Consider the following 121,896-nt stretch of genomic DNA (forward strand, 5'->3'; position numbering starts at 1 on the left):
AAACGATTCCTTCTGGACGTTACACATATCCACTCTTACCACAAATCTAATATACCCCAATACTCATTTTGAGTATCGGGTATAACGAGGGGGAACGTTGTAAGTTGCTACGGACACCGCAACTCTACGGTTATACCCGATACTAAGTCAGTATGGCTCTCCTCCGGCAGACGCCGCTAATATTAAACGACACGACAAAGAGTGCGTGCGAGAGAGACAGAAAATCAGTCTGAGCGTGACGTCGGGCGCTGCGTAGCCACTGCAAATTGATTTGTTCCTATTGGCTATAAAAATGATCTGATCTGATCCAGATTCAGCAATCTGATAGATATGGTCATTATCTATGATTCTGCGTTTCTAGTTTTCTCGAATGTGCAATATTGTGGATGCAACAGATTGTCGTCCTTTGTGTGGGCGGAAGGGGGTGGGGCGAAATTCTGAGATACACGTTTTATAGTAAGATCTAACAGGAGTGCGGATACCAAATTTGGTTACTCTAGCCTTAATAGTCTCTGAGATTTTTGAATATCCCCAGATTTTCGTCCTTTGCGGGGGCCGAAAGGGGGTGTGGCGAAATTTTGAAACAAACTCGTCTCGGTCCGATATATTAGGAGTGTGGATACCAAATTTGGTTGCTCTAGCTTTTGTAGTCTCTGATGTTTTACTCTAAGCAAAGCCGCCTATGCTACGTGTGTGTTAGAGAGAGACAGGGCGAGAAAGAATGAAATTGTTTTCTTGATGCTGGCTATAATAATAATAAGATCCAATTCAGATTCCGCAGTCTTGAAGATATGGTCATTCTCTACAGCTCTACGTTTTTGGTTTTCTCATATCTTTAAAATTGTGGATGCCACAGATTTTCGTCCTTTGTGGGGGCGGAAGTAGGCGGGCCGAAGTTTTGAAATATTTTTGTAGCAGTGACATATCACAGAAGTCTGGATCCAAAACATCGTTGCTCTAGCTCTTATAGTCTTTGAGCACTAGGAGCTGAAGGGAACGGACAGACGGACAGACGGACGGACGGAGAGACAGACAGGGCTCAATCGATTTGGCTATTGATGCTGATCAAGAATATATATACTTTATGGGGTCGGAAACGATTCCTTCTGGACGTTACACACATCCACTTTTACCACAAATCTAATATACCCCAATACTCATTTTTAGTATCGGGTATACAAAAAACGAGGGGGAACGTTGTGAGTTGCTGCGGACACCGCAACTCTACAGTGTTACCCGATACTAAGTCATTATGGCTCTCCTCCGGCAGACGCTGCTAATATTAAACGACACGACAAAGAGTGCGTGCGAGAGAGACAGAAAATCAGTCTGAGCGTGACGTCGGGCGCTGCGTAGCCAGTGCAAATTGATTTGTTCCTTTTGGCTATAAAAATTATCTGATCTGGTCCAGATTCAGCAATCTGATAGATATGGTCGTTATCTATGATTCTGCGTTTTTAGTTTTCTCGAATGTGCAATATAGTGGATGCAACAGATTTTCGTCCTTTGTGGGGGCGGAAGGGGTGGGCCGAAATTCTGAGATATACGTTTTATAGTGAGATCTAACAGAAGTGCGGATGCCAAATTTGGTTACTCTAGCCTTAATAGTCTCTGAGATTTGTGGATGCCCCAGATTTTCATCCTTTGCGGGGGCGGAAGGGGGTGTGGCGAAATTTTGACATAAAACGGTCAAGGTCCGATATCACAGGAGTGTGGATACCAAATTTGGTTGCTCTGGCTCTTATAGGTTCTGAGATCCTTGAACTCATATTTTGCAGTTGGCAAAACCGACCATGAAACCTGTGTGTTAGAAAGAGACAGAGCGAGAAAGAATGAAATTGTTTTCTTGATTCTGGCTATAATAATTATACGATCTGGTTGAGATCTTACATTCTAAAACATATAGTCATCCTCTACTATTCTGCGTTTTTGGTTTTATCGTTTCTTTAAAAATGTGGATGCCACAGATTTTCGTCCTTTGTGGGGGCGGAAGTGGGCGGGCCGAAGTTTTGAAATATTTTTGTAGCAGTGACATATCACAGAAGTCTGGATCCAAAACATCGTTGCTCTAGCTCTTATAGTCTTTGAGCACTAGGCGCTGAAGGGGACGGACAGACGGACGGACGGACGGACAGACGGACAGACGGACGGACGGAAAGACGGACAGACAGACATGGCTCAATCGACTCGGCTATTGATGCTGATCAAGAATATATATACTTTATGGGGTCGGAAACGATTCCTTCTGGACGTTACACACATCCACTTTTACCACAAATCTAATATACCCCAATACTCATTTTGAGTATCGGGTATAAAAACAAACCAGAGGAATGGAGGAGCAGCACTCCGAAGTGCTCGAGAAAAACAAAATGAAGGCAGAAACCCCCCAAGGAGAAATCACTTGTTTTGTATCTAAATGAAAGGTGAGAGGAGAGAGGAGAGAGCAGCATCCGGTTAGATGCCCACCATTGTTAGACGATCAGTGGAGTCGCGAATTGAACTAAAGTAAACGTTAAACATTAAACATTAAACATTAAACACTAAAGATTAAACATTAAACATTACACATTAAAGTAAAACCAAAAGTGATCCAGTCTAGTGCTAAGTAAGAGTCAATAGTCAAAAAACTTTGTTAGTAGAGTTGCTGCAATGGCATTGTATGTACAATATAGTAAATGTTCAGGTACAGTCTGATCTGGTTTGCCCACGAAAGATTAGTTTTTCGATTTGCTTTAATGATGGTTTTCTTTTGATGTATTCCCAGAACGCACCGGAAAGGACTGTCTTGTTTGTATCGTAATTGTTGTGCTTGGGGCTTGATCCCTCGATGAGGTTGAGGAGCGACGCCACCACTACCCTTAACAAGAAAATTGAGCCAAGGTTTCGATTGTTCAGTTCGGATTAACAAAATGGTTTTAATTTTTTGTTTGCTCAAGTTGTCCCATTTGGTTTTTCCTCCTCGAACGGGTGGCGTCGATAGGAAAGTAAAGTTGGTCAATAAACCTATAGTTATGTGTATTTGAAACTAAAACTAAACGAAACGTTTCGAAAAGTTTTTGTAACTCTAAGAAGAACAGGAAGAGGAACTAGGAAAAGGCAAAGGAAAAATACAGTACGAGTATTCCAGAGATACATTTCGAATAAATACAATTTGCATAATGATAACAATAATTCTAATACAATGCATAGCTGGAAAATCCCAAGGGAGCGGAACATTCAATAGTTTCATTCGCATTTGGAGCGAAGAATCGGGGAGAATAATTATTGTTGTATAGCCTAACTAAATGACTAAATAGCTAACTAATTAGCAGACGAGTAAATAAATGTTAGTAAATTAGCGGATCGATGTGAAACGGTTACTTAAGTGCAAAACGAGCTTGTTGTCGAATTAATTTTAAATGGAATTACATTAAGTGAAACTAAGCTAAAAGGTTAAATGTTTTTTTAGGTGTTCAATGTTGAAATTAATTTGTGGCCCAAGGGGCAGACCCTCGAATTCGCATTGCCCCGGTCAGGTATACATACATACATATATATGTACATACGAGTATATAGTAGTAGGTACTATATATTTTCATATTTCCTATGCTAACTGAGTTGCAGGTTTGACGAAAAATTTAGCTTGAAGCAAAATTCTATCGGTTTCAGCTTTGGACAGCTTGCAATACCCTCTAGATCATCCCCCAACGCAGACGGTCCGCGGGGCTTACCATATGTACATACACATCCATATGCATATACGAGTAGGAACACAGCCATACGGACACACACATTGGTGTTTCAGGGGGGAGGGGTGTTCAGTTAAGGAAATGAAAAGCTTTAAATTAGCTAAATACAATTTCAGAAATAAACATTGAAATTTCATTAAGCGAAAGACACAAAAAACAACACACACACACAGAAACACCGACAAAAGCACAGATACAGAGATAAACAGATTTATAAGATTTGCATTTTGGTCAAGGAATCAATTTCACATTTGACCAGACATCAAATAATGACAAGACACAACACACAAACACACACACACACACAAGAGAAAAAGTACGATACTTAGTAATGGCATTTAGGGGGATTCAGACAGGGAAATGGGAAATTGGGAAATGGCAAATGGCAGCCGGTTGTACGAGTATGTATTTACTAAGTTTGCAAAACTAATTTAAACCGTGTGCTAAAGCAAACGCATGATGCATGATTCATGATTCATGAAGCGAAGAGTTGCCAGAAAGGAAACCAAACAGTTATTAGCTAAAATAAATTGTCTGTAATTATGCGTAGAGCTATGTAAGTGTGTAAATTGTAAGCTGAATTATTATACAACAATAAATAAAACTAACTACAGCCGAGGCGAATCCAGTGAGGGGTACTCGCACTCGTACTCGTACATTCTGGAAATACTCATAACAAACGCAAACGGAATATTAAGTATTACAACAATCAAAATTGTTTCCCGCAAAATCAAACTTTTTAGCCTTTGAACGAGAGATTTTGGTGCCCAAATCCATTTTGAGCAATTATTTACAATGAAAATACGAACACAAAGAAAACACACTCACACACACCCACACGCAAACACACACACACACACCCAAATGTAAATAGGAAAGCGGAAACGGATGGGAAAAAAACAATAAATGAATACACCGCATAAATAAACATTAAATTAATTAACAACTGAAATAAAAATACAAAAAGAAGCCGAAAAGAAACACAACACATACGCGAAAAAAACTGATAAAACTTCAAACTTGACGCAAAGGAATCAACTTTAACTGTTAATTGTTGCTCAAAATAAACATTAAAGTGAAAATAAATGAAAAGTAAAGCAAATACAATGCATAAATAAATATGAACGAAAAAATGAAGAAAGAAAAAAATACATTTTTGTAAACTTTTAATAGCACGGTTTTATTATATGTTCTTCTTTCTTGATCGGCGTATTCGAATGAATGTGTGTTGGCATATCGATACTTGTCGAGGACAAGTATCGATATATCGAGTACATTGGTATTTCTTATAATACTATCGATGAGTAAATCTTAAACTAATATTCAAATCTTATAAACTAATATTCATATCTTACATTCGGGCAACCTGACTACAGATCGCCCACGATCTACACACTAAGGCATACAGTTGGTTAAACATTTCTTATTCGGTATTGTCTTACTTAACATACTATTTCATCGATTAACAACATGAGACCATGGTTTTATCCTTACACTCTACCCAGGGTTTAAGCCTTGCTGGTTCTAATATACTTCGGAATGGCATTTGCGTCAACTGACAGTCCTCAATGTCGACAACCTCATAACGATCATTATCCAATACTCTATTGACCCTGTACGGTCCTCGATACTTTGGTGCGAGCTTCTTATTGATCCCCGGTGTTGTGTCCACATGCCGGACTGCTACATAGTCACCAGGTTCATACTTTAATGGGGCTCTATGTTTATGGGCATACATCTTCTCATTTCTTTTCTGCGACAACCGTATGTTCTCACTTGCTATTTCTCTTATAGTTTCCAACTCTCTAAGTTCTGACGCTAACTTCTCCTCTAGGGATTCGGTTAATTCATCTACAACGGGTCCTTTCTGGGGTATTCCAAATAACAATGTGCTAGGTGTGTTTTTTTTAGTACTGCTGTTAACGGAGTTATTAATGGCGTGCTCTACCTTGCTCATCAACCTATACCAATCGGCTTGCTCAAGGGGCTCTGACAGTTTTCCTAACATAGGAGTAAGAACACGATTCACCCGCTCCACTTGGCCATTCGCCTGCGGTGCACCTGTAGCTACCTTAATGTGCTCTATCCCTCTCTCCTGCAGAAAACTAGAGAACTCTAACGAGGTGAAACAGGTCCCACGATCTGATATTATCCTAGTAGGGCGACTATAGAAATCAAAATATTTACTTAAGGCATCCTTCGCTTCCCGCGTGCTGGTACTATTAACCGGGAACAATTTGACAAACTTAGTGAATGCATCTATTACCACAAGGAGGTGTTTTCGCTTAGATCTAATACTCGGCAACGGACCCAAATGATCAACATGTAGGGTATGAAAAGGAACACACGACTTTGGGATACTATGGAGCGTTCTGTTATGGATTGTTTTAGGCATCGAGTGTAGTATACACGGTAGACAGTTTCTGATGAACCTTGCCACTTTACTTCTCATTGACGGAAACCAGTAGGTCCTCAAAAGGTCACTCACGCACTTCTCTGCGGCCAGAGACCGCCTTATCAACTGCTCTTCCATACACATTGGTACATAGAAACATAGTTTGTTTTCACAACCCCTCTTGTAAACAATACCATCTATCATTTCAAAATCTACTTCAATTCCATCCTCTAGCATTTTTCGAATCCTAACTACTTCCTTGTCCCGCATCTGTTCTGTTTGCAATATCAAATCAACACCTTCTGGCGTTGCACCTACTACCCCAACTATCAATGATTTTAGTAATCTTTCCTCCTGAAACTCTAACTTGTCCCTCTCTACTGTATCCTCAACACATTTTTTCTCTTTATCTGAATTCCTACTACTAATGTACTTTACGCCCCCCACCACATCGTTAACGCTTCCTCTACATTGGCTCAAATCTCTAATTTCAATCTTCCATCCATCCTTTTCCCTATATTCACTATTCTCTATGTTATCTCTACAATCACCACCAAGGTTCTCTCTATCATCAGACTTCCACCTATTTCCCAATCTACTTCCTACTGCACTTGATTCTCCACACTCAATCGCAGGGTTCTGTACGGTACTACTACGCTCTCTATTGATATTTAACTCTCTACACTTAATCACAGGGTTCTCTACGGTACCTCTATGCTCACTACCAGTGTTGTCTCTACTTACACTATTCCTTGTATATTGCTTTCTACTCTCATCTTTTTCTAAATTAGACTTTTCTAAACCGTATTTGACTCTATAACCATCCTCTAACATATTCGTCACTTGATCTTGTCTGCTCAGCGCATCAACGTGCGCCATACTGGCCCCAGGTCTGTGCATAATGGAGTAATCATAGTTCTCTAACTCTAGGGACCACCGTGCTATCTTAGGACTAATTGACTTTCTGGTTAACGTCTGTACTAACGAATTACAATCCGTGATTATTTTGAAGGACCTATGCTCCAAATATGCTCTAAAACGCCTCAATGCATAAATTATAGCCAATGTCTCTAGTTCGAAACTATGATAACGTGATTCTCTTTCTGTTATTTTGCCGGAATAATAGGACACAGGGTGCATCTTCCCATCATCTTGTCTGTGCATCAGTATTGCGCCATAACCGTATGAACTTGCGTCTGTATGTAATTCCGTTTCTCTATTTGGGCTAAAAATGGCTAATACCGGAGGATTTGCCAACGCATTCTTATGAGTTTCAAACGTCTTCACCTGTTCTCTATTCATGGGAAACGGACCACCTTCTTTTAACAACTGCACCAAGGGCTTAGCTGTCGTCGCAAATGACAACATGAAACGTCGAAAATACGAAAAGAATCCCAAGCATGAGTGCAGTGCTTTTACATTTTAAGGGACTGGGTATTTTTTCAAGGCCTCAATATGGGAATCACTAGGAACTATTCCGTTTTGATTAACTTTATACCCCAGGAAATCGATGTTTCGATTGACAAACCTACACTTTTTTAGATTTATCTCTAAATTTTGCTCGCTAAGCCGAATGCATAGTCTTTTTAATATATCCATTTGTTCTTCAACTGTTTTAGTCGCTACTAATATATCATCCATGTACACTACAATGCTTTTGTTCCTAATAAAGTCTCTCAAGAGCTCCGAAATAAATCTCTGAAAAATAGCGGATCCATTTTTTAACCCAAAGGGCATTCTCAAGTACTCATACTGTCCTTGCGGTGTCACAAACGATGTATACGGAACTGATTTTTCTTCTACGCCTATTTGATGATACCCACTTTTCAAATCTATAATGGAAAAACAGCACTTGTTTTCTAAAAACTCAAGACAGTCCTCAATAAGGGGCAATGGGAAATTATCTTTAACAATTCGTTTGTTCAGACCACGGTAATCGACACACATTCGAAGTTCTCCTGATTTTTTTTTACTAGGACCAACGGGGAAGCATAAGGAGACTCACTATGACGGATTACTTTCTTTTCTAACAGATCATCTACTATTTCAGCTACTTTCTCTCTCTCTTGGTAGGATAAACGACGCGGAGTACAATGAAATGGTGTTGTTTCTGTTACACGAATCTGCATCTGATACTTTGGTGGTGCTTTAAAGTCAAATTCTTTGTGTAAATAGTATGTCTTAATAACTTCCCTACACTTTTCTGCAAGAGTGAGGCCAAATTCGAAACCTACGTTAATATGTTCCTCTTCATCAATCTCTACCGACGCACAAAAGTTACTGAATTCGTCGCCTTGATTCATATTCTCGATGGCCATTTTGTCATTCCTTGAGTCTGATTTTTAAATGGATTAGAACGTTTGATTAGCTCGCTTCTTTCTGATTGATTACTTATCATATAGTCTTATGTTAATATTATTTTTACGTTCGGTGAATAAAGACGCGCAGGTTAAACTAATAGCTTTTTGCTTTAACGAACTTAATGATGTGTGTTGCTTCGCATTGATATTTTTCTTATGAACTAATTTTACTTCAATAACTTTAAGGGCATCGCGTCCCAACAATACCGGCAAAGGCAGCATGTTATCATCTACGATGTTTAATAAAACGATATATTTCTTTACCTGTATCAAATAGACTAAAAATACTGACGCCTCTTTGTTCACCAAACGGAAGTCATAAAGTGATTAACTGGACAGCCGCTAAATCGTCGTTGTTTTTTTCTCCTGGTCGCTCCTCATCTTGAACTGCAGCTACCCTAGTGGCCATATTTCGTTTCGGGCACTGCGAATATAGGTGGCTGGTACTCCAACAGTTAAAACATGCCCCATCCGGTCTCTTTGGCTGACTGCATTCCTTCATAACGTGCCCAAATTGCCGACAGTTGTAGCAACGCATTGCGCCACCACCTTGCTGCTGCCCAACTGCCATACTCACATTTAGTTTTCCCTTTGTCATACCTTCGCTACGAATTGCTACGACGCCAGGAGCTCTTCTGACCTGATCATAGGTGACCATCTTGTCACGCAACTCGTTGAGTGTGCTGCAATATAGCATGGATGCTGCCATGCCCGTCTTGTCCTGCAGTCCCTCTACGATGAATTTGACCACATCGCTCGTGGCCATGTCTGCTTGCGACGCTATGCTGCACATTGCGACGAAATATTGCAATGCGCTTTCATTATTTGCAATTTTCCGTGCCTCCAGTCGCTTTCCAATGTCCCACGCTGTCACTTTCTGCTCAAAGACGTTGAGCAATTCTGCTCGCATCAATTGCCAAGTCAAAGGCGCCACATGGTCGATGTACGCCTTCGCCGATCCGCCTAGCAGCCGCTTCGCTAATATCCAGCATTTGGACTCGGATACACCATGGAAATTCATAATGTCCTCAAAGTTACTTATCCAACTGGTTACAGCCTGGTCGTCATCTCCAGAAAATGGACGCATCAACGCCTCAATGTGTGTCAAGTCGATGCAATCTCTCGGCGTTTCCAGCTCCATAGCCTCTTTCTCCGTTTTCAATATGCTTATTTTGAGATCAGCTAAGCGCTTGCGAGAAACGTACAATTGTTCCAACTGCTGCAAACGGCGCGATTCTTCTTCGTATTCATCTGATCGCACGGTCAATTTCGAACAAGCGTTGTCTTGTCGCGGCATGAATGCTTCTCGAGCCTTCTGCACATTTTCACCATATTCTTCTGGCGCCGCTTTTACTGCGTGTTGTGCACTACGGTTGTCTCTATCTATCTCGCGCTCAACCGGGACTGCAAAAATGTCTGCCTGCATAGTCTCGTCTGCGCTTGGCGCCGTATTTCCTAGCTAATGCGTGTCTTCCATGATTTTTTTCACTGCTTTACGTAATTGGTGTATGTTGGCATCTTGATCAAAATATACGTTATGTCGCTACGCAATATGTCGCTAAGTTCACTTTTGGTTTTCGCTCTTATGTCTGCATATGTAAACTTTTAATAGCACGGTTTTATTATATGTTCTTCTTTCTTGATCGGCGTATTCGAATGAATGTGTGTTGGCATCTTAAACTAATATTCAAATCTTATAAACTAATATTCATATCTTACATTTTAACGCATTCGACGTTTCATTCATCAAGCAGAAAATGTTGAATCAAAAGCGAAAGCGAAAACTAAAATCGAAATCACAATTGTGTCACATGTGTAGTATATCTCAGAATGTATTTGTAACTGGAAAAGTATTGAAATGCGCAACAAGAATTCAAAAATAAACGACGGGTAACGTTGTGAGTTGCTGCGGACACCGCAACTCTACGGTTATACCCGATACTAAGTCAGTATGGCTCTCCTCCGGCAGACGCCGCTAATATTAAACGACACGACAAAGAGTGCGTGCGAGAGAGACAGAAAATCAGTCTGAGCGTGACGTCGGGCGCTGCGTAGCCACTGCAAATTGATTTGTTCCTATTGGCTATTGATCTGATCTGATCCAGATTCAGCAATCTGATAGATATCGTCATTATCTATGATTCTGCGTTTTTAGTTTTCTCGAATGTGCAATATTGTGGATGCAACAGATTTTCGTCCTTTGTGTGGGCGGAAGGGGGTGGCGAGAAATTCTGAGATACACGTTTTATAGTAAGATCTAACAGGAGTGCGGATACCAAATTTGGTTACTCTAGCCTTAATAGTCTCTGAGATTTTTGAATATCCCCAGATTTTCGTCCTTTGCGGGGGCGGAAGGGGGTGTGGCGAAATTTTGAAACAAACTCGTCTCGGTCCGATATATTAGGAGTGTGGATACCAAATTTGGTTGCTCTAGCTTTTGTAGTCTCTGATGTTTTACTCTAAGCAAAGCCGCCTATGCTACGTGTGTGTTAGAGAGAGACAGGGCGAGAAAAAATTAAATTGCTTTCTTGATGCTGGCTATAATAATGATACGATCCAATTCAGATTCCGCAGTCTTAAAGATATGGTCATTCTCTACAATTCTACGTTTTTGGTTTTCTCATATCTTTAAAATTGTGGATGCCACAGATTTTCGTCCTTTGTGGGGGCGGAAGTGGGCGGGGCGATGTTTTGAAATATTTTTGTAGCAGCGACATATCACAGAAGTCTGGATCCAAAACATCGTTGCTCTAGCCCTAAGTCTTTGAGCACTAGGCGCTGAAGGGGACGGACAGACTGACAGACGGACAGACGGACGGACGGACAGACAGACAGGGCTCAATCGACTCGGCTATTGATGCTGATCAAGAATATATATACTTTATGGGGTCGGAAACGATTCCTTCTGGACGTTACACACATCCACTTTTACCACAAATCTAATATACCCCAATACTCATTTTGAGTATCGGGTATAAAAATGAAAATAAACTGAATTTACAAATGGAAGAGATTTATCTGGGCGTGTACTTTTTTCTTGCGAGGGCTTTACTTACTTTTCACAGGCCAGAATCTCCGTCTTTTAGTACCCGGGAAGGAGACCCAAGATGCCGTTAAAGGATTCCAAGATGGTGGCAGCCAGGTTGTTCAACTCCCACGGTCCTCGCCTTGGGTGCCTCGTAGGACTCGCCCAGGTTCATCAGCTTCACGCCCACGGCGTAGACCAGGCGGCTGGGTGCCGGCGTACTAGTGCCAACAAACACAGCCTTGACTTCTGCAAAGAGCCAATAATTGGAGAAATGTGCTTGTAGTCCTTTGCCACAGGACCTGATGCACACGCTGCGCGAGGTGACTTGGGCTTGGGTAGCTCGTAGCTGTGGTCTGCGACATGCCCTGATCTTCGCTGTTCCACGTGTTCCACATCTCAATGTGCCAGCGCATCTCGTCGCCGCGCCCGACAGTCGCCCAGGCGGCGTAGTACTACCAGGTGGACTCCTGGGGCGAGCAGGTGGACGGATACTTCCAATGGCTATTTTCAGGGTTCAGGGGATTGCTTAACGAAGAAGTTGATCTGCGTGAACTTGTGGCCTTCAGCTCGTCCGCCTTGTAGAAGTCCTTCACGCTTGCAATATCGTTGAAACAAACACTTCTTGGGAGGATATTGGGTCTCCAATAGCGTGTCGTATGATGAAAAACCGAGCTTAGCCCACTTACATTCGACACAATGTTAAATAGTCGTTAGCGCCATCCATCAGCAGAAATTGGAACTTCATCCCATGAACTGTTAAGTCGTCTGTTGTACCACTAACCATACAGTATATAGATGTGCCAGTTCATACAACGAAAGCGTCACACACTGGCTTGCGGGATCAATACCCCAGAGTGACGTCATCATGAGAGAGAGAGCGCAGAGAGAACATCTTTGCATTTTTAGTACACACGCAATATGTTTCGACAAAAATATGTGATTGATGTTTTTTCAGATTTTTTGAACTCTCTCAGGTCTGGTTCTGTGTTGCCACCAGCATGTTTTAGTTTATGGGTGCACATGCATTCTCACGTACTTTGCGTGTGTGTGTTTAGTATTGCTGGCCGCTAGAACTGAAATTTGAGTTTGGTTCTTGTTTTGGGTCTTTTGATGGACTGACCACCGCCACAAAATAAATGAAGAATGGGCAGGGGGTGGGGGTATGGTAAACTAGGGCGCGGGAAATGAAATAAAAGCTGTTATTTGTTTGATTTATACCACAAAATATAAAATATTACAATAATATAATTACACATTTATTTCCTTATTTTAAACAGGTTGATTATAAATTATAAAAATTATGCAAACGCCGTCGGTTCTCGACTATATACAATAATATAATTGCACATTTATTTCCTTATCTTAAGCAGGTTGATTATAAATTATACAAATTATGCAAACGCCGTCGGTTCTCGACTTTTTTGTTTATTATAACTAAAACAATGATGTAGTATCTAAATATACAATATAAGAAAATATACTTAAACAAATATGCATAAATATATATATTTCTTTCTATAAATAGAATGCCTTAAGAATGTTCATATATGTACATATATATACGTAAATACATATGTACTTAAAGTCGCCGCTCAAATTGGATCCCGATTAAAGATCGGTACCCAGGGAACACCACGAGGAGGCCATTATATATTAAATGGGGTCAAAAATTAATCTGACCTTTGAGTCGACTTGATATGACTTAATTTCAAGACTTTTAAATAATTAAGTCACAACCATGTTCCCCGCCTAAAATTAAATCTGTTAGATATATGTACATACATACATATACATAAATGAAAATAAAAAATAAGCAAAATATAATAAACTTATACATACACTTACAAAATGAAATAAAAAATCCTACTGCCGCAAAATTTTGAGCTTCTTCTCGTATGATTTTGCATTTTGATTCCCTATCATCCTATCTGTTAACCATTTACAATTTTTTTTAATCATGGCTTGGGTACTTCCCAAGCTCTCAGGGCGCACAATATACCAACTAATTGGACATCTCGAACAAATTGAAACAACAAAAGTAACCGACAAAAAAAACTGCAAACGGACTCTACTCGACAAACAACATTACAGTAACTTCCTTCAACACAGACGTGGACCAGGTCGAGGTGTCGATGTTTTTACCCCTGACGTACCCACCCTACCTGAGATCCGAATCACGACGTTCTGGATCTCCCTGCCATGTGCAGCAGCCTTACCCTCCCGTTGCTGTGGCTCCTCTTCCCCCCATATGAAACGCTTAGCAATTCATTTTCTTCGTCATAATTTTCACTTAAATTTCCTACTTTTACACGGTATCATCGCTACACTAAGCCTGCCTATTCATGTCTTTCATCTTATCATTACGGGCGGTTAATAAATAAATAGATAAATAGGAATAATTAATATAATAAATATAAATAAGTTACATATAGATATAATATGGGCGGACTTAAATTAGGGGATTAACATATATGTACATATAAATGGAGACGTCTAACAAAAATAAATAATGGGAGTAAATATGTTGATTGATGCTTTTTTTTTGCTCTCCCTAAATGGGCGAGGGACCCGCTCTTCGTGGCCAGGATTGTGTCTTCGAGCCCAGCAAAAAGCAAGCCAGGTTGGCGGAGCTGTGAACTATTCCCTACGGATTGGCCAACAAAAAAAATAAATTTGGGGTTTCTTTACTCCCCCTTTGGAGCGGACTCACTCTTATGCTTCTTGGGTCTCTTTCCCGTCCCGCTAGTCCTGGTTCCTGGTCTCTCACTGATCTGGATCCCCTGGAATCACGGATTTATTTATCTTTTTTTTTCAGGGTGATGGCCACTACTCCATCCTCATCCCACTCACTTTTTCTTTCAGAACAAAAAAAATCACTATATCACTATGTCCGGCGCGCATGCTCCTCCGTTGCGGGAATTTCTTTCTCTGAACCCCCTCTTGGCTTAGCTGCTCTGTTTAATGTTCCCGGGCCGCTGATCCCCATCGCTCTCTCTTCTATCGCCCTTGAACTAGGTTCAGGGCATGGCCTGATTCGGTCTGCTGGCGGCTCTCTTTTCTTTGGGGTATGGGTGAGTTGGCTTCGGGACTCCGTTATGGGATGAGATCGGAAATCTTCTCTCATAACGGCTCCGGAGAGCGCGGAACTCTCACTCTCCAGGACCAGGTGGCGCCACTCTTCGCTAACCTTTTCCCCTTCAATTTTGGCCTTGCCACTCTGTTCAAACTTCTTTCCTCCTCACCGCTTCTATGGGGTATCACCTATCGATATCTTCGCATGCAACATGATTGAGCAGATGATTTCGGTGTACAAAGCACGGATCGGAAAATTTACACCAGTCTGCATATTTATCTATTTTTGACGTTAAAATTATACATTTTTGGACTATGCTTCTTTTTAAATTGAATTTGTGAGACTTTGTCTCGAAATGCCGATTAAATATATCAAAATAAATTTTAACTAATGTAAAAAAATCTTCAGAAGGAGCTTTAAGTTTCAAACTACTGCTGACATAGCCAACATTTTTATTGAGTATTAACAAAGACTATACAATACCAAGATGTTGCATGAGGAACAAATGCTTTTTCAATTTTCGTTTGACGCTTCATGGTACGGGCGCGCGGGGCTAGTACTTCAATTCTCTTTTACGCTACCTTCGCCTCCGAAATGCTACTCGGCTTCGTCAATGCCTCGGTCAGCGTCGAGTCGGTGTGATAGCATGTCAGTGGCTGCGTGCCGAAACCGTAGGGCAGCGTGGTCGCTGATGTCTTTGGCGCGGCACAGTGGGGACTCAGCCGAAATAGTCAAAAAATTTTATAAGTGCTTTAGATAAATTTAATGTACGCATCTAATAGAGAATTTTCCAATCGAATTTTCAAGATAGTTTTAGTTTAGGAGATATGTATAAGCACTCAAAGTTTAACATTTTTTCAGTGTGCAAATATTTATTGAACTCATATTCACTAACTAATTTAGCAAGCTGAGACGGTCAAAGGTCCCACTGTGCCGCTCCAAAGACATCGGCGATCCGCGACCACCGCTTCGACGGTGCTGAGGCTGGAGAGTCCAGAATTATTTCGTTGCTGGTGAAGGCATTGCCGAACAGACGAAACCGATGGGCAGCGGGGTCGCGGTAGAGACGAAGTACAGGCGAAAAGGGAATTGAAACCCCGCGCGCTCTCTCGTGCCTTTTGGGTCCTAATGTTAGGACCCGCCATAGAACAGCTTTTTGGTCGCTCATGCAACATCTTGATATTGTATAGTCTTTGGTATTAAATACTCGAAAGAACATCGGACCTCATCGGACGATTTTAAAAGTTCAGAGCATTTATTGCAGTCATACTTTTTCAGCAGCTTATGCAATAAATACTCTGCATAATATCTTAATGCATTCTCATTAAATGCGGCTTGGATACTTAAATCTGTTGCTTCTATCGAAAGTTCTAACTCTGCATCTTCGTTAGTGGAAGTCAAATTTTAGACTCTGATGCCGACTCACTTGACACATTATCTTTTATAATGTACAATATATACAATACAATATATATTGCGTGTGTACTAACACATGCAAAGATGTTCTCTCTGCGCTCTCTCTCTCATAATGACGTCACTCTGGGGTACGGAACGCGCTAGCCAGTGTGTGACGCTTTCGTTGTATGAACTGGCACATCTATATACTGTATGGTTAGTGGTAGAATCAATTCGGGTAAACGGTATATTTTGAAAAGGAGAGAAATATTTCCGAGGGACGGAAGGTATTTGCTTGCCAGCTTAGACACCATGTCTAGCTCACACACCTTGCATACTTTATACTTTTTATTGTATTTTGAGTATTTTCTAACATTTCGTAGTATTTTTCAGTATTTTTTAACAAACATAAACATTCCGCCCGTCAGGTGTCGCTGTTTAAAATTACATCAATATGTAGCTAATATGTAGCACATGTGTAGTTAAAATGTAAAACATAATCTATCCGGGGTTGCGATCGCCTGTTGCGCAGAACAGAAAATGAAACAAAGTGAACAATCGAATTAATTGGCAATTAGGGAGAGCAAATATAGTGCACGAAATCGGGCAGGAATGGAATATAAGCAGCAGCAGCTGTGCATATAGTTTTTCTTAGTACAAACGAACCAAAATAAACAACAGTGCTGCGAAGAGGAAGAGCAGAAGCGCGAGCGACAACGCAGCAGAAAGCAGAAACAAATTCGAAAAGCAGAACCAGAACGAGTCGCAGCAGAGAAAAACAACAATCCATCCAGAGCAGGTCGCAGACTGTCTCGAAAAACGCTATTAAAATTTATTTTTGTGTTTTAGGCGTGTGTGTGTGTGTGTTAGTGGCAGTGGTCGTGTGAGTGTGAGTGTCAGTGCTGCTGGTGTATAAAAATATTTAAACAAAATCATCTGCGCAGGCAGCAGACGAAAACGCAGACACTCGAAAAGGCTGAGCAGACAGATAAACAACACGGTCGGCGCTTGCTCTCTGGTGACGGTGACGCGGCAAGGTGCTGGAGGTCACTCTCGGCACATTTCGCGCACGGCCGTTCTGTTCGTCATCGGCCCCCGCGCGTACGCCCGGTCACATCCAGTTCCATCCGCCCGCGTCCGCAACGTGGGACCGCGATCTCAAACCGCACAACAGACCACACACTCACGAGGCGGAAGAGCAAAGAGTGTGGAAAAGTGAAGTGAAGAGGAACCAAAAAGCGAAAAAACAATAGCCACTCACGCGCTTTTCTTTATTGTTGGTCCCCATCCCCATCTCCATCCCCATCCCCACTGATAAACGGTTGCTGCTATCGTTGATAAATATCCGAGGCACACAAACACCAATTATTCCAATCAAATAAACGGCAAGTGCGAATGCGCCCTCGAATTGTATGCCAGCAGCAGCACTCGACCCCCATTCCCATACCCATAGTCATAGCCATCATACCCATAGCAGCGCCACTGACGTCAGTGGCTTGGCTTGGGATCGGAATCTGAATCGGCAGCAGCGTTATCGTTATCCGAACATGGCTGTGCCGGAGGAGCCGGGCTCGGGGGGCTTTAATCAAACCCCACTATCGGAGCTAAGTGCGGAAACGCGCAATCAACTGGCCCGCATGCTCAACCGCAAAAAGGTACTCCACTCGGAGGAGGGTTACGAGCGGGACTGGCGGGGCATCGCCGCCCTGGCCCACCAGCGCGGCTTCGTCGAGGAATATGCAAACAATCCAATGGATCTGGTGCTTAGCAGCTGGAGTCAGCGGAATCCAGGAACGGCCAAGGTCGGTCATCTAGAGCACTTCCTGGGCATCATCGATCGCTGGGATGTGTGCGATGACATCCAGGAGAATCTAAGTAGGTGCCGGCCGCAATCTACGTCCCCATGTCCGTCACTAGCTAATCTTAAATGATCCCCCCTCTGATCCGTGCAGCCAAGGACACCAGGCGCTACAATGTGAGGCAGGAGCAGCAGCAGGCTCTGGTGGAAGCCCACCGCCCGCCGAACAACAACAAGAGCAGCACCAACAATACCAACACTAACAACATCACAGTGGGTCAGAGCGTCCAGATCCTGAGCGACGATGACCAGAGATGCGTGCAGATGGGCCAGCCCCTGCCCAGATACAACGCCTGCGTCTTGTACGCGGAGGCGGACATTGACCACGCCACGGAGATCATGAACCACCTGGAGTCCGAGCGATACAATCTCAAGGTGAGTCCCGATCTCTCCCATTGTCTGTGTGTGTGACCCCCAAATAACCGGAGGGGAGTCCGCTTTCAGCTCTTCCTGCGGCACCGAGACATGCTAATGGGAGTGCCCTTCGAGCACGTGCAGCTGTCCCACTTCATGGCCACCCGCTGTAATCACTTGATCGTTGTGCTCACGGAGGAGTTTCTCCGGAGTCCAGAGAACACGTACCTCGTTAACTTCACCCAAAAGATACAGATCGGTGAGTGCCGTGCCATGTGCATGCCAGATGAGAGAAGTCCCAATTACAGGTCCACCTCGTTCCCCTGTAGAGAATCACACGCGCAAGATCATCCCCATTCTGTACAAGTCCGACATGCACATACCGCAGACGCTGGGCATATACACACACATCAAGTACGCCGGCGACTCCAAGCTATATAATTTCTGGGACAAGCTGGCCCGATCGCTGCACGACCTGGACGCCTTCTCCATATACTCGACGCGGCAGGTGAAAACGTAAGTTCATATTCCATTCCCGGCTTGTTTTCAGTAAACCAAAGTACACTACATGCACCGCACAGACCCTCGCCTTCGGAGGAGGTGCCGCCTCAGCGGGTGACCACGCCCAACATACGGATACAGATCAACGACAAAGACGTCACCGATTTGCCCAACTACAGCTACAAGGCCCTGGAGGAGGACGCCACAATTGTGTCGATGACAGGCGACACCAGTGCCCCGCTGCCGGAGCCAAAGCCGAAGCGGAAGGACAAGATGTTTGGCAAAATAAAGATTAGTTTTGGCAAGACGCCGCGTAACCTGAAGGGCACTACCGGCAAACCGTTGCGGCATGCGCACTCAATTAGCACCATCAATGTCACGGAGCCCGAGCGCACGCTCAGCGCCAGCAGCTCAAACATCTCCATGACGTCGGAGAGCAAGAAGAGCTCCATCAAGTGGCAGCCCAGTATACTGAAGAAGGTGCTGTTCTCGCGCAACAGCAGCAAGCTGCAGACCCCGGGGTGAGCTCTAAGCGGCTGGGATCAGCAGAGTAGCTCATTTAATTCAGAAATTCCCTATTCTTGCGCCCAGTCCGGGGGTCCAAAATCCAATCCAGCCCAGTCAAGGTCGTCACCCTCCATGTTTTAGTGATAATCTTTAGTGTAATCCTAATCAAAGCCAACTAACTTAATATACTTAGACGCACTTGTTAACTTATATAAGACAACAGCGAATAAAGACAATACCGTATACATACATACAAACAAAAATGTGCCACAGACACACAGAACCCTAGATAAAGTATGTATTCTAGATATGATGAATGATCTGATGAACAGACAATTGTCAGTGAGGTTAAATGTGCACAGCGAAACACATTGCTAATCGAAGCAAACAATTAACTGTTCGTCACGCGTTCGATAAGTGACTTACTTAATTCAATTAATTGAACGACACTAACCCCCATAAACAGAACCACAATATGTGCCCCACAACCGTCACTTCGCTTCAGTTCAGTCCATTGCGTTGCGTTGCTGTTCTCGCAACTCGCACAGACCCCCCTCTAGGCGATGAGTGCCTTATCTAAGATGAGTAACAACTACATATAAACTATACAACTGTATGAATATGTCTACTATATATAGTATACTGTCTGAGCTGTTTCTTTATGCCCTTCTTTGTCGGTTTCTGAATTGCCTAAGCAAATTCTTCGGCTGACTTTTTGTTTTGTGTGATGATTAGGGCCTTAGCTTTAACTGTTACTGTTACTTTACTGATTGTAGCCGATTGCCCTGAATGGGTGCCTGTGCCTCCTAGAAAAAACAGTACGTTTCATAGCTACTGTGTGATTGAAAGTTTCCCCGAAGTCAAAGTTGAAATATTACTTCAATTTCTAGAAGTGAACTAAATCGTTTATCACTGAAGTGGCGACCCGACCTTCACAATATGCGCCTATGAAACGCACTGTAAGCCGTATCGCGAGTATGAGCAAAGATCCCCGAGAGTTGAGCGTGCCTGTGCCCCGATCAGGCAATAAACTGCTCAATGTTTACCTTTAGTTCTCGATGATGTTTAATAAATAGTGCGATTCGTTTGTGGATTCCCTCCCACGAAAAACGTACACAACATGCATATACTCGTTGTATAGTGTGTATTGTATATGCCGATCAGCCGTGAGTTGGGTGGATGGCGATGGGATGTTTATCAGCCAGTTCCGGTTAATCTATAAGACAATTTCAAATTCTGTTTAAATTTGTATTATTTTTTTTTCTCGTTTTATTTATTTTTCGTTTTTATTGTTTAAATCGCATCATAAATAACCTTTTGTTGTTGTAATTTTCTTGTTCATGTTTCTTGTTTTTGTTGTTGTTTTTTGTTTTTGTAATCGAATTTTATTGTTATTTGTTTTGTTTTCGTTTTTGTTTTTGTTTTGTATTACTTTTATTTTACGTTTTTACTCATCGTGAAATGTTGTTTAATTTTAGTTGATTCTCAATGTTATATGTACTTTTACTTGTGTTTAATTTTTGTTTCGCTTTCGTTTGTTTTGTAGTTGTTTTTTCCGTTTTTTGGGTGTGTGTGTTTGTGGTTTTCTTAGTCACATGTTTTTAATGTTTATCCATGCTTTTTAGTATAATTATTATTATGTATGTATATAACGTAATGTTTTAATAATAGCTCCTATCTCGATTTCCTCGATCCGCTCGCTCATTCCTCGCTATTCCTTTTCGCTTCTCGCCTTTCTCCTCGCCCTTAACTGAAAATTAGTCGTCTCCTCCCTATTCAATTCGATTCGATTCCTCCCAAAACTTGAGCCCTTGATCTTTAAACTTTGCTTTAATTGAATTCATGATTTTTTATACCCGATACTCAAAATGAGTATTGGGGTATATTCGATTTGTGGTAAAAGTGGATGTGTGTAACGTCCAGAAGGAATCGTTTCCGACCCCATAAAGTATATATATTCTTGATCAGCATCAATAGCCGAGTCGATTGAGCCCTGTCTGTCTGTCCGTCCGTCCGTCCGTCCGTCTGTCCGTCTGTCCGTCCCCTTCAGCGCCTAGTGCTCAAAGACTATAAGAGCTAGAGCAACGATGTTTTGGATCCAGACTTCTGTGATATGTCACTGCTACAAGAATATTTCAAAACTTTGCCCTGCCCACTTCCGCCCCCACAAAGGGCGAAAATCTGTGGCATCCACAATTTCGACGATACGAGAAAACTAAAAACGCAGAATCGTAGAAGATGACTATATCTTCTAGAGTGTAAAATCTCAACCAGATCGTATAATTATTATAGCCAGAATCAAGAAAACAATTTCATTCTTTCTCGCTCTGTCTCTCTCTAACACGCAGGTTTCATGGTCGGTTTTGCCAATTGCAAAATATGAGTTCAAGGATCTCAGAACCTATAAGAGCCAGACCAACCAAATTTGGTATCCACAATCCTGTGATATCGGACCTTGACCGTTTCGTGTCCAAATTTCGCCACACCCCCTTCCGCCCCCGCAAAGGACGAAAATCTGGGGCATCCACAAATCTCAGAGACTATTAAGGCTAGAGTAACCAAATTTGGTATCCGCACTTCTGTTAGATCTCACTATAAAACGTATATCTCAGAATTTCGCCCCACCCCCTTCCGCCCCCACAAAGTACGAAAATCTGTTGCATCCACAATATTGCAGATTCGAGAAAACTAAAAACGCAGAATCATAGATAACGACCATATCTATCAGATTGCTGAATCTGGTTTAGATCAGATAATTTTAATAGCCAAAAGGAACAAATCAATTTGCAGTGGCTACGCAGCGCCCGACGTCACGCTCAGACTGATTTTCTGTCTCTCTCGCACGCACTCTTTGTCGTGTCGTTTAATATTAGCGGCGTCTGCCGGAGGAGAGCCATACTAACTAAGTATCGGGTATAACTGTAGAGTTGCGGTATCCGCAGCAACTCACAACGTTCCCCCTCGTTTTCTTTCTCAATGTTGCATGTGGTCTGTGTGTGTGTGTGTGTGTGTGTGTGTGTTTTTTTTTTTTTCCATGGATACGCCACGGCGGGTGAGAATCTCTAAGAGACGCGACCGGCCCGTACCAGTCAACGAACTGGACTACCCCTTCGGGGCAAAGTATTACTTCGCGGGGATGGGTTGCCTACGTTAGGCACTCTCCTCTACGCGTCGCTCCCTTTCGCATCTTCTCAGATCGCTCTGGATGGCTATTAGGGTGTTGCTAACGCGCTGCCAATTCTCGTCGGACTCCGTCATGAACGCCATTAGCTCCTCTGGTCGTGGGAAATACTCTGCACTTGAGCGGTACCTCGTGCAGTGGTAGATCACATGCTCCGGATCCTCGCTCTCATTCGAACACTCAGGACACTCGGGAGTATCCTCGTGTTTGAACCTATGTAGATACTTCCTGTATCCTCCGTGACCCGTCAGGAATTGGGTGAGGTGGTAGTTCATCTCTCCGCTTCTCCGCCCTATCCATGACTCAATGTCCGGGATTAGTCTATGGGTCCACCGTCCATTTGTGGCCGTGTCCCATCTTGCCTGCCATTTTTCTATCGACGCCCGCCTTTCCGACGCACGGATGGTCTCTAGCGATGCATTAGTTCGCATCCCTGCGCGCGCTTCATATACATGCGTCATCTCGAGCGCTAGTATATCCACCGGTATCATGGCCGCGAGGACCAGGGCTGCGTTATCCGACACCGTCCTATATCCAGACACTACTCGAAGAGCGCAGAGCCGATATGGCACTGACATCTTTCTTCTTAGACTCATGTTGCCGGATAGGGTTGAAGACCCCACCGGCGCAGCGTACAGTAGGATCGAGGCCACTACTCTCGCCAGGAGTATGCGACGACCTGCCTTGGGTCCACCAATATTGGGGAGCATCCTTGCGAGTGCTGCCTGCATATGGGAGGCTTTTTGACTCACGTACTCGATGTGGGCCCGGTAGTTCAATCGGTTATCCAGCATCACGCCTAGGTACCGGATTGACTCCTGCGACTTAATAGTCGCATTACCCACGCGAAACGTCGCGTACTCCACCTTCTTCCGACTCGTGATGAGTACAGCCTCCGTTTTGTGGCCAGCCAGGTCCAATCCCGCGTTTTCCATCCAGTTGGATACGATCCGGATTGCCTCGTTGGCCGTCGCCTCGACATATCGGAGCTCTATGGCTACCACGACCAGGGCGAGATCGTCAGCGAAACCGACAAGCGTGCATCCCTGCGGGAGCTGGAGTCTCAGGACGTCGTCGTACATTATGTTCCACAGTAGAGGTCCTAAGACTGATCCCTGTGGAACTCCGGCTGTCACCCTGTAGAGCTTTGGTCCCTCCTCCGTCTCGTACCTCAGTACCCTACCCGACAGGTAGCTGGCTATTATCCGAAGCAGGTAGGTGGGAACTCCAATTCTCCCGAGCGCCTCGTTTATACGAGACCAGTACGCTGAGTTAAACGCGTTACGGATATCCAGGGTCACCACCGCGCAGTACTCCTTTGTGCCGAATCTCCATCTTATTCCCTCGATCGCTCTGGATGCAATGTCGGTGACTGCCTTGATGGCGTCGACCGTTGATTTGGCCATCCGGAATCCGTACTGGGACTCCGATAAGGCCTCCTTCTCCTGGATCACAACTTGCAGTCGGTTGTAGACGATTCTCTCCAGGGTTTTGCCGACCGTATCCAGCAAACATATTGGGCGGTATCCTGATGGTTCCTCCGGGGACTTATTTCCTTTGGGTAGAAGTATTAGCCGCTGCACTTTCCACTGCTCTGGAAACACTCCTTCCCGTAGGCATTTGTTGAACGTGTCAACAAATACTTCTGGTCTGGTGGTTGCTCCAAGCTTCAATGCCTTGTTTGGGATACCGTCCGGTCCTGGTGCCTTTTTATCCCCAATTCTCCTGGTAGCCGCTATCACCTCCTCAACAGAAATCTGTTGCCACAGCTCGGAGTCTTGGCTCGAGACGCTTTCCTCCCTATACGGGTGCTGTGGGAATAGGGCCTCCACGATGCTACGAAGCAGGATCGGGCAGGTCACTTCCGGTGTTGACTGGCTCCTTGTCCTCTTGGTGACGACCATATATGCCGTCCCCCAAGGGTTGACGTCCGCCTCCTCGCATATCTGCCTGAAGCAGGCTGACTTGCTCTCCTTTATGGCACGTTTAAGGGCTCTTTTCGCTGATCGGAGTTCCTCTCCCCTGGTTTCGAACTCAGGCCGACCTCGTGCTCTCTGGTAGCACCGTCTTGCTCGTAGGCAGGCTTTCCTTAGCTGGTTAACCTCCGCATTCCACCAGTAGCAGGGCGCTCCTCTTTTGCAAGGCTTCCTTCTTGGCATTGCCACATCACATACCTCCTCCATGAGCTTCGCCAGTTTCTGAGCCAGGCCCTCTGCCGTTTCTCGCGCAGGGCTCCAGCTGGCGTTGCGCAGATATTCCGTGAAGGTTTTCACATCCAGGTGGTCGCCCTTCCATTTAGGTCCGGTAATTTTGGCTAGCTGTCTTTTCGTTGCTGCTCCGCATTCGAAGTGGATCGCCTGGTGGTCGCTGAACGTAAACTCCTCGCTTACTCTCCACGTACCTCCCCTATGGAGTGAGACGCTCATGAAGGTTAGGTCAATAATGGACCCTCGACCCGCCTTGAAGTAGGTTAGCTTCCTGCCATAGTTTGCGAGTATTACGTCCAAGGACGCAAATTCCTCGAGCAGACACGTGCCTCTGGCGTTGGTTTCCTTACTGCCCCACTCTACGGACCACGCATTAAAGTCTCCCGCTATTATTACGGGGGCTCTTCCGCGCGCGTCTTCCGCTATATGCGCTAGCATACTTTGGAAGCGCGCTAGGTCCCAGCTCGGCGGGGCATAGCAGCTATAGAAGGTTACCTCTCTAAGCCTCGCTCTAACAAATCCTTCGTTGGCTGCGCATATCTCCTGGGGGTGGATTTGTACGGCCCAGATGGCCGCCTTGCCGCAACTGCTGCTGGTCCAACCGCTTCCTGGTATCGCCCTGAATGGCTCGCAGATGAGCACGACTTCGGTCTTCCTCTCCCTGACTGCTTGTCTCAGGAGAGACTGAGCAGCTTCGCAATGGTTTAAGTTCAGCTGAGTACACCTCATGCTGATCTTTTAGTCAGGGCGTTCCTAAACTGGGGGCATCTACCGCTGCCGGCCACGTGCTTCCAGTCTGCGCTCGTTCCCTTGCAGAGCATGCACTGTGGTTCCACGCTACAGTCCTTTGCCAGGTGGTTCTCCTTTCCACATATTCTACACAGCTTGGACCTATCTACTTTGCTACTGCACTGTCGTGCCATATGCCCAAACTCGAGACATCTGAAGCATTTGGTGACGCTGATTCGCTCACGCAGTCTGCATCTTACCCAGCCTACTTTTAGGACTCCTATTTTCAGAGCCTTTTGAGCGCTCTCCGCTGGCAGCCTGATTGTGGCCGTCTGGGTTCCGCCGTATGCCTTTCTCAGCTGGATGTCATCCGCAGACAGCTCCGCCAATTCCACCTGGCTTCTCAGAGCCTCGCATATATCCTCCGTGGTGGTTATTTCGTCCAGGTCCTTGCACTCTACGTTCACCCGGTGCTACAGGCTACGGACTTCTGCGTGCTCCTTCAGCGTATTGGCTACCAGGCTTTTAAACGTCTCCGTCTCCTCTCCCGACTTGTTGAGCTGTAGAAGTAGCTCTCCTTTTTGGGTCCTCCTGATCCTGGCGACCGCATCACCGAGTCCACGCAGGGTTTCGTCCGCCCTAACCTTGCGCAGTATCTCTGCATAGGTCTTTTCACCTTTGGTGGCAATGACGATGGCGTCTGGTCGCGTCTTGTCCGCGAGCGCTCCAGTCGGCTTTTGCGGCCTCTTCCTTCTGCGCCGGTTGGTCACCGTCAGAAATGGGGTCTCCTCCGGCTCCTTTCTCTCCCTTTCAGCGTGGGCGTCCTTTTCAACTGCTACTCCTGGTGTGGTCTGGACCTCGACCGCTGCCTTGGTCCTCTTTGTCCGGGGTGTTGGTGCACCTGCAGCCTGTTTCCTCTTAGGCTCCGGGAGAGGTCTGAAAATCGGTGACGTCTGAGAGGACTGGTGGGTCCTGATAACCGCCTTAGCTCCTTCGTCGTGCAGCTGGATAGCAACCAGCTCATACAGCACCCTTATTCTCTCGATCGAGTCCCGCATGGGTTGGTGTATGGATCGCCTCTTGCCATCCTCGAGCATCTCCACTAGCTGCGTGATCTCTCGTCCTAGATCGCGCAGCGCTGTGCTGCCCTGAGCTTTTTGGTGCTGCTCCGGGCCAGGGAGGGCCGGCAGCGGGGCGTCGGTCCGCTTACCAGTTGGCGTTCTCGCCATTTTTTTGCTTTTATTGAAGCCTTCTGAGTCGTTCGTCGTTATGGGTGTGATACTTTTACTCATTTTTTTGGGTCCCAACTCGTAAGCCGTTGTCCTTGTCTGTTGTACAGTCGCGTTATGATCCCCTGGGTGTCTATGCAAGCAGGGGGGCCATGCGAGGGTTGACTCCCGCCCTTATGGGGTCGGGAGTTCAGAGCCGGATCCGCGCTAGTCAGGAGTGACTCAACTGAGCCTGTACGTCCAATTTAATGGCTACGGAACAAGGAGCGTGCTTAGAGATTTGCCAATTTTTCACGGGACGGGGGCAGAAGCAGCATTAACCTAGCAGCCATTTCGGCGGGGTTTCATTCCGCGTACTAAAGTGCTAGAATGCTGGCTTCCGTCAGCCCTGGGGTCATCAATCCAAAAAAAAGGGGGGTCCAGTTCCTATCCTAAGACTTTACTGGTCTCCGTCTTAGTCGCCTTCTCGTATTAGCTAGGTGTTTCACAAGTGTGTTAGACCTATCCGGGGGATACCTGGCTTGTGCCGGCGGTTACGAGGTGCTTTAGGGCTCTTTAGAGGGAGCAGAACATCCCCGTGTCTTCTTAGTCGCCTCATACGACAAGCTGTGACATGCTGTGGTGGTATTCTACTGCCCGCTCACCACACGGGTGCGTGTGTGTGTGTGTGTGTGTGTGTATACCGATTGATATACATATATTTGTTTTTATAAATGTTAATCTGTTATATTTGTTATTAATCTCGCTTCGTTTGAATCTTCTTTTCTTTTCTTTAGTTTAGTTTTATTTTAATGCCTTTGTTTATCGCTTAACAAAATGAATAAAAACAATTTGCAATATGTTTTGTCGTTTGGTTTTCTTCTTTGTTTTGTTTTGTTTTGTTTCGTTTTGTTTTATGTTTTGTTCTATATGCTAATTGATCAATTTATTCGTAATATTCGCACTATTAAAACAATTTAACGCATAATGTGGCATCATTCTCGGCTGCCTGCAACAATGACTTGATATTCCTCTTTACTCTAAGGCTTATCCCCCTGCCGCATGCCTTCTGGTATGGATATTACATTACCAAGTACTTGCAAAACAGTTGATTGCATTTGGCGGGGAGGAGGTTCTGCTACGATCGTCACGCGGCATAACGATTGCTTTGGTTGGTTGGTGCTTCGTTTCGACTCGATCGCAGCCGAAAACCGTCTGTACAACTTCGATTTGCATTCGCATTTGCAATAACAATTCTATAGCTTAACCAATGACATCGATACGCTTTTTTCGTCTTACCTAACTCTGCCTATACTCGTATGTATGGTTGTATGTATTTGTATGCTGAGGGGCCCCTTCCGTTGCTGCTCGTGACACCCGAACGATCACAGTGGATCGGGAAGCCTAAACTCAACGGGTAACGGAACTGGACATGATCTGGCTATGATGATCTACTACAGTGAGATGTCGGGTTTGGCAGTGTTTTTTTCCTTGATGCACACACATCTATAATTATACCCGATACTCAAAATGAGTATTGGGGTATATTAGATTTGTGGTAAAAGTGGATGTGTGTAACGTCCAGAAGGAATCGTTTCCGAACCCATAAAGTATATATATTCTCGAGTCGATTGAGCCCTGTCTGTCTGTCCGTCCGTCCGTCTGTCCGTCCCCTTTAGCGCCTAGTGCTCAAAGACTATAAGAGCGAGAGCAACGATGTTCTGGATCCAGACTTCTGTGATATGTCACTGCTACAAGAATATTTCAAAACTTTGCCCCGCCCACTTCCGCCCCCACAAAGGACGAAAATCTGTGGCATCCACATTTTTAAAGATACGATAAAACTAAAAACTAAAACGCAGAATCGTAGAGGATGACTATATGTTCTAGAGTGTAAAATCTCAACCAGATCGTATAATTATTATAGCCAGAATCAAGAAAACAATTTCATTCTTTCTCGCTCTGTCTCTCTCTAACACACAGGTTTCATGGTCGGTTTTGCCAATTGCAAAATATGAGTTCAAGGATCTCAGAACCTATAAGAGCCAGAGCAACCAAATTTGGTATCCACACTCCTGTGATATCGGACCTTGACCGTTTCGTGTCCAAATTTCGCCACACCCCCTTCCGCCCCCGCAAAGGACGAAAATCTGGGGCATCCACAAATCTCAGAGACTATTAAGGCTAGAGTAACCAAATTTGGTATCCGCACTTCTGTTAGATCTCCGCCCCCACAAAGGACGAAAATCTGTTGCATCCACAATATTGCAGATTCGAGAAAACTAAAAACGCAGAATCATAGATAACGACCATATCTATCAGATTGCTGAATCTGGTTTAGGTCAGATAAGTTTTATAGCCAAAAGGAACAAATCAATTTGCAGTGGCTACGCAGCGCCCGACGTCACGCTCAGACTGATTTTCTGTCTCTCTCGCACGCACTCTTTGTCGTGTCGTTTAATATTAGCGGCGTCTGCCGGAGGAGAGCCATACTGACTAAGTATCGGGTATAACTGTAGAGTTGCGGTATCCGCAGCAACTCACAACGTTCCCCCTCGTTTTCTTTCTCAATGTTGCATGTGTTCTGTGTCTGTGTGTGTGTGTGTGTGTGTGTTTTTTTTTTTTTTTTTTTTTCTGTATTAACTCTTAATTTTATTAAATTTTATAAGCCTGGGACTTAACTAAAGCTAGACAGGGAGCTGTATTGAGTTGGAGAGACCGGCAGGAAGTTCCGGGTCTCTGCGGGACGGCCGCAAAGCATTGCTTCGCAGGGACCATGGTTCCTCCTAGCCACTCTCGTTCCTTCGGCGCTCGCACCTACGCAGCTCCTTCATGGCGCCGGCTGCAAAGTTGCTCCAGGCCGACCATACCATGGGGTCTTCCACAATCTTCTCGATCAGGTTGTTCGGCGTGAGCTGCCCGCCGGCGGCTCGCCACAACTCCTCCCTAATAAGTGAGAAGCGCCCACATTGAAAAATGATGTGCTCAGCGTCTTCAGTGGCGTCGCCGCACCACGAGCAGTTCGGCGAGTTCTCGTGGCCGAACCTCCAAAGGTAATGCCTGAAGCAGCCGTGTCCGCTCAGAAGCTGTGTGGAATGGAAATTGACCACACCGTGTCGCCTGCCGATCCAATATCGGACATCCGGAATCAGGCGGTGTGTCCACCGTCCTTTATCAGAGCCGTCCCAGCGGCTTTGCCATGCTCTGAGGCTTCCTTCACGGGCCTGCTTGCGCGCGTCTCTCCTTGCCGCGCCGGCCCGGATGGCCTCGGCCACGGCCCTCTCCTCAAGCACCAGAAGGTCAATTGGAAGGACACCCGCCAGGACTAGGGCAGCGTCGTCGGATATGGTCCGAAAGCCGCAGCAGATCCGGAGCGCGCAGAGGCGATGAGTGGATTTAACGCCCCTAGCGTAGCTGGCAACTTTAATTCCATCCGCCCTTACGTCTGCTGCATAGGTCATGGCTGAGCGGACTACACTGGTCAGCAGAATCCTCCTCTCCTGCTTCGGGCCACGGGTGTTCAGCAGTATTCGGAACAGCGCCCGACTCGTGTTTGCCGCTTTCTCCTGGACGTAGCTTAGGTGTTCACGGAAACTGAGCCTGGTGTCGATCATCACGCCCAGATACCGAATGGCTCGTTTCGACGATAGTCTCTGGTCGCCAACCCTGATGTGAGCGGTCTCCACAGTCGAACGGGTGCTCACCAATACTGCCTCGGTTTTATGAGCGGCTATCTCTAGTCCCGCAGAGCGGAGCCAGTCTGCAATCAGCTGGATTGCGGTGTCACAATTTGCTTCGACGACGTCCAGGTGCTTGGCCACCACCGTCAGGGCGACATCATCTGCGTAGCAGGTTAGCTGACATCCGCCTGGAAGAGCTAATCTCATGACTCCATCGTAGGCAATGTTCCATAATAGGGGACCCATCACTGATCCTTGGGGAACTCCTGCCGTTATGCCGTGAGTCTGCGCGCCGGCCTCCGTATTATACTCCAGCAGTCTTCCCGCGAAGTAGCTCCTTACGATTGCCTGAAGGTATTGGGGTACACCGCGCCGGTTAAGTGAGTACAGGATGCACTCCCACTTCACCGTATTGAAGGCGTTCCTGATGTCTAGGGTGACAATCAGGCAGTATTCCTTCTTGCCGCCCTTCCATCGAGATCCCTCCACTGCCTTGGAGGCTATGTCAACTACCCTGCCTATGGCGTCCACCGTTGACCTCCCGCTCCTGAAGCCGTATTGGTTTGGTGAAAGTCCCCCAGCATCCTCGACGGCGTTGTCTAGTCTTCTACGGATTATCTGTTCCAGAGTCTTCCCCAGCGAGTCGATTAAGCAAATCGGTCGAAACGAGGAGGGATCGTCCGGCGGCTTTCCTGGCTTTGGCAAGAGCACCAGGTGTTGCAACTTCCACTGCGGCGGAAATAGTCCTTCCCGCAGGCACTGCGTGAATGCCTTAGCAAACTCGTGCGGGTTGTATGCCATCGCCAGTTTTACCGCACGGTTGGGGATTCCATCAGGGCCTGGAGCCTTCTTGGCCTTTAAGCTTTGGGCCAGGGCGACGATTTCGTCCTCCGTGACCGGTTCGACCGAGTATGCAGGCTGGTGTGCGACGGCACTGCTGGCAAGACCGTGAGCCCCGGATGGGAACAATGCCTCAACAATCGTCCGCAACTGGTCTGGGTCAGACGGCGACCCCGCGTTGCTGCCATGAATTCGCTTCATTACCGTCTTGTAGGCACGTCCCCACGGATCCTTCTCGGCTGAGTCGCAAAGCTGCAGGAAGCACTCCCTCTTGCTCTCCTTGATGGCGTTCTTTAGGGCTTTTTTAGCTCCGCAGTACTCCGCCTGTAGCCTTGGCCAGCTAGTGCCACTCCTTCTGCGAGCCCGTTGATATCGCCTTCTAGCTGACAGGCAAGTGCGTCTGGCCTCCTGGATCTCGTCATTCCACCAATAGGTCGGCGATTGCTTACCCTTGAATGGCCTCTTGCGACTCATACTGGCATCGCATGCGAGCAGTAGGGACTCCAGAAGCTGGTTGACCATCTGTTGAGCTGAGCCTCCGACCTCCATATTCCTCAGCGCCTCCAAGAACCTTGGAATCCGCATTGATTCGGGATTGTAGGCTGCTCTCCGGTTTGTCTGCGTTGCCCTGGTCAGTCTGCAACCACCTTCTCCGCCTATCGAGAACACCACTGCCTCGTGGTCGCTGGCCGTATAGTGGTTCCCCAGGCGCCAGGTGGACAGAGGGGAAAGGCTGCTAGAGGCGAATGTAAGGTCGATGACTGACCCAGAGCCACCCCTGTTGAAGGTATTCGCGGTCCCCTGATTCAACAATGCTACGTCCAACGCAGCGAAGGCCTCAAGCAGTACGTGTCCCTTGTATATGGCGTCCGAGCTGCTGCTTCTGGAGATGTCACTGCCCCACTCCTGGGCCCAAGCATTGAAGTCGCCAGCAATCACATTTGGTTTGTGGTGCCTGGCGTCGTCGGCCAATTCGTCCATCGCCGCAGCGAAGCTATGACGGCTCAAGCTCCATAAGTTCCCCAGTTTTGCCCTGACGAAATGACGGAACTCAGCGCACACTGAGGGCCGCAGAGGAGGCTTACCGCAAGCCCATATTGCTGCTTTTCCTGAGGAGCTTTGGACCCAGAATCCATCCTCGGGGAAATGTATGGTTCGCTAATTATTGCAACGTCCGATCTCATTTCACGCACCGACTGAGAGAGCAGATCTGTGGCAGCCTCGCAATGGTTTAGGTTTATTTGGTAAAACCTAACCATGTCCAGCGTTTTGACTTGCCTTCTCTTTGGGTGCCATGGGGCACCTGTGGCTACCAGCTACGTGTGAGTGGGGCTTGCCCTTTCCGACACAGAGGAAGCATTTTGCCTCATTGTGGCAGTCGCTTATCTTGTGCTCCTCAGACCCACAGCGGAAGCACCACCCGCTTCTGTCTACAGAGCTTTTGCAATTACGTGCAACGTGGCCGATCTCAAGGCACCTGAAGCACTTTAACGGCAGATTTCGTTCCCGTATGCGGCAGACGGACCATGCCACTTTAACCTTACCAACGGATAGCGCCTTCGTCGCAAGGGTCGCCGGCAGGCAAATAATAGCCCGCTGGGTACCACCAAAGCCTGGGCGCAAACTCTTAATGGCGTCCACATCGAGTGTAATCCCCATTTGCTCGCTGAAGGCCTTCCTCACGTCCTCCGAGGTAGCCATCTCATCCAAGTCGAGCATCTCTAGCCTCGTCTGCTGGGTGAGTGCTCGCGCCTCCGCCTTGCCTCCTAGGACAGTGCCTATGTCCTCGCGAAGCAGCTGCGCGGTCTCCTTCGAGGCGTCTTTGAGCTCCAATAGAAGAGCACCTTTGGCTGTTCGCTTCACTCTGCTCACACTCTGTGTGTGTGTGTGTGTGTGTGTGTGTGTGTGTGTGTATATCGATTTATATACATACATATATTTGTTTTTATAAATGTTAATCTGTTATATTTGTTGTTAATCTCGCTTCGTTTCGATCTTCTTTTATTTTCTTTAGTTTAGTTTTATTTTAATGCCTTTGTTTATCGTTTAACAAAATGAATAAAAACAATTTGCAATATGTTTTGTCGTTTGGTTTTCTTCTTTGTTTTGTTTTGTTTTGTTTCGTTTTGTTTTATGTTTTGTTGTATATGCTAATTGATCAATTTATTCGTAATATTCGCACTATTAAAACAATTTAACGCATAATGTGGCATCATTCTCGGCTGCCTGCAACAATGACTTGATATTCCCCTTTCCTCTAAGGCTTATCCCCCTGCCGCATGCCTTCTGGTATGGATATTACATTACCGAGTACTTGCAAAACAGTTGATTGCATTTGGCGGGGAGGATGTTCTTTCGTTCGTTTCGCTTACTTTGCAGCACATTTTTTGTTTTGTTTGGTTTTTCATTCGTTTATTCATCTTATAAATCTAACTGATTGCATTTACACAGAGTGTGTGACGAGTCTGAGAGTCTGAGGGTCGGGACCGCTCTTCCGGGACGACCTTTGGGGATCAACAACAGAACCTAATCTTAACTGAACCAAAACGCAACGAGTGATGGGGAAACAAGATTCGTGTGCTGTGGTGTGGGTTTGTCTCTTAAAGCGTTATAGTTAATTGTTAACAATGATTATGATTATGGAAGTCAGTTGAAGAAGTCTGTATCAGTATGGAAGCTGAGTAATCATACACACATGTATACCCGTATGCTGGTGGTGCATATACGATGTGCTGCGTAATCTCTCGTTTTATTCATTCTTATTATGCAATGCTGCTTGGGGCATTTACACATGCATATGTATATGTATACGTCGTATAGGTATGGGTCGATTCTATATATACGCACAAATGCTCTTCGGCACTCGATTTCCACCTCACTCGATCGGACTCCACTGCCACTGCCACTGCCAATGCCACTGCCACTGCCCCTGCCCCTGCACTCCACTCCACTCCACTCCCTCTGTACTCTGCGGCTTAATCATACAGTATACAGTATACAGTATACAGTATATATATAATACATATAGTATATAGTATATATAGTATATTTGTGTATTCATCTCATGATCATGATCGTGTTTGGGTTGCACATTACGGGCGAATTCGTTCTCGACTTACTAATAAATTAAAACAACGCTAATGAATTTGTTTTCCGTTTGCTAATTGTGAGTTCTCGTTTTGTCGCTTTCGTTCCGGAGCTGCACACAACCGCCATCCTGCTTTGGTGCTTTGCTGCTTTCCTGCTTTCGGCTTCCTCCTCGCTCAACTTCAACTTTCCACTTATTATCGTTATCGTTATCAATTATCAATTTTTCATTTATACATACTAGGGCCTCGCTCTTATCTATGTATATCTTTTTAGGTTTAATGCCTAGTTTGTGCCTTGGACAAATGCATGTTAAAGAATCATTTAATTTTATTTCATTTCGTTATTACCTTAGTTTTTCATTGTTCATTGTTCTTTGTTTTATATTTTTGTTTATTTATTTTTTGGCAGAAGACAGATGTGTGATTGATCTTAACTGTGGAAGAGATTGCGATATTTGTCCACTGTTTGCTTTTTTTTTGGTTCTTTATGCTTCTCAAAGCGCACGAGCACGCTGTTCGAATCGTTCGGAACAGCCTTCGATCAGACAACGGAAAGTTTGGAAACTGTGGAGTGTGTGTAAGGCCCATTGGTACCGAGCGAGATCGTTGCGAGCAGCGTAGACCAGCTACGACTGCTAGGGAAGAGAAGAAACACGATTGCTACGATCGTCACGCGGCATAACGATTGCTTTGGTTGGTTGGTGCTTCGTTTCGACTCGATCGCAGCCGAAAACCGTCTGCACAACTTCGATTTGCATTCGCATTTGCAATAACAATTCTATAGCTTAACCAATGACATCGATACGCTTTTTTCGTCTTACCTAACTCTGCCTATACTCGTATGTATGGTTGTATGTATTTGTATGCTGAGGGTCCCCTTCCGTTGCTGCTCGTGACACCCGAACGATCACAGTGGATCGGGAAGCCTAAACTCAACGGGGACCGGAACTGGACATGATCTGGCTATGATGATCTACTACAGTGAGATGTCGGGTTTGGCAGTGTTTTTTTCCTTGATGCACACACATCTATAATTATACCCGATACTCAAAATGAGTATTGGGGTATATTAGATTTGTGGTAAAAGTGGATGTGTGTAACGTCCAGAAGGAATCGTTTCCGAACCCATAAAGTATATATATTCTTGATCAGCATCAATAGCCGAGTCGATTGAGCCCTGTCTGTCTGTCCGTCCGTCTGTCCGTCCGTCTGTCCGTCCCCTTCAGCGCCTAGTGCTCAAAGACTATAAGAGCTAGAGCAACGAGTTTTGGATCCAGACTTCTGTGATATGTCACTGCTACAAAAATATTTCAAAACTTCGCCCCGCCCACTTCCGCCCCCACAAAGGACGAAAATCTGTGGCATCCACAATTTTAAAGATATGAGAAAACCAAAAACGTAGAATTGTAGAGAATGACCATATCTTTAAGACTGCGGAATCTGAATTGGATCGTATTATTATTATAGCCAGCATCAAGAAAACAATTTCATTTTTTCTCGCCCTGTCTCTCTCTAACACACACGTAGCATAGGCGGCTTTGCTTAGAGTAAAACATTAGCGCCTAGATCTCAGAGACTACAAAAGCTAGAGCAACCAAATTTGGTATCCACACTCCTAATATATCGGACCGAGACGAGTTTGTTTCAAAATTTCGCCACACCCCCTTCCGCCCCCGCAAAGGACGAAAATCTGGGGATATTCAAAAATCTCAGAGACTATTAAGGCTAGAGTAACCAAATTTGGTATCTCAAAATTTCGCCCCACCCTCTTCCGCCCACACAAAGGACGAAAATCTGTTGCATCCACAATATTGCACATTCGAGAAAACTAAAAACGCAGAATCATAGATAATGACCATATCTATCAGATTGCTGAATCTGGATCAGATCAGATCATTTTTATAGCCAATAGGAACAAATCAATTTGCAGTGGCTACGCAGCGCCCGACGTCACGCTCAGACTGATTTTCTGTCTCTTTCGCACGCACTCTTTGTCGTGTCGTTTAATATTAGCGGCGTTTGCCGGAGGAGAGCCATACTGACTTAGTATCGGGTATAACCGTAAAGTTGCGGTGTCCGCAGCAACTCACAACGTTCCCCCTCGTTCTAATTTCGATTTGCTCCCTTCTCTGATATTTCCGCCTAGGAACATGGGACGTACATGAATCGGCTACGGGTTGGGTTGTGTTGGTTGGGCTGTGTGTGTGTGTGCGCGCTCAACTCAATGTGTGACGATAGGCTACAATATGTAATACTTCGATATCAGGCATATTCTTATGGTTTCCCCTTGTTTTTACGCTTTTCACGTTTAAATTTCACTTGAACGTTGAACGTTTTACAACACTACAAGTAACGGCAGTTTCGCATGAGGATTCTGAATGGGGGATTATGGGAAAATAACAATATATGTACGTATATATGATAGTATTGAAGGAACTGAGGATCTTCCTACATAGGAATACGGAATACGAGTACAAACAATTGTGATTTACATTTAGAAGATTTTGAATTCAGTTTACAGTTACAGTTTTTTTAGATTTGTGGTAAAAGTGGATGTGTGTAACGAGAAGGAATCGTTTCCGACCCCATAAAGTATATATATTCTGGATCAGCATCAATAGCCGAGTCGATTGAGCCCTGTCTGTCTGTCCGTCTGTCCGTCCGTCCGTCTGTCCGTCCACTAGAGCTCACAACGTTCCACCTCGTTTGTTTTTCGTTTTTCTTCTCAACAACAATTTATAGTCTCTGTTATCTTCTCATTGGCAACTTAGAGTTCACGTGATTTAGATTAGATTTCGACTTATGCAAGTGACGCTCGTAGTCGGAGTCGGAGTCGGCTATATGCATGTATATGGGCTATCCAACTAAATAAGGCTCGTTTGGCATACGGTACACGGAACATGACATGACTTTTATACAAAAACAAACAACAACAAAGTGGGTGAGAATTTTGGGACTCAGGGGAAGTTACTATGATGGTAGGTATGCAAGTTCTCTTGTTTGGTTGGGATAGTCGCTTCAATATCGCTTTTCCCGTCTTGAGGAATTCTCTCGCTAAGTGCTACAAAAACTGCGTTTCATGGGGGGGTGTTGTCTTTGTCTTTCTCTGGTTTCGTGTGTGGATTTTTGGGACTGAACTGACTTTTGTTATGCTTACTTCACTATCGTACAATGTGCGACTTGCATTATTATATTCTCATATTAAGTTTTATATATATGTATATGGCTGTATGCATTTGTGTGTGTGTCTGTCTGTCTGTGTAAGATGTAGCCTCCCGTTTTCCAATTATTTTCGTTTTTCATTTGTAAAATGCGCTAGTTTATTGATACCTCTCTGAGCATTATCTATCTGCAAATGTGTTTATTCTTTAGTGGCTATGAATGGGTTTGCGTTTGCGTTTGCCCGTATCTGGTTGCGTTTAAATTCTATCCTCCTCGTCCTCTTCCTCGACCTCCTCGCCGTTCTCCTCCAGCTCCTCCTTGTAGCCGGGATGCTCAGAAATGGCGTAGTAGTTGCCATTGTAGATGACGCCCAGTTCGCGGAGCGCATCGCCGCGTATTGTTGCCTTTATCGTCCAGTTGTAGCAGTCATCCGATTCGGACTCGCGATCCAGACGCTCCACATCGAGTATCTTAGAGTTGAGGCGCTCCAGGATGATGCCGATATCCTTGATGCTGAGATGGCGCTTCTGGTCCACCGATAACTGATCGATCAGCAGCAGAAATTTCTCGGTCGTCGTCTTGTCGTCCTCCATCACAGTGTTCTCCGTCTCGCTCTCGGAGCTGTCCCGCTCTGGGGCAATGTCCAGGAAACGAACGTGACCCTTGGTGCCCGAGGAGCGCCGCATACTGCCGCTGCCGCCCAGCATAGGATCCATAACCGATGATGACATGGCCAGCGTCGCTGCCGGCTGGGGACTGCTGCTCCCGACCTGGATGGGCGACGTGGCCACGCTCTTGTGCACGGCTATCTTCCGCCCCTCCTCGTGCAGAGCGCAGCAGTGGAAGTCGCATTCCGTGGTGCTGGGGCTGCCGGCCCTGCTTGGCGTATGGGCGTGGTGGGCGCACTCCGGCGTGTGAACGTGCACGGCCCCCACACCCACGGTGCTGTCGAAGGAGCTGCCCTGCTTGGACAAGCGCCTGCTGCCGCCGGGTATCACAACTCCTGGCGGCAGGACCACTCCGCCGGGATGGTATATACTCGCCGGACCCTCGTCGCTGATCACCGTTATTTGGGGGCTGGCGTAGCGCGGCTGCGAGGACTGCGACGACACCGACTTGTTGTCCAGCGAACTCTGTGCGGAGAGGCCCTTCTTCGAGGGCGAGTACTTGTCGGAGGAAAGCAGCCCGTTGCTGCTCCCCAGGCCGGAGCATATGTTGCCGCCGCAAACGCCGCCCCCACCGCCGCCTCCACCACTGCCCCCTCCCTGCCGCTGATCCCAGTGCAAGACGACCGTGACACGCCCTTTGTTATCCATAATCTTCCACGATGGTGTCTCATCATGCAGTTCCAGTGCATGGATCGTCTCACAGACGATTTTCGGTATAGCTGATATGGCTGCAACAGATGAGATTAGTTTGGTTTTCACCAGGGGCAATAAAGGGTCTCACTCACCAGCCTTTATGACATCCACTCCAGTTGGATACCAGCGTTCGCCCTGCCTTAACAGCAACAAGACCGTATTGTTGGCCAGGGTGCGAAAGTATTCGCCATCCTCGATTTGGGTTCCATCGCACTCCAGAACAACGCGCACTGGTTCTGAAGCAGGAACCCCCAACTTGTCCTTGCCGCGCACCAAGAGCTCCTCGAATGTTCCAACTACAACGCCTTTACGCACATTCCGCCAACTGTCCCAGATTTTCAGTGGTCTCTTGCCGCGAGACTCCTGCGAAAGAGCAAAGGAAAAGCAGAGCCCACATTAGCTTAGTCGACGCAGGCGGCTTACGCGATGAACAGTGGAAGATGTGGAAGATATGTGGAAGGGCGCATATGTGGGTGGAAGCATGTGTGTGCAGTCGGAATATGGGATATGGGAGTTCCATCTGGGGCGTGACACCTGTGCCACGCTGCGCAGCCAATTCACAAGTGGGTGTGGCATATCAGAGCAGATCCATCCCCCAGGCAGCGTCATAACATCTTCCGCCCACTAATTGTGGTTTGTGCTCGTTAAAAGGGCGCAAATGTCAAGGCCACACCAGCAGCAGGGCGCCGCAGGAGGTCTGGCCGTGCAGTTTTTTTTTTCAGGGAATTGATTGAAGGGATCTCCCCAAATCTAGTTTTTTCCAACAACAAAAAAACACCAGAAAATGCAGTAAAAAATCCCAATTAAAATCCTCACAAAAAGGAGCAACAGAAGAAGAGGGCGTGTAGGGTGGAGGGCAACGCTACGGCTAACAGCGGGACACAGCTGGGGCTGTTAATCGAATAACAGTAACAGCAACAGAATGGAGGAAGCGATGAAGAATAACAAAATGCAGCAGCAGCTGCAATGCAAATGCAATAACAGCAGCAGCAGCAGCGAAAGAGGCGAAAAAGGGGCGGTAAAATGGAGGATGGGGAAAGTGATAGGGAGAGCGAGGCGAAAAAGAGGCAGCTCCAATGTTTAATGTATTGCAAGGACATGAGTGTGGCGCTCCAGTGACCCAGTAACGAGTGCAGCACACGAGCTAAATAATATAAAAAGAAGAAGCTCTCTCTCTCTCTCTCTCTCTGTCTCTGTCTCATTCCCTCTCTCGCTTTCACCCAGCACCACCCATCATCCATCTGTGGCAAAAATAAAATGTTTGAAAAATTACAAAAAATTCATTCTGACATTTTCTGCTCGACGCCAAAAATACAAAACAGAAGAAAAAATAAAAAAAACAAAAATAAAACAAAACAGCGGAAAGTTTTCATAAAATATTTCATTTCTTTCCATGCTTCCATGGTACTTTCGCCCCCGTCCTGTGGGATAGGTCAGTGCTGCGCCCACTGCCATATGGCCGCACGTATTGCAGAGTGGAAGGGAGAGAGGGGAGGCAGGGCCAGGGGCAGGAGCAGGCATTATAAAATTTAAAATTAATAAATAAATCAACACAGCCAGAAGAAATGGGGAATACACGTGCCCCTCAACTAATTGGAATGTGAATGGGGGCCACAGACAGTGGGGTTCCTGTATTCTTGATTTTTATACCCGATACTCAAAATGAGTATTGGGGTATATTAGATTTGTGGTAAAAGTGGATGTGTGTAACGTCCAGAAGGAATCGTTTCCGAACCCATAAAGTATATATATTCTTGATCAGCATCAATAGCCGAGTCGATTGAGCCCTGTCTGTCTGTCCGTCCGTCCGTCCGTCCGTCTGTCCGTCTGTCCGTCTGTCCGTCCCCTTCAGCGCCTAGTGCTCAAAGACTATAAGAGCTAGAGCAACGATGTTTTGGATCCAGACTTCTGTGATATGTCACTGCTACAAGAATATTTCAAAACTTTGCCCTGCCCACTTCCGCCCCCACAAAGGGCGAAAATCTGTGGCATCCACAATTTCGACGATACGAGAAAACTAAAAACGCAGAATCGTAGAAGATGACTATATCTTCTAGAGTGCAAAATCTGAACCAGATCGTATAATTATTATAGCCAGACTCAAGAAAACAATTTCATTCTTTCTCGCTCTGTCTCTCTCTAACACACAGGTTTCATGGTCGGTTTTGCCAATTGCAAAATATGAGTTCAAGGATCTCAGAACCTATAAGAGCCAGACCAACCAAATTTGGTATCCACACTCCTGTGATATCGGACCTTGACCATTTTGACCATTTTGACCCCACCCCCTTCCGCCCCCACAAAGGACGAAAATCTGTTGCATCCACAATATTGCAGATTCGAAAAAACTAAAAACGCAGAATCATAGATAATGACCATATCTATCAGATTGCTGAATCTGGATCAGATCAGATCATTTTTATAGCCAAAAGGAACAAATCAATTTGCACTGGCTACGCAGCGCCCGACGTCACGCTCAGACTGATTTTCTGTCTCTCTCGCACGCACTATTTGTCGGGTCGTTTAATATTAGCGGCGTCTGCCGGAGGAGAGCCATACTGACTTAGTATCGGGTATAACTGTAGAGTTGCGGTGTCCGCAGCAACTCACAACGTTCCCCCTCGTTTCGTTTAATCTTATCCGAATCGGGGAATCGGGGAACCGTGTGCGTGTGAAATTGAAATTTCAATGAATCCACGGCAATCGATGAATGAATGGACGAGTAATAGTGGTAGGGAGAGTGAGATGGAATCGATCATTGTTACCCCAGAGGACACGCCGCCGCCGGACATCGATGTGGGTCCCGTTGTGATGGCCGCACCACCCACGCCTACGCCAGCCGCAGCCGCCACGCCTCCCTGTGTGACCTGGGCAGCCGCCGCAGCTGCGGCTGCCACTTGTCTGATGCTGAGGCAGTTGCAGAGCGGCTTCGTCACGCCCAGCGTGCACAGGGCGTTCGACCACATGGCGGCGCTGCTGCAGACACTAGTATCCCCCTTCCCAGCCACGTTTATGCCCGGATTCTTGGACTTCTTGGCTGTGCTTTGGCTTTCCCTCTATGTGCTATGTATGTCTAATGCGATTTTGATTCAAGGCTAACACTGCACATGGGACACTGCCTTTGATGTGAGCATAAGCATGCTGCTGATTGTGTTCACTCTTTCGCTAAACAACTCAATTACGATGCACTTTAAAATCTGTAACTCGATTCGCTTCTCATTTGCTTTCAGAACGATTCTAATTTGCTTGCATACGCTTCCAATGTCTCTCGCTTCTCTCGCTTCTCTTGTCTCTCTATTCTCTTTGCTTCTCTTCTCTTTCCCTATTCGGTTCGGTTTCTTCTTCTCTTTTCGTTTCTGTTTAAAAACCGTTATATAAAATTGTCATTGGTGCAGTTTCGCGTACGTACAATGTTCAAAAACCGTTGGAAAACTTGATGAAAAGTTTATAAAATTAAAGCTTATTGCCTATGCTTATTGTTGTACGGTTAATGCCCGCTAAATGCTTATGTGTTTGCTTTATTTTGGGGGAAAATTCGTTCAAGTTAAAGTTAAACCTAACGTTAAAGTTTCTGTTATTGCCTGGCATACAAATGTATGGAAAGCACGCACGTAGAAAAAACTGCACTCCCGAAATGGTTTTAATTTGCTTTTTTTTCTGGTTGTAAAAATGTATTTGTTTTAATTAACTGTTTTTTTTTTTTTTTTAAAGGTCCTCTGCCTGGCGAAGCAGCAGAGGAGGGTCTACTGTTCTCTCGCTTCGCTTTTGGGGCGCGTCGCCTCGTGTTTTGAGGCAGGTCAGGGCGGACAGCCAGCGCCAGCACCAGCTATACACGGGTTGACCTTCGCACTTTCACTTTACTACGCGCCTGGCGCTCTGCCTCTGCCTCCGCCTCGAATCGTGAGACCGTCGACGTTTTCATTTGGTGGTGCATTCGCCTCGCCTTGGATTTCAGTTTGGATTTTCAATGAATTTCTCCACGTTTTTGTTCACTTTTGATTATTATTACTAATTATGGTACAAAAACACCCTTGCTCGATTGCTCTGCGGGACCCTGATCCGTTGCAGCTGTCACGCCCACTTTAGGGTTTAAATATATTTTAACGAAGAGGCAGCGGAATCACGCAGCTGGTAAAAGAAGGTAGCATCCTTGCTGACTATGGCACGCTGCCTGGCAGAGCAAACTGGGAAATTCTTCTGCTGCTGCTTCCGTTGGGGCTGGGACACATGCAGCGGCACGAACGAGAGCGCGTGAAATGCAGCCCCAAAGCTTCCTTCAGACAGACAAAGAGCGTGCCAAAGAGAAGCAGAGAGCCAAGCGAGAGTGAAAGCGAATTGGACTGCAGGCTAAGGCATGGAGAGCTTGAGGAGAGCCGTTTGCTTTGCTCAAACAAACATTAACTTGTACCGTTTATTTGCGAGAACATTTAATGCATTTTTACTTCTCTATTGAAACTTTGCTCAGCCACTCTCCTGCTTCAGGCAGTGTTGTTCCACAGTTAACATTTGGCTGTGCTAACAAAACGCGCGCGCACCCCACACGAACGCTCCACAAGTATTCCTTCCCCATCTGGGATCGCCATCAGAGAAACCTCAATCTGAATCTGGCTTTCGATTTCATTTGATTCGTTCGACACATCTCTGTTAACGAACGTGTACATATTTATTTTGCCTTAAATCAGAATCGATCTGTTGGTGTCTGTCAAATGTTTGTTCAAGAAAAATAGAGAATTTCATTGCACTTTTTGATTGAAAACAGTATAAGGCAGTCCTGAAATGAGTCTATTGATGGGGCAGAGATCGAGAGTGAGAGAGTAGCTCTCTGCGTTTCAAGCTATCATTCCCCTGTTGTCTGTCACAGAACACTGTTAACATTGGCACAAATGTAACGTATTCGGCTGCATTAATTAAAGTAAGCCATGGAAAGAGGGAGAGAGATAGAGAGAGAAAGAGAGTGGTTTAATTAACATGCACGCCCAATTGCTGTTAAATATGTAACAGATCTATGCGCTGCCAGAGAAGCTCCAGGAATGTGTAAGAATTTTTGACAATGTTTGGTAACAAAAAATTCACAAAATTCCTGTCCTTTGAGTGTAGCTACAAAAACAACAATCCACCTTACAGTTACATGGGACAAAGTCATAGGGGAGGTGGGGGCACATCTGTGTGGGGCGTAAGTATTACCCCAGTTATTTGGGTCAAAGCTATTCACCAGCAAACCAAAACGAAATGAAGAAACTGCATAAAACATGCACACACACAAACAAGCAATACAAGCAGTAGGGGGGAAACGCACACTGGGAGAAGGACTAATGAAGACTTAAATCTTAAGCCGTGCATTAAAAGATGCAAGTACGCCAGTAGTTTCGTTTTTTTTTCCCCCCCAAAGACTCCATCCAATCCAGGCGATTCACGCCGATTGTTTCTGAAAGCCAGTGGTTTTATTAAAAACCCCACGACAATAAAAACAGCGTCGGTGAAAAGTGTACAGTGCAACCAGCAACTTTGGGAACTATGATAGTTGCTCTCAAGCAACATGCTTGCTGAAAGGAGGTTAAAAGAGATGAGAGATAAAAGATAAAGATGTGTGCAGAATGTATGTGTGTAATGGGCGCAGCTGATTCAATAGATGGCGCTGCAAGATGCAGGACCATTTTGGAGCAATTGATGATTAACCGTCTGCCGGTGCATGGGGCGACGGGCGGGCAGCGTTTGGCACTTACCTCTCTGGCCATTACGACATTCTCACAAGCAGCGCCCGCTCAGAGGGTCTGCCATTTGCGCTTCAGCAGAAGCAGCCAGGCCAGCCTCCACCGTGGCGGCGGCTAACAAGAGCAGCAGTAGCAGCAGCAGAAACAACAAAGCTTACACTCTTCGCGCATACATATATATGTACAAGAGTATGTGTGTGAGTGGGTGGTTGTGTAGGTTTGTAAGTGGGCGGCAAACGGGATAGTAGCGAGAGAGAAGGATGGAGCAAATGACAGAGAGAGAGAGTGAGTGAGAGGAATGAGAGAACGTGTGTGGGTGGGCGGATGTGTGTGTGTGTGTGTGTCTCAAAAATTCTCTACTACACGTTTATTTTCAATCTTCTCTGCCCGCATATCTCTCCAACGCGCCGATGCTGCTTGTTTGGAGCTTCTTGTTCCTTTCTTTCTTTTTTCTCTCTCTGTCTTTATGTCATGCGTTAGTGTGCTTGTGTGTGAGAGTGCGTGCCTGTATATATAGGTGTGTATTGGTATTTGAACAGTATTTATTTTTATTTATCCTAGAATTTGTTTAAACAATCAAAGGAGGCTGCACACTTTCAAACAAGCAAATTGTTTTTTATCTGCGAACGCACACCTAACGCCCACTTTTATACATAGGTGCGGCTGTCGGCTCATCTTTTGCCAAGAGAGAGCGCATTAAAGTACCGTTATCGCTGGCGGAGACACATTTTCGCTTTTTCACGTACTTTTCCGATTGCGTTTTTTGGGAATAAGACCACAAGAATAAGAAATAAGACCACAGCACACGCGTTTTGAAACTCCTGCGTTAGATACATATATAGTTAATAACTTTACCAACCACTACAGGCTGTTGAAGGATCACACTCCTACATTCCCTTTGCACCGAGTTTTTGTATTGGTCAAGGGAGATGATGGTACCACGCCTTTACTTGCTGAGAGGCTCCACACACATACGCTTTCGCTATTGGCAGTGCGAATTTTGTAAAGTTAACTCTATTTTAATAACTATCACTAATGGAAGTCTTTATATATTCCTTTAAATTTAAAAACAGTCGCATTTAAAAATTTTAAGCCGAGCAGAAATGCAAATCAATTCCCATTTTCGGCAGCACTAGAACTATATTTGCCATTCGCAGCGGATGAAACCATAATCTGAAGCATACTTTCAGGAATGTATGTCTATGACCGCATGGTCACACTGCACATTATATCTATATCAATTTTACAATCAATAACAGTATCGATATCAATCAGCTGCGTCAATTATCGAAGCACTGCCTTCTCAATTGGATTAGTGGGGCAGATTTTCAAACATTCATAAAAACCTTGTTTTAGCCAAAATACAACAAAACCAAGGGCTAACAACTAGCCAATCTTGAAGAAAATTTATCCATCAATGGCCTAAAATTATGTGGGCATGGCTAAATGTTTTATCTAGCTAATAATATTCGACGGAATATTAAAAACGAGGAATATGTATAACAGAACTTGAATTCGTCAGTATATTTACGGTATATTTTTTAAGTGAGACCGTATATTTTGGTATTCATTTGAATCGGGTAGAATCTGTAATAAGTTATTACTAATAACCGGTTCACAACAATGAGTCCCATTCCATGCACACATACCCTGGGGAAAATGGATGTTATAGAATTGTGAATATGTTTGTCATCCCAGGCAAAAAGAATTTATTTTCAATATAATTTAATATTATTCAATATTATTTAATATTATTTTCAATATTTCAACGTTATTTTAAAGCTTATTGTCTTCTTGTTGGGACCAAGAATAGGTATCAGGATCGAGATATATATACAAAACACTCATCATATACATGAATATGTCTAAAAAATGTCAATTTGAGAAAAGGTCTTTATTAATTACGTTTTATCTTCATATCAATATTCATACTTTCAAATACAATTAACAAAATAGGGTATACAAAGGCCTATACTACGCCTTACACGCAATATAGCGACTCTTTTTTTGTTGAACTATTTCGCTTAAACCTTTTTTTACAATAAATACAATAAAAGCAAGGATTAAAAACTATCCAATCTTGTAGAAAATTGGTCCATCAATGGGATAAAACTATGTGGGCATTGCTGAGAGATTTAGTTAGTCAGCATTATTCAATGGAATATCAAAATTGAGCAATTTCCTTTTTCGTTTGTTTTGATTGACCTATTTCGCTACTTGGTTTTTGTTTGACTTATTTCGCTAAAACCTCTTTTTACGCAAAACGCAATACAAGCAAGTATTAAGAATACACCAGTTAAATAGAAAATTGATTCATCAATCGTATAAAACTATGATGGCATGGCTAAATGTTTTATATAGCTAGTAATATTCGACGGAATATCAAAAACGAGGAATATGTAAAATATAACTTCAATTCGTCAGTATATTTACGGTATATTTTTTAAATGAGAAGGTATGTTTCGGTATATTTCTGAGGGTCCGACGGTATATTTTATTGATAAGACCGCGGTCACACTCAACACTGTGAACAATAAAATTATTTAATTTGTTTAAAAAAAATAAAATTGTTGAAATTTAAGTCGCCATGGACGACATACCCAGCAGCCTGGACAATATGGTGGACCATTTCAACGACAGCATCACCCACTCGGCGTCCAAGAAGCTACTGTTCAACCGTCTTTCGATTTCGTTGAGCGACGATTCCGCGTCATGTAAGTGCCGGCACAGCAGAAAAATTAGAAGCTTTTAAAAATATAATCTTTCCTAGTGCCAAAAAAGAGACGCGTGGAGCAGGAGTCGCCGAACGCCAGCCTCAACAGCACCACCGACTCCACCAACAACTCGGCGTCCGACTCGAATGGGACCTGGAAGACGAACAAATTGCGCGCGAAGCTCATCGAGACAAAGGCGCGTCTCAGCCAGCTGCAGGACCAGCTGAAGCAGAACGAAACGAAGCGTCGCATGGAGCTGTCGCTGGCCGAAAGCAAGGTATTCGCCCTGAAAACTCAGTGCGACTTCACCAGCCAGAAGCTGCTGGATCTGACGAAGGATATGGAAAATATGCGCGGGCTAGACAACAGCTACAAAGAGGAGGCGCGGCGTGCCAAGGCAGAGTTGGCCGGGTTGAAGCTGAAGTACGATGAGACCGTCAATAAGCTTAAGAACGAGAAGTCGCAGCAGGAGCACGACGCCCGTGATGTTCAGCTCTGCATCAACAACGAGTTGGGCGACTACCGGCGCCAGGCCCAGCGCGCCGAACTGGAGCTGCAGTCGACTCTCAAGGAGCTGGAGTGCATCCGGCAGCGGCACGACGATTACAAGGCTCGTATTTCCGGCTACGAGGAGTTGAGAGCTAACTTCGAGAAGCAGCAGCAGAGCCTGAAGGTGGCTGATGAGCGCATCAAGGAGCTGGAGTTCGAGATCCAGTCGTACACGGACTGGAAGCAGGTGACCAAAGTCTCGCAGGAGCGTCTGGCCAGCATTCCCGAAATGGACTCCGAGCTGCAACGTCTGCGCATCCATAACAAGCAGCTGAACAAGATCATTGGCGACAAACTGCTGCTCGAGGAGCAGGTTCACGAGTACAAGGCACGGCTGGACAAGGAGGAGGGGGCTTGCGCCGAGGCGGCCGCGCTGCAGGTGAAGCTTTCGCACACGGAGCGGGAGCTCAAGGAGTGGGTCAAGGTCGCCCAGGATCACTGTCTGGCCAACACTCTGGTCAGTCCTGTGGCCCTGCGCTCCCGCATCGAGCAGCTGCTTCAAGGGGACATTGTCCATGTATCCGAAAAATACGCCTCCGAATCGGAGTCCAAACAGATGCGCAATCTTGTGCGGGACTTGGAACAAAAGATCCGGGTCTACCTCAAGAACATCGAGGATCTGAACATGAGCTTAAAGCGGCACAAGAACTTCAAGGACCGTCTACAGCGCAAGCTGCGCACGGTGTCCAGGGAGCGCGACTTTTACAAGCAGATGGTGGACAATTTCGACAAGGATCTGACCATGAGCAATGCAAGCGTGGCTGAGATGACACAGGACATGCAGGTGCGCTATCGCGTGGATGTCCTGGAGCGCACGTTGACTGGCTACAAGGATCTGTGTACCACACTGGACCGTGAGATCCAGGCCATGCGCGAACAGGAGCAGCTCAGTGATCCGTCTAGCGAGGACTATGAAAACGTGAAGAAGGAACTGGACAGGCTGCGCCTCGAAAACGACCGCCTGCGCAGGCGCAAGGAAGAGCAGGAGCTAGAGATAATGCAACGTTGTCTGCGCCAGGACATTAGCCCGCCCATCAGCAAGATGGTGCATCTTGTTGACAATCCCGCCGCCGAGGCCTACGAGTCGTCCAAGAACATGTTCGAGAAGCTGCAGGCCGAGATCGAGCGTCTGAAGCGGCACAACAAGAAGCTCGAGGATGCCAACGAGCAGCACCTGAATGAGACCACCACCAGCACGGGGGGCATGACCATGAACTTCAAGGAGCTGAACAAGCTGCGCGCCGAGCTCGAGTCGGCCAACGCCAAGATGGGCAAGACGAAGGAACACTTTATGGCGGCCAGAAAGGAGTTCCGCGACGTTGTCTATATGGTCCTTGGCTACCGCATCGATCGCGTTGGCTACAAGAGCAACTATCGGTGAGTCTATAACCCCTAGATCCCCTAGTGACTCATGGAAGATTTCTTTCTGCAGCGTTACGAGCATGTATGCGGAGAGTCCCGACGACTACTTCTCCATCGCCCTGAGCGAAAGCAACGATCTGGCCCTGCTCGAAACCCCGTACTCGGAGACACTACAGCCAGACCTCGACCAGCAGCTGGCAGCCAATAACTCATTCCCTCCATTCTTCTCTTCCCTCACACGATCTGTTCCAGCGAGCCACCGTCACGATGACCTAACGGAGGAACTCTAGATACTTGGTCTTTATTTAACTCTTAGGTTAAATTAGTTTTAGTTATGCCTTTGATTTTAGTCCACTTGGGATGGTCCTTGGACCACTTGTCGATAATAAATTCTATATGGTAGTGTGGAGGGGTGTGGAAATGTATTTGCCAAATTAAATGAGTTATTCAAATTTGTCTGGAAAAAATGAGCCGAGTTTCAGACTAGCCTGCGCGGTAGGCATCTGTAGTCATTTGCTAAAATGTATCATTTCATTTAATTGTGTGCTAATACTTAATTTATTCCATCAGATATGCGACTAAATAAGATACAATATTAGCTATAAGATTAATTAAACACCGCTCGATACTATACAACTCTGATGTACTTATATTTGTGTGCCAGAATAGGGGGGCTCGATACTATACAACTCTGATGTACTTATATTTGTGTGCCAGAATAGGGGGACTTTTACAAATAGGAATAAATAGGACACTAGGTGGTGAGGATGTGAGCCACTTGATCGGGCGTCTTGTGGAGCAGTTGATCCGGCTGCTCGAAGCCATTGGCCGGATCGTGGACACGCTCGTAGATCTGCTTGTAGATGGCCACGATGACATTGAAGGCCCGCTTCTGGACAGTGGCCCGATGGCTGCTGGACATGATGAGCTGCACCTGGGGCATCAGCAGCACATCGGGCAGCTCCAGGAAGTCCAACTTCGACGTGAAGATCTTGAGCAGATTGGTCTCGATCTTTGACTGATTGCTCTGCAGAATGGTGTAGATGGGCCCCAGATTGAGGTTGGCCACCAGCGAGGAGGCCTGCTCCGAGGTGAGCGTGTCCAGTTGGGCGTCCGACTGTCCCTGCAGCCGCTCCACGCGCTCATCCATGTACTCGTAGACGGCCAGCGTGCTCTGCATGTGGTACAGGCAGTTGAGAAGATACACGCCCATGTCCACGGTGGGCAGGTGGGCAGCACTCTCCTGCACCGACTGAAGCAGGGGATCGATCACACAGCTGACGATCTTGGTGATGTCCGCCTGGCGACCATCCACCATCGTAGCCACCGACAGGATCTCCTTCAGCATATTGAGCAAACGGGACACGCTCGGCGGTGGCACCAAGTCCCGCTGCGGCGGCTCCAGAGCCATACTGGAGCCAGATGGACGCTGCAGCACACTGCGCACCTGAGTGGCTAGAGAATGCAGATAGATTTGCGCGCTGCTCTTCTGCAGATCCACCAGGCACTCCTCTAGGCTGCGGCCCTGCACCACCTGCTTCATGATCTGCTGGTAGAAGCGCAGCAGATTGGAGAGCGTGAACAGTACGATGGTGTCCTTCTCCGAGTTGAGGATGGTCTCCACGCGCACCTTCAACGGATGTTAAACTCCATCAGCTGTGTAGCCCAGGGCAGCCTGCAGCTGGTCCGAAATGTCTGAGGAGAAGCCATACATCAGAATGGGAATGGTAATGGTTTCTTGTGTCCTCGTGCTCACCCTGCTTGTCGCACTTCTTGAAGAGAAGCGTGAGGTTCTCCTTTTCGTGGGGAATGCTCTGGTGCAGCCAGGCGAATATGTCCCCAATGTATCGCTTGGGATCGTGGGCGTGCATCTCAATGGGCTTGGGATTGCCGCCGTGCCCGCCCTCCGTCAAGGCCTCGATGAACAGCCGGACCAGGACAGCGCGCCTGGCAATGGCGTACTCATCAATCACATATCTAAAACAGATTACTTTTATATCGAATCTGAAGGAACTCCATTAAAAAACCCACTTGAAGAGCACAGGACGATCCTGGAGCCGGCGCATGGCCTCGACAATGAGGGGGCCGATTTCGTTGTTCTCCAGGTTCCGGCAGTGGTTCTGCGTCCAGCGGTAAAGCCGCTCGAGCGCCCCCTCCTGATGCAGGGTCATCTTCTCCATGATGTCCAGGGCCGCGGTCTGGTAGCCGCACTGCATCAGCAACCGGCAGTCGGAATGTATGGATTGTACCCGATCCAGAACTCTGAAAAAATCGGCCACAATCGGAGCATCCTTGGCGCTGCCGTAGAGCAGCTGGTGCTCCGGAACCGTCAGCTGGAATCGGGCCAAGAAAGCCTGGGCAATTTGTTGATGCACCTCCAGGCGATCCCGCTCCTGCTGCATTGTATTGGTCTGTTCGATCAGGTCCTTAGTCAGAGCCTTGGATGTCTCTAGGTCGGACTTCATGGTCTGCACTGACGTGGCCATGGTGTCCAAGTCTGTGCAGACTGCATCCAGCGACAGCTTGACCTCCCGGAAGGCCTTCAGGAAGTTTTCATTGATGCCTACGGAGCGATGCTCGATCTGGCTGCGGAGATTCCGCCGATTCTGCAGGGTGTTCTCGTTGAAGAAGCTGGAGAGACCGTTGAGAGCATCGAGAGTGTCCGAGAGTGTCAAGCGCTGTCTTGGACTGGCGGTTAGACCCACCTTATCGGACTCCAGACGGGCCTCCAGTATCTTATTGACCCGCTTCTGTATGCGGTCCTGATCCTCCTTTTTATCCTGTGTGGCGCTCATTTTTTATTATTATATTCCATACAAATTTGTTGACGAGTTCGATTTCTTCTGTTATCGCTGCTTTGCCATCTCTATGGAGTGAGACCAGGGTAGCACTAAGAAATACAAATATCGGGTTTGTTCAGCCCTGGCTTGAGACGGAAAATAAAGATATTTACGCGCTTTTACCCAAAATTGTTAAGATAAAACTATAAATCCGGCAGAACCAAGTACTCCAATCCAAAAATCATGGCCGCTCTGGCCAGTTTGACCGCACAGTACACGAACTCCGAGAACGAAGGCGATGCCAGTCCGGATTCCCGAAATTCGACAGCGTCCCAGGTGAGTAACAATCATATGATTGACTTTCCAAGACACACTCATCTCCGACGAGGAGGAAGATCGCGGCCACGAGCCCAGCGAGGAGGAGTCCAGCAGCGACAGCGATAACTCTGGTGGGGACAGCGATGGGGCCAAGGCCACGAGCAGCGCCAAGGTTGAGGGAGAAGCCGAGGGAGCACCCATGGAGGTGGACGACGACTCCAATGTCTACCAGCCCGATGAACGCACGGCGGAGAGCTATGAGAAGGACCCAAAATACGCCAAATACAAGTTCCAGCTTCCGCCAGAGTCCAAGGGGAAGCCGTCACCAGAGCTGGTGTCCAAAATAACCAAAATGTACACGAAAATGCGGCAGACCAACATGGACATGAATCGGGTCATTCAGGACCGCAAGGAGTTCCGCAATCCCAGCATTTACGACAAGCTGATAAGCTTCTGCGACATCAATGAGTTCGGCACCAACTATCCGCCGGAGATCTACGATCCGCTGCGGTGGAGCGAGGAGTCTTACTACGAGGCCCTATCGGCAGTGTATGGGAGTATGGGAGAAGTTCTTTTTTATTTAAACCACGTCTTGATTTGCAGCAAATCCAAGTGGGATCAACCATCCAGCGTTAAGCAAACGCTGCCTGCTCTCACAACCACAGTGACTGGCACCAAGGCACGGTCATATCTGCTTTCGGCTCTCTACCCAAGAAGCCAGCGGCTTAGATTTTAGCTCCTATTATTATTATGTTCTATTATATGCGGGCAGTACCGTCTGAAAAAACAAATAAATTTAAGATTGAAGGCTTTAAAAGTATTAGATAGATAGTTCTCGTAGGTCGTAGGTCACATTCGGATATAAAGGGCATAGAGGGCGTCGGTAGAAACGCTGCTTAAGACCAATACAATAAGAAATATGTAGATTTACGAATACAACTATTTAAAATCTATTATTTGTACGACAATCTAAACCCGAAAAAGAAATGCTTTTGCAAAATTGAGACTAACAGTGAACGATGATTAGGGTAAACGAATATCTGCTTTATATTATCAAAAGACAATTATATTATATAAAGAACGAGGGGGAACGTTGTGAGTTGCTGCGGACACCGCAACTCTACGGTTATACCCGATACTAAGTCAGTATGGCTCTCCTCCGGTAGACGCCGCTAATATTAAACGACACGACAAAGAGTGCGTGCGAGAGAGACAGAAAATCAGTCTGAGCGTGACGTCGGGCGCTGCGTAGCCACTGCAAATTTATTTGTTCCTATTGGCTATAAAAATGATCTGATCTGATCCAGATTCAGCAATCTGATAGATATGGTCATTATCTATGATTCTGCGTTTTTAGTTTTCTCGAATGTGCAATATTGTGGATGCAACAGACTTTCGTCCTTTGTGGGGGCGGAAGGGGGGTGGGGCGAAATTCTGAGATATACGTTTTATAGTGAGATCTAACAGAAGTGCGGATACCAAATTTGGTTACTCTAGCCTTAATAGTCTCTGAGATTTGTGGATGCCCCAGATTTTCGTCCTTTGCGGTGGCGGAAGGGGTGTGGCGAAATTTTGAAACAAACTCGTCTCGGTCCGATATATTTGGAGTGTGGATACCAAATTTGGTTGCTCTAGCTTTTGTAGTCTCTGAGATCTAGGCGCTAATGTTTTACTCTAAGCAAAGCAGCCTATGCTACGTGTGTGTTAGAGAGAGACAGGGCGAGAAAAGGGCCGTCTGTCCGTCCCCTTCAGCGCCTAGTGCTCAAAGACTATAAGAGCTAGAGCAACGATGTTTTGGATCCAGACTTCTGTGAAATGTCACTGCTACAGAAATATTTCAAAACTTCGCCCCGCCCCTTCCGCCTCCACAAAGGACGAAAATCTGTTGCATCCACAATATTGAGGATACGAGAAAACTAAAAACGCAGAATCATAGATAATGATCATACATATATATCAGATTGCTGAATCTGGATCAGATCAGATCATTCTTATAGCCAAAAGGAACAAATCAATTTGCACTGGCTACGCAGCACCCGACGTCACGCTCAGACTGATTTCTGTCTCTCTCGCACGCACTCCTTGTCGTGTCGTTTAATATTAGCGGCGTCTGCCGGAGGAGAGCCATACTGACTTAGTATCGGGTATAACTGTAGAGTTGCGGTCTCCGCAGCAACTCACAACGTTCCCCCTCGTTTATATTATTGTAACTAAGAAAATAATGATCTAAAATATTTCGGTTTTAGTACTCATTTGAAATTAAGGTATATTTCGGTATATTTCTGAGTGCAGACGCTCATAATCCAACGAAAAAATAAGTCGTAATTTTAAATGGGCTATAGAAAGAGGTATGGACAACAGGCAAAAAAAAGCCAAAGCAAATTGCAAGGTTTGTACGAACCTCACTCGCGTATGAGCTCAATATATGTACCTTGGAGAAAAAATCTAATTTTTGTCTTAAAGGTATATTGAGCGAATGGGGTGGATTTTACCATGCATGCGTTTCATTTTCTGGGCCTTTTCGCCTGTTGTCCATACCCTCTTTTTGCTTCCATTATGTAGCAAGCGTGTAGCAAAGGTGTTGTTGTGTAGAAATGTGTTGTTGTGTAGATATGTGATATATCGGTTGTCGCACGAAATTTTCGCATAAAAATAATAAAAATAAATAAAAATCTGTGTTTTAGTTAAATGCACATGGTACAGGACCTGCTATCCGACGCATGCGCTATGTTTTGAAACGCGGTGTACGTTCCCCACTCCTCATATTCTGCATTCCTTGCCTCCTTTCCACTTTCCATACACAACACAGACGCAAGAAAAGAAAAGAGGAGAATTTTTGTGAGCGAGATAACAAGAAATATGTATAAAAGATAAAAGATGATGAAGATACCGTACATGTAGATAGTTGTGAGTGCGTGCGTGTGTTTGTGAGTGTTTTCGGTGCGCTGAAACTTTTGTTGAAACAATCTTGGCCGTGCTGCTGTTTCAAGGTGCAATCGTGTGCTGTGCGGGGAGAGAGGCGAGGCTGTTTTATCCCCCTTTTTTAGATGTGCGATCCACTTTTTTTTTTGCGCCAGTTGCGGCTGTCTGATGCGTAGCAAGGTGTATTGATATGGGGTGGGGTATTCTCGATCAATGAAGCAATATTCGGCTGTCGATCGGAATGCCTCACCTTATTGTTCTGAGCATTATTCGTGCCGTCAGTGCCGCGCCTGTCCCCTCCCCTGAGATCTGTTATTTATAAACCGATTGCAGCGGCAGCCACCAGCCACTTACTGTTTTAATCGGGAGCGGAACCAGAGCCCAGTTTTCAATTGAAGCTAATTAATCCAGCTGCAGATTCCCTAAGCACATTCTTTGGAAATATGCATAATTTGTAGCCGCAAATAAGCTGCAACGTGGATGGGCAGCAGCAGCAGCAGCAGAGGTAGAGGCAGCGACAGAGACAGCTTCAGCGGCAGAAGCAGCTCTTTGTTCCCGCAAAAGCAACAATTGTAAATGACGCTTGTTCTCTCTTCTTCTGCCTCTTCCACTCTCCCTATCCCTCTCACGGGCTCATCCGCTGGCACGAACACAATCGCGCGTACCCACTCACACCTATGGAACCGGCCACTTGTTGGCGGTGTGTGCGTGAGTTGCTATCCCCCTTCCCTAGCAAACAACCGAAATCTATTCATTGCTGGCGGTGTATCGGTAGGCAGGGGGAAATTGAATAAAAGGGAGAGCTGGGGCGCGCGAATCAGGTGTTAATGTTTAAGTGTTAAACACTCCCAATACATACAACGGTATCATACATATACATATGTACTTATATGTTTTATTTGTTCAAAGAAAGGTAAACAAAAGAGCAAACACGAAAACGAACGGAATACGCGGACGCGTGAGTGTTTCTGTGCGGCGCCACTTAATAGCCAAAAATATACATATGTACATATTTAAACTGACAACTAAGGAAATAGCAACAACAACTAAACAACTATAACAACAACGAAAGCAACAAGGGCATCGAGTGATTCAATGTGTAACTACATAAACCATGTCGGATTCGTATTATCAGGTGAGTGTTACTAGTTTTTATCAGGCTCTAGTTGCTAGTCCCTCTCCCTCATCACGCTCCAGTGGCGTCAGCTGTGAATAAAAAACTCGACTCCATTCTGAGCTATCTTTTTGAGTGGCGGTTGGCCACTCTCTCCGCCACTCTCTGTCCCCCGTTGAGCACTATAAGCACCTGTTGCGCTATGTGAGGCATTTCCGCTTGAGCTGTCCCCCGCAACCACTTGTGGCACATCCTTAGCAATCCCATAAAAGCACTAGTAGCCATTAAAATAGCACACACCGCTAATGATCTCACTTTCGTTAGTCGGTCACTTTTCTCGCTTTTGCCAGAGAGTGAGTGAGAAGTCCAAATGCCAATTGGCTTGAGTGCGTGACCCGCTCTGCAAACACATAGAAAGAGCAAGAGCACAGGGGCATTGGTGGGGGGTCGAAGTCGTAGATACCCTAGCAAAGGATTTCTATGCTTGAAAGGATCCCAATCATATTGGAAAGTCTTACGTTTTCTCAGTTCCAAGCTTCTGTGCAAAATTGTAATACGTACCCTCTGCATGTGGCTGGAGAGTTTATTAGGGGAGTTACAATTAGTTTGGTCCAGAACGGCGGACCCAGTAATCAGTTGATGGCCCTCCTAATTGCAGGGTATTTACAGCAAAATAACTGTGCGATTTATAAATAGAATCGCTTTGCTTGTTGCCAATGTTTTATACGCACTGGTGAAGGCGGGGGCTGGAACGCCTTATCGCCGCATTTGCTTATCGCTGTTTCTGTTGCTCTTGTCGTTTGCTTCTGTGGATGCCGCTTTATCGGGAAGAACAGCAGCCGCCCGCCCCATCACGTACTGGAAAAAATGGCCATTCACACAGACGGATTCAGTACGGACCATTCACCCATTAAGTTCATTCGTGAGCCATTCAATAAAATACAAATGTTCAATGGTGAAGGAGGAGGAGGTCGCTGGGTGGGTGGTTATGGGGTTATGTCATTGGCGTGGGAGGGAGGGAGCTTTGAAGGTGGAAACCATTAAGCTTGTTGTGCGTGCCACTGGCCCCGTTTTGGGCTACCATTTGGGTGGCTTTGGGGTTTGGTTGTTTCCCTCGCTTCGAAATACAATCAAAATGGAAATTGAATCAAAACCAGATTCAAGACCCCCCTCCCTCCCCATTCGATTGTCATTCCAATGGAACAGGAGAAACAGGAGGACGCTCTCCGACGCGTCCCCCCCCCCCCATCTCGTGCCTGCTGCATGCTTCTGCCATTTGTGGAGCTGCTGTTGCTGCTGCTGCACCTGAACCGTGGCTTCAGTTTGGAGCCGAGTCTCAGTCTGGCCTGCAGGTTCTCGGTTCTTTCATGCTCGAACCGGTTTCGAATCGGTTTCGGCTTTGAGCCATCTTTAAGTTCTTGTTGTTGTTGCTATTTTGTAGCGGCTTGGCAGAACAGGGTCAGGCCTGTTTGAATGGAAAATCGCTCCAAGGTAGATCTAGGCAGCTTGGTAATGATTTTTTTCTTTCACGAGAAACAAATCAATGGCAACTGGCCGAGGCTCCCCTTTGGATAAGTGCTTTACATTCTGTGGCAGGAACTTTTGGAAATCCAGTCCCACTTTTGCTCATTGCATTCTTTGTTTTTATACCCGATACTCAAAATGAGTATTGGGGTATATTAGATTTGTGGTAAAAGTGGATGTGTGTAACGTCCAGAAGGAATCGTTTCCGACCCCATAATGTATATATATTCTTGATCAGCATCAATAGCCGAGTCGATTGAGCCCTTTCTGTCTGTCCGTCCCCTTCAGCGCATAGTGCTCAAAGACTATAAGAGCTAGAGCAACGATGTTTTGGATCCAGACTTCTGTGATATGTCACTGCTACAAAAATATTTCAAAACTTCGCCCCGCCCACTTCCGCCCCCACAAAGAACGAAAATCTGTGGCATCCACAATTTTAAAGATATGAGAAAACCAAAAACGTAGAATTGTAGAGAATGACCATATCTTTAAGACTGCGGAATCTGAATTGGATCGTATTATTATTATAGCCAGCATCAAGAAAACAATTTCATTCTTTCTCGCCCTGTCTCTCTCTAACACACACGTAGCATAGGCGGCTTTGCTTAGAGTAAAACATTAGCGCCTAGATCTCAGAGACTACAAAAGCTAGAGCAACCAAATTTGGTATCCACACTCCTAATATATCGGACCGAGACGAGTTTGTTTCAAAATTTCGCCACACCCCCTTCCGCCCCGCAAAGGACGAAAATCTGGGGATATTCAAAAATCTCAGAGACTATTAAGGCCAGAGTAACCAAATTTGATATCCGCACTCCTGTTAGATCTTACTATAAAACGTGTATCTCAAAATTTCTCCCCACCCCCATCCGCCCACACAAAGGACGAAAATCTGTTGCATCCACAATATTGCACATTCGAGAAAACTAAAAACGCAGAATCATAGATAATGACCATATCTATCAGATTGCTGAATCTGGATCAGATCAGATCATTTTTATAGCCAATAGGAACAAATCAATTTGCAGTGGCTACGCAGCGCCCGACGTCACGCTCAGACTGATTTTCTGTCTCTCTCGCACGCACTCTTTGTCGTGTCGTTTAATATTAGCGGCGTCTGCCGGAGGAGAGTCATACTGACTTAGTATCGGGTATAACCGTAGAGTTGCGGTGTCCGCAGCAACTCACAACGTTCCCCCTCGTTAGAGTTGAATTTTGTACCTCTGGCTCTCTGGAAATGTTAATTTGTTTAACAAATTTGCAATAAGCAAAAGGCCTGGACAAACACTTGATCATGAGCCTGGTGCTGTTGACTGCTTGAGGAATGTTAGACAAACATTCAGCGGCTACCCTGCCCCATCAAGTGTCACGTGTCTCTTCCTTTGCTTTCTGTTCTGTTCCGTTCCGTTCCGTTCCCTACCTCCACCTCTGCCTCTGCCCTTTTGTGTGCCCACATCTTGGCCACTGACAGGCTGTCAGAACCAACAAAGGGCCCACACAGAGACACGAGAGGCAGCAACAGAACCAGAACCAGTGCTAGAGTCCATGCCACCAAGGCTTGGAGCTGCCTCTGTTGTTTGCCATTGGCTCAGACACGCCATCAAGAAAGTGGCTCTCAAAAGGGAGATAATTTAGTTGCGTTAAACCCCCCCTCCCGCCCGCCGAGTATATCAATTTAAAGATTCATTTTTCATTGGTACCCGTATTCCACATACAAATAGATTTAGATACATATGTATTCCAGTGGTTCCCCTACCCCCAAAAAGTATCTTTCGCTGTTCGTTTCAAAATAGAAATGCTCTCAAAGAGATACGAGTTTCAGATATACAGAAATTCTTTTAATTAAATTGTAAATATTCGCCATTTCCTTTCCGCTCTCTCTTTCCCTCTCTCTGCTTGCATTTTCCCTCCTCCCCCAGTTATTTCTCTTTGTTTCTGCGATTTTTTGTTTTGCAAAAGTTTTCCTGCAACTCGGAGATGCATTTCATTAAATTCAATTTGTATCTATTAAGTGTGTGCTTCCTCCCTGCTCCTCCTCCGCATCCTCCTCCTCTCCTTTCCTCTCATGTGGAATGAGATTTCTTCTCCTCCCCCGATGGGAAATGCTGATAAGCTATCACCGGGCTGGGAACGGGAATCGTGATTCGTTTATGTAGATTTTACGTTGCGCAAAAAACGTTGTACTTGAATGACACCTCGTTGGGGCTTTACAGCAGAGAAGCTGGGTATTGGTTAACTAGCTATGACAATTAGTAAACGAATGACAGTACCAAGTTATATTTTTCTTTAAAGATTATTTATGTATTTCTTGATTACTTTTTGCTGCAACACCGGTCCACACACTCAATTCGAGATCACAAAAAAGAAAGAGGAAGTGGACACTTCAAGTGTGACCAGACTAACTTTACATAATGATACTTAATATATCGATAGTATTATTTAATAGTATTTAATGTTATTATTTGAATGTGGGAATAGGCGTATTCCAACACGCCCCCCTCAAAAATAACATAATTCATTAAAATCATAAAAAAAAAAAATGTTTTCATCATTAAATCAAAAAGGTAACATTCAATTGTTATTCTAATGTGGTTGGTGTGCATTCTGGGAAGTGTTATGTGATCTAGCATTTGCTCTAAGGATACGGGGAAAACCCAGAAAAACCCGATCAGATCACTTTAAAATTAGATTAACATAAAATTAAATTACTTTAACAATTCATTGGTTCTTTTGGTTCAAATCAAAAAAAAAAACAAAATAAAAATAAAATTAAATATGAATTAATGTAATAAATTTGTTAATAAAGCATCATGTTCATGTTTTCCTTAAATTGGAATCATTCTTCTTGTAGTAGTCCTGAATTGTTCCGCAGTTCCGCAAATCTTCCAGCAGGTAGTGGCTTCGTGAAGATGTCAGCAAGTTGGTTGTCTGTATTAATATACTCAAGAGAAATCTCATTAGTTTCTATCTGTTCTCTTGAAAAATTATATTTTATATCAATATGCTTTGCTCTTTTATGACATGAGGGATTATTTGCAATGCTAATACAGCCTTGGTTGTCTTCATAAATTTTAATGGGTTTGTCGAGTTTAAGATTAATACTATTTAGAAGAGACTTTAGCCATAAAGCTTCTCTTACAGCTTCAAATAGGGCCATATATTCAGCTTCAGTTGATGAAGCTGCCACTGAATTCTGTCTTTTTGTATTCCAACAAATTAAATTGGAATCGAACATTTTAAACAAATAACCCGTTGTACTTTTTCTATCAATCTCATTACTACCCCAATCGGAGTCTACATAGCCAACTAATGTATTTTCAAATGATGTATTCTTTTTAAATATAAGCTTCATATCAATAGTTCCCTTTAAATATCTAATAACCCTTTTTAAACATTGCCATAACTCAGCATTGTTCTTGCTACTATATCTACTCAAGATATTTACAGCGGCAGCTAAATCTGGTCGTGTACACAGCATTATGTACATTAAACAGCCAATAAGGTTACGACATGGAGCATTGCAGTCTTCATCTGTGTTAAGTAACTCATAATTTAGTTTATATAGTAATGGAGTACTGACTAAATTGCAACTATCCATGTTAAATTTATTTAAAATTCTTTTTACATATGCAGCTTGACTCAAATATATTTTGTCTTCAAACAAAAACCGATAAAATGTTTTATCTCATTTAAGTCAGTCATTCTAAATCTTTCGCTTAAATACTTTTTGAAATTATTCATTCTATCCATATCCCTTGTCGCTATTACTACATCATCAACATATAATAATACATATATGTTTTTGTTTATGTCACCTCTATCAAGAATATATATGCAACGATCCACGGGAGAGTTTACAAAATCGAATTCTTTCAATGCTTGCTCACATACTTGAAACCAGCATCTAGCTGCTTGTTTGAGCCCATAAATGGCTTTTTTCAGTTTGCATACATGCCCAGCACCGCATGATACGCCCTGAGGAGGCCGCATATATATCTCCTCACTTAATGTACCATTGAGGAAAGCTGTTTTAACATCCATCTGATGGACTTTCAAATTAAACTGGACTGCCAATGATAGTACGAACCTAAAACTGGCAATTCTAGCAACGGGAGCAAATTTTTCTTCATAGTCTACTTGGTACTTTTGAGTAAATCCTCTTGCAACCAGTCTAGCTTTGTATTTTATTGGGACTCCTAGTTCATTATGTTTAATGGAAAATACCCATCTACTGTCTACAATATTTTTGTTTTCTGGCTTCTTTATAATTGTCCAGGTGTTATTAATTTCATGGGCATTTAACTCTGTATTTATTGCCTCCTCCCAATCAGATTTATCATTCCTAAAATTTATTTCATCAAACGAATTTGGAACTTCATCAAACATTATATGGGCATTTAATATAAATTTGTTAAAGCTTTTATCATGTTCTTTATAAGACACCTTCCGCTTAGACTTTAACCTCTCACTTTTTCTATAATTATATTAGTATCCTTATTTTCTTCACGACAATTATCTGTCTGATCAGCTTTTTCACAATCCTTACTCTCATTCGGGATATATAATTCCTTACTATCATTCAGGAAATCAGTTTTTCTTTTCCTACTTTCATTCGGAAAATTCAGCTTTTCGCATTCCTTACTTTCATTCAGGATTTCACATTCCGTACTTTCATTCGGGAAATTAAACTGATCACATTCCTTACTCTCATTCAGGATTCCACATTCCGTACTATCATTCGGGAAATAAAACTGATCACATTCCGTACTCTCATTCAGGATTCCACATTCCGTACTATCATTCGGAAAATTAAGCTGATCAGATTCCTTACTCTCATTCAGGAATTCTTGTTGACTTCTTTCCTTACTCTCTTTCGGGAAATCTGTTTCAAATTTTACTTCTCTAGAATAAAGCATATTAGTCTCGTCTGTGACAACATCTCTTGCAACAATAACTTTTCCTTTAATGACATCCCACAATTTGAGTCCATTTTGTTCATACCCTATCAAGATAGCTTTGAATGATTTTTCATAAAATTTACCTTTTTTAATTTTGTTGTGCACATACACGGTTGAACCGAACACTCTTAAAAACTTTAAATTGGGCTTTCTATTGTGCCACAGCTCATATGGGGTCATTTTACAATCACCATGTTTAATGCTTGGAATTCTGTTGATTAGATATGTTGCAGTTAGCACAGCTTCACCCCAAAAACTTTTGTCTAATTTTGCACCATTTACCATAGCACGAGCTTTCTCTGTAATGGTTCTTATCATTCGCTCCGAAACACCATTCAACTGAGGTGTATGTCGCACTGTCAAATGATAACTTATTCCTTTATTAACGCAGAACTCACGCATTTCATTCGTCAGGTATTCTCTACCGTTGTCAATGTACAAATTGACAATCTTGAAATTAAAATGAGCCTCGCTCTTTGCTACAAAATCTTTAAATACATTGAATACATCTGATTTATATTTTAACAAATAACAAAGATCACAAAATAATTTTTATCGTCTAGTGTAACTGGTTTAATGGGGCCACATACATCTGAATGTATTACAAACAAGGGTCGTTTTATATAACTTTTATCTTTAGATTGCTTAAATGGCAACCTAGCCTGTTTCCCATTTAAACATGACTCACAAACTTCATCTGATATTTTTAAAGTAACAAGAAGATTACTGACATTAAATAAATTATTATTCTTTATTTCAAGCAATTTTGCATTGCTTATATGCCCCAACCTCTCATGCCATAATCGATAATTATTTTTGTTCCTAGCATCTACACTGTATGCTTGGAATTTGACTACAGGTATATCCAACATACCTGTATATTTAACAACAATTACTCCATTTTTTGATATGGAGACACCACCACAGTCAAACTTAATTGACATCCCTGCCTGTTGCAGACGCTTGACAGACATGAGGTTTCCTGCTGCCTCCTTGCAGTAGAGCACATCCTCCAGTGTGATATTGTGTCCATTGTGCAGCCGCACAATTCCACGCTTAGTGGCATATAAAAACTCGCCTTCTTTTGCCACAGCGATTTTAATTGGCTGCTCCAATTCGATGCAATCGGCGTACAGCGAGTCATCATTGATCAAATGATCCGTTGCACCAGAATCGAGTATAAAACCGAGTTCATTATTTATTTGATCACTCTTTGTCATTTTCCGCATCATAAATGCGAAGCCGTGGCCCGATGCTGCAAGCTGAGCTTGTTTATTATGTTTATAATTTTCTTTATTTTGATTTAACCTTATAAACTGGTAACAGTCTTTTTTCATGTGCCCTTCTTTGCCGCAGTGATGGCATTTAATGTTACTTCTAGCTTTTCCCTTAAATAATATCTTTTGCCGTGTGTTTCTAGATCCAAACGTTTTACGATTATTAAAATTGTTATTATTTCTTACAACTGCCTTCATGACTTTACTACTTGTATCAGTACTTTCATTTCTTAATTTGGTCTCGTAGTCGAACAATTTATTTTTTACAAACGCTAATAATAAAGTTTCATCCGACAAAGTTTCGATTGCCGTGATGACACCATTATAGGTTGAAGGTAGAGTCTGCAGCAAATGTGCCACTTTGTCCATCTCATCCATTTTAGCGCCCGCCCCTAACAACTCACTCACTGTTTCATCAAAAATAACAAAATGACTCGAAAGTGTCATTTCACTTGAGAGTTTGAGTGTTATTAAACGTTTACGTGCAGCTAATTGCGACGCAAGGCTTCTACGCTCATATATGGCATCTAAATTCTTCAGAATATCACGTGCCGAAATGTCGCCTGCCGCGAAGTTTAGAAATGCGTCGCCTAAATATTGAATTAAAATGCTCTTCGCACATCGCTCTGCCTTTTTCCAATTATCATCTACTTCGTTAGACATTATGTTATCGACTACTTGGAGCACCTCTAATTCAGCAAACAAAGCTCTGATTCTAAATTTCCATATAGAATATTTCTCGCCACAAAAAGGCTTAATATGTGGCTTATTTCTTTCCATTTTCTATGTATGTATATATTATACACACACACACTACAAATCGAGGGGGAACGTTGTGAGTTGCTGCGGACACCGCAACTCTACGGTTATACCCGATACTAAGTCAGTATGGCTCTCCTCCGGCAGACGCCGCTAATATTAAACGACACGACAAAGAGTGCGTGCGAGAGAGACAGAAAATCAGTCTGAGCGTGACTTCGGGCGCTGCGTAGCCACTGCAAATTGATTTGTTCCTATTGGCTATAAAAATGATCTGATCTGATCCAGATTAAGCAATCTGATAGATATGGTCATTATCTATGATTCTGCGTTTTTAGTTTTCTCGAATGTGCAATATTGTGGATGCAACAGATTTTCGTCCTTTGTGTGGGCGGAAGGGGGTGGGGCGAAATTTTGAGATACACGTTTTATAGTAAGATCTAACAGGAGTGCGGATACCAAATTTGGTTACTCTAGCCTTAATAGTCTCTGAGATATTTGAATATCCCCAGATTTTCGTCCTTTGCGGGGGCGGAAGGGGGTGTGGCGAAATTTTGAAACAAACTCGTCTCGGTCCGATATATTAGGAGTGTGGATACCAAATTTGGTTGCTCTAGCTTTTGTAGTCTCTGAGATCTAGGCGCTGAAGGGGACGGACAGACGGACGGACAGACAGACAGGGCTCAATCGACTCGGCTATTGATGCTGATCAAGAATATATATACTTTATGGGGTCGGAAACGATTCCTTCTGGACGTTACACACATCCACTTTTACAACAAATCTAATATACCCCAATACTCATTTTGAGTATCGGGTATAACGAGGGGGAACGTTGTGAGTTGCAGCGGACACCGCAACTCTACAGTTATACCCGATACCAAGTCAGTATGGCTCTCCTCCGGCAGAAGCCGCTAATATTGAACGACACGACAAAGAGTGCGTGCGAGAGAGACAGAAAATCAGTCTGAGCGTGACGTCGGGCGCTGCGTAGCCACTGCAAATTGATTTGTTCCTATTGGCTATAAAAATGATCTGATCTGATCCAGATTCAGCAATCTGATAGATATGGTCATTATCTATGATTCTGCGTTTTTAGTTTTCTCGAATGTGCAATATTGTGGATGCAACAGATTTTCGTCCTTTGTGTGGGCGGAAGGGGGTGGGGCGAAATTTTGAGATACACGTTTTATAGTAAGATCTAACAGGAGTGCGGATACCAAATTTGGTTACTCTAGCCTTAATAGTCTCTGAGATATTTGAATATCCCCAGATTTTCGTCCTTTGCGGGGGCGGAAGGGGGTGTGGCGAAATTTTGAAACAAACTCGTCTCGGTCCGATATATTAGGAGTGTGGATACCAAATTTGGTTGCTCTAGCTTTTGTAGTCTCTGAGATCTAGGCGCTGAAGGGGACGGACAGACGGACGGACAGACAGACAGGGCTCAATCGACTCGGCTATTGATGCTGATCAAGAATATATATACTTTATGGGGTCGGAAACGATTCCTTCTGGACGTTACACACATCCACTTTTACAACAAATCTAATATACCCCAATACTCATTTTGAGTATCGGGTATAACGAGGGGGAACGTTGTGAGTTGCAGCGGACACCGCAACTCTACAGTTATACCCGATACCAAGTCAGTATGGCTCTCCTCCGGCAGAAGCCGCTAATATTGAACGACACGACAAAGAGTGCGTGCGAGAGAGACAGAAAATCAGTCTGAGCGTGACGTCGGGCGCTGCGTAGCCAGTGCAAATTGATATCTTGCTTTTGGCTACAAAAATAATCCGATCTGATCCAGATTCAGCAATCTGATAGATATAGTCATTATCTATGATTCTGCGTTTTTAGTTTTCTCGAATGCGCAATATTGTGGATGCAACAGATTTTCGTCCTTTGTGGGGGCGGAAGGGGGTGGGGCGAAATTCTGAGATATACGTTTTATAGTGAGATCTAACAGAAGTGCGGATACCAAATTTGGTTACTCTAGCCTTAATAGTCTCTGAGATTTGTGGATGCCCCAGATTTTCGTCCTTTGGGGGGGCGGAAGGGGGTGTGGCGAAATTTGGACACGAAACGGTCAAGGTCCGATATCACAGGAGTGTGGATACCAAATTTGGTTGCTATGGCTCTTATAGGTTCTGAGATCCTTGAACTCATATTTTGCAATTGGCAAAACAGACCATGAAACCTGTGTGTTAGAGAGAGACAGAGCGAGAAAGAATGAAATTGTTTTCTTGATTCTGGCTATAATAATTATACGATCTGGTTGAGATTTTACACTCTAGAACATATAGTCATCCTCTACGATTCTGCGTTTTTGGTTTTATCGTATCTTTAAAAATGTGGATGCCACAGATTTTCGTCCTTTGTGGTGGCGGAAGTGGGCGGGGCAAAGTTTTGAAATATTCTTGTAGCAGTGACATATCACAGAAGTCTGGATCCAAAACATCGTTGCTCTCGCTCTTATAGTCTTTGAGCACTAGGCGCTGAAGGGGACGGACAGACGGACAGACAGACATGGCTCAATCGACTCGGCTATTGATGCTGATCAAGAATATATATACTTTATGGGGTCGGAAACGATTCCTTTTGGACGTTACACACATCCACTTTTACCACAAATCTAATATACCCCAATACTCATTTTGAGTATCGGGTATAACTACACAAGAACGCACTAACACTCGAACTAATTTTACAACTATTTGTTATTAATTTAATTTATTTAAATTGGCGTGGACTGGGCCCCTAACCTATTGGATAACTAGCTATGACAATTAGTAAACGAATGACAGTACCAAGCTATATTTTTCTTTAAAGATTACTTTCTTGATTACTTTTTGCTGCAACACCGGTCCACACACTCAATTCGAGATCACAAAAAAGAAAGAGGAAGTGGACACTTCAAGTGTGCCCAGACTAACTTTACATAATAATACTTAATATATCGATAGTAGTATTTAATAGTATTTAATGTTATTATTTGAATGTGGGAATAGGCGTATTCCAACACTGGGCAAATGCTAGGGGTTTCTTCTTTGCCATTCGACGATACCCAACTCCAGGTGGCGGCAGAACCATAGCCGCCATCCCGCGACTACAATCTAACTACTCCAATGGCCATATCGATCAACGACGTGCCGCGGCTGGCAGTGGCAAGAGTCAGCGCATTAATTTGCACAATTGAACCCATCAATTGCAGCAATTAAATGTGCCCCAGAGACGAGTGAGCGTCCGTGTGCCATGAATGTTAGGCGTAGGGGCAGTGCACACGGCATAGGGTAGGAGATAAATAAAGTGTTATATAACCGAGCAACAACAACAACAACAGCGGCAGCAACAGAAAGTTAATTAAATGATTGTAAATGATGTTAATTAAATGATGCCCAACGACCCTTTCGTGTAATATTTTCCCTTTGTGTGTTTCAAAGAGAGACAAAAGGAGAGAGAGGGAGAGCAATCCATGGACCTGTCATTGGAAATTCATTGCAAATATTGCCCCCCCCTTTTGGATATCACTGGAAATGAAAGCGCACGAATATTTTGCAACATTTAATTGCTCAATTTTTGTGTATTTAAAAAAGCACTGGCACTGAAGTAAATCTTGTCCGAGGGTCGAATTGATAAGCCTCAGAAACAGAAACAGCACCAGAAACAGAAACAGCAACTGAAAAAGCAGAAAAACAAACTAAATAATCTGTTTACCGATATGGCACTTGCTTGAGAGGATGGGGGCAAACTGCTGCTGTTGCTCTTGCTGTTTCTGTTTCTGTCTCCCGCTGGCAAACAGTCGGAAAAACTGCGCAAAAGAGTGCCAGGCACAGTGGGGGGTGGTTGGGTGTGTGGTGTGTTCTTTCATTCACGGATTTCAATCAAAACATCTACTGAATGGATCGCTGTAGAAATTCCTATATATGCACATAAAATATATAAAATATTCTCTAAAAGACTGTGAGTCGTTTAAAGGTTCTTAAGTTCTGTTGATCCTTGTGACCCAGTCCCAGAACTTTACTTATCTACGGCTTTAGTTGCCACAGAAATGGGGCACACACACAGACACACACAGAGGCCAGGGCCTGATGCTTCCCGTATCTTTGAGAATCCATTTGGAACGGGTTTTCCTGTTCGGTGGAAAACTGGAAAACCAGAATTTGGCACATGCAGGTATCCCCAATTACCGACAGCGGATTCCTGAAATTGGGACAACGTTAGTTAGCCAAGAAGTTCGGTTTGGCTTGCAAATTATACGTGTGCCAAGAACCTGGGAGACGCTCTGAAGCTTGCAACAAGGAAAAACCACAACAAGAACTAGTTGTGGAAAGTAGAATTTGTCTAGTTTGACACACACACACACACACACACACACACACCATCGAGTAGCGGGAGAAAAACCCCCCCAAGCGAAGCAGGAACTGCTTACAGGACATAGACGAGATTGGCGCAATCCTGGACGACCTACTCTACCAGATGAACGAGAAGGGCCAGAGGTCGATCAACATAGCCATCAAGAAGATGGTAGCACGCACGAAGGAGTTGCAAGTGGAAGTCAAATCCCATCTGCAGGCGCCAGAGGATAAAAGGGCAGCGCCAGGAGGATGCCAGTGCCATGATCACACTGCAGGCCCAACTGGCCCCCTACCCAGGATGACCAAGCCCAGTGCGACTAAGGCGACGCAAACGGCATCAGGAGCCCACAAGAGCGAGGCAACACCCCGAACTGAGGAGAAGAGCTCGCGCGGAAGGCCCAGGCAAGGACACCAAGCTGACGCCACTCGACAAGAGGAAACCAAGATGCAGTGCGTCAAGGCGGAAGACACCAACCCTACACAGAAGTGGAGTGAGGTAAGAGGCAGGCGTGCGAAACGCAAGCAGACAGGCCGACCAGACGCAGTGCTGGTCAAATGCACCGAGGAGGCATCATACGCCGACATCCTCAAACTGGTGAAGGCAGCACCAACGCTCCAGAGCCTCAAAAACAAGGTTCAGGGCATCAGGAAGACAGCCTCGGGCGAGCTGCTTCTAAGGATGCAACAATCCTCAGACCCCGCCACCCAGGAGCTGCAGATGGCCATCCAGGCAGCGCTTGGGGACAAGGCAGCCGTGAAGGCCATGCAGGATACAGTTGCGGTTGAGGTACTCAACATAGACGAGCTCACGACAGGCGACGAGGTATGTGAGGCCATAGCTGCAGCGAGGAGCAGTGCCGTACATGCGGAAAGCATATGGCGCAACGCAGGTAGCTTCGCTGAACCTTCAGCCCGCACTCGCAAAGAAGCTCCTGGAGCTCGGAAAAGTTCGAATCGGCTGGGTTGTCTGCCGCGTGCGGCAACGGATTGCGCCAACCCGCTGCTTCAAGTGCATGGCTTATGGACACACTGCAGCCAGGTGCAGATCCAAGCGGCCTGTGTCAAGCAATGCATGCTACAAATGTGGTGGGGAGGGGCACAAGCACAACCAGTGCAACAACCCGCCAATGTGCATACTATGCGCTGGCAAGTCCTGGAGCAGAACATCGACATAGCGCTACTCAGCGAGCCGTACGGCAAAAAACACGAAGGAGTCTGGCAGCAAATCTGACGGAGGAGCAGCAATCTGGAGCTGTGGCCCACAACCAGGCCAGCTTACCCACAGAGCATCCAGAGTGGGATATGTGAGAGCTAAGCACAGCGGCACTTTTGTCTACAGCTGCTACATAGCACCAAGGTTCACGCAGCAGGAGTATGAGGCGATCATCAGCAACATCGCTAACGACGCACGAGGCAACTTTAACGCCTGGGCCACGACTTGGAGCAGCGCCAAGAACACACCCCGTGGGACATCGCTCCTGGACGAGTTTGCAAGCCTGAACGTCTGTCTCCTCAACACAGGAACCACACCAACGTTCAGCAAAGCAGGGCGTGAGTCTATTATAGACCTCACCTTTGCAAGCCCAGAGCTCGCACGCCACGCGAAGTGTCAAGTGCTGAGTGCTTACACCCATAGCGACCACTTAGCCGTAATGACGGAAACCTTTGCACCCAGGAACACAACAAGGATACAGCGGGCGCTCCAGGCCGGGTACAAGGAGGAAAGCCTGAGCAGCGCCGCACTCCTCTCGGCAGCAGAAAACCTAAGCGCCGCCGGGGATGCTGAAGCATCCGCGCTTGCCGTTTACAGGACCGTCAAAGCGGCTTGTGATGCAGCCATGAAAAAAAGAAAGATCGGAGGAAGCAGGCACCGGCCAGTACCGTGGTGGAATGAGCACATTGCCAAGGCCAGGAGGGAGTGCTGCGCAGCTCGGCGTGCCTACCAGCGAGCAAGAGGCTCCGCCCAATTCGGCAGAAATGGCGCGGCATTCAAGGCCAAAAGAAAAGAGCTGAAGGAGGCCATCAGAAGCAGCAAACTCAAATGCTTCAAGGAGCTCTGCGATGCGGCCGATGCGGAACCTTTTGGTGGAGCATACAAACTAGTCATGGGGAGATTAAACAGACAGCCTATGCCCAAGGATCCGGTGCATATGAGAGAGATAGTCGGCACCCTATTCCCTAGACAACCACCCTTACAAGAGGAAGCTAGGGTAGAAGGAGCTAGCCTGAGGGACACCACCACCATCATCACTGCCAGAGAAGTACTGGAGGCCACGGGTAAGCTGAAGATCGGGAAAGCGGCAGGTCCAGATGGAGTCCCTAATGCAGCACTAAAATGCATAATTAGAGCCCATCCGGAAGCATTCGCCACAATGTACACCCAGTGCCTAGCGGAGCGGACAGTCCCACGAGCATGGAAACGGCAAAGGCTGGTTCTGATACCCAAGCCAGGCAAAGAGCTCAACGACCCATCGTCATACCGGCCGCTGTGCATGCTGGACACCATGGGCAAGATTTTCGAGAGGATGGTATGTAACCGACTGGAGGCGGAACTGGCAGAGCGTCGCGGACTTTCCGACCTCCAATTCGGGTTCCGCAAGCAGAGGAGCACCACTGACGCCATCGAGATGGTGACAAACCTTGCCAGGGAAGCCATGGCAGGAACGCGATGGGCTGGAGGCGACAAAAAGTACTGCCTAGTATGTACACTAGACGTACGAAACGCCTTCAACTCTGCCAGCTGGAAGAGCATCCTAGAGGCCCTGACCAGGAGGGGTATATCTGAGCAAATCACACGGACTCTGCGAAGCTATTTCACGGACCGCGTCCTGATCTACGACACGGAAGAAGGAGCAGAACATCACCAAATCACCGGAGGCGTCCCACAGGGCTCGGTCCTAGGGCCGATACTGTGGAACGTGATGTATGACGATATCCTGCGGCTTACATTACCGGAAGGGTGCACCCTGGTGGGCTTCGCCGACGACATAGCACTGGTGACAGTGTCGAAACACGTTAGAGACGTAGAGGAGAAAACCAACGTAGCAGTCGGGATGATAGTGGCCTGGCTCGCAGCCAACGGGCTAGCATTGGCGGAGAAGAAGACGGAGGCTGTGCTAATGAGCAGCAGAAAAAAGGTCGAGCAGGCATGCGTGAGAGTCGGTAGCACGATCATCAGGACCAAGCCTGCGCTAAAGTACCTAGGGGTAATGATGGACCAGAGGCTGAACTTCAAGGCCCACCTGGAATACGCCAGCGCAAAAGCGACTGCAGCAACGGCGGCCATAAGCAGGATGATGGCCAATACAGGGGGACCACGGCAGCGTAGCAGGCAGCTCATCGCTGGGGTGGTCACCTCCATAATCTTATATGGATCAGCAGTGTGGGCACCAGCAATGATGGTTTCCACATACAGCAGAGACTGCAGAAGCGCATACCGACGCTGTGCCCTGAGTGTTACATGCTGCTTCCGGACGGTGTCTGAAGACGCCGCACTTATTGTGGCAGGCATGGTCCCACTGGATCTCCTGGCAGCTGAGCGGCAGAGCGGAGTGGAGGTAGCCAGCGAGCGGCGAAAGCGCACTATAGCCCTGTGGCAACGGCGCTGGGACCAAGCGGCAAAAGGGAGGTGGACCAGACGTCTCCTTCCCCAGCTTAGCCCATGGCTGCGAAGAAGGCACGGCCAAATGGACCATTATTTGGGCCAACTGCTGACGGGGCATGGCTGCTTCAAGCAGTACCTGCATCGCTTTAGGCATGCTGACGACCCGTATTGCAGCTGCTGCGGGCCTGGAGTCGACGAGGATGCAGAGCACGTCTTCTTTGTATGCCCCCGCTTCTCGCAAGAACGAACGAGGCTAGGGGAGACGCTTGCAGAAGTGAGTGTGGACACCCTCACCGACCAGATGCTAGCCGATGAGCAATCTTGGAACGCGGTCGCCTACATGGCAGCAAGCGTGATCAAGGAGCTGCGCAGGCTGGAGCGAAGCCGGACAAACTAAGCCAGAAGGATGACCCCACAGCCCGCACCGCGAAGTAATGCCTAGCGGCAGTCTCGCGGGAGCGGACCCACCCCCCCCCCCCCCCCACCCCCTTCCCAGACATAATTGTTATTTTATAAATATAAATTGTTTTCCCAATAAAAAAAAAAAAAAAAAAAAAAAAACACACACACACACACAAACAGTGTTTGTATTCTAGTGAGTGCGGTCGTGTTTTAAATCGTTCCGTATAATTCAGTGGAAAACGTCGGAAGTTAGCCTGGAAAAGAGGCAAAGAGTAGTTAGCGCGAGCCATAGTAGTGCTGCGTTACTTACCTGCGCGGAACGCAAGTCCGCAAGCAGAGAAGCGGCCACCTGGCCAATAGTACTGGCCGAAATCCCAGTGGGACGCCGTAGAGCCCTAGGCCGAAGTGGGGGGGAAGGAACAGCAGGTAAGTGCCTGTTTTCCTATTCTTCTTCGCTGTGATTCTTGGCGCCACTTGTTGGTTGCTTCCTTCTCTTTGTTTTTGTGCAAAATTGGCCAAGCACACCGCAAGTGGTGTTGGATAACGACGGAAGAACAGCTGACTGGAGGCACGGAGCTAAGTGCTGGAAAACGACAGCGTCTGGCCAATAGAGGGCGCGGCCACAGCAACCGGAGTTGCCAGATCAACGGCCAGATCGGAGATGAGCGATCAGCGGGAACAAGCTGCGGCTTGCAGCACTCCGCTGACAAGCTCATTCGCCTGGGATGAGGAGAATCCCTTTCGCCGGAAAAATGCTCTGGCGCGATCGCCAAACCAGCTGGCGGAAGCAGTGGAGGAGCGCGCAAGATCCTCTCCTCCAACGCTGCAACGCCCCCAAGAGGAGCAAGCAGACCAGAAGGAGAGGGCCATGGCGCATTTGGCGAGCTTGGGCCAAAAGGCCAGAGAGTTGAGGAAGCTGATGGCGCTCCCAAAGAGGTCCATCACGAACCCAATGAGGGATCTGGTGGATGAGATCGAATATCTGCAGCGTGAGTTGGAATCGTGCTGGCAGGCGATCTCTGCGGAGCAGGCTGTAGCCAAGGTTACACAGCCGGCAGTGACGGAGAGGGCGGGAAATAGGGCACGGCCAGAGCCCAGGAACACCACCCACCCGTCCCCGTCCCCAAGGCCGAAGAAGCCAAAACATGGACCCAAAAAGTAAAAAAAAAAAACGGAGAAGAAGCCGCAGGAAGCCCAAATGAGGGACGCCCTAGCTCGCAAGGGACCGGAGGACGCCCCAAAGGATCGAGAGGTGGGGTGGGTGAAGGTCGTAGCTAGGCAAAGGCCAAAGCCAAAGCAGCAGCAACGACCAAGACCGCCACGCAGCGATGCAATAGTCATCGCCGCCACCAGCACTGTCTCATATGCAGACATTCTAAGGAAGGTCAAGACAGAGCCAAGTCTTAAAAAGCTAGGGCAATCGGTGCAAGGGCTGCGACGCACGGCAAAAGGAGAGCTGTTGCTGATGCTGGAAAAATCGGCGGACCCGAGAACCCACGAGATGCAGGCAGCAGTCAAGAAAGCGCTAGGAAGCACGGTTGAAGTAAGGAGTCTTACCGAAACTGTCATCTTGGAGGTAAGGGACATAGACGAAGTGTCCACCCAAGAGGAAGTCCTAGCGGAACTCAAAGCGCAGGCAGGGGTGGAAATCTGCGAGGCCGCAGCCATCTCCATCAGACCAGCCTATAGGAGCACGCAGACCCTGACTCTGAAAGTTCCACCGGCTATAGCAAAGCCCCTCCTGGAGAAAGGAAGAATTCGCCTGGGGTGGGGGTATTGCAGAATACGACCCAAGTCAACTCCCCGAAGATGCTACAAGTGCATGGAGTTTGGCCACATCGCGCCTAATTGTAAGAGCAGCCAAGACTTCACGAAGTGCTGCTACAATTGCGCAGGAGCCGACCACCAGGCCAAAGATTGCAAAGACGAACCAAGTTGCATTCTTTGCAAGCGCCACCGGGTGAAGGACCCGAAGCACCAAACGACGAGTTCGAGGTGCCCGCAGTACCAAAAGGCGATGCAGCAAATGAAGGATAGATGAAAATCATCCAACTAAACCTCAACCACTGCAAGATGGCACAGCAGCTGCTGGACCAGACCATAAGGGAGCACCGTATTGATGTAGCAGTCATAAGCGAGCAATACCGGAATCGCAACTCGGGAGAGTGGATTGCTGACTCGAGCAAGAAGGCAGCGATATGGAGCTCTGCGAGTCCCACACAGCAACTACTGCAAACATACGTCGGAGACGGATTCGCCAGAGCCCGGATAAATGGAGTGCACATATATAGCTGCTACCTGCCCCCGAGCCTCAGCCTACAGCAGGCGACGCAGGCACTGGAAAGGATTGCTGAAGATGCGCGGGAGAAACACCCTACGCTCATAGCCGGCGATTTCAACGCTTGGGCGACGGAGTGGGGATGCCCGAGAACGAACCCAAGGGGACAGGCGCTCTTAGAATGCTTTGCGACGTTGGATGCCGTACTGCTGAACACAGGCACACAGCAGACGTTCGGCAGAGCTGGAACGGGGTCTATAATAGACCTTACGTTCGTGAGCAGCAGCCTCAGCCGCAGGACAACGTGGGAAGTTAGTGGCTTATACACCGGGAGTGACCACCAAGCCCTCATATGTGAAATCCAGGAAACGGGCGCACCTAACCCGTTCATTGGTAAGCAGATCGGTTATAAGACCGAAACGCTAGAGCCGGATATGGTCCGGGGCATGTTTGAGGACTACGAGACCAACGGTACGGCTGACGAGAGAGCACGCCAACTGGCTATACATACGCTGGAAGCATGTGATGCCTCCATGATAAGGAAAAGAAGAAGCCTGAACAACCGCAGGCCAACGTATTGGTGGAACGCTGCAATAGGTAGCGCCAGGCAGGAGTGCCAGCGGAAAAGACGACTATACCAGCGTTCGACAGGTTCCCCGGAATTCGAGAGGCTCCAAGGAGAATATAAGGAAAGCAGACGCTGCTTGAAGAGGCAGATCAAGGATGCCAAGCGCAAATGCTTCGAAAAGCTCTGCGATGACGCAGATGCGAACCCTTGGGGCTACGAATACAGGCTGGTAATGAAGAGACTGCGAGTGTTCAGTCCCCCGCCGCCAATGTGTGCAGATCTGCTGGTTAACATAGTAGAAACCCTATTTCCAGAGAAAGTGGCAGCCCAGAGAGTGATGGATAGAATACCGCCACCTGAAATAGAAGCCACCACGGGAGCAGAAGTCCTCGAAGCTCTACAACGGATCAAGAACGGCAAAGCACCAGGACCTGATGGGGTCCCAAATGCCGTTCTCCGCACGGCTATTGAGACCAATCCACAATTGTACGTGGATTTATTCAATGCGTGCATGTCCGAAGGGACCTTCCCCAGACCATGGAAGCGACAGCGGCTAGTCCTCTTACCCAAGGGGAACAAGCCGACCGAGGAGCCATCATCCTATAGACCACTCTGCATGCTCGACACAGTGGGTAAGATCCTCGAGCGCATAATCCACACCAGGCTGGAGAAAGCAGTAACGCGTCAGCTCTCACCGAGACAGCACGGGTTTCGCAAAGGCAGGTCCACGGTGGACGCAATCGGCGAGGTATGTGAGATAGCAAAGCGAGCTATCGATGGCACCCGATGGATGTACGGGACCAAAGAGTATTGCATAGTGGCAACACTCGATGTCCAAAATGCATTCAACTCTGCCAATTGGGATCACATACTAGAAGAATTGAGAAACTTTCAAATACCGCCGTATCTGCAGAATATCATCGCGGACTACCTAAGAGACCGAGTGCTCATATATGAGACGGATAAAGGGACACGTGAGCACCAAATCACTGGAGGAGTTCCCCAATGATCGGTCCTCGGCCCGCTGCTGTGGAACATCATGTATGATGGAATCCTCAAGATGGATATGCCAATGGGCGCCACGGTGATAGGCTTTGCCGACGACATAGCAATAGTCGTAGTGGCAAAACAGAAAGAAGCGGCGGAAGAAATCTGCAACGACGCGGTAGAGAGAGCCAGAACATGGCTATCAGGGAGGGATCTCTCATTAGCCACCCACAAAACGGAGGCGGTGCTCATAAGCAGCAGGAAAGTAGTGGAGACGGCCACGATCCGAGTAGGAGACTGCACTATTAGCTCCAGTCCAAGCCTGAAGTACCTGGGGGTCATGATTGACCACAGACTCAGCTTCAAGCATCACATGGCGTATGCAAGCAGCAAAGCAGGAAAGACGGCAGTGGTCCTATCCCGCATCATGGCCAACACCGGAGGCCCGGAACAGCCAAGGCGAAAGCTACTAGCGAGCGTAGTTGGCTCAACGCTAATTGTAGTGTATTGACACTCAGACTTAAGCACGCGTTGTCTTCAAGATTCTCTTTTATTCTATATCCCTTGGATGGTGTGACCGTATATAGATATTAATATAATACCTAACACGCCTCTCCTTAGATGTTTAATATACATGTCATTTACAAATCTATTTTCTTATAACAATTTGATTTGTGTACTTAATCTAATTAGCGTATATAAAATTTATGTGATTTCGTATTTTTCTTTCTTCTTAATCTGTTTAGTATTTGTTTCAGTGTTTAATTTGTACATAATTTGATTTCATAATTCCTTTCTTTATATTATTTTATTGTTAAATACGCTTTACTACCTTCCCTGCCTCACGTGGTCTCAACTCTCTCCTGGTGGGTGTTGGTTGAGAAACTATTTGTTCATTGTTGGTTTTGGAATTGTCATCTACTGAACAATTGCTTTCGACCGTAGGTGGTTTTAACAACGAAAATCTTGTTTTTAGTGTACGACCAAAAAATAATTTAGCAGGAGATTCGCCCGTAGTACAATGAATCGTATTTCGGTAATCGATCAAAAATCTATTTAAAATTGTATTAAAATCTTGTCTTTCATTAGCCTTTATGTTTGCATATAGTGATTTCTTAACAGTCTTTACAAAATTTTCTGCTTGACCATTAGTCGCTGGATGTCCTGGAGCAGTAAAAATGTGATTAACACCATTGTTTTTCATAAACGTTTTAAAATCATCAGAAGTAAACTGTCGTCCATTGTCACTAACTAACACGTCTGGTAAACCATATCGACAAAATACTTCTCTAAGCTTGTTGATAGTAAACAATGAAGTTATTTCCTTCGTTTTGAATACTTCTGCCCATTTTGTATAAGAATCTATAATAACCAATAAATGAAAACCTCTAATTGGTCCTGCAAAGTCTATGTGTACTCGACTCCAAGCCTTTCCTGTGGATTTCCACGGTATTAACTCTTTTCTGGACTTGATTGTAGTTCCTGACAAGGAATACAATCTCGAATTAATTTCTCAATTTCAGAATCCATGCAAGGCCACCACACATAAGAACGTGCTAACATTTTGGTTTTTACTATTCCCAAATGCGATGCATGAAATTCTGCTAAAATAGCTTGTCTCAGTTTGGTTGGAATTACTACTCTGTGTCCCCATAAGATACAATCATATTCCACTGAAAGTTCATTTGTTTTAGAGATGTAGGCAGAAAACTCGCTGCCTTTTAATCTTGTCTTCGAACCAGTGTTAATTGCCTCACAAACTTTTGATAATATTGGGTCACGTCGTGTTTCACGAGCTATTTCTTTGAAGCTAATTTTGAACACCTTTTCGGACTGTATAAAATGTATGTAATTATAGTCTTCGTTTGGTACAGCCGTTTCCCATTGAGGCATTCTTGAGAGTCCATCTGCTATATTTAAGGTCCCCTTTATGTGTTCAACTGTATATTGAAAACCTGACAAAGTCAGTGCCCATCTTTGCATTCGTGCAGAGGCCATCAATGGAAGTCCTTTCAGGTCTCCAAATATGCTTAGTAATGGTTTGTGATCTGTTCGAAGGATGCACTTGTTTCCTAAAAGATACTGTCTTAATTTACTCACACAGAACACTATAGCCAGGGCCTCTTTCTCGATTGTACTGTAATTATGCTCGCTTTTGGATAATGCTCTTGATACAAATGCTATTGGTTTGATATCTTCATTGCATTTATGTGATAAAACACCTGAAACTGCATGACTGCTAGCATCAGTCGTTAATACTAACGGTTGATCTGGGTTGTAGTGAACTAAAACTTGTTCAGAAGTTACTTCTTTCTTTACCACTTCATATGCACTCTGACATTCGCGTGTCCAATTAAATTTTGTATTTTTCTTTAATAATGCATATAAAGGACTCATTATCTGAGCGAAATTATTGATAAACTTTGAATAATAATTTACCATGCTTATGAAAGCTCTAAGCTGTGATACGTTTTCCGGAGCCGGTGCAAACAATACACTCGCAACTCTATCATTGTTTTTGCTCAGTCCTATCCTGTCAATTGAAAATCCTAGGTAACAAATTTTGGATTTAAAGAACTCACATTTCTTGTCATTTAATTTAAGTCCAACTGATTTCAGTTTTCTAAGTACAGCTTTTAGGTTTGAAATATGTTCTTGAAGATCTCGTCCTGTAACTGTTATGTCATCTTGATAAACCACAACTCCTCGCATACCCTGAAACAACCCTTCCATTGTTTTTTGAAAAATAGCTGCTGCAGTTTTTATACCAAATGGTAAGCGTTTAACTTTCAATAGTCCAATATGTGTGCTCCAAGTACACAAATTTTGAGATTGCTCATCTAAATTTAGCTGATTGTAAGCATTTGACAGGTCAAGTTTTGAATACAGTGTACCCCCTTCAAGCGCTGCAAAAATGTCGTCTATTCGAGGTAGTGGATACTTTACGTCGACTAAAGACCGGTTTAATGTAACCTTATAGTCACCACAAATTCGTATGTCACCGTTTGGTTTTAAAATCGGTACCAAAGGTGTTGCCCATTCAGAACTAACAACTTGCTCTAAAATTCCATCATCTATGAATTTTCGTAACTGCACTTCAATCTTTTCTTTCCATGCTAATGGTACTGACCTAGGCTTGAAAAATATTGGTTTTGCATCTTCTTTTAATAGTAACGATATCGTATTCGTAGTATATGAACCTAAACGAGGCTCAAAAACTTCAGCAAACTCCGATTTAATCTGTTCTGTAATTACAGAATTTGGTTCATTTACGTACACATTGTTCACCTGCATTAACTCAAAATTAAAAGCTCTCAAAAATGTTCTACCTAGCAAAGGTGGACTCACTGCATTGGTTACAACAACAACAATTTGTTTTTTTAGACCTCGATATTCGATCGTTGCATCGTACTCACCAATAACTTTGATTGAATCTCCATTGTAATCTACATATGGAACTAGACATTTTCTAAGTGGTCTGCTGGTATTTAAGCTTTCGTAAAATGTTTTTGGAACCAATGTGCACGGTGCACCAGTGTCGCAAGCAATTTTCGTTATGTTTCCATCAATTTTTACAGGTAAATAATATACTCCACTAGTTGAGGTTGTATCAACGCTATAGATAGAAAAGTTATAATTATCATTATCAAAATTATTATCAGAATAGGTGTCATGTTTTGTTTGAGATACATAATTTACGGATTTTTTTGATTTATTTTTACAAATGCTCGCCAAGTGACCTATTTTTCCACAGCTGTGACATTTGCATGCCTTATACTTGCAATTGTTTGAGTTATGATTTCGCCAGCCACAGTGTGTGCATGGCTGCTGCTTCTTTTCTCTGCCAGCGTCGCAGTCGTTTTCGCCGTCGCCGTCACCGTCGCTTCTGCCGCCTCTGTAACTCACGTTTCGGTTGCCCTTGAAATGACTTCTGCCGTTGCTCTTTGCTTGATCTCTGTTCTCGCCTCTTTGCCTCTGCCATTGACTAGTCCCGTTCTTTTGATGCATGTAGTTGACGTTGTGTTCTGTCTTCCTTGTGCTGATCTTCGTCTCCATGATCATCGCCTTCTTGAGTGCATCAGCCAGAGTTAGATTTTCGTCTTCTTCACATATTCTTTCATATATAGGGTTGGGAAGGCTCATCACAAATTGGTTTAATACAAACGCTTCCAGATTTGAGCCAAATTTGCATTCCAATGCCAATTGTTTAACTCGAGCATACCACTCCGCTACAGTCTCATCTTCACTTTTTGTGGACATGTGAAATTTTTTTCTTTCTCTGAATATGAGTATAGGTGGTGTGTAGTGTGTTTTTAAAATTTCACATAATTCTTTGTATGCTTTTGATACGGGTGATACCGGATTGCACAAACTATGTAGTACAGTGTAAGCCGCTGTACCGATCGACTTCAACAAAACTGCCTTTTTTGTGTTTTCCTCTTTCACATTCAATTCGCACAAATGTATGTCGAATTTTTCCTTCCAAATGCAGAACGTTTCTTGGTGTGGCGAAAACTCAGCAATTGTTGCCATTTGATAGAATGTTGGTGCTTCATTTTTCGTCATGTTGCTATTCATATATTATATGCACTTTTAACATGTGTATGTATATTAATACGTTTTATTTTATGCTCGTCGCCAATTATGTAGTGTATTGACACTCAGACTTAAGCACGCGTTGTCTTCAAGATTCTCTTTTATTCTATATCCCTTGGATGGTGTGACCGTATATAGATATTAATATAATACCTAACACTAATGTACGCTGCACCAATATGGGTTGATGCAATGAAGCATAAGACATATGCCCGAGAATGCAACGCAGTCCAGAGGCTGTGTGCCCTGAGGGTGTGTTGCGCATTCAGAACGGTATCCCAAGACGCCGCACTTGTAGTAGCAGGAATGATTCCCATCCATCTGCTGGCAAGAGAAGCCGCAGGAATCAGGGCACAGCGAACCCTGGGGACTACGGACCAGGACACCAGAGGTGCCTTAAGGCAGCGCACAATCCTGCAATGGCAAGATTCGTGGGATAACAGCAGCAAAGGGCGATGGACCCATAGGCTAATCCCAGACCTGAAGAGATGGCTGAACCGTAGCCATGGACAAGTGGAGTATCACCTGACACAACTGCTGACAGGACACGGTTGCTTTAAAGCCTACCTGCATAGGTTTAAGCACGAGGACGACCCCTTCTGCGTGGTCTGCGCAGGGGTCATCGAAGACGCAGAGCACTGCTTCTTCGAATGTCCAAGATTTCGGCAAGAACGAGAGGATCTAAGCAACAAGCTTGGAAGAATGCCAGCGGTGTCAAACCTGGCAGAATGCCTGCTGGAGTCGGAAGGAAACTGGGCCTCGATTAGATTCATGGCCGTAACTATGGCTACCAAACTGCGTCGCGAAGAAAGAGCACGCAATGCAAGGAGATAAAGGATAAAGGAGATTATTAAGAGAAGAGCCCTACGGGCATCTCCCCCCGGCGAAGTAATATCTCGCGACAGTACCGCCGGGATCCGGGATAGGTGTGGTTGGTTTTAGAGCGGTTAGAGTCCCTCACTTCGGCTTCGGCTGAGTCGGCATAAAGCTTTCCTGTAGTCACACAACAAAAAAAAAAAAAAAAAAAAAAAAAACACACACACACACACACACACATAGAGGAAGTGGCAGAAGCAGCATAGTCCAAAGAATGTGGTGCACTTCTGTTAGAGTTGAACTTGCAACAGTTGCCACAGTTTGGGTGCATGTGCAGGAGCAGCAGCAGTCAAACAGCTGGCACTGGTTGTTTGATTGTTTGTTAGCTTGTTTGTTGTTGTCTTGCTCTGGACACCACCACTCGGATCGTTGCCATACCCTACTATCTAAGCCCACCCGATAGTTGCTCTATCATCTCCAATGCCCAGATCATAGTCGCTGTATGTGTGCGTGTGTGTGTGGTGTTGGAGTCCCATGTTAATCACGTTACGTGTACTCGCGCCTCGGCTAATGCCTTTACCGATTCTGTGGGAATTGCTCTGATTTTTTATATCTATCGTGTTGCTGCTGCTGTTGTTGTTGCATCTTTAAGCTCTTAATGCAATTAGGTGTTGTTGCTGCAGCAGAAGAGTTTTTTGCAGCAGCAGCAGCGAATCGCCTCCAGGCGATACTCCAAATGCTACTTCGACACATCAGAGTTTTCACACCGTGGTCCCGTCTCCGATTGAAGCCTAACTGTAATGGACATTGGGTGGGGTTTTTCTTGCATTATTAACCGTTGGACGAGGCACAGCGCAGGCGCAAGACTCTTCGAAATTAATTAATCGCGGGTTCGTTGCGTTCGGGATATTTTTGGGATAAAAGGTTTTCGAATAGGGTTTAGCCGTTATTTGGGCCTCTTCACGTGGCCCTTCAGATGCAAATGAGAGTGGGTCGACACCCTTCGAAAGATTTCTTGAAACCAGCCAGACGGAACTCTCAGTCGGGAGCGCGAGAGGGGGAGACCTTCCCTCCTGACTCTTTGACGTTGGCCGACACTGTGGGGCCCTTCCCTACCTGTCTAGCAGCTCCCTCCGGCCATAAACGATTCTTCTTGGCAGCCATTGTTGGGCTGCTCCTCTGCCCTGTCATTGTTGCAAGACTCTCGTTTCTACAGACGACAACACGATGACTTCCCACAGCCGCCCCTCCACTAGATCTCTCAACTGGCTTTCGATTTTGGTTATCTCTCGGTTTTTGAATTGTTCTTAGGTCTCCCGTTTGCCACAAAAATAATAACGATATAACATGACATAATGACATGCAATTATGATGAAACCGCCTGAATCGATGTGGCACTGAGCTCAGTGCGTGGCACTGTCTGGGGTTTGTCAACCTCTCCTCTTGGCCAGAGGCGTGGGCTGCTGCAGCGCCTCCGGGCACGATGCATGACGCACATTCGAACAGTCGTTCAATACGAAATTCGTTTTTCGGCTTTTCCGAAGGAAGGAGGAGCTAGAGGGGATTGGCTTATCGGACGCTGCACTTGGCATTGGCAACATGTCGATTTTCCTTCTTCTCTTTGGCTTTTCGTCCATTGCATCCGGCATCCGGTTTGGGAGCAGTGCAATTTCCGTCTCTGGTCTCTCCCGGCAACTGACAGCAGCTGCGGCGGGCACTCTGTGGCAGGTACGTGCCCCAAGCCCTTAGCTGCAACAACCTTTTGAGGGCAGGCGCCGCCGGGTGAGTCAGGGCCGCTTCGTGGGGTCCGAGGGGTGGCTCTCAAAAGAGGTTCGATATCTAATTAGTGGCACATTTGCGGGGCTTCTTTGCAAGAGAAATGCAGGGCCATGGGGTTGCTTCCCAGAGGTTGCGATGTCAGGTGTGGGGCAGATTATAGCGGAGGGAGAGCGGGGAGAGAGCGCCATGCTGTGCCTTCCCCCCTCTCTCTCTACATTTTCCATGGGTATGCTAATGGCAGCTTATCTCCTAGATTCCGGGGATTGAATGGAGTGCAATAAACAAAATTCGGGACCGAGGCCAGGTAAAAATGTGTGAGTTTCATAAAGGCCAAAAAATGCAGGGAAATGTTATTCTTTTATGCCCTCTCCCGCTCCCTCCTCCTGCATTAGCAGCGTTGCCACACTCCATAAAATGTTAATCAAAGATAGCTGTACAATTCCCAGAACTGGCACAATAGATGTTCCCATGATCAAGAAGAATGCCCAAAGAAAAATCGAGTAGAAGAAGCAGCGCTTTGGGCAATTAAAAAACTTGCCTTGCAGCCAGCTCGAACTCTCTTTCTCTCTTGCTGTGCTCTCTCCCGCTCTCGCCACTCCATTGCACTGAGCTACCTGAAGCCCAAGCTACGCTCAAATAAAGCCTCGCGCTTACGCGCTCTTTCTCTCTCTCTCTCACTCTGTCTCTCTCTAACACACACGTAGCATAGGCGGCTTTGCTTAGAGTAAAACATTAGCGCCTAGATCTCAGAGACTACAAAAGCTAGAGCAACCAAATTTGGTATCCACACTCCTAATATATCGGACCGAGACGAGTTTGTTTCAAAATTTCGCCACACCCCCTTCCGCACCCGCAAAGGATGAAAATCTGGGGATATTCACAAATCTCAGAGACTATTAAGGCTAGAGTAACCAAATTTGGTATCCGCACTCCTGTTAGATCTCACTATAAAACGTATATCTCAGAATTTCGCCCCACCCCCTTCCGCCTCCACAAAGGACGAAAATCTGCTGCATCCACAATATTGAGGATACGAGAACACTAAAAACGCAGAATCATAGATAATGATCATATCTATCAGATTGCTGAATCTGGATCAGATCAGATCATTTTTATAGCCAAAAGGAACAAATCAATTTGCACTGGCTACGCAGCGCCCGACGTCACGCTCAGACTGATTTTCTGTCTCTCTCGCACGCACTCTTTGTCGTGTCGTTCAATATTAGCGGCGTCTGCCGGAGGAGAGCCATACTGACTTAGTATCGGGTATAACTGTAGAGTTGCGGTGTCCGCTGCAACTCACAACGTTCCCCCTCGTCTTATGTGTGTGTGTGTGTGGGTCTGATTTTCCTTGGAGTTGTCTTTGATCTCTTCCATTATTACATATTCATTCGAACACACGAGCAGGAACACGCATTTTCTGCGGCTGGCCAAAGAACTTTGCTCACGCTCGGACGAGATTTGTTGCCCGACACACGGGGATCTCTCTGACACACGGGGATCTCTCTGACACACGGGGATCTCTCTGACAAGGGGATCAGTGTACAGTGCGTTTCACTGCCATAGGCCCAACTAGTGTGGTAATCTTTCCACTGTTGGGGGACCTTATGGAACTGGCACTGTACTTCCTCTTCAGATCAACTCCAGCCGACAGATGCAACAGGCGTCGCCAGTCGTCGCCGCAAACAAGCCGCAAAACAAATAAATACAAGTATGAGAACGGCTATGGGAATCTCACCACAAATATAATATTTAGGCCAGAATCCGAGCTGTTGCGGAAGTGGAGAGGGAAACCCCCTTACAGCCGACAGATAAATCACCCAGAGAGTCGCGTCCCCAGAGAGCCACGCGCCAGGAAACGAACACAGCGCACAGCTAATTGGCCAATCCACGAAATGAAGAAAAAGAACAAGTGTTCAACAGCATATGTATGTCTTTCCTTGGATTGTGAAATTGGGAAAACACTCGTACGGAAATTGTCGCACAGTTTTCCGAATGACTCTCGGAATGCTCTTGCTCTGAATTCCAGGAATACATTTGGCCAACAAATAAATTCCTGGGAACTACATTTGTTCAACGAATCTTTGGGCAGAGTTTTAAATTTTCAAATCTTAAAGGGATCTTTCAATGCAACAATTGCCTTGTTTAAAGGAGTTTTTTCTGGACCTCTTTTCCTTCAGAATTATTCGGGAAACCAAATCCTAGAACCGAGAATGTTGCTGAATTATAGAGTATTGTTTTGCTGGCGACAAAGTGCACATAAAATCCGACAAATCCCCACCCGGAATACCCTATAGAAAATTATTAGGGCAGGCCCTGGGGCACACTTGCCAAATCATTTTCGTATTCGGTTTTTTGGTGCCGACCAAGTAAATGCGACACATTCCACGTCCATTAAATTAATGAGACGACAGTTAGCGGGCGAAACTAAAAAAAAAGATACAAAATGAAAACCGAAACGAACGAAAGACGGACTGAAACAGCCGCATAATTAGCCTCGTTTCTCGTTCCTTCTCGTTCCGTGGACAGAAATCACGTATACGTACGTATATGAATCATACGCCGTGTGGCCATATGGCACACACCTGAGTCTCAGAGAGGCAGATATGAGACGCGTTCCACTTACCTGGCCACTGGCCAGATCTAATTAACTCTAGGATTACCCCTTCTTTGGGGTCTGGGGTCTGGGGTCTAGACACTCACCTCCTGCAGCGCCTTCTTGTCTGGGGCTCGATTCGCCGTCTGGAGAGTTCGTATGACATTCTTGGATCCGTCCACGACGGCCGCCTCGATGCGCAGCCGATGACGCAGCTCCTCGATGCGCTCCTCCAGCGTCGTCTCCAGGCTCTGGGGCTGGCCATCGTCCATCAGCCTATCGGCCTGCTCACGATTCTGTTTGACCTTGATGATCCGCAGCCGCAGAAACTCGATTTTGGCCTTCGAGTCGGCCAGCATTTGGTGGGCCTCCGCCAGCAGCTTCTTGTCGCAGCCGGCGCCCAGTGACTGGATCATGTTATCCGCCCCCGTCTTCACCTTTATCTCGATCTGCAGCTGCTTTTCCAGCGACGTCAGGACTTTGTCGTTGGCGGTGGAGGTTGCGCCGGTGCCACCACCGCCCCTCAGGGCACCGCCCATAATTATCCCGCCATTGGGATCGATGTTGGCATTAATCGATTCTGTAAAAGACAAATACAAGAGGATTAGTTTCCTGAGAAACGAGAAAGGAGCCTCAGAAGGGGCTCTTCCACTCCCATTTATATTCCACTTTCAATGGAACCTGCACACCCTTCAGATATGGCTATCAATTATCAATCTTAACCACTAGATAAGGCTTATTTCACATTAAGATCTCTGGCAAAAAGAAAATCTAGGCATTGGCTATGGATATGAAATGTATCTACAAATCAATGCTCCCGCAAGACGAAGCAATGTTTGAAAAGAGAATGCCCAAAAATAATACCAAAACAACATAAATGTCGTGTGCATGACGCGCCACATGAACGCTCGATTCTCACCAATAGGGGACTTTTTTCGGGCCACTCATATGTGTGGATATTTATGCCTTATGCCACACATAATCAGCTCTAAATCGTTTGCAGTTATGCAGCTCTCTGTGGCAGAAGCTGCCAAACCCGTCAATCATTTCATATGTAGCACCCGACTCCGGCGCCACACAATGCCGCTGCAGCTCCATTCTTAGCTTCTTTCGCTTCTGCGAAACACGAAAACACGGAAGCTAAACAGCAGATAAATAGAATGTCGAGCTGTCTCCATTCGAAATTGTAAGCAAAACCGACAAAAGCACGAATAAAGCGAGTCAGAGGCAGCACCATTTCATGACAGTTGTGTCAATAGCTGGCTCAAACCTACAATAGAGAGAAAAAGAACCATTCCGGTGTCGCTTGTTAGCGAAATATGGAAGGGGTATGTAACAAACGAGCATCATATCTGAATGGAACACTTCTGGAGGACAACGAGAAAGAGAGAGAGAGAGATAGAGAGAGAGAGTGGCCAACAGGTGAGTGGCTTAAGTGGCGAGTGCGTGACAAAGGCTCGTAAAAGACGGCATGAACTCATCCCCAAAAGAGCTATGACACTTTCCACACTTGTCTTTATTTGTCTTTTTCTACAAATGGAAGGGTACTTGAGGTTTTTTGGGTGGGTTCGCTGTAATGCTGAAAAAGAGAGTGCCGGAGAAGGCACACACTGGAGACCTGGGACCGAGAAGGCGTAAACAACATATGTACACTACGTACATGTCGTGTGCGTGACAACGCTCATCTCGTTGCTTGACTCGAGTAACGAGTATTCCAGTTTCAGCGCTAAGTACCTGAACTTCCCTAAACTTCCACTGGAATTTCCAGTTACTACCTGCCGTAGCCCCACCTGGAGTACGCCCTTCCTTCGTTCGTTTTTTTGGGAATACACTGTACTTGTATTACTCAACGAAAAAAAACTTGTTGCATGGAAATGCGTGTGTTTTACTGCCGCCTGTCGCTCTCTCGTGTAACTGCAGCAGTTTATGAACGAAAGACCATTGGCTTTTGGGAAAGTTGTTGGGCTTTGTGGGGGGTTGGGGGGTGGGAGAGTTTGTTTTTAATGGATTTTCGAAATAGAAATAAAGCGGAGAGGAGGGAGGGTAGTCCATCTGTTGCACAACTTACCTTGTCCATTGCTGTTGACGGCCGTGTTGGCGGACGTTAGGAGTATTTGACTCTCCAGCTCCTGCAGCTCGGACTTGAGTTCCGCCAATTTGCTCTTGCTCTTCTTCACGAGCACCGCCACATCGCTGCGGGAGCGCCGGTCCTTGGCCACCTCGCGCAGCTTCTCGGCGCCCTCTTTGATCTTCAGCTCCTTGCGGATCTCACGGCGAATGGCCTCCTTGATCTCCTCGAGCCGTATGGACATACAGCTCTACGGCAGGTTCTCTGTGAATCCATATTTAAGACTGAGTTCGTAACGGGGGAAGTCTGGGAAGCTCGATTGCTCTGCGGGACCCTGATCCGTTGCAGCTGTCACGCCCACTTTAGGGTTTAAATATATTTTAACGAAGAGGCAGCGGAATCACGCAGCTGGTAAAAGAAGGTAGCATCCTTGCTGACTATGGCCGCTGCCTGGCAGAGCAAACTGGGAAATTCTTCTGCTGCTGCTTCCGTTGGGGCTGGGACACATGCAGCGGCACGAACGAGAGCGCGTGAAATGCAGCCCCAAAGCTTCCAACAAAACGCGCGCGCACCCCACACGAACGCTCCACAAGTATTCCTTCCCCATCTGGGATCGCCATCAGAGAAACCTCAATCTGAATCTGGCTTTCGATTTCATTTGATTCGTTCGACACATCTCTGTTAACGAAAGTGTACATATTTATTTTGCCTTAAATCAGAATCGATCTGTTGGTGTCTGTCAAATGTTTGTTCAAGAAAAATAGAGAATTTCATTGCACTTTTTGATTGAAAACAGTATAAGGCAGTCCTGAAATGAGTCTATTGATGGGGCAGAGAGCGAGAGTGAGAGAGTAGCTCTCTGCGTTTCAAGCTAACATTCCCCTGTTGTCTGTCACAGAACACTGTTAACATTGGCACAAATGTATTCGGCTGCATTTAATTAAAGTAAGCCATAGAAAGAGGGAGAGAGATAGAGAGAGAAAGAGAGTGGTTTAATTAACATGCACGCCCAATTGCTGTTAAATATGTAACAGATCTATGCGCTGCCAGAGAAGCTCCAGGAATGTGTAAGAATTTTTGACAATGTTTGGTAACAAAAAATTCACAAAATTCCTGTCCTTTGAGTGTAGCTACAAAAACAACAATCCACCTTACAGTTACATGGGACAAAGTCATAGGGGAGGTGGGGGCACATCTGTGTGGGGCGTAAGTATTACCCCAGTTATTTGGGTCAAAGCTATTCACCCGCAAACCAAAACGAAATGAAGAAACTGCATAAAACATGCACACAAACAAGCAATACAAGCAGTAGGGGGGAAACGCACACTGGGAGAAGGACTAATGAAGGCCTAAAACGGTTTCAAGCTGTTGCGGACCATCCGCTGCTATTCGAATTTATTAAATTTCTAAATGAGAGAACATATTTAAATCTTAAGCCGTGCATTAAAAGATGCAAGTACGCCAGTAGTTTCGTTTTTTTTCCCCCCAAAGACTCCATCCAATCCAGGCGATTCACGCCGATTGTTTCTGAAAGCCAGTGGTTTTATTAAAAACCCCACGACATTAAAAACAGCGTCGGTGAAAAGTGTACAGTGCAACCAGCAACTTTGGGAACTATGATAGTTGCTCTCAAGCAACATGCTTGCTGAAAGGAGGTTAAAAGAGATGAGAGATAAAAGATAAAGATGTGTGCAGAATGTATGTGTGTAATGTGCGCAGCTGATTGAATAGATGGCGCTGCAAGATGCAGGACCATTTTGCCATGCCATTTCATATGTAGCACCCGACTCCGGCGCCACACAATGCCGCTGCAGCTCCATTCTTAGCTTCTTTCGCTTCTGCGAAACACGAAAACACGGAAGCTAAACAGCAGATAAATAGAATGTCGAGCTGTCTCCATTCGAAATTGTAAGCAAAACCGACAAAAGCACGAATAAAGCGAGTCACAGGCAGCACCATTTCATGACAGTTGTGTCAATAGCTGGCTCAAACCTACAATAGAGAGAAAAAGAACCATTCCGGTGTCGCTTGTTAGCGAAATATGGAAGGGGTATGTAACAAACGAGCATCATATCTGAATGGAACACTTCTGGAGGACAACGAGAAAGAGAGAGAGAGAGATAGAGAGAGAGAGTGGCCAACAGGTGAGTGGCTTAAGTGGCGAGTGCGTGACAAAGGCTCGTAAAAGACGGCATGAACTCATCCCCAAAATAGCTATGACACTTTCCACACTTGTCTTTATTTGTCTTTTTCTACAAATGGAAGGGTACTTGAGGTTTTTTGGGTGGGTTCGCTGTAATGCTGAAAAAGAGAGTGCCGGAGAAGGCACACTTTGGAGACCTGGGACCGAGAAGGCGTAAACAACATATGTACACTACGTACATGTCGTGTGCGTGACAACGCTCATCTCGTTGCTTGACTCGAGTAACGAGTATTCCAGTTTCAGCGCTAAGTACCTGAACTTCCCTAAACTTCCACTGGAATTTCCAGTTACTACCTGCCGTAGCCCCACCTGGAGTACGCCCTTCCTTCGTTCGTTTTATTGGGAATACACTGTACTTGTATTACTCAACGAAAAAAAACTTGTTGCATGGAAATGCGTGTGTTTTACTGCCGCCTGTCGCTCTCTCGTGTAACTGCAGCAGTTTATGAACGAAAGACCATTGGCTTTTGGGAAAGTTGTTGGGCTTTGTGGGGGGTTGGGGGGTGGGAGAGTTTGTTTTTTATGGATTTTCGAAATAGAAATAAAGCGGAGAGGAGGGAGGGTAGTCCATCTGTTGCACAACTTACCTTGTCCATTGCTGTTGACGGCCGTGTTGGCGGACGTTAGGAGTATTTGACTCTCCAGCTCCTGCAGCTCGGACTTGAGTTCCGCCAATTTGCTCTTGCTCTTCTTCACGAGCACCGCCACATCGCTGCGGGAGCGCCGGTCCTTGGCCACCTCGCGCAGCTTCTCGGCGCCCTCTTTGATCTTCAGCTCCTTGCGGATCTCACGGCGAATGGCCTCCTTGATCTCCTCGAGCCGTATGGACATACAGCTCTACGGCAGGTTCTCTGTGAATCCATATTTAAGACTGAGTTCGTAACGAGGGAAGTCTGGGAAGCTCGATTGCTCTGCGGGACCCTGATCCGTTGCAGCTGTCACGCCCACTTTAGGGTTTAAATATATTTTAACGAAGAGGCAGCGGAATCACGCAGCTGGTAAAAGAAGGTAGCATCCTTGCTGACTATGGCACGCTGCCTGGCAGAGCAAACTGGGAAATTCTTCTGCTGCTGCTTCCGTTGGGGCTGGGACACATGCAGCGGCACGAACGAGAGCGCGTGAAATGCAGCCCCAAAGCTTCCTTCAGACAGACAAAGAGCGTGCCAAAGAGAAGCAGAGAGCCAAGCGAGAGTGAAAGCGAATTGGACTGCAGGCTAAGGCATGGAGAGCTTGAGGAGAGCCGTTTGCTTTGCTCAAACAAACATTAACATTGAAACTTTGCTCAGCCACTCTCCTGCTTCAGGCAGTAATGTTCCACAGTTAACATTTGGCTGTGCTAACAAAACGCGCGCGCACCCCACACGAACGCTCCACAAGTATTCCTTCCCCATCTGGGATCGCCATCAGAGAAACCTCAATCTGAATCTGGCTTTCGATTTCATTTGATTCGTTCGACACATCTCTGTTAACGAAAGTGTACATATTTATTTTGCCTTAAATCAGAATCGATCTGTTGGTGTCTGTCAAATGTTTGTTCAAGAAAAATAGAGAATTTCATTGCACTTTTTGATTGAAAACAGTATAAGGCAGTCCTGAAATGAGTCTATTGATGGGGCAGAGAGCGAGAGTGAGAGAGTAGCTCTCTGCGTTTCAAGCTAACATTCCCCTGTTGTCTGTCACAGAACACTGTTAACATTGGCACAAATGTAACGTATTCGGCTGCATTTAATTAAAGTAAGCCATGGAAAGAGGGAGAGAGATAGAGAGAGAAAGAGAGTGGTTTAATTAACATGCACGCCCAATTGCTGTTAAATATGTAACAGATCTATGCGCTGCCAGAGAAGCTCCAGGAATGTGTAAGAATTTTTGACAATGTTTGGTAACAAAAAATTCACAAAATTCCTGTCCTTTGAGTGTAGCTACAAAAACAACAATCCACCTTACAGTTACATGGGACAAAGTCATAGGGGAGGTGGGGGCACATCTGTGTGGGGCGTAAGTATTACCCCAGTTATTTGGGTCAAAGCTATTCACCAGCAAACCAAAACGAAATGAAGAAACTGCATAAAACATGCACACACACAAACAAGCAATACAAGCAGTAGGGGGGAAACGCACACTGGGAGAAGGACTAATGAAGACTTAAATCTTAAGCCGTGCATTAAAAGATGCAAGTACGCCAGTAGTTTCGTTTTTTTTTCCCCCCCAAAGACTCCATCCAATCCAGGCGATTCACGCCGATTGTTTCTGAAAGCCAGTGGTTTTATTAAAAACCCCACGACAATAAAAACAGCGTCGGTGAAAAGTGTACAGTGCAACCAGCAACTTTGGGAACTATGATAGTTGCTCTCAAGCAACATGCTTGCTGAAAGGAGGTTAAAAGAGATGAGAGATAAAAGATAAAGATGTGTGCAGAATGTATGTGTGTAATGGGCGCAGCTGATTCAATAGATGGCGCTGCAAGATGCAGGACCATTTTGGAGCAATTGATGATTAACCGTCTGCCGGTGCATGGGGCGACGGGCGGGCAGCGTTTGGCACTTACCTCTCTGGCCATTACGACATTCTCACAAGCAGCGCCCGCTCAGAGGGTCTGCCATTTGCGCTTCAGCAGAAGCAGCCAGGCCAGCCTCCACCGTGGCGGCGGCTAACAAGAGCAGCAGTAGCAGCAGCAGAAACAACAAAGCTTACACTCTTCGCGCATACATATATATGTACAAGAGTATGTGTGTGAGTGGGTGGTTGTGTAGGTTTGTAAGTGGGCGGCAAACGGGATAGTAGCGAGAGAGAAGGATGGAGCAAATGACAGAGAGAGAGAGTGAGTGAGAGGAATGAGAGAACGTGTGTGGGTGGGCGGATGTGTGTGTGTGTGTGTGTCTCAAAAATTCTCTACTACACGTTTATTTTCAATCTTCTCTGCCCGCATATCTCTCCAACGCGCCGATGCTGCTTGGTTGGAGCTTCTTGTTCCTTTCTTTCTTTTTTCTCTCTCTGTCTTTATGTCATGCGTTAGTGTGCTTGTGTGTGAGAGTGCGTGCCTGTATATATAGGTGTGTATTGGTACTTGAACAGTATTTATTTTTATTTATCCTAGAATTTGTTTAAACAATCAAAGGAGGCTGCACACTTTCAAACAAGCAAATTGTTTTTTATCTGCGAACGCACACCTAACGCCCACTTTTATACATAGGTGCGGCTGTCGGCTCATCTTTTGCCAAGAGAGAGCGCATTAAAGTACCGTTATCGCTGGCGGAGACACATTTTCGCTTTTTCACGTACTTTTCCGATTGCGTTTTTTGGGAATAAGACCACAGCACACGCGTTTTGAAACTCCTGCGTTAGATACATATATAGTTAATAACTTTACCAACCACTACAGGCTGTTGAAGGATCACACTCCTACATTCCCTTTGCACCGAGTTTTTGTATTGGTCAAGGGAGATGATGGTACTAACGCCTTTACTTGCTGAGAGGCTCCGCACACATACGCTTTCGCTATTGGCAGTGCGAATTTTGTAAAGTTAACTCTATTTTAATAACTATCACTAATGGAAGTCTTTATATATTCCTTTAAATTTAAAAACAGTCGCATTTAAAAATTTCAAGCCGAGCAGAAATGCAAATCAATTCCCATTTTCGGCAGCACTAGAACTATATTTGCCATTCGCAGCGGACGAAACCATAATCTGAAGCATACTTTCAGGAATGTATGTCCATGACCGCATGGTCACACTGCACATCATATCTATATCAATTTTACAATCAATAACAGTATCGATATCAATCAGCTGCGTCAATTATCGAAGCACTGCCATCTCAATTGGATTAGTGGGGCAGATTTTCAAATATTCATAAAAACCTTGTTTTAGCCAAAATACAACAAAACCAAGGGCTAACAACTAGCCAATCTTGAAGAAAATTTATCCATCAATGGCCTAAAATTATGTGGGCATGGCTAAATGTTTTATCTAGCTAATAATATTCGACGGAATATCAAAAACGAGGAATATGTATAACAGAACTTGAATTCGTCAGTATATTTACGTTATATTTTTTAAGTGAGACCGTATATTTTGGTATTCATTTGAATCGGGTAGAATCTGTAATAAGTTATTACTAATAACCGGTTCACAACAATGAGTCCCATTCCATGCACACATACCCTGGGGAAAATGGATGTTATAGAATTGTGAATATGTTTGTCATCCCAGGCAAAAAGAATTTATTTTCAATATAATTTAATTTTATTCAATATTATTTAATATTATTTTCAATATTTCAACGTTATTTTAAAGCTTATTGTCTTCTTGTTGGGACCAAGAATAGGTATCAGGATCGAGATATATATACAAAACACTCATCATATACATGAATATGTCTAAAAAATGTCAATTTGAGAAAAGGTCTTTATTAGTTACGTTTTATCTTCATATCAATATTTATACTTTCAAATACAATTAACAAAATAGGGTATACAAAGGCCTATACTACGCCTTACACGCAATATAGCGACTCTTTTTTTGTTGAACTATTTCGCTTAAACCTTTTTTTACAATAAATACAATAAAAGCAAGGATTAAAAACTATCCAATCTTGTAGAAAATTGATTCATCAATGGGATAAAACTATGTGGGCATTGCTGAGAGATTTAGTTAGTCAGCATTATTCAATGGAATATCAAAATTGAGCAATTTCCTGACCTATTTCGCTACTTGGTTTTTGTTTGACTTATTTCGCTAAAACCTCTTTTTACGCAAAACGCAATACAAGCAAGTATTAAGAATACACCAGTTAAATAGAAAATTGATTCATCAATCGTATAAAACTATGATGGCATGGCTAAATGTTTTATATAGCTAGTAATATTCGACGGAATATCAAAAACGAGGAATATGTAAAATATAACTTCAATTCGTCAGTATATTTACGGTATATTTTTTAAGTGAGACCGTATATTTTGGTATTCATTTGAATCGGGTAGAATCTGTAATAAGTTATTACTAATAACCGGTTCACAACAATGAGTCCCATTCCATGCACACATACCCTGGGGAAAATGGATGTTATAGAATTGTGAATATGTTTGTCATCCCAGGCAAAAAGAATTTATTTTCAATATAATTTAATATTATTCAATATTATTTAATATTATTTTCAATATTTCAACGTTATTTTAAAGCTTATTGTCTTCTTGTTGGGACCAAGAATAGGTATCAGGATCGAGATATATATACAAAACACTCATCATATACATGAATATGTCTAAAAAATGTCAATTTGAGAAAAGGTCTTTATTAATTACGTTTTATCTTCATATCAATATTCATACTTTCAAATACAATTAACAAAATAGGGTATACAAAGGCCTATACTACGCCTTACACGCAATATAGCGACTCTTTTTTTGTTGAACTATTTCGCTTAAACCTTTTTTTACAATAAATACAATAAAAGCAAGGATTAAAAACTATCCAATCTTGTAGAAAATTGATTCATCAATGGGATAAAACTATGTGGGCATTGCTGAGAGATTTAGTTAGTCAGCATTATTCAATGGAATATCAAAATTGAGCAATTTCCTGACCTATTTCGCTACTTGGTTTTTGTTTGACTTATTTCGCTAAAACCTCTTTTTACGCAAAATGCAATAAAAGCAAGTATTAAGAATACACCAGTTAAATAGAAAATTGATTCATCAATCGTATAAAACTATGATGGCATGGCTAAATGTTTTATATAGCTAGTAATATTCGACGGAATATCAAAAACGAGGAATATGTAAAATATAACTTCAATTCGTCAGTATATTTACGGTATATTTTTTAAATGAGACGGTATGTTTCGGTATATTTCTGAGGGTCCGACGGTATATTTTATTGATAAGACCGCGGTCACACTCAACTCTGTGAACAATAAAATTATTTAATTTGTTTAAAAAAAATAAAATTGTTGAAATTTAAGTCGCCATGGACGACATACCCAGCAGCCTGGACAATATGGTGGACCATTTCAACGACAGCATCACACACTCGGCGTCCAAGAAGCTACTGTTCAACCGTCTTTCGATTTCGTTGAGCGACGATTCCGCGTCATGTAAGTGCCGGCACAGCAGAAAAATTAGAAGCTACTAAAAATATAATCTTTCCTAGTGCCAAAAAAGAGACGCGTGGAGCAGGAGTCGCCGAACTGCAGCCTCAACAGCACCACCGACTCCACCAACAACTCGGCGTCCGACTCGAATGGGACCTGGAAGACGAACAAATTGCGCGCGAAGCTCATCGAGACAAAGTCGCGTCTCAGCCAGCTGCAGGACCAGCTGAAGCAGAACGAAACGAAGCGTCGCATGGAGCTGTCGCTGGCCGAAAGCAAGGTATCCGCCCTGAAAACTCAGTGCGACTTCACCAGCCAGAAGCTGCTGGATCTGACGAAGGATATGGAAAATATGCGCGGGCTAGACAACAGCTACAAAGAGGAGGCGCGGCGTGCCAAGGCAGAGTTGGCCGGGTTGAAGCTGAAGTACGATGAAACCGTCAATAAGCTGAAGAACGAGAAGTCGCAGCAGGAGCACGACGCCCGTGATGTTCAGCTCTGCATCAACAACGAGTTGGGCGACTACCGGCGCCAGGCCCAGCGCGCCGAACTGGAGCTGCAGTCGACTCTCAAGGAGCTGGAGTGCATTCGGCAGCGGCACGACGATTACAAGGCTCGTATTTCCGGCTACGAGGAGTTGAGAGCTAACTTCGAGAAGCAGCAGCAGAGCCTGAAGGTGGCTGATGAGCGCATCAAGGAGCTGGAGTTCGAGATCCAGTCGTACACGGACTGGAAGCAGGTGACCAAAGTCTCGCAGGAGCGTCTGGCCAGCATTCCCGAAATGGACTCCGAGCTGCAACGTCTGCGCATCCATAACAAGCAGCTGAACAAGATCATTGGCGACAAACTGCTGCTCGAGGAGCAGGTTCACGAGTACAAGGCACGGCTGGACAAGGAGGAGGGGGCTTGCGCCGAGGCGGCCGCGCTGCAGGTGAAGCTTTCGCACACGGAGCGGGAGCTCAAGGAGTGGGTCAAGGTCGCCCAGGATCACTGTCTGGCCAACACTCTGGTCAGTCCTGTGGCCCTGCGCTCCCGCATCGAGCAGCTGCTTCAAGGGGACATTGTCCATGTATCCGAGAAATACGCCTCCGAATCGGAGTCCAAACAGATGCGCAATCTTGTGCGGGACTTGGAACAAATAATCCGGGTCTACCTCAAGAACATCGAGGATCTGAACATGAGCTTAAAGCGGCACAAGAACTTCAAGGACCGTCTACAGCGCAAGCTGCGCACGGTGTCCAGGGAGCGCGACTTTTACAAGCAGATGGTGGACAATTTCGACAAGGATCTGACCATGAGCAATGCAAGCGTGGCTGAGATGACACAGGACATGCAGGTGCGCTATCGCGTGGATGTCCTGGAGCGCACGTTGACTGGCTACAAGGATCTGTGTACCACACTGGACCGTGAGATCCAGGCCATGCGCGAACAGGAGCAGCTCAGTGATCCGTCTAGCGAGGACTATGAAAACGTGAAGAAGGAACTGGACAGGCTGCGCCTCGAAAACGACCGCCTGCGCAGGCGCAAGGAAGAGCAGGAGCTAGAGATAATGCAACGTTGTCTGCGCCAGGACATTAGCCCGCCCATCAGCAAGATGGTGCATCTCGTTGACAATCCCGCCGCCGAGGCCTACGAGTCGTCCAAGAACATGTTCGAGAAGCTGCAGGCCGAGATCGAGCGTCTGAAGCGGCACAACAAGAAGCTCGAGGATGCCAACGAGCAGCACCTGAATGAGACCACCACCAGCACGGGGGGCATGACCATGAACTTCAAGGAGCTGAACAAGCTGCGCGCCGAGCTCGAGTCGGCCAACGCCAAGATGGGACACTTTATGGCGGCCAGAAAGGAGTTCCGCGACGTTGTCTATATGCTCCTTGGCTACCGCATCGATCGCGTTGGCTACAAGAGCAACTATCGGTGAGTCTATAACCCCTAGATCCCCTAGTGACTCATGGAAGATTTCTTTCTGCAGCGTTACGAGCATGTATGCGGAGAGTCCCGACGACTACTTCTCCAGCGCCCTGAGCGAAAGCAACGATCTGGCCCTGCTCGAAACCCCGTACTCGGAGACACTACAGCCAGACCTCGACCAGCAGCTGGCAGCCAATAACTCATTCCCTCCATTCTTCTCTTCCCTCACACTGGATCTGTTCCAGCGAGCCACCGTCACGATGACCTAACGGAGGAACTCTAGATACTTGGCCTTTATTTAACTCTTAGGTTAAATTAGTTTTAGTTATGCCTTTGATTTTAGTCCACGGGGGATGGTCCTTGGACCACTTGTCGATAATAAATTCTATATGGTAGTGTGGAGGGGTGTGGAAATGTATTTGCCAAATTAAATGAGTTATTCAAATTTGTCTGGAAAAAATGAGCCGAGTTTCAGACTAGCCTGCGCGGTAGGCATCTGTAGTCATTTGCTAAAATGTATCATTTCATTTAATTGTGTGCTAATACTTAATTGATTCCATCCGATATGCGACTAAATAAGATACAATATTAGCTATAAGATTAATTAAACACCGCTCGATACTATACAACTCTGATGTACTTATATTTGTGTGCCAGAATAGGGGGGCTCGATACCTGATGTACTTATATTTGTGTGCCAGAATAGGGGGACTTTTACAAATAGGAATAAATAGGACACTAGGCGGTGAGGATGTGGGCTTGATCGGGCGTCTTGTGGAGCAGTTGATCCGGCTGCTCGAAGCCATTGGCCGGATCGTGGACACGCTCGTAGATCTGCTTGTAGATGGCCACGATGACATTGAAGGCCCGCTTCTGGACAGTGGCCCGATGGCTGCTGGACATGATGAGCTGCACCTGGGGCAGCAGCAGCACATCGGGCAGCTCCAGGAAGTCCAACTTCGACGTGAAGATCTTGAGCAGATTGGTCTCGATCTTTGACTGATTGCTCTGCAGAATGGTGTAGATGGGCCCCAGATTGAGGTTGGCCACCAGCGAGGAGGCCTGCTCCGAGGTGAGCGTGTCCAGTTGGGCGTCCGACTGTCCCTGCAGCCGCTCCACGCGCTCATCCATGTACTCGTAGACGGCCAGCGTGCTCTGCATGTGGTACAGGCAGTTGAGAAGATACACGCCCATGTCCACGGTGGGCAGGTGGGCAGCACTCTCCTGCACCGACTGAAGCAGGGGATCGATCACACAGCTGACGATCTTGGTGATGTCCGCCTGGCGACCATCCACCATCGTAGCCACCGACAGGATCTCCTTCAGCATATTGAGCAAACGGGACACGCTCGGCGGTGGCACCAAGTCCCGCTGCGTCGGCTCCAGAGCCATACTGGAGCCAGATGGACGCTGCAGCACACTGCGCACCTGAGTGGCTAGAGAATGCAGATAGATTTGCTCGCTGCTCTTCTGCAGATCCACCAGGCACTCCTCTAGGCTGCGGCCCTGCACCACCTGCTTCATTATCTGCTGGTAGAAGCGCAGCAGATTGGAGAGCGTGAACAGTACGATGGTGTCCTTCTCCGAGTTGAGGATGGTCTCCACGCGCACCTTCAACGGATGTTGAACTCCATCAGCTGTGTAGCCCAGGGCAGCCTGCAGCTGGTCCGAAATGTCTGAGGAGAAGCCATACATCAGAATGGGAATGGTAATGGTTTCTTGTGTCCTCGTGCTCACCCTGCTTGTCGCACTTCTTGAAGAGAAGCGTGAGGTTCTCCTTTTCGTAGGGAATGCTCTGGTGCAGCCAGGCGAACATGTCCCCAATGTATCGCTTGGGATCGTGGGCGTGCATCTCAATGGGCTTGGGATTGCCGCCGTGCCCGCCCTCCGTCAAGGCCTCGATGAACAGCCGGACCAGGACAGCGCGCCTGGCAATGGCGTACTCATCAATCACATATCTAAAAGAGATTACTTTTATATCGAATCTGAAGGAACTCCATTAAAAAACCCACTTGAAGAGCACAGGACGATCCTGGAGCCGGCGCATGGCCTCGACAATGAGGGGCCGATTTCGTTGTTCTCCAGGTTCCGGCAGTGGTTCTGCGTCCAGCGGTAAAGCCGCTCGAGCGCCCCCTCCTGTGCAGGGTCATCTCCTCCATGATGTCCAGGGCCGCGGTCTGGTAGCCGCACTGCATCAGCAACCGGCAGTCGGAATGTATGGATTGTACCCGATCCAGAACTCTGAAAAAATCGGCCACAATCGGAGCATCCTTGGCGCTGCCGTAGAGCAGCTGGTGCTCCGGAACCGTCAGCTGGAATCGGGCCAAGAAAGCCTGGGCAATTTGTTGATGCACCTCCAGGCGATCCCGCTCCTGCTGCATTGTATTGGTCTGTTCGATCAGGTCCTTAGTCAGAGCCTTGGATGTCTCTAGGTCGGACTTCATGGTCTGCACTGACGTGGCCATGGTGTCCAAGTCTGTGCAGACTGCATCCAGCGACAGCTTGACCTCCCGCAAGGCCTTCAGGAAGTTTTCATTGATGCCTACGGAGCGATGCTCGATCTGGCTGCGGAGATTCCGCCGATTCTGCAGGGTGTTCTCGTTGAAGAAGCTGGAGAGACCGTTGAGAGCATCGAGAGTGTCCTGGAATTGAAGGCAAGTCGCACATTCAAGCGCTGTCTTGGACTGGCGGTTAGACCCACCATATCGGACTCCAGACGGGCCTCCAGTATCTTATTGACCCGCTTCTGTATGCGTTCCTGATCCTCCTTTTTATCCTGTGTGGCGCTCATTTTTATACCCGATACTCAAAATGAGTGATGGGGTATATTAGATTTGTGGTAAAAGTGGATAAGTGAAACGTCCAGAAGGAATCGTTTCCGACCCCATAAAGTATATATATTCGTGATCAGCATCAATAGCCGAGTCGATTGAGCCATGTCTGTCTGTCCGTCTGTCCGTCCCCTTCAGCGCCTAGTGCTCAAAGACTATAAGAGCTAGAGCAACGATGTTTTGGATCCAGATTTCTGTGATATGTCACTGCTACAAAAATATTTCAAAACTTCGCCCCGCCCACTTCCTCCCCCACAAAGGACGAAAATCTGTGGCATCCACATTTTTAAAGATACGATAAAACCAAAAACGCAGAATCGTAGAGGATGACTATATGTTCTAGAGTGTAAAATCTCAGCCAGATCGTATAATTATTATAGCCAGAATCAAGAAAACAATTTCATTCTTTCTCGCTCTGTCTCTCTCTAACACACAGGTTTCATGGTCGGCTTTGCCAATTGCAAAATATGAGTTCAAGGATCTCAGAACCTATAAGAGCCAGAGCCACCAAATTTGGTATCCACACTCCTGTGATATCGGACCTTGACCGTTTCGTGTCCAAATTTCGCCACACCCCCTTCCGCCCCGCAAAGGACGAAAATCTGGGGCATCCACAAATCTCAGAGACTATTAAGGCTAGAGTAACCAAACTTGGTATCCGCACTTCTGTTAGATCTCACTATAAAACGTATATCTCAGAATTTCGCCCCACCCTCTTCCGCCCCCACAAAGGACGAAAATCTGTTGCATCCACAATATTGCAGATTCGAGAAAACTAAAAACGCAGAATCATAAATAATGACCATATCTATCAGACTGCTGAATCTGGATCAGATCGGATCATTTTTATACCCAAAAGGAACAAATCAATTTGCACTGGCTACACGCTCAGACTGATTTTCTGTCTCTCTCGCACGCACTCTTTGTCGTGTCGTTTAATATTAGCGGCGTCTGCCGGAGGAGAGCCATACTGACTAAGTATCGGGTATAACTGTAGAGTTGCGGTGTCCGCAGCAACTCACAACGTTCCCCCTCGTTTATTATTATATTCCATACAAATTTGTTGACGAGTTCGATTTCTTCTGTTATCGCTGCCATCTCTATGGAGTGAGACCAGGGTAGCACTAAGAAATACAAATATCGGGTTTGTTCAGCCCTGGCTTGAGACGGAAAATAAAGATATTTACGCGCTTTTACCCAAAATTGTTAAGATAAAACTATAAATCCGGCAGAACCAAGTACTCCAATCCAAAAATCATGGCCGCTCTGGCCAGTTTGACCGCACAGTACACGGACTCCGAGAACGAAGGCGATGCCAGTCCGGATTCCCAAAATTCGACAGCGTCCCAGGTGAGTAACAATCATATGATTGACTTTCCAAGATTTAAACACTTTCCACTGGTAGGTGATCATACCAAAGCGTCCATCGCCCACGCCTGTCAAGGAGGAGCCCCGGCCCAAGAAGTCCAAGAAGAAGACGAAGCGGGTCAAGAAAGTGCGGCGTCTGGTGAGCTACCAGGACGACACACTCATCTCCGACGAGGAGGAAGATCGCGGCCACGAGCCCAGCGAGGAGGAGTCCAGCAGCGACAGCGATAATTCTGGTGGGGACAGCGATGGGGCCAAGGCCACGAGCAGCGCCAAGGTTGAGGGAGAAGCCGAGGGAGCACCCATGGAGGTGGACGACGACTCCAATGTCTACCAGCCCGATGAACGCACGGCGGAGAGCTATGAGAAGGACCCAAAATACGCCAAATACAAGTTCCAGCTTCCGCCAGAGTCCAAGGGAAGCCGTCACCAGAGCTGGTGTCCAAAATAACCAAAATGTACACGAAAATGCGGCAGACCAACATGGACATGAATCGGGTCATTCAGGACCGCAAGGAGTTCCGCAATCCCAGCATTTACGACAAGCTGATAAGCTTCTGCGACATCAATGAGTTCGGCACCAACTATCCGCCGGAGATCTACGATCCGCTGCGGTGGAGCGAGGAGTCTTACTACGAGGCCCTATCGGCAGTGCAGAAAACGGAGATGGTGAAGCGCCAGAAGGATCGCAAGGAGGTGGACAAGGTAGAGCAGGCCACGGCGCTTGCACGCAAGGTGGAGGAGGAGGCCAAGAAGCGGTAGGTTATGAAGTATGGGAGAAGTTCTTTTTTATTTAAACCACGTCTTGATTTGCAGCAAATCCAAGTGGGATCAACCATCCAGCGTTAAGCAAACGCTGCCTGCTCTCACAACCACAGTGACTGGCACCAAGGGCACGGTCATATCTGCTTTCGGCTCTCTACCCAAGAAGCCAGCGGCTTAGATTTTAGCTCCTATTATTAGTATGTTCTATTATATGCGGGCAGTACCGTCTGAAAAAACAAATAAATTTAAGATTGAAGGCTTTAAAAGTATTAGAAAGATAGTTCTCGTAGGTCGTAGGTCACATTCGGATATAAAGGGCATAGAGGGCGAAGGTAGAAACGCTGCTTAAGACCAATACAATAAGAAATATGTAGATTTACGAATACAACTATTTAAAATCTATTATTTCAACGACAATCTAAACCCGAAAAAGAAATGCTTTTGCAAAATGGAGACTAACAGTGAACGATGATTAGGGTAAACGAATATCTGCTTTATATTATCAAAAGACAATTATATTATATAAAGAACGAGGGGAACGTTGTGAGTTGCTGCGGACACCGCAACTCTACGGTTATACCCGATACTAAGTCAGTATGGCTCTCCTCCGGCAGACGCCGCTAATATTAAACGACACGACAAAGAGTGCGTGCGAGAGAGACAGAAAATCAGTCTGAGCGTGCCGTCGGGCGCTGCGTAGCCACTGCAAATTGATTTGTTCCTATTGGCTATAAAAATGATCTGATCTGATCCAGATTCAGCAATCTGATATATATGTATGATCATTATCTATGATTCTGCGTTTTTAGTTTTCTCGTATCCTCAATATTACGGCCCTTTTCTCGCCCTGTCTCTCTCTAACACACCGCAGCAACTCACAACGTTCCCCCTCGTTTATATTATTGTAACTAAGAAAATAATGATCTAAAATATTTCGGTTTTAGTACTCATTTGAAATTAAGGTATATTTCGGTATAAATAAGTCGTAATTTTAAATGGGCTATAGAAAGAGGTATGGACAACAGGCAAAAAAAGCCAAAGCAAATTGCAAGGTTTGTACGAACCTCACTCGCGTATTAGCTCAATATATGTACCTTGGAGAAAAAATCTAATTTTTGTCTTAAAGGTATATTGAGCAAATGGGGTGGATTTTACCATGCATGCGTTTCATTTTCTGGGCCTTTTCGCCTGTTGTCCATACCCTCTTTTTGCTTCCATTATGTAGCAAGCGTGTAGCAAAGGTGTTGTTGTGTAGAAATGTGTTGTTGTGTAGATATGTGATATATCGGTTGTCGCACGAAATTTTCGCATAAAAATAATAAAAATAAATAAAAATCTGTGTTTTAGTTAAATGCACATGGTACAGGACCTGCTATCCGACGCATGCGCTATGTTTTGAAACGCGGTGTACGTTCCCCACTCCTCATATTCTGCATTCCTTGCCTCCTTTCCACTTTCCATACACAACACAGACGCAAGAAAAGAAAAGAGGAGAATTTTTGTGAGCGAGATAACACGAAATATGTATAAGAGATAAAAGATGATGAAGATACCGTACATGTAGATAGTTGTGAGTGCGTGCGTGTGTTTGTGAGTGTTTTCGGTGCGCTGAAACTTTTGTTGAAACAATCTTGGCCGTGCTGCTGTTTCAAGGTGCAATCGTGTGCTGTGCGGGGAGAGAGGCGAGGCTGTTTTATCCCCCTTTTTTAGATGTGCGATCCACTTTTTTTTTTGCGCCAGTTGCGGCTGTCTGATGCGTAGCAAGGTGTATTGATATGGGGTGGGGTATTCTCGATCAATGAAGCAATATTCGGCTGTCGATCGGAATGCCTCACCTTATTGCTCTGAGCATTATTCGTGCCGTCAGTGCCGCGCCTGTCCCCTCCCCTGAGATCTGTTATTTATAAACCGATTGCAGCGGCAGCCACCAGCCACTTACTGTTTTAATCGGGAGCGGAACCAGAGCCCAGTTTTCAATTGAAGCTAATTAATCCAGCTGCAGATTCCCTAAGCACATTCTTTGGAAATATGCTTAATTTGTAGCCGCAAATACGCTGCAACGTGGATGGGCAGCAGCAGCAGCAGCAGAGGTAGAGGCAGCGACAGAGACAGCTTCAGCGGCAGAAGCAGCTCTTTGTTCCCGCAAAAGCAACAATTGTAAATGACGCTTGTTCTCTCTTCTTCTGCCTCTTCCACTCTCCCTATCCCTCTCACGGGCTCATCCGCTGGCACGAACACAACCACTCACACCTATGGAACCGGCCACTTGTTGGCGGTGTGTGCGTGAGTTGCTATCCCCTTCCCTAGCAAACAACCGAAATCTATTCATTGCTGGCGGTGTATCGGTAGGCAGGGGGGAATTGAATAAAAGGGAGAGCTGGGGCGCGCGAATCAGGTGTTAATGTTTAAGTGTTAAACAGTCCCAATACATACAACGGTATCATACATATACATATGTACTTATATGTTTTATTTGTTCAAAGAAAGGTAAACAAAAGAGCAAACACGAAAACGAACGGAATACGCGGACGCGTGAGTGTTTCTGTGCGGCGCCACTTAATAGCCAAAAATATACATATGTACATATTTAAACTGACAACTAAGGAAATAGCAACAACAACTAAACAACTATAACAACAACGAAAGCAACAAGGGCATCGAGTGATTCAACGTGTAACTACATAAACCATGTCGGATTCGTATTATCAGGTGAGTGTTACTAGTTTTTATCAGGCTCTAGTTGCTAGTCCCTCTCCCTCATCACGCTCCAGTGGCGTCAGCTGTGAATAAAAAACTCGACTCCATTCTGAGCTATCTTTTTGAGTGGCGGTTGGCCACTCTCTCCGCCACTCTCTGTCCCCCGTTGAGCACTATAAGCACCTGTTGCGCTATGTGAGGCATTTCCGCTTGAGCTGTCCCCCGCAACCACTTGTGGCACATCCTTAGCAATCCCATAAAAGCACTAGTAGCCATTAAAATAGCACACACCGCTAATGATCTCACTTTCGTTAGTCGGTCACTTTTCTCGCTTTTGCCAGAGAGTGAGTGAGAAGTCCAAATGCCAATTGGCTTGAGTGCGTGACCCGCTCTGCAAACACATAGAAAGAGCAAGAGCACAGGGGCATTGGTGGGGGGGCGAAGTCGTAGATACCCTAGCAAAGGATTTCTATGCTTGAAAGGATCCCAATCATATTGGAAAGTCTTACGTTTTCTCAGTTCCAAGCTTCTGTGCAAAATTGTAATACGTACCCTCTGCATGTGGCTGGAGAGTTTATTAGGGGAGTTACAATTAGTTTGGTCCAGAACGGCGGACCCAGTAATCAGTTGATGGCCCTCCTAATTGCAGGGTATTTACAGCAAAATAACTGTGCGATTTATAAATAGAATCGCTTTGCTTGTTGCCAATGTTTTATACGCACTGGTGAAGGCGGGGGCTGGAACGCCTTATCGCCGCATTTGCTGATCGCTGTTTCTGTTGCTCTTGCCGTTTGCTTCTGTGGATGCCGCTTTATCGGGAAGAACAGCAGCCGCCCGCCTCATCACGTAGTGGAAAAAATGGCCATTCACACAGACGGATTCAGTACGGACTATTCACCCATTAAGTTCATTCGTGAGCCATTCAATAAAATACAAATGTTCAATGGTGAAGGAGGAGGAGGTCGCTGGGTGGGTGGTTATGGGGTTATGTCATTGGCGTGGGAGGGAGGGAGCTTTGAAGGTGGAAACCATTAAGCTTGTTGTGCGTGCCACTGGCCCCGTTTTGGGCTACCATTTGGGGGGCTTTGGGGTTTGGTTGTTTCCCTCGCTTTGTCATTCCAATGGAACAGGAGAAACAGGAGGACGCTCTCCGACGCGTCCCCCCCCCCCCCCCCCGCCCATCTCGTGCCTGCTGCATGCTTCTGCCATTTGTGGAGCAGCTGTTGCTGCTGCTGCACCTGAACCGTGGCTTCAGTTTGGAGCCGAGTCTCAGTCTGGCCTGCAGGTTCTCGGTTCTTTCATGCTCGAACCGGTTTCGGATCGGTTTCGGCTTTGAGCCATCTTTAAGTTCTTCTTGTTGTTGCTATTTTGTAGCGGCTTGGCAGAACAGGGTCAGGCCTGTTTGAATGGAAAATCGCTCCAAGGTAGATCTAGGCAGCTTGGTAATGATTTTTTTCTTTCACGAGAAACAATTCAATGGCAACTGGCCGAGGCTCCCCTTTGGATAAGTGCTTTACATTCTGTGGCAGGAACTTTTGGAAATCCAGTCCCACTTTTGCTCATTGCATTCTTTGTTTTTATACCCGATACTCAAAATGAGTATTGGGGTATATTAGATTTGTGGTAAAAGTGGATGTGTGTAACGTCCAGAAGGAATCGTTTCCGTATATAAAGTATATATATTCTTGATCAGCATCAATAGCCGAGTCGATTGAGCCCTGTCTGTCTGTCCGTCCGTCCGTCTGTCCGTCTGTCCGTCCCCTTAAGCGCCTAGTGCTCAAAGACTATAAGAGCTAGAGCAACGATGTTTTGGATCCAGACTTCTGTGATATGTCACTGCTACAAAAATATTTCAAAACTTCGCCCCGCCCACTTCCGCCCCCACAAAGGACGAAAATCTGTGGCATCCACAATATTATAGATATGAGAAAACCAAAAACGTAGAATTGTAGAGAAGGACCATATCTTTAAGACTGCGGAATCTGAATTGGATCGTATTATTATTATAGCCAGCAGCAAGAAAACAATTTCATTCTTTCTCGCCCTGTCTCTCTCTAACACACACGTAGCATAGGCGGCTTTACTGAGAGTAAAACATTAGCGCCTAGATCTCAGAGACTACAAAAGCTAGAGCAACCAAATTTGGTATCCACACTCCTAATATATCGGACCGAGACGAGTTTGTTTCAAAATTTCGCCACACCCCCTTCCGCCCCCGCAAAGGACGAAAATCTGGGGATATTCAAAAATCTCAGAGACTATTAAGGCTAGAGTAACCAAATTTGGTATCCGCACTCCTGTTAGATCTTACTATAAAACGTGTATCTCAAAATTTCGCCCCACCCCCATCCGCCCACACAAAGGACGAAAATCTGTTGCATCCACAATATTGCACATTCGAGAAAACTAAAAACGCAGAATCATAGATAATGACCATATCTATCAGATTGCTGAATCTGGATCAGATCAGATCATTTTTATAGCCAATAGGAACAAATCAATTTGCAGTGGCTACGCAGCGCCCGACGTCACGCTCAGACTGATTTTCTGTCTCTCTCGCACGCACTCTTTGTCGTGTCGTTTAATATTAGCGGCGTCTGCCGGAGGAGAGTCATACTGACTTAGTATCGGGTATAACCGTAGAGTTGCGGTGTCCGCAGCAACTCACAACGTTCCCCTCGTTAGAGTTGAATTTTGTACCTCTGGCTCTCTGGAAATGTTAATTTGTTTAACAAATTTGCAATAAGCAAAAGGCCTGGACAAACACTTGATCATGAGCCTGGTGCTGTTGACTGCTTGAGGAATGTTAGACAAACATTCAGCGGCTACCCTGCCCCATCAAGTGTCACGTGTCTCTTCCTTTGCTTTCTGTTCTGTTCCGTTCCGTTCCGTTCCCTACCTCCACCTCTGCCTCTGCCCTTTTGTGTGCCCACATCTTGGCCACTGACAGGCTGTCAGAACCAACAAAGGGCCCACACAGAGACACGAGAGGCAGCAACAGAACCAGAACCAGTGCTAGAGTCCATGCCACCAAGGCTTGGAGCTGCCTCTGTTATTTGCCATTGGCTCAGACACGCCATCAAGAAAGTGGCTCTATCTCTCAAAAGGGAGATAATTTAGTTGCGTTAAACCCCCCTCCCGCCCGCCGAGTATATCAATTTAAAGATTCATTTTTCATTGGTACCCGTATTCCACATACAAATAGATTTAGATACATATGTATTCCAGTGGTTCCCCTACCCCCAAAAAGTATCTTTCGCTGTTCGTTTCAAAATAGAAATGCTCTCAAAGAGATACGAGTTTCAGATATACAGAAATTCTTTTAATTAAATTGCAAATATTCGCCATTTCCTTTCCACTCTCTCTTTCCCTCTCTCTGCTTGCATTTTCCCTCCTCCCCCAGTTATTTCTCTTTGTTTCTGCGATTTTTTGTTTTGCAAAAGTTTTCCTGCAACTCGGAGATGCATTTCATTAAATTCAATTTGTATCTATTAAGTGTGTGCTTCCTCCCTGCTCCTCCTCCGCATCCTCCTCCTCTCCTTTCCTCTCATGTGGAATGAGATTTCTTCTCCTCCCCCGATGGGAAAGGCTGATAAGCTATCACCGGACTGGGAACGGGAATCGTGATTCGTTTATGTAGATTTTACGTTGCGCAAAAAACGTTGTACTTGAATGATACCTCGTTGGGGCTTTACAGCAGAGAAGCTGGGTATTGGTTAACTAGCTATGACAATTAGTAAACGAATGACAGTACCAAGTTATATTTTTCTTTAAAGATTATTTATGTATTTCTTGATTACTTTTTGCTGCAACACCGGTCCACACACTCAATTCGAGATCACAAAAAAGAAAGAGGAAGTGGACACTTCAAGTGTGACCAGACTAACTTTACATAATAATACTTAATATATCGATAGTATTATTTAATAGTATTTAATGTTATTATTTGAATGTGGGAACAGGCGTATTCCAACACGCCCCCTCAAAAATAACATTAATCATCAAAATCATAAAAAAAAAAAATGTTTTCATCATTAAATCAAAAAGGTAACATTCAATTGTTCTTCTAATGTGGTTGGTGTGCATTCTGGGAAGTGTTATGTGATCTAGCATTTGCTCTAAGGATACGGGGAAAACCCAGAAAAACCCGATCAGATCACTTTAAAATTAGATTAACATAAAATTAAATTACTTTAACAAATCATTGGTTCTTTTGGTTCAAATCAAAAAAAAAAAAAAAAATTAAATATGAATTAATGTAATAAATTTGTTAATAAAGCATCATGTTCATGTTTTCCTTAAATTGGAATCATTCTTCTTGTAGTAGTCCTAAATTGTTCCGCAGTTCCGCAAATCTTCCAGCAGGTAGTGGCTTCGTGAAGATGTCAGCAAGTTGGTTGTCTGTATTAATATACTCAAGAGAAATCTCATTAGTTTCTATCTGTTCTCTTGAAAAATGATATTTTATATCAATATGCTTTGCTCTTTTATGACATGAGGGATTATTTGCAATGCTAATACAGCATTGGTTGTCTTCATAAATTTTAATGGGTTTGTCGAGTTTAAGATTAATACTATTTAGAAGAGACTTTAGCCATAAAGCTTCTCTTACAGCTTCAAATAGGGCCATATATTCAGCTTCAGTTGATGAAGCTGCCCCTGAATTCTGTCTTTTTGTATTCCAACAAATTAAATTGGAATCGAACATTTTAAACAAATAACCCGTTGTACTTTTTCTATCAATCTCATTACTACCCCAATCGGAGTCTACATAGCCAACTAATGTATTTTCAAATGATGTATTCTTTTTAAATATAAGCTTCATATCAATAGTTCCCTTTAAATATCTAATAACCCTTTTTAAACATTGCCATAACTCAGCATTGTTCTTGCTACTATATCTACTCAAGATATTTACAGCGGCAGCTAAATCTGGTCGTGTACACATCATTATGTACATTAAACAGCCAATAAGGTTACGACATGGAGCATTGCAGTCTTCATCTAAGTTAAGTAACTCATAATTTAGTTTATATAGTAATGGAGTACTGACTAAATTGCAACTATCCATGTTAAATTTATTTAAAATTCTTTTTACATATGCAGCTTGACTCAAATATATTTTGTCTTCAAACAAAAACCGATAAAATGTTTTATCTCATTTAAGTCAGTCATTCTAAATCTTTCGCTTAAATACTTTTTGAAATTATTCATTCTATCCATATCCCTTGTCGCTATTACCACATCATCAACATATAATAATACATATATGTTTTTGTTTATGTCACCTCTATCAAGAATATATATGCAACGATCCACGGGAGAGTTTACAAAATCGAATTCTTTCAATGCTTGCTCAAATACTTGAAACCAGCATCTAGCTGCTTGTTTGAGCCCATAAATGGCTTTGTTCAGTTTGCATACATGCCCAGCACCGCATGATACGCCCTGAGGAGGCCGCATATATATCTCCTCACTTAATGTACCATTGAGGAAAGCTGTTTTAACATCCATCTGATGGACTTTCAAATTAAACTGGACTGCCAATGATAGTACAAACCTAAAACTGGCAATTCTAGCAACGGGAGCAAATTTTTCGTCATAGTCTACTTGGTACTTTTGAGTAAATCCTCTTGCAACCAGTCTAGCTTTGTATTTTATTGGGACTCCTAGTTCATTATATTTAATGGAAAATACCCATCTACTGTCTGCAATATTTTTGTTTTCTGGCTTCTTTATAATTGTCCAGGTGTTATTAATTTCATGGGCATTTAAATCTGTATTTATTGCCTCCTCCCAATCAGATTTATCATTCCTAAAATTTATTTCATCAAAAGAATTTGGAACTTCATCAAACATTATATGGGCATTTAATATAAATTTGTTAAAGCTTTTATCATGTTCTTTATAAGACACCTTCGGCTTAGACTTTAACCTCTCACTTTTTCTATAATTATATTAGTATCCTTATTTTCTTCACGACAATTATCTGGCTGATCAGCTTTTTCACAATCCTTACTCTCATTCGGGATATATAATTCCTTACTATCATTCAGGAAATCAGTTTTTCTTTTCCTACTTTCATTCGGAAAATTCAGCTTTTCGCATTCCTTACTTTCATTCAGGATTTCACATTCCGTACTTTCATTCGGGAAATTAAACTGATCACATTCCTTACTCTCATTCAGGATTCCACATTCCGTACTATCATTCGGGAAATAAAACTGATCACATTCCTTACTCTCATTCAGGATTCCACATTCCGTACTATCATTCGGGAAATTAAGCTGATCAGATTCCTTACTCTCATTCAGGAATTCTTGTTGACTTCTTTCCTTACTCTCTTTCGGGAAATCTGTTTCAAATTTTACTTCTCTAGAATAAAGCATATTAGTCTCGTCTGCGACAACATCTCTTGCAACAATAACTTTTCCTTTAATGACATCCCACAATTTGAGTCCATTTTGTTCATACCCTATCAAGATAGCTTTGAATGATTTTTCATCAAATTTACCTTTTTTAATTTTGTTGTGCACATACACGGTTGAACCGAACACTCTTAAAAACTTTAAATTGGGCTTTCTATTGTGCCACAGCTCATATGGGGTCATTTTACAATCACCAAGTGCTTTGCTTGGAATTCTGTTGATTAGATATGTTGCAGTTAGCACAGCTTCACCCCAAAAACTTTTGTCTAATTTTGCACCATTTACCATAGCACGAGCTTTCTCTGTAATGGTTCTTATCATTCGCTCCGAAACACCATTCAACTGAGGTGTATGTCGCACTGTCAAATGATAACTTATTCCTTTATTAACGCAGAACTCACGCATTTCATTCGACAGGTATTCTCTACCGTTGTCAATGTACAAATTGACAATCTTGAAATTAAAATGAGCCTCGCTCTTTGCTACAAAATCTTTAAATACATTGAATACATCTGATTTATATTTTAACAAATAGGTTACACAATAATGTGTAAATTGATCTACGAAGATCACAAAATAATTTTTATCGTCTAGTGTAACTGGTTTAATGGGGCCACATACATCTGAATGTATTACAAACAAGGGTCGTTTTATATAACTTTTATCTTTAGATTGCTTAAATGGCAACCTAGCCTGTTTCCCATTTAAACATGACTCACAAACTTCATCTGATATTTTTAAAGTAACAAGAAGATTACTGTCATTAAATAAATTATTATTCTTAATTTCAAGCAATTTTGCATTGCTTATATGCCCCAACCTCTCATGCCATAATCGATAATTATTTTTGTTCCTAGCATCTACACTGTATGCTTGGAATTTGACTACAGGTATATCCAACATACCTGTATATTTAACAACAATTACTCCATTTTTTGATATGGAGACACCACCACAGTCAAACTTAATTGACATCCCTGCCTGTTGCAGACGCTTGACAGACATGAGGTTTCCTGCTGCCTCCTTGCAGTAGAGCACATCCTCCAGTGTGATATTGTGTCCATTGTGCAGCCGCACAATTCCACGCTTAGTGGCATATAAAAACTCGCCTTCTTTTGCCACAGCGATTTTAATTGGCTGCTCCAATTCGATGCAATCGGCGTACAGCGAGTCATCATTGATCAAATGATCCGTTGCACCAGAATCGAGTATAAAACCGAGTTCATTATTTATTTGATCACTCTTTGTCATTTTCCGCATCATAAATGCGAACCCGTGGCCCGATGCTGCAAGCTGAGCTTGTTTATTATGTTTATAATTTTCTTTATTTTGATTTAACCTTATAAACTGGTAACAGTCTTTTTTCATGTGCCCTTCTTTGCCGCAGTGATGGCATTTAATGTTACTTCTAGCTTTTCCCTTAAATAATATCTTTTGCCGTGTGTTTCTAGATCCAAACGTTTTACGATTATTAAAATTGTTATTATTTCTTACAACTGCCTTCATGACTTTACTACTTGTATCAGTACTTTCATTTCTTAATTTGGTCTCGTAGTCGAACAATTTATTTTTTACAAACGCTAATAATAGAGTTTCATCCGACAAAGTTTCGATTGCCGTGATGACACCATTATAGGTTGAAGGTAGAGTCTGCAGCAAATGTGCCACTTTGTCCATCTCATCCATTTTAGCGCCCGCCCCTAACAACTCACTCACTGTTTCATCAAAAATAACAAAATGACTCGAAAGTGTCATTTCACTTGAGAGTTTGAGTGTTATTAAACGTTTACGTGCAGCTAATTGCGACGCAAGGCTTCTACGCTCATATATGGCGTCTAAATTCTTCAGAATATCACGTGCCGAAATGTCGCCTGCCGCGAAGTTTAGAAATACGTCGCCTAAATATTGAATTAAAATGCTCTTCGCACATCGCTCTGCCTTTTTCCAATTATCATCTACTTCGTTAGGCATTATGTTATCGACTACTTGGAGCACCTCTAATTCAGCAAACAAAGCTCTGATTCTAAATTTCCATATAGAATTTTTCTCGCCACAAAAAGGCTTAATATGTTGCTTATTTCTTTCCATTTTCTATGTATGTATATATTATACACACACACACTACAAAACGAGGGGGAACGTTGTGAGTTGCTGCGGACACCGCAACTCTACGGTTATACCCGATACTAAGTCAGTATGGCTCTCCTCCGGCAGACGCCGCTAATATTAAACGACACGACAAAGAGTGCGTGCGAGAGAGATAGAAAATCAGTCTGAGCGTGACGTCGGGCGCTGCGTAGCCACTGCAAATTGATTTGTTCCTATTGGCTATAAAAATGATCTGATCTGATCCAGATTCAGCAAACTGATAGATATGGTCATTATCTATGATTCTGCGTTTTTAGTTTTCTCGAATGTGCAATATTGTGGATGCAACAGATTTTCGTCCTTTGTGTGGGCGGATGGGGGTGGGGCGAAATTTTGAGATACACGTTTTATAGTACGATCTAACAGGAGTGCGGATACCAAATTTGGTTACTCTAGCCTTAATAGTCTCTGAGATTTTTGAATATCCCCAGATTTTCGTCCTTTGCGGGGGCGGAAGGGGGTGTGGCGAAATTTTGAAACAAACTCGTCTCGGTCCGATATATTAGGAGTGTGGATACCAAATTTGGTTGCTCTAGCTTTTGTAGTCTCTGAGATCTAGGCGCTAATGTTTTACTCTAAGCAAAGCCGCCTATGCTACGTGTGTGTTAGAGAGAGACAGGGCGAGAAAAAATGAAATTGTTTTCTTGATGCTGGCTATAATAATAATACGATCCAATTCAGATTCCGCAGTCTTAAAGATATGGTCATTCTCTACAACTCTACGTTTTTGGTTTTCTCATATCTTTAAAATTGTGGATGCCACAGATTTTCGTCCTTTGTGGGGGCGGAAGTGGGCGGGGCGAAGTTTTGAAATATTTTTGTAGCAGTGACATATCACAGAAGTCTGGATCCAAAACATCGTTGCTCTAGCTCTTATAGTCTTTGAGCACTAGGCGCTGAAGGGGACGGACAGACGGACGGACAGACAGACAGGGCTCAATCGACTCGGCTATTGATGCTGATCAAGAATATATATACTTTATGGGGTCGGAAACGATTCCTTCTGGACGTTACACACATCCACTTTTACCACAAATCTAATATACCCCAATACTCATTTTGAGTATCGGGTATAAAAAACGAGGGGGAACGTTGTGAGTTGCTGCGGAGACCGTAACTCTACAGTTATACCCGATACCAAGTCAGTATGGCTCTCCTCCGGCAGAAGCCGCTAATATTGAACGACACGACAAAGAGTGCGTGCGAGAGAGACAGAAAATCAGTCTGAGCGTGACGTCGGGCGCTGCGTAGCCACTGCAAATTGATATCTTGCTTTTGGCTACAAAAATAATCCGCTCTGATTCAGATTCAGCAATCTGATAGATATAGTCATTATCTATGATTCTGCGTTTTTGGTTTTCTCGTATGCGCAATATTGTGGATGCAACAGATTTTCGTCCTTTGTGGGGGCGGAAGGGGGTGAGGCGAAATTCTGAGATATACGTTTTATAGTGAGATCTAACAGGAGGGCGGATACCAAATTTGGTTACTCTAGCCTTAATAGTCTCTGAGATTTGTGGATGCCCCAGATTTTCGTCCTTTGCGGGGGCGGAAGGGGGTGTGGCGAAATTTGGACACGAAACGGTCAAGGTCCGATATCACAGGAGTGTGGATACCAAATTTGGTTGCTATGGCTCTTATAGGTTCTGAGATCCTTGAACTCATATTTTGCAATTGGCAAAACCGACCATGAAACCTGTGTGTTAGAGAGAGACAGAGCGAGAAAGAATGAAATTGTTTTCTTGATTCTGGCTATAATAATTATACGATCTGGTTGAGATTTTACACTCTAGAACATATAGTCATCCTCTACGATTCTGCGTTTTTGGTTTTATCGTATCTTTAAAAATGTGGATGCCACAGATTTTCGTCCTTTGTGGTGGCGGAAGTGGGCGGGGCAAAGTTTTGAAATATTCTTGTAGCAGTGACATATCACAGAAGTCTGGATCCAAAACATCGTTGCTCTCGCTCTTATAGTCTTTGAGCACTAGGCGCTGAAGGGGACGGACAGACGGACAGACAGACATGGCTCAATCGACTCGGCTATTGATGCTGATCAAGAATATATATACTTTATGGGGTCGGAAACGATTCCTTTTGGACGTTACACACATCCACTTTTACCACAAATCTATTATACCCCAATCCTCATTTTGAGTATCGGGTATAACTACACAAGAACGCACTAACACTCGAACTAATTTTACAACTATTTGTTATTAATTTAATTTATTTAAATTGGCGTGGACTGGGCCCCTAACCTATTGGATAACTAGCTATGACAATTAGTAAACGAATGACAGTACCAAGTTATATTTTTCTTTAAAGATTACTTTCTTGATTACTTTTTGCTGCAACACCGGTCCACACACTCAATTCGAGATCACAAAAAAGAAAGAGGAAGAGGACACTTCAAGTGTGCCCAGACTAACTTTACATAATAATACTTAATATATCGATAGTAGTATTTAATAGTATTTAATGTTATTATTTGAATGTGGGAATAGGCGTATTCCAACACTGGGCAAAAGCTAGGGGTTTCTTCTTTGCCATTCGACGATACCCAACTCCAGGTGGAGGCAGAACCATAGCCTCCATCCCACGACTACAATCTAACTACTCCAATGGCCATATCGATCAACGACGTGCCGCGGCTGGCAGTGGCAAGAGTCAGCGCATTAATTTGCACAATTGAACCCATCAATTGCAGCAATTAAATGTGCCCCAGAGACGAGTGAGCGTCCGTGTGCCATGAATGTTAGGCGTAGGGGCAGTGCACACGGCATAGGGTAGGAGATAAATAAAGTGTTATATAACCGAGCAACAACAACAACAACAGCGGCAGCAACAGAAAGTTAATTAAATGATTGTAAATGATGTTAATTAAATGATGCCCAACGACCCTTTCGTGTAATATTTTCCCTTTGTGTGTTTCAAAGAGAGACAAAAGGAGAGAGAGGGAGAGCAATCCATGGACCTGTCATTGGAAATTCATTGCAAATATTGCCCCCCCCTTTTGGATTTCACTGGAAATGAAAGCGCACGAATATTTTGCAACATTTAATTGCTCAATTTTTGTGTATTTAAAAAAGCACTGGCACTGAAGTAAATCTTGTCCGAGGGTCGAATTGATAAGCCTCAGAAACAGAAACAGCACCAGAAACAGAAACAGCAACTGAAAAAGCAGAAAAACAAACTAAATAATCTGTTTACCGATATGGCACTTGCTTGAGAGGATGGGGGCAAACAGCTGCTGTTGCTCTTGCTGTTTCTGTTTCTGTCTCCCGCTGGCAAACAGTCGGAAAAACTGCGCAAAAGAGTGCCAGGCACAGTGGGTGGTGGTTGGGTGTGTGGTGTGTTCTTTCATTCACGGATTTCAATCAAAACATCTACTGAATGGATCGCTGTAGAAATTCCTATATATGCACATAAAATATATAAAATATTCTCCAAAAGACTGTGAGTCGTTTAAAGGTTCTTAAGTTCTGTTGATCCTTGTGACCCAGTCCCAGAACTTTACTTATCTACGGCTTTAGTTGCCACAGAAATGGGGCACACACACAGACACACACAGAGGCCAGGGCCTGATGCTTCCCGAATCTTTGAGAATCCATTTGGAACGGGTTTTCCTGTTCGGTGGAAAACTGGAAAACCAGAATTTGGCACATGCAGGTATCCCCAATTACCGACAGCGGATTCCTGAAATTGGGACAACGTTAGTTAGCCAAGAAGTTCGGTTTGGCTTGCAAATTATACGTGTGCCAAGAACCTGGGAGACGCTCTGAAGCTTGCCACAAGGAAAAACCACAACAAGAACTAGTTGTGGAAAGTAGAACTTGTCTAGTTTGACACACACACACACACACACACACACCATCGAGTAGCGGGAGAAAAACCCCCCCCAAGCGAAGCAGGAACTGCTTACAGGACATAGACGAGATTGGCGCAATCCTGGACGACCTACTCTACCAGATGAACGAGAAGGGCCAGAGGTCGATCAACATGGCCATCAAGAAGATGGTAGCACGCACGAAGGAGTTGCAAGTGGAAGTCAAATCCCATCTGCAGGCGCCAGAGGATAAAAGGGCAGCGCCAGGAGGATGCCAGTGCCATGATCACACTGCAGGCCCAACTGGCCCCCTACCCAGGATGACCAAGCCCAGTGCGACTAAGGCGACGCAAACGGCATCAGGAGCCCACAAGAGCGAGGCAACACCCCGAACTGAGGAGAAGAGCGCGCGCGGAAGGCCCAGGCAAGGACACCAAGCTGACGCCACTCGACAAGAGGAAACCAAGATGCAGTGCGGCAAGGCGGAAGACACCAACCCTACACAGAAGTGGAGTGAGGTGAGAGGCAGGCGTGCGAAACGCAAGCAGACGGGCCGACCAGACGCAGTGCTGGTCAAATGCACCGAGGAGGCATCATACGCCGACATCCTCAAACTGGTGAAGGCAGCACCAACGCTCCAGAGCCTCAAAAACACGGTTCAGGGCATCAGGAAGACAGCCTCGGGCGAGCTGCTTCTAAGGATGCAACAATCCTCAGACCCCGCCACCCAGGAGCTGCAGATGGCCATCCAGGCAGCGCTTGGGGACAAGGCAGCCGTGAAGGCCATGCAGGAGACAGTCGCGGTTGAGGTACTCAACATAGACGAGCTCACGACAGGCGACGAGGTATGTGAGGCCATAGCTGCAGCGATCGACGGCGACTTAACACAAGGAGCAGTGCCGTACATGCGGAAAGCATATGGCGCAACGCAGGTAGCTTCGCTGAACCTTCAGCCCGCACTCGCAAAGAAGCTCCTGGAGCTCGGAAAAGTTCGAATCGGCTGGGTTGTCTGCCGCGTGCGGCAACGGATTGCGCCAACCCGCTGCTTCAAGTGCATGGCTTATTGACACACTGCAGCCAGGTGCAGATCCAAGCGGCCTGTGTCAAGCAATGCATGCTACAAATGTGGTGGGGAGGGGCACAAGCACATCCAGTGCAACAACCCGCCAATGTGCATACTATGCGCTGGCAAGTCCTGGAGCAGAAGATCGACATAGCGCTACTCAGCGAGCCGTACGGCAAAAAACACGAAGGAGTCTGGCAGCAAAGCTCAGACGGAGGAGCAGCAATCTGGAGCTGTGGCCCACAACCAGGCCAGCTTACCCACAGAGCATCCAGAGTGGGATATGTGAGAGCTAAGCACAGCGGCACTTTTGTCTACAGCTGCTACATAGCACCAAGGTTCACGCAGCAGGAGTATGAGGCGATCATCAGCAACATCGCTAACGACGCACGAGGCAAATCGCCGGTCCTGATAGCGGGCGACTTTAACGCCTGGGCCACGACTTGGGGCAGCGCCAAGAACACACCCCGTGGGACATCGCTCCTGGACGAGTTTGCAAGCCTCAACGTCTGTCTCCTCAACACAGGAACCACACCAACGTTCAGCAAAGCAGGGCGGGAGTCTATTATAGACCTCACCTTTGCAAGCCCAGAGCTCGCACGCCACGCGAAGTGGCAAGTGCTGAGTGCTTACACCCATAGCGACCACTTAGCCGTAATGACGGAAACCTTTGCACCCAGGAACACAACAAGGATACAGCGGGCGCTCCAGGCCGGGTACAAGGAGGAAATCCTGAGCAGAGCCGCACTCCTCTCGGCAGCAGAAAACCTAAGCGCCGCCGGGGATGCTGAAGCATCCGCGCTTGCCGTTTACAGGACCGTCAAAGCGGCTTGTGATGCAGCCATGAAAAAAAGAAAGATCGGAGGAAGCAGGCACCGGCCAGTACCGTGGTGGAATGAGCACATTGCCAAGGCCAGGAGGGAGTGCTGCGCAGCTCGGCGTGCCTACCAGCGAGCAAGAGGCTCCGCCCAATTCGGCAGAAATGGCGCGGCATTCAAGGCCAAAAGAAAAGAGCTGAAGGAGGCCATCAGAAGCAGCAAACTCAAATGCTTCAAGGAGCTCTGCGATGCGGCCGATGCGGAACCTTTTGGTGGAGCATACAAACTAGTCATGGGGAGATTAAACAGACAGCCTATGCCCAAGGATCCGGTGCATATGAGAGAGATAGTCGGCACCCTATTCCCTAGACAACCACCCTTACAAGAGGAAGCTAGGGTAGAAGGAGCTAGCCTGAGGGACACCACCACCATCATCACTGCCAGAGAAGTACTGGAGGCCACGGGTAAGCTGAAGATCGGGAAAGCGGCAGGTCCAGATGGAGTCCCTAATGCAGCACTAAAATGCATAATTAGAGCCCATCCGGAAGCATTCGCCACAATGTACACCCAGTGCCTAGCGGAGCGGACAGTCCCACGAGCATGGAAACGGCAAAGGCTGGTTCTGATACCCAAGCCAGGCAAAGAGCTCAACGACCCATCGTCATACCGGCCGCTGTGCATGCTGGACACCATGGGCAAGATTTTCGAGAGGATGGTATGTAACCGACTGGAGGCGGAACTGGCAGAGCGTCGCGGACTTTCCGACCTCCAATTCGGGTTCCGCAAGCAGAGGAGCACCACTGACGCCATCGAGATGGTGACAAACCTTGCCATGGAAGCCATGGCAGGAACGCGATGGGCTGGAGGCGACAAAAAGTACTGCCTAGTATGTACACTAGACGTACGAAACGCCTTCAACTCTGCCAGCTGGAAGAGCATCCTAGAGGCCCTGACCAGGAGGGGTATATCTGAGCAAATCACACGGACTCTGCGAAGCTATTTCACGGACCGCGTCCTGATCTACGACACGGAAGAAGGAGCAGAAC

General features: G+C 45.4%; 5 protein-coding genes, 3 long non-coding RNA genes and 5 pseudogenes across 11 annotated transcripts; 5 read left to right on the top strand and 8 right to left on the bottom strand.

The window, feature by feature from the left end:
* Positions 1 to 13,966: 13,966 nt before the first annotated feature.
* Positions 13,967 to 15,099, bottom strand: LOC117193291. Its single transcript, XR_004474561.1, has 3 exons — positions 14,365 to 15,099; positions 14,225 to 14,294; positions 13,967 to 14,158 (listed from the first exon to the last, which is right to left on the bottom strand). It is a non-coding gene; the product is annotated as an uncharacterized LOC117193291 (long non-coding RNA).
* Positions 15,100 to 16,488: 1,389 nt separating this feature from the next.
* Positions 16,489 to 19,490, top strand: LOC117193290 (myeloid differentiation primary response protein MyD88-like). The gene is made up of 5 exons (XM_033398031.1): positions 16,489 to 17,857; positions 17,935 to 18,215; positions 18,285 to 18,453; positions 18,524 to 18,710; positions 18,776 to 19,490. Exons 1-5 carry the CDS (start codon positions 17,395 to 17,397, stop codon positions 19,218 to 19,220), a joined length of 1,545 nt encoding a protein of 514 aa, XP_033253922.1. The 5' UTR covers positions 16,489 to 17,394; the 3' UTR covers positions 19,221 to 19,490.
* A 17,351-nt stretch (positions 19,491 to 36,841) lies between these two features.
* On the bottom strand, positions 36,842 to 45,475 carry LOC108160184. 2 transcript variants are annotated; one of them, XM_017294012.2, is made up of 3 exons: positions 44,383 to 45,475; positions 38,752 to 39,022; positions 36,842 to 38,694 (listed from the first exon to the last, which is right to left on the bottom strand). In XM_017294012.2, the coding sequence occupies exons 1-3, from the start codon at positions 44,392 to 44,394 to the stop codon at positions 37,556 to 37,558; spliced, it is 1,422 nt and encodes a 473-aa protein (XP_017149501.2). In that variant the 5' UTR covers positions 44,395 to 45,475; the 3' UTR covers positions 36,842 to 37,555. The 2 variants fall into 2 exon arrangements, with proteins under 2 accessions (XP_017149501.2, XP_017149500.2); XM_017294011.2 differs by lacking the exon at positions 44,383 to 45,475 and adding an exon at positions 41,425 to 41,761.
* Positions 45,476 to 46,885: 1,410 nt separating this feature from the next.
* Positions 46,886 to 49,628, top strand: LOC117192920 (annotated as a pseudogene).
* Positions 49,629 to 49,674: 46 nt separating this feature from the next.
* LOC117192921 lies at positions 49,675 to 52,047 on the bottom strand (annotated as a pseudogene).
* LOC117192922 lies at positions 51,895 to 53,097 on the top strand (annotated as a pseudogene).
* A 1,543-nt stretch (positions 53,098 to 54,640) lies between these two features.
* Positions 54,641 to 99,532, top strand: LOC108158835 (mitotic spindle assembly checkpoint protein MAD1). Of its 3 annotated transcripts, none has more exons than XM_033397085.1 (5): positions 54,641 to 54,837; positions 55,925 to 56,150; positions 96,864 to 96,995; positions 97,052 to 98,909; positions 98,965 to 99,532. In XM_033397085.1, exons 2-5 carry the CDS (start codon positions 56,111 to 56,113, stop codon positions 99,170 to 99,172), a joined length of 2,238 nt encoding a protein of 745 aa, XP_033252976.1. In that variant the 5' UTR covers positions 54,641 to 54,837; positions 55,925 to 56,110; the 3' UTR covers positions 99,173 to 99,532. The 3 variants fall into 3 exon arrangements, with proteins under 3 accessions (XP_033252976.1, XP_033252977.1, XP_017147044.2); XM_033397086.1 differs by having other exon boundaries at positions 54,641 to 54,790; XM_017291555.2 differs by lacking the exons at positions 54,641 to 54,837; positions 55,925 to 56,150 and having other exon boundaries at positions 96,798 to 96,995.
* On the bottom strand, positions 54,705 to 55,594 carry LOC117192421. The gene is made up of 2 exons (XR_004474332.1): positions 54,989 to 55,594; positions 54,705 to 54,883 (listed from the first exon to the last, which is right to left on the bottom strand). It is a non-coding gene; the product is annotated as an uncharacterized LOC117192421 (long non-coding RNA).
* LOC117192419 (serine/threonine-protein kinase N-like) lies at positions 86,712 to 88,963 on the bottom strand. Its single transcript, XM_033397087.1, has 2 exons — positions 88,700 to 88,963; positions 86,712 to 87,211 (listed from the first exon to the last, which is right to left on the bottom strand). Exons 1-2 carry the CDS (start codon positions 88,941 to 88,943, stop codon positions 86,727 to 86,729), a joined length of 729 nt encoding a protein of 242 aa, XP_033252978.1. The 5' UTR covers positions 88,944 to 88,963; the 3' UTR covers positions 86,712 to 86,726.
* LOC117192420 (serine/threonine-protein kinase N-like) lies at positions 89,493 to 91,748 on the bottom strand. The gene is made up of 2 exons (XM_033397088.1): positions 91,490 to 91,748; positions 89,493 to 89,629 (listed from the first exon to the last, which is right to left on the bottom strand). The coding sequence occupies exons 1-2, from the start codon at positions 91,731 to 91,733 to the stop codon at positions 89,592 to 89,594; spliced, it is 282 nt and encodes a 93-aa protein (XP_033252979.1). The 5' UTR covers positions 91,734 to 91,748; the 3' UTR covers positions 89,493 to 89,591.
* LOC117192418 lies at positions 99,476 to 101,709 on the bottom strand (annotated as a pseudogene).
* Positions 101,710 to 102,864: 1,155 nt separating this feature from the next.
* LOC117193656 lies at positions 102,865 to 104,136 on the top strand (annotated as a pseudogene).
* Positions 104,137 to 105,141: 1,005 nt separating this feature from the next.
* LOC108158839 lies at positions 105,142 to 105,700 on the bottom strand. Its single transcript, XR_001775283.2, has 2 exons — positions 105,426 to 105,700; positions 105,142 to 105,320 (listed from the first exon to the last, which is right to left on the bottom strand). It is a non-coding gene; the product is annotated as an uncharacterized LOC108158839 (long non-coding RNA).
* Between the last annotated feature and the right edge of the window lie 16,196 nt (positions 105,701 to 121,896).

This window comes from Drosophila miranda (genome assembly GCF_003369915.1).
Source record: "Drosophila miranda strain MSH22 chromosome Y unlocalized genomic scaffold, D.miranda_PacBio2.1 Contig_Y2_pilon, whole genome shotgun sequence".
In the NCBI taxonomy this organism is placed as follows: Eukaryota; Metazoa; Arthropoda; class Insecta; order Diptera; family Drosophilidae; genus Drosophila; species Drosophila miranda.

Excerpts from the sequence above, each read along its gene's own strand:
- LOC117193290 (XM_033398031.1), top strand. The coding sequence starts at position 17,395 with ATGCCAGCAGCAGCACTCGACCCCCATTCCCATACCCATAGTCATAGC. Across the intron at positions 17,858-17,934 it reads TGACATCCAGGAGAATCTAA|CCAAGGACACCAGGCGCTAC; the intron begins GTAGGTGCCGGC and ends TGATCCGTGCAG. Across the intron at positions 18,711-18,775 it reads TCGACGCGGCAGGTGAAAAC|ACCCTCGCCTTCGGAGGAGG; the intron begins GTAAGTTCATAT and ends TGCACCGCACAG.
- LOC108160184 (XM_017294011.2), bottom strand. The coding sequence starts at position 41,625 with ATGTGGTCGAACGCCCTGTGCACGCTGGGCGTGACGAAGCCGCTCTGC. Across the intron at positions 39,023-41,424 it reads GCGGCGGCGTGTCCTCTGGG|GAGTCTCGCGGCAAGAGACC; the intron begins GTAACAATGATC and ends GCTCTTTCGCAG. Across the intron at positions 38,695-38,751 it reads AGTGGATGTCATAAAGGCTG|CCATATCAGCTATACCGAAA; the intron begins GTGAGTGAGACC and ends CATCTGTTGCAG.
- LOC108158835 (XM_033397085.1), top strand. The coding sequence starts at position 56,111 with ATGTGTAACTACATAAACCATGTCGGATTCGTATTATCAG. Across the intron at positions 96,996-97,051 it reads GAGCGACGATTCCGCGTCAT|TGCCAAAAAAGAGACGCGTG; the intron begins GTAAGTGCCGGC and ends AATCTTTCCTAG. Across the intron at positions 98,910-98,964 it reads GGCTACAAGAGCAACTATCG|CGTTACGAGCATGTATGCGG; the intron begins GTGAGTCTATAA and ends TTCTTTCTGCAG.
- LOC117192419 (XM_033397087.1), bottom strand. The coding sequence starts at position 88,943 with ATGTCCATACGGCTCGAGGAGATCAAGGAGGCCATTCGCCGTGAGATC. Across the intron at positions 87,212-88,699 it reads CGTCAACAGCAATGGACAAG|AATCGATTAATGCCAACATC; the intron begins GTAAGTTGTGCA and ends TGTCTTTTACAG.
- LOC117192420 (XM_033397088.1), bottom strand. The coding sequence starts at position 91,733 with ATGTCCATACGGCTCGAGGAGATCAAGGAGGCCATTCGCCGTGAGATC. Across the intron at positions 89,630-91,489 it reads CGTCAACAGCAATGGACAAG|CCGAATACATTTGTGCCAAT; the intron begins GTAAGTTGTGCA and ends AATTAAATGCAG.